The sequence below is a fragment of the Lutjanus erythropterus genome, chromosome 18, assembly GCF_056507025.1.
Source record: "Lutjanus erythropterus isolate fLutEry1 chromosome 18, fLutEry1.hap2, whole genome shotgun sequence".
NCBI lineage: Eukaryota > Metazoa > Chordata > Actinopteri > Lutjaniformes > Lutjanidae > Lutjanus > Lutjanus erythropterus.
The window spans coordinates 26,253,202-26,397,380 of NC_139334.1; the positions used below are offsets into that span (position 1 = coordinate 26,253,202).

A 144,179-nucleotide genomic window follows, 5' to 3' on the forward strand; every position below is an offset into this window, starting at 1 on the left:
TTGAGTAACTGGGTCATGATTTTTGGAAAGAGACAATAGCTACAGCTGATATCTCCAAAACATCCCAAATCTAAATTGATGAATGGATTTTTGATTTTGGGTTGAACGGTCCCTTTAAACCAGTTTTCAAGCAAAAATTAAATATTTTAGGGATTGAGACTTGGACAAAATAATACATGTGACACTGGGCTGAAGGAAACTTTAAAATAATTATTGATCAGTAAAGAAAACATAATTATTTTCACCCCTATGCCTGATGTTACATAACATTTAAAGTGTTGTGTGTTGGAATATGTTAATGTAATCATATGGAAAGAACTTCAAGCAGCCTTGTTTGGCTTTCATGTAGTTTTCAAAACAATCTTTCATAGTTTGAGGCCTTCATCAGGGTGTCTGCAGTGTGAACACAGACGAGTTTTACATTCTTTCAGAGGTGTGGAGTTGATTGAGCTGAATAACACACAAAGAGAAATATATCACACCCTACGTTCCTGTACAGCTTGTATTGTAGTGTGTGTGTGTGTGTGTGTGTGTGTGTGTGCATGCAGCCATGTGTTGTGTCGGGGCTGAACTTCCTCGTCCTGCAGAAGAAGAAGGAGGATAGAGGAGCTGTGACGTCGCTGCCCGCAGAGAGGCCCGTACAGCAGGAGGAGAGGAGAGAGGAGGCAGGGAGGGACGCACCGTGCGGGGACAGACGCTGCTGCAGAGCAGACAAACACAGGAGGAGCAGCCAGGGCACAAAACAACCCGACAACCGCGGAAACTTAGTCAGACAGCCATAATGCGGCACCGCCCGCCGACCCCGGAGCTGATGTGACTGTGCACACCCAGAGCTGCAGGGAGGAAGCGGCGGACACCACCACCACCTCTCCCCCGGTTGCCTCGCCTCGTCACGGCAGGTCGGTCTGTCTGTCTGGAGGAAGGGGGGAGGACATGTCCTCGCTAACCGTGGAGGAGGACCAGAAATGGGTACCGACGCACGTCCAGGTGACGGTGCTGCGAGGCAGGGGCTTACGGGGCAAGGGCAAGCACGGCACCAGCGACGTGTACACCATCATCCAGCTGGGGAAGGAGAAATACTCGACCGGCGTGGTGGAGAAGACCACCGAGCCCGAGTGGAGGGAGGAGTGCTCCTTCGAGCTGCAGCCCGGCGTGCTGGAGAAAAGCGGGCAGGGCAGCTGCCCGGCCGGGAGCAACGAGCTGGTCCTCACCGTCATGCACCGGGCGCTCATCGGCATGGACGTGTTCCTGGGCAAGGCGGTGATCCAGCTGGATAAGCTGTACCATGAGAGCAGATACGCGAAAAACGAGTAAGTTGAGCTGTACGTGCAATAGTTGTGTGCGTGTGTGTGTTTGTGGCGTCAGCATGCAGATGAGGGGACTATTTGACCGAAAAAAACTGCATGCATGTGCCTCATCTGGCTTTGGTTTATCAGTTTTCCCATGCTCACTGAACTCATCAGGGTATTTCTTTCCTCTCCAGCCTGCTTTAGTTGCTACACTCAGATATAAACACAGCTGTCAAATCTCTGGTGCTGCATCAGGGCCCTGCAGACACACCCTCCCTCCTCCCACAAACTAACTCTGAGCAGTGAACACCTCACTGAGGCTTGAGGCTCTTTCCCTCCCCCCCAAAAAAACCTTCTAGAAACCTCACTTTTCCTCACCTCCTCCACCACCACATTGTTTGGTTTGTTGTGGCTTCTTAAAGTGTTGTTTCCCAATAGCTGAGGCATGACGTAGAGCAAAGTGGGGGATTAATGCCTGTCCCAATTCCAGGGATTATCTAACAGATTCATGATCCGAAAGCTCCAAGGTATTTTTAGCATAACATGTTGTTTTACTCAAGTCCACTGACCAACCCACTGGAGAACAGACGTGGACGTAAAGAAGAGAGACAAAGTTTGACGTTGCATGCATTATACAGCATAAATGACTACATTTCCACCCTTGTTTAACTGTTATTTATGGTCATTATGTTATTTTGGTGGAGGTTAGATGCTTTGATGCACCAACTTCCCCTTAACCTTAGAGGGTTAGTTTGGGTTTTAAGAAGTGGGGTTTATCCATAGTGAGTGTATTACAGACGATAGATGGAGGTCGGCACACCCCCCCAGAAGTGCCAGCATCGAAGCGAAGCAATCTTGTTTTGTGGACAGGGTCAGCAGCAAAACATATTTTAGCCACTTTAAAAAGATCCATCTAAAAAAATCAATATTAGTTTAAGTGTATGCTATTTTTTAGAATATTTTCACCACTTTACCTTGTCAACAGACAGTCTTTTCTGGCAGGAAGACACTGTTTTATGAGACAAATATAATTATCTTCAAACTAACCAAACTCCATAGGCGAAATCAGTAATTTTACCTTGCAGACCACAGGAGTTGCTGGTCCACCATTTCATTGATTTGTTAGTTTGTTGGAATTATTGTGTGACCTCAATGAATCCAAATTGTCCTTTTGAGACACCAAAGTCAAACAATAACACTATCAAACTAACCTGTCCATGCAGAGGTAGATGCAAATGGAGTTTGGTGGTATGGATAGAGCGATATTTGGCTTACATAATGGCAGTTTTCCCATCAGAAAAGGCTGTCTGATGGCAAGAAATGAGCAACAAAAAAAAAAATTTTCGCTCTTAACTCAAACATTTCTTGTGACATTGTGGTCAGCCGAGGTTGAGTCTCTTCTTCTTCCATGACTGATTTCTCCCAATTTGTTTGTAGATTGGCGCAAAATTTAGAGCATACAAAAAAGTTTCTGATTTAGAGAGACAAACGGCAAAATCTGTCGTGTACTGCTAGCTAAAACATTTCGGCATGCTAGATTTGGTACATAACAAATTCTAATTTTATGTAATTGCCAGTTACTTGCAAACAAGCTAACAAACAACATAAGCAAAGAAAACATACTGACTACATTTACCACTCTGATATGATTCAATTCAAACTTTATTACGGACTCAGGGTCCAGATGGAAAAATAAGACGTCACATTAAACTATGCCTCCACTAATGTCTTATATATACGTGTGATGCGTCCATGTTTGTTTTCTTCCATTTAAAAACTGGTCACCATTCACTCAAGCTGTTTGGGAGATTTTTCAGTGCTGTTTTCCTTTGAAACTCCAGCAGTGTTTTGTGGAGTAAAAAACTAAACCTGACCTGCAATCAGCATGAGGGTGAGTAGACAATGACTGAATTTTCATTTTTGGGTGAACTATCTCTTTAACATCAGTCCTTGGTACGTGATCTCGGACATACCCTCTCTGTCTGACACCCTGTTGTCTGATCACAGACTGAATATTTTGACTGGATGATGAACACAAGCGCTCCTCTCGCCCTCTCTCTCAGTTTCTTTGTCCTTTTAAGGCAGTTTGATTGAAACGACTAACCACCTGACCCGACTGTGTTTTCACTCACACAGACTTGTTGTGAATGTGAGATGAAAGGGGAACCAGTCTCGTCCCGTTGACCCTGTCGGAGCTGGTCACCTGAAGGTTACAGTCGGCCTGTGATGTTGAAGTGTCAGCAGTTTGTTGTCTGGGTACATTCAGTGTCTCCATGTGGTATTCAGTGAATCTGGGCTGGTCAATAGCAACACGTCCAACAGTCGACTCTGCGTCTGTATGTCAACCTAAAACACGATGGGTTTGGACAGGAAACAACGAAAAAACATGAGCCACATTTTAGGTGAAGCTGATGTTTTGGTGCTACCTGATGCTAATGCTACAGTACAAGATAAAAGACAAAAGCCCCTGCATATTCGGTCACAATCAACTATTACAGCTGTAACGATTAATTGAATTACAGCATGATTAATACAATAATCACCGACTATTTCAATAATCGATTACTCAGTTTGGGTCATTTTCTGAGGGAAAAAAAGTCAAAATGATCTGATTTTATCTTCTTAAATATGACATTTTTCACCAAGTCAGGGACCAAACAGCAAAGATTTGAAAAATAGCCAACATTAGCTAAACGGTTAACACTAAGTTGCACTGTTTGCTGGCTAAAGTTAGCTAAAAAGTCAAAACATTTGATTGTTCTCTAGCCATCATTAGTTAAAAAGTTAACAAAACATTACTTTGTTTGCTGGCTAAAGTTAGCTAAAAAGTTAACAAAAAATGACATTGTTTGCTAGCTAATGATAGCTAAAAAGTCAAAACATTACGTTCTTTCTTGCTAACATTTGCTAAAAGTTAACAAAAACATTATTTTTGAGCTTGCTAAAAAGTTAGTTAGCCTAGTTAGCCCTCTCATGATGACGCAGCAGCAAGGCTCTAATTTCTTCTGTTTTGGCCGAATAAATGGAGCAACTTGATCATTTTGCTCAGTTATGGCATAAAGGCAGCAATTTTCCAAATTTAAGAAAAATAATGAATAAAAAAAAAAAGGTTTTATCTAAATTAGATTAAATAAATGTTGCATCTCAATCTTGTCAGTTGAAAAGTAGGTCCAAACGTGGAGCGCAAGACGGTTAATTAATTGGTTAATCAACATTTAAATCAACATTGTTAGTAAATGGTAAATAATAGTTAGTCGCAGACCTAAACTCTATAATTTTAATTTGTGAGTAATCTCTGAAACCTGGCTTTAGGAAAGATTGATGGACTAAAATGTCTGTGATTAAAGAAGTGTGGTTGTTGATTTGGGTGTGTTATGTTAATAGTAATGTTATGTTATGTTAGTAGTAATAGAGACAAGGAGTTGGTCTGCAGAAGTCTGGTAAGCTAACATCTGTCTAACACCATCTCCACAGAGTTTCTGGTTCACACTTCAGAGCCACAGAAGGCTTAATTTAGTTTTTCACATGTGCAGTAATACTCCTCGAGACCTATAAACAGACTCTGATGTGTGAAATTGTTGCACCTCAAGTTCAACATTTGAAAACTTGAGAGAGTTGTTGTTGTACCGCTGTCTGTGTGAGTTTGGGTGCCAGTACGAAACCTATAAACCAACAATGCTTCTTAAACTTTTGCTAAACTCTGGTTTCATGCAGCAAGTTTGAGATAATGATAAATGTTAAAATGTTGTGTAACAAGAGCACAAGAGGAGTCATAAAGTTTGTGAACTGACTCAGTGGTATTATACAGCAAAATCTATGTAAAGTTAGCTAACATCTGCTAACATTAGCCACCGTTGTCACACCATAACTTCATCTCAGACCAAGTGAGTCTGAAGCAACAAAACCTCTGGGTGAATTATTTTCAGTGACAGTGTGCTTTATCGTTTATGAGCGTAACTTTTCGGTCTGTAAGAAAATGAATGTGCTGTTTCTTCTTTTAGAAGTGTCATAGCATCACATTAATGTGAGTTTGCTGCATCTTAGCGTGTTTCCTAAAAGACGTTCCAGGGACAAACTTCTCAAATGCATCAGTCTTTAAACTGATCTTAAAACAAACAGCTGCACAAGAACTTTATCCAAATGAAACACACCGTAAAATGAACAAAATTCAGATTTATAGTAATTTTAGACAGTAAACAAGACTAACAATCTGGCTTACAGTTGAATAAGTTACAATTAAATTAAATTTATTTATTTAAAATAGCAACAGTGCATATTAATGAACTTTTACACATAAATATGCAAGATTATAGCCAGAGGCTGATTTCCCATCTGTATCGCTGGGCAGGTTGATGTTACATAACAAACGTCACAAATTACAATTGTACATTAATGTTACTTAGGTTGTAATGTGCTTTGAATACTGGAATCACATATATGACTTTTCTTTGTTTTGATATCGGTGTTCTTTGTGTTGTATTATTTTGTTCTTTGTTGTTATTTTGCTCGTCTTTGTTTGCCTGTTTTCTTTGTTTTGTGTTGTGTTGTTTGATCTGACCCTGCTGTGAAAAGGGTAGTTGTTATTGTTAGCCACAGAAGTGTCTAAATTATCTTAAATTAATTTATTGTAATGTTTTCACTGCATCATTTAAATATCTGCCATTTTTCTGCAAGAGGCAATGAACACGTATCAGTCGGTCACTGAATTGTATATAATTGTCTCGTCTTTTGGTAGAATCCATATCATCATATCAGGTTATTGACTGACAGAATTATAGTGTCAAAATTAATTGTACAATTCAAACCTTACCGGAGATGTTTTGTAATCTATTTCATTATTTTATATATAATTTTGACCTATATTTCCCATGTAATGATATAAATTCAGGCTGCAATGCTTAATCAATTATTAAACAATTATTAAATTAATCGCCAACTATTTTGATTATTGACTAATTGGTTTGAATAATTTTCTTAGAAAACCAAAAGTCAAAATTCTTTGATTTTAGCTTCTTAAATGTGAATATTTTTTAGTTTCTTTACTCCTCTATGACAGGAAACTGAGTCCCTTTGAGTTGCGATTAAAACAAAACATTTTAGGACATCATCGTACACTTTCGGAAACACTGCTCAACATTGTTCTCAATTTTCTGACATTTTAAAACAAACAACTATTAATCGATTGATCAAGAAAGTAATCAACCTATTAATCGACTGTGAAAATAATCGTTAGCTGCCACTCATATATCAAGATGGGAAACTGTTTTAAGTGTTTAAGTTTGAAACCCAGCCATAGTGGTGACACAGCAAGTTTTTTTTTTTGCTTTTATTGTTGCTGAAAATGCTTCAAGATCATATTGATCATGATCAGTTTTTTGCATCTTTAAAAATCAGACAGAGGCTGACTCGAAACAGATCATGGCTGCACAGTTCTGTGGCGTTACAGCACTTAGTGTACGTTTTCCCGTCAGGATGATTTGTGGTTTTGGGCTGTTCCCAGTTCACACCCTTGAAAGAAAAGTGGTTTGATTTCTTTTATCTTTGCGCTCTCATGATATAGTAATAATGGGTTCTTTCAAGGTTGTCGTTCTGTTTAAGGTTGAGTTTTATTTGCATGGTGATAAACGGCGGCAGTAAAATCTGATAATAAAAACGCACAGAAAAAATGATCAATAAGCTGCTCAGGTGAGAAGGAGAAAAGAATAAGAGGTCTTTTTAACATCAGCTCAACTCAACACAAACAAAGCCTCAACAAAAGACTCTTTACATACAAAAGACCACAAAATATTTAATTTCAAACCACAAAAAATGCTCTCAGAGGGGTTTTCTTTGATGGTAGTGTTAAGTTTAGTATTGCAGAGGTTGAGGACTGATAGAGGATTGTGCCAAGATTCCTTCACTTTACAGTTTCTAATATTTATAAAGGCCTTTAGAGGAGGCGGGGGCTTCACAGTGATATAGTGCTCTGGGTCGTATATTACAGCAAATGGAGGTACGTCGGGTCGAAATGGCTCTTTTCTTCCAGAACCTCTGACTTGTTTTATTCTCTGTAGGATTCATCAGTTTCCATACAGCGTGCTTCTGAATCAGCGTGTTCCAGTCACAGTCTGTGAAAATGAAGGATGAGGTTTAAATTTAGATGTGTGGTCATGTGTCGGGGAGTTTTTCCTGTGTTGTGAGAGATGATGAAGATGCAGTGAGGATCAAACTAGTGAGGCAGAGGTGTGGGCAAAATCCGAAACTCATCTTTGACCTAAAAACTAAATGAGTCATGACTTCACGTAACCTGACTGGGCCTCTCAAAATCAAAAACACGAGTGCAAGGAAGGGATTAAACAGCTGCGCTATCTTGCTGTTAGCATTAGCATTTAAAGTTTGCTAGCTTACTACCTACAAGAGGATACTTTTTTCCCCAGGATGGCGAAGGCATGACCCGCTTTACTCTGACTTTGATTGGCTTGAGTGTAGCGAACAAATGTTTTTTACAAGGAAAGTTTAAAATTTGCGCTCAGTGAGCCTTTTATTCATGTCAAGATGAATTCATAGTTAAACTGTCATTTGTTTATTTGCTGTTAATTATTATTTTGTGCAACATGTGCAGAACCTGCAGTAAAGTGACAGACGAAGCAGTCGCTGATGACCAGGACTGAGTAGCTTGGTTACAGTGCTGTGATGGACAGATAATGTGTATTTTTTCAATTCAAATGTCACTTTTGGTGTCACAATATGAATCACTGCAAATGCAACAACTGTATTATAGGCTTGGGCAACTGGACGAATATATCATCCATTGACGATGGGCTGAATTCTGGCGATGTTTGGGTCAAAATTTGCCATTTTATTTGCTGATATAATGGTTTGCAGAGTGACGGCTGCTGGATTGGATTAACAATGCTTAAGCCAATCAGAGGCAGAGTAGGGTGGGACATACCTTTGCCATCCTGGGAAAAAAGCATATTGCCTACAGTGGTAGGGCTGATTGATTTTGAAGAAATATCTGTTTGCATTTATTTTGACTGATATTGCAATTGCAACATGATTCACAATATTAGAGGAATTATTCTAATTTTAATTGAAAAACACGTGATATCAATATTATATTGCAGTAGACCATATTGCAATTTCCATAAAATGTTGATTAATTGCTTAGTCCTATACAGTAACCTGAGTGAAATCTCAAAGGAACACATCATTAATTGATAACAATTTTTGGGGCCACAAATGATGTTAGAAAAGTAAATTGCACATCCAACAAGTGTTTCTTCACTGTGTGGAAACTCATCCTGGATGCTATCAGTGTTTTAGCTAATATTAGCGGCTCTGCGCTCCAACAACTCCAGCAATTATAGCTGGGAAAGCTTCACTTTTGGCATTTACTCCTCAGCAACAAAGCCAAACAGGGTGATGCTCATATATGCTGTGCATATTTAAGACCCTGTCTTGTTTTAAACTCAGTCAGCTTAAGTAGCTAGCTCGCTGCAGCTAAATCTGCTAGAGCCGGTTGTCATTTCAGCTAATAAAATTTATTATGACTGGCTGTGATTTTACTATACTAATTGTTCAAAAATGTTCTTTAATTGCATTGAATTTCTGAGATTTTACAAAGTAAATGATCAGTTAAATCCAGCCCTACAATGAGACACAAAATCCAAAATCAGACACCAGATCAGTTTGTGGATTCTCTTTCTCTATGTCTTTGTTATAACAGAGAAACATTTAAAGTGACCAGTGTTTGAAGCATACATAAGGGCAGTTTAACCTCATAAATCAGTAATTGAGAGGAGCAAAACAACCACACAAATGCTTTACTTTAAACACGTCCCAACATGTCTAGTCTTTATTCAGCTGCGTCTTTGTAAAATGTGGGCAGAGCAGCTGCCCTCAGATGGGTGGCACGGGAAGAGGCTGCAGTGGCCGTGGTGTGTTCGCATGTTGAGCTGTGAGTGCAGAGCAGATTCTTGGAAAGGTGGGCGTTGGGTGAATTCCCCTGCGGGGTCTGTCAGGAGGAAGCCACAAAAAACACTGCCTGATCAACACAACTGTGGACAAACAACCCACAATATGAACTACAGCAATAAAAAAAATAATTTTCTGAATATTGTGCTTGTCCTCCACAGTTTTTCCTCAATAATCAAATTTCCTTCCAAGAGATTAATTTAACATTTCAGCTGTTTTTTGTGCAGATCAGGGATTTTTTCCACAGTATTGGTCGGGTGGTTCGTGCACCGCTGATTTTATGATTTAGATGTTAGATTTGGTATTTTCCAACCACTCCTTTCCAATCTATTGCTGTGTCAGTTTCACACCCCCTGTCATGTTGCGTATCTGTAGGAAGCAGAGCTCTGATGCTGTTTCAGGCCTGAGAAGTGAACCTCCATCTGCTGAGTGTGGCAGAAAGACTGTGTGTGTGTGTGTGTGTGTGTGTGTGTGTGTGTGATATACATCCAGAAAAATCCTCTGGTAAGAGCCAACAGACTTTCAGGAGCTTCTGCCCAGAGAGAGACTATAGTCTAATGGACAGTAGACATTAGATAACAGTGTGACCTGACGAGTCATCCTCCATAATATAAATGTAGCTCAGCTGGTTGAAAACATTTGTGTGCAGATTTATCAGATTAAAAAACGTTCTATAGGTAGCAGGACATACATGCATTTCACTCATAATGCTGATCGTGTAGAGGCGGTTTAGTTGCATCACAAATCCTCCCATCGGCCTGTCTGGCATCATCACGGAGGTACAGACCGGAGGGCGCGTGACACTGACTGTTGTGGTTTGGGTAAAGGACATTTAAACAGTGTTATTAGCGCACGAGAGGAGCCAGAAGAGGCAGAGCTGTTTCCAAATCTGGGTCACTGTGACACAGCAGCCCAAATTGTCTTTACTTCCTGTCAGTGTTCAGTTCATTTCAGGGCAGAGCACGTTTAGCTTGGTAATTAGCAGGGTTGGGGGTTCTGTTCATATTTTAACAAAAGTTACCTGCAACTTTTTCTCCATCTAGCTGATTAATCGCCTGAAGATGTAGATCAAGTCGATGATGTCTTGCAGGCTGTCTGCAGGCCTGCTTACGTTAGCTGTGGCGGTTTGTGGCTGTGGCATTTAGGGCTGAACAATTAATTGTGCTGCAGAGATGTCCCGGCCTACGCACCATATTTTCACATGGTATATTGTGATTATTTTGACTGAAATTGCAATATTTGACACGGTTAGTGGAAATCATCAACTTTGCATCACAATTTTTATGTTCACTGTAAAAAAAATAACTATTAAAATCATGATAGTGTCATATTTATTGAGGTCTGTGCCAAACAAACATGTTGTCTGTCATCTGGAGAACAAGATATTTAGACCAGGTCATCTGTGCAGCACTACATTTTTCTTTTTTCCAAAAATTGTGATTTGATTCTGGTCCTGCGATTTGGATATTGCACTTGGCCATATTATGATTCTGTTGCGATTGCAAATAATTGAGCAGCCTTAATTTAGCATTACAGATATTGCAGAGTGTTGTTTGTGTCGAAGTTGAGGCCACTTTCAGCTTGAATTGTTTGACTCGAACAAACCACATGGGTGACGTCTCTTCTATAGTCTACTCTTTCACACAGATGCTCTCTCAGGTACCGAACTCTGGCACCAAGTGATTACCGCGAATCTGTACTCTGTAGCGCCAACGGAAAAGTACCAAGTTTGGCTCCCATCCCAGTAATTAGCCAGCATGCTAATGCAGGCAAACCAGCCAGTGCCAAGCCATGCTACTACTAGCATCTTCACAATGAATCATTTGTGTACAGGACAGTTTGAGCTGAGCAGATAAACATCTAATCTGACTGGCAAATTAAAGGTTAATATCTAAATCCCACTTAAAATTATTTGTAATATTACTGGAAAAGGAGTATTCATTCATTTTAAACTGGAGCTGGGTGATATAGTGGAAAATTTTGTATGATAAAATGTTTCATTTTAGTCAATAGATTATTTAAACAGTGTAGATTTTCTCTTAATGAAGACCAAGAGAAAAACAAAGGTTGAATTTGAACCACTTTGTTTTGAATTTAACAGCCTTATTTATTAAGGCACACAGGCAACAGACTTCATAGGATTAAAAAGACATGAAACTGTCAAACTGGCGAGCTGAACTGTCCTTTTTTTTTAATTAACAATTTCTTCACCGTCTGCACTCATTTTCTCACTCCATGCTGTTTCTGTTGTGTCACGTCTCAAAGGTGCAACTGAACATCAGGCCTGTTAAATGATTGGCTGTTTGCATGTCACTCAAAGCGCACTCCATCATCAAGGAACATGACAAGCTGTTCATGAGCCAGAGCTGTTTATTGAACTATTTCATTTTCTTATTGCTACTGAGGAGGGGTCTTTTTATGATTAATTTTGTTTTATTACATTTATTGTTCATTATTATATTATTATTTATAATATTATTGTTTATTATAATATTATTGTGTTGCTAAATTGCCTAGGCCTATTTTGCATTTGTCTTTTACACCACTTGCATGTCTTAAGTGCTCTTAAAGTTTTAATACTTATTTTACCTCTAAAATGAATCATAATCTCAAAACCCTCATTTTTCAGTTTCAAAAGGGGCTTGTCATCTTTGACATTTAAGTATGAAATAAAAGAGTAATAATAAGCCACTAATAACTGTGTAAGTCAAGAAATCGCTCCTTCAAAAACCTGCTGTACAAACTTGTGCTGTTTCTGTCTGCAGGATTTTGAATAAATGGGCAAATTAATCATGTGGACATGTGAGGGATGTGTTTGTAAAATGTTGCTTGGTTGCTGGTTAAGTATCAGTGATGAATTGACCGCCTCTCCACTCGGTGTAAGATGAAGTGCATTGAATTGTGTTGAGAGGATGAAGTTGTACATCAAGAAAAATGCCACCAGCCGTCCAATAACTCGAGTCCTGCAGGATTACTTTCACTGCTGAAAGGCTGAACTCGCTTCAAAGGCTGTAATTATTTTTTAAACTCTTTAGTTGTTATTTAAGAGATTTAGCTCCGGATGTTTTACATAAATCTCTTAAAGACAGCACATAGTAGTTAAAGGAGTAAAATCTGCTCAAGATGCTGCAGCTTGATCATTGGACTTCACACAAGACGACTTTGTATAATAACAGCACAGTCCAGTAGAGCTCGTTTTAAACTTGCGTTGTTTGTTGCAGCCTTTGTAAGCAAACAGATCGGAGTTGCCTCGTCCTCAGGACGTGTTTGTAGCTGCAACACCTGCTTCTGTTTGTGGTGATCTCCTTTTGCTTATTGACTCATTCTACTGTGAATACTTGGGTAAACAACACCCACCACATGAGTTTAGACACTGCTTCAGTGGCCTTTCAACAGCATATCAATAACTATGCAAGGTTTTTTGGCAGGCGATACAGGAATTTATTTTTCATTTGTTGTTTTCTTGTGACCGTATTTATTTTATGATCTGGATCACAAACATTTTGTACACAGCGATGGTGCTACAACGTGTTATTTTGAACAGTTATTTTCACCATCAATTAATCAGTCAATTATTTTCTCGATTAATAGCTGTTTGCCTTTAAAAAATATTTACATTTAAGAAGCTGGAATCAGAGAATTAGGACTTAAGAAAAAACAATACTAAGCTCGATTAATTGATTTTGAAAATACTTGGTGATTAATTTAATAATAAATTAATCATTGCAGCTTTAGTGTTAAAATATAAGAGGATAGTATTTTTTCCATGATAAAGCCACGTTGTGACCAACAAATCTGTTTAAATTATAGAAATAAACAAAAGAAACTACTCCAGCTGCAACAAGACCGATCCTCGCTGCAAGAGCTGCAGTGATTAATCAATTATTAAATCAATTAATTATTAAATTAAATCATCAAACTAGAGAGTTGTTTTTAATTCTCTGTTTTATGATATTTATTTCAGGATAACTAAGTACAGGAAACGGGAAAGGAGAACTGTCCTCAACTGTCATTGAAGCACAGAGTGAAAAGGGGCGGGACTTAGGAAGGGTCAATTCTTACATATTGAACCTTTCAGAAAGTTGATGACTGAAATTATTTATTTATTTATAGCCGACAGTCTCAATATATGACAACCTCTTATTTTCTGATACAACTGACTTGTTTTTAATAAAAAAATAAAACTGTTTTCTTGGACTGATCCATGATGTGGGTCTGAGGAGGTGGAGGAGGTTTTCAGACACAAAGCTCAGTTGTGTGAAAGTACTGGGAGGGAAGTTGGTGGTGAGGTAAAGAGCTCATCGCATCCAGATGTGGAATGTGGTCTCTGGTCTGAGTCTCGCGGCCCGTCTGCTACTTCTGCTGATGAGGCAGGAGTCACCACCAGTGTTACCCACAGTCCTCCTGGAGGGTTTATTGGTTTGTATCAATGACAGAGATGTGATAGGAAGTGTGCACTTGATAATTCGAATGAAGCAGCACCGCTTGCCCGCCTGGAGTGAGCCGATAGCCTGCCACTGCTTAACCGTCTTTGAATGCCTTCAGCTGACTGTGGGTTGTAGTTTTTTGCGGCGTGCCCGGCACTGTTGGCTCTAATTGGACCTTTCCGGTGACTTTTTTTTTTTTTTTTTGGCTGAATCAGCATGTTTGATCTGCAGCAGAGGCAGCTGGTGAGAGACGTCTCTGAATGTTGAAGTCTGTTCAGCCTAATGAATCAGAGATTTCACACTTCAAGAGAACATTTATGTTTATCAATCTGATGTTTGCGAGTTCCCATTTCTTTGTCTAATCTAATCTGTGTTGATTAGAGCTGAGCAATATATTGATTTTATATCATATTGTGATATGAGACTAGATATCATGATAGATTTTGGATGAGTTATATTGTGATATGACATAAGTGTTGTATTTTCCTGTTTTTAAGGGCTACATTACAATAAAGTGAGATAATTTTCTTAGCTTACTAGACTGTTCTAGCTGTTCTATTATTTGTCTTCTTTACCCAATTAATCATAATAGTGAGTAATTATCAAAAAATGTCATTGGGTTAATATTTTGTGAACCAGTAGTCGTATAATACTGTAGTAAAATCAAGGTATTTGGTCAAAGATATTGTGATTTTGACAAATTTTATCACCTCAAAATCATCTGGGAAGCCGTCCGTAGAAACTCTTTGGAAAAGGGCGGGCACTTTTGTAAAAATACTAACGCTACGTTCAACCACACACTATCACAGTATCTACGCTAACCTCTTCAGAAGCTGCCATTGTTTGTTCAAGACGAGTCATTTCCATGGACGCTTCTCGCTGTCGGCGCACTAAAAACACGCCCGTAGCTGCCAGTAGTCCCTCCGAGGACGCTGATTGGCTCGCACCACCTCTGTGGTATGGACACAAACAGATCACTTAGATCCTGGCAAGATGGATTCTCATGTTGTCTTGCGAATCCAGCTGCCTCGCACGGCAAGCTTCCACCCCTTGGACTATACAACATGTAGTCAGTCACAACCGACATGCTCAGTAATTATCAATATTGACCGATATGAAACTTCACTAGACTTGAATATCTTAAAAACTATTTGATGGATGTGATTTGGCCCATGCCATATCTACAGTGCCCAGAGTATGAATTGTGGGCTAATATTTTGTTGGCAATGTTCAGAACTTCATGTTTTACAGTGTACCATGCAGGCTGCATGCAGGTAGCAAAGATTGTAGTAAGGTAATAAAAGAAGTAAAAGAAGAGCAACATAAACAACATGGATGTACAACATGAGTGAATAAAGGTACAGCTTAATATAAAAGTTAGAGTTCATTACCAATGAACACCGCACCGAACCCTTTCAAAATAAAGCTCTGATAACATTTTAATGGTAAGCAAAATGCTACTGACTGTCTTGACTGTCTAGCACTATCATCATGTCAAAATTTCAGTTTGACCATGACTTGTATCTTGACCAAATACTTGCAAATCCACACTGCCATTTGCATTACCCTTAGCTGTACTTTGTATTAAGTGCTAATTGGTAAATGTTTGGGTACCAACACACTAAAATGAGATGGTGAACATGATAAAATGATGCAGGCTACCTGCTAAACTCTGCATACTAGCGTGATGATGTTAGCATTTAGCCCAAAGCACCACTCTGCCTGAGTACAGCAGCTAACATGACTGTATTCGTTCTGTTTCTAAATGTGACAAATGAGTCAGAGTGGTGAAGATTTTCTCTTTGTGCTTCAAGCTCTCTCAGCTCCTGTAGAGCACTCTGAGCCTCACAACAACTCCTCTCACTCCACTGGTCGAAAGAAAGTTTTAAAACGTGTCTCAGAGCGATATAACCTTAAATACCAATATGTTTGATAAATTAAGTGCACTGCAAAGTTTCACAGTTGACACAGATCCTGCGCCCTTGGCACCAGTTTTATTTCCGAGTCTCTTCTGTGTGGCTCTGATACCACCCAGGCTCTCAGGGCCCCACAGAGACCGAGTACATGCTGGATAAAATAAGCTGATAGCCTACTTGTCTTGTAATTTCAGCCCTCTCCTGCCTTTAAGGGTGGTTTCCAGGGATCCACTTGTTCCACTGAAGATTAGTATAAGACAGTAGCTCCTGGAAGAGAGAACATTTTCCTATCTGCTTCTCTCCTCGGTGGATCAGGGAGGGGGAGATGAGGAGATGGTGTCATGCTGGGACGGGGTGGAGTGTTGTGATTTCCTGTTTTTGCAAGATGGGGAAGCAGATATGCAGTTATGCTCTGCAGCTCTGGAATGGCGACTGTTTATAAGACATGAAATCTGTGCAGACTCCCACAGATTCCAAAAAAACAAAAACAGGCAGAACATTTGGTTATGAAGACTGTAACCAAAAAATGCTGTAACACAGTGGCCTTGTTGAACTACACAGGCGTCTGTGTGGGATGATGCTTTTGGGAAACTGGGTCCTCTTCTGTAACAGACTGTGCTCAGCCCGAGTACGTGGGCTTCAAAATGTAGGCTGCTGTTTTTGTCTGTGCTGCAGTTTCTGAATTTAGGCCTCTTGTCTGTTTACTTATGTTTACATTTGTTGTTGTCAGGCTTCTTCAGGGGTCACATGACGCGCAAGCACAGGTGCATCTACATAAATAGGCCTGTAACTTTTCTGCATCGTCTTCAAAAACAAAAGATGTTTGTGCATCATGAAAATGACAAAGAATTTTAATCAGCAGCTTTTTTTCTCACAACCTTTTTCTCTGAACAGTTAACACTTCATAAGTCCCACCCCCATCGTTCTGTGCAAGTCGTGCAAACTTATTTTCAGTGTAACCTCGTAAACGTTCTCATTTCCTGTTTCCTGTGCATCACATTTCTGTACTTAGACATGCTATGTGCTAGAGTTGTCTATTTTGAAAAGAAAATCACATTTTAAAGATGGTTAAAAGATGCTGCTGTAGTTAGCTGATGTTAAAAAATAGCTAAGTAGTTAAGCTAGCTAAATGTTAGTGTTTTGCTACCTTAAACTGCCAGATTAAATAGATAGCTAATGATTGATGTAGATTAGCCTGCTAAATATCTAGGATTTCTCTACAGAGCAAAATGCTAGTTAGCTAGCAGAGCAGAACATGAGGTAGCTAGTGAGTAAAACACTAGCTAATGATTGATATAGATTAGCTAGCTAGTTAGATAGTATCTTGCTAGCATTAGCTTACTTTTTAAAGTTTATTTAATAACAAAAACTTGACACAACTCACCAGGGGACAAACAAAACAATAAACACAAACAAACGCCAGAATCACACTAAAATAACAATCACGCAAACAGAAGAAACACAATAAAACACAAACCACACAAACTTAGACTTCCAGTAATCACAAGCACACATCATAGGCCTATTTCATCACAACCAGTAAATCAAAAGGGCGAACAATCTGAGTTAATAACAAGTAATACAATTATAATACATTATTATATAGTGAAATAGAAAAGCAAAAAATATACATGTGCATTGAATTCTATCCTTGAAGTTCCTTTAGTTTCTTAACAGCCTTCAGCTTCAGTAAACCTTCCCCATCTTTTCCTGTGTCTTTATTATGTCATCATTTCTTTTTGCAATGTATCTGCCCAGAATAAACACTGTAAAATGATTATCCTCCTGAAGACTGTACATGTTGCTTTTACAGGTCCCCCAGCAACTTCTTTTAACCATCTTCAATATTTGGTTTTCTTTTCGACATAGATGAGTCACACATATCTAACATATCTAAGGAAAGCTGATTGTGGTGCCACCGTGTACCAAGTCTGTTCAACAGACCAAACAACCCCCACCCCCCCACAGGAAAAAATAAAAAATAAAAATAAAAAACTAGAGGCTGTCATGAATAGAGACCTAAATTACAGTCCCTGCATGCTCGATGGCATGATGATGGTAGTATAGTAGCTATATGTTTGCAGAAGAAAACCCTTACATAGCTTCGGTGTTTGGAATGTGAACCCCACCTTGGCTACAGGGAGTTGGCTGCAGATTCAGGAGGAGCACTGATACTATTGTTGGAGCATCGACGTGAAACTCGAGTCCGCACCTAACAGGCATGAGAGGGAGCAGAGCCGGTGTTCAATTTAAGACACTCGGGCAAGAGTCTGCTCAGGAATCTTTGTGTTTCTGTGGTGCCTCCAAACATCAAAAAAGAAGACAGACAGGTTCAGAGCTCAGGAATTTCCTTTGTTTACATGTAGCTTGATAATCTGGTAACAGTATTTGATTCAGTCAAATGCTGCAAAGTAAATATCTTATCTGGATTAGAATGAGTCAGCCTCTGTGTAGATGATTACAAAAACCTTTTATATGTCACCCATTCTTGAGAAGTGGGATAAATGTCCTACCAAAAAACTTTAAAAGTTATCATGATAATGCTCCATTTTTATATATATATGAAATATTTGTAATTTACTTTCATTGTTTTGTTTGTCACAGACAAGACATAACTTCAGACAATTTAAAAATCTGTTAAAAAAGCCTTCAAACTCTAAAACTAACAATATCTGCTGATAAAATTGGTATACAACAGTGCTATTATAATCATCTTTGTTTTATTTAATTTATTTAATAAAGATGTTGGCCCTTTCCAGTTGTGTCTCAGATTTCTGTCAACATTTAAAAGGGTTAGCTATACCCATAAGGCCACATGTCTCTCTTGCTAATAAAAAAAAGAAAGAAATTTTTTGATAAATTCATCTAATAATACTGCTATCAGATGGGTCTCAAGCATAACAAATCAGCTTTGTAGCTCTTCTAAACCAAAGCTAAATAAGTACTATGGTTAAAAAATTTGATATTTTGATTAGCATTAATCATCTGATCAACTTTAAAAAATAAAATGTCTGCTCAGCACGACTCTGCTGTGAAATGTAACAATGTAACATGTTGTCAACTCCATCAGATACTTTTTTTTATATTCATTAATAGGGTTGTAAGAATATATCAAATATTGCTATATTGGAATAAATAAATAAACATCTCAATACCCTACCGTACTATGACAATATATACCGTCATATACATGGTTAATTATTTTATTATATTATTAGAAAAGGACTGACTTGTTTTATACAAACATAATTCAAGCATCCATTGTCAAAGTCAGTTTTTGCCTGCTGAGGTCATGGCTGGTTGATTAATTATTGATTAATACATTTTTAATTGGTTAATTTCTTAATGGTGATTAATTGAGTAATGATTAATCATTAACATCCCTAATTAAAAGGAAAAACAAGTTTTATACAGACAATGAGACGAGACAAACAATTAACATGAGATTTATTCTTTAATAACGGACATTTTTTTTTCAATTTGTAAATTTTCTTTGTTTTTTTAATATCATATTGTGGACTTCTTAAATGCTGTATTATCGCACCGTGAGTTTTTGGTATCGTTACATCCCTATTTATTAAATATATGTTCATAACGATTTATAAAATAAATTTATCATGGTACACCTGATGTATGTCTTTGTGCTATAAATGATTTTTATTTGTTTGACAGAGTTGACAAAATGCAAATCTTCAGGCACAAAACATGTTATTTATTAAAAAAGTAAATCTGTAGGAGATTGGCCCATTATAAGGTTTAATAGCCAAGAGTTTGACCTTTTATATATTTTCCCAGAATAACTGAAGAGTGTAAATCAAAACCCTCTCATAATATGTTTTAGAGGATGTACTTGTCTCATGGGAGGGTCTTTTTAAAGCCCGTGAATGATACTTGGATTAAGTAAAAACATTTCTCACGTCTGCTCGTGTGGCACATTTCCATTGTTGTGTATTTATGTGATGTAATGTTTGTTGTTCTTGTGGAGCTATAAAAAGCAGCAGCGTTCCTCTCTCTTGTCTTCTCTGGGCTCCACCTGCTTGTTATTTGTGCACTGGAAAGAGTTTGTTTGCTAATTGTTTTCTCTGGCATTCCTCTCGGGTGTTACCGTGCTTTCAGGGCTGAACTTGAGGTCATTGGCAGCAGGATGATGATGATGATGAGGATGATGATTGCATAACAGCCTGTGCTGTGAATTTTATGACTTGTGTTTTTTTTTTGTTCCCCTGCAGCCTACAATTACATCAGTGTTTATGCTTGAGCAGGGAACTTTCCTGTCTCTCTTCCTATGTAAACAGCTTCATGTTAGAACCAAACACAACCCGGAAATGAGGGTTTAGATGACTGTGAGGCTTCGAGCTTTTTATGAAATATCAGGTGTTACTGATATTTACTTACAGTTACTTAAAAATATTTAGTGTTTTATTGATTTTTGTTACATTTTTCCATTCATTTTAAATGTGTAGTAAAGTTCAGTCACGTTAGCAGCCTGGGTGTACATGAATTATTGCAAATTGTATGATTTTATCAGTAAACTTTGGTCCGGAGTGGACCTGGACTTTATAATTTGATACAGACATTCATTATCCCTGCAGCATGAATCTTAATTAGCCTACTTTGGTTGTCTCCTAAATTTTTCATCTAGGGCAAACAACAGTTTTCCAAGCTGTTTGACACTATTTTATGGCAGGATAATCTCTAAAATGAAATTCTGCTAATGCTAACATAGTGCAGCATGCTAACATTATGATGTTGGCAGTCTGCTAATATTAGTATGTTACTATGCTAAGTTTTCATCCAGTGCCACCAACAGTTTTTCAAGTCATTCAACACTATTTTATGGCAGGATAATCTCTCAAATTGAATTATGCTAATGCTAACATAGTGCTAACATTATGTTTCAGCATGTTACTGAGCTAACTTTCCAGTACCACCAACAGTTTTTCAAGTTTTCCAACACTACTTTATGGCAAAATAATCTCTAAAGGTGAATTCTTATAATGCTAACATAGTGTAGCATGCTAACCTTGTTGTGCTTCAGTAAGTTAACAATAAAATGTTACCATGCAAACTTTTCATCCAGCGTCATCAACAGTTTTCAGGTTTTCCTCCACTATTTTATAGCAGGATAATCTCTAAAAATGATTTCTGCTCATGCTAACAAAGTGTCATGTTAACATGATATCATGAGTATTCTAATGCAGTATCTTATTATGCAAACTTTTCATCCAGTGCCGCCAACAAGTTTTCATGTTTTTCAACACTATTTAGCAGGATAATCTCTAGAAAAGAATTCTTCTCATGTTAACGTAGTGTAGCATGCTAATTGGCAGTATACTAAAAATAGCATATTACCGTACTAACATGTAACATTACCATGTAATGCTAATTTCTGTCTTACAGAGCTGCAAACTAAGGATTTCATTAGTTTGGCTTTTTTGTACAGTTTTTAGTTTCCCATCATTGTCCAAATGCTGTCCTCACAAGTTGTTCCACTCTGATAATAAACCTCACTGTTCAGTTCATTGAACATACCAGCTGCAGTCTTTATTTAGAGGTGTTTGGGTTGTGACCCATGTAGATTTTCTACCCCGCTGAGTTTCTGCGTTGTCATGCTTGCATGTCTCTGGTTTTCTAAGATAACTGTGCAGTAACTGTGAGAAGTTCCTTCCTTTTTTCAGATCATACATTAGCAGGTTCACTTTAGTCTCAGTTTTCTTTCATGTTGCAGCTTTCATGTCTTGTCTTTGATGTTTAAACCTCTGTTCTTGTAACTTTTCTCCACTTGCACACCTGACTTTCGAGAGCATGACATTTACATTTTGTTGTTGACTCAACAGACCGAAACATCCTGTTTTGTATTTGTGACTGACTGAATTTACTACACTTTAGGAACTCATTTTCAGAGTTTCACAAGATAAATACAAATTAGTTTAGTCTATGTCTAATTGAAGTTAATTTAGTTAAGTTATTAAACTGTGATTTCAACTAGGATTTGTGTATTGAAGTCCATTCAGCCCTAAGATTCTAAAGTAATAATGTAAGCTAGTTTACATTAACAAGGATTACTTTTAAATTTGATTAAATCATGGTTCAGCTTAAATTATGTTGCACCAAAATTTTAAACTAACTAAAAATTAAGTATGATTAAATTTAAACCTCTCTTTAAAACTTGCAGAGGTTTAACTTTTAAAATAGCTGATTAGGGACAAACGCAGCCCAGTTGATTTTGTCATGTGTCTCTTCTTTCACCCCAGTTGATAATTGAACCAGTTTTTTTTAGTAGAGGAGAAATTAGAGTTCTTCTGTTGAGCCATCATGAGTAGGCTAACTAAAGTTTTAGCTAGCTAGCAAACAATGCAACACTAAGGAACACAGAGCAGCGGATAGTTAATGACTTTCCCATCTCTTTTGTGTTTACTAGGTTCTGATAGTACTTTATTTATTTTAATCTGGCTAAGCAAGCGTATCTGTGTGGGTTAAGCTCTATTTAATTTCAGTTTACGCCATTAAACATAGATTTACTGAACTGAAATTAGCTTTTGATTGTGCAACAGGGCTCTTCTTAAATTAATTAATTAGTAGTTCAAAGTAACGACAAAATCTAATATTAAGTCATTATTTTGAGAAAGTTAATCATTATATTTCAGATACCAAATTGTTTTTTTTAATCGCCATGGTGGAAATGGGTTTCCATACAGAGCTGTCTTGTCATTTTCTCATTAATCACAATGTGATGGGATTTACTATGCTAATGCTAACATTGTGCTGTATCATGCTAACATCACAATGTTGGCAGTATACTAAAAAATAGCTTGTTACTATGCTAATTTTTCATCCAGTGCGGCTGACTGCTTTTTAAGTATTCCAACACTGTTTTATAGCATGATAATGTCTACAATTGAATTCTGCTAATGCTAACATAGTTTAGCGTGCTAACGTTGGTAATAAAATATTACTATGCTAAGTTCTCATCCAGTGCTACCAACAGTTTTTGAAAGTTTTCCAACTTGTTTTAGAGTGGGATAATCCTTAACATTTTATTCTGCTAATGCTAATATAGTGTAGGATGCTAACATTGCCAATAAAATGTTACTATGCTAACTTTTTATCCAGTACCGCAAACAGTTTTTCAGAAATTTGACTAAACTGGGATTATATCTTAATTGTGCAAAAGAGCTCTGCTAAATTTTAAATATTGATTTACTAATTGTAAACTCTGATAAGAACTAATCATAGATTAAATTAATCTTTGTTGGTGCAACCCACTCTCTCAAAATAATTACAGTTGAGTTATTAGCTCAAAATAATGAGAAGTTTTAATGCTAAGTCATTATTTTAAGAAAGCTTCTCCTTATTTTCAGATAATAACTAATTAATTTGAGTTAAATAAGTAATTATTTTGAGAAAGCTTTTTTTGAGAAAGTTGCTTTTGCCTTTTTTGTCTTCCTTATGTATTTAAATGCCTTATAAATTGTACAATTACGTAATATTTTTTACAATGAAGTAAAATTTAGGCCTGTATGTGTCACCAGCCTCATGGTGTTTATATGAACAATAGAGAACGGCACTGTGGTTGAGGTGTGAGGTGAAAATAGCTGCTCAGCACAGGAAGTGACAAAATAAAAGCAGGTCTTGGTTTCAGGTCTTCCTCCTTGCACCAATGACTTCCCTTTGGCAGCACCAAGTGTCAGAAACACATGTCAACTGGGGGAATTTTTCTCAGTCATATTATGTCGTTCAAACCGGCCTCAACAGACCAGATGAGACTTTCCCATGAGTCACGGCGTGGTGAACACGTTGGTGCCGTTACACCCACTGATACTCTGCATTTCTAAGAACTGCTCCCCTGTTTCTCGTCCAGTGAAGGAATTTACAGTTGATCATATTTATGTAGGGCACTCATTGTTAAATCAGAAATTAACATATTTTTACTTCATTGTTCTTGCTCACCGGGTCTAATGACGAAAACAAGAGGCCCTCCCTCCCCCAAGGTATTGTGGGATGTCTGGCCACACACACAGCCTTGTGGTATTAGTAGGACAGTCTCACACACTTTATTACCCTGTGTGAGGACAGATTAACCCCATTCATAATAACAATACGGTCATTCACGTTATTTCATGCCCCCACTCAATGCTGAACTACTCAGAGGAGTATTTTTGGGAGGTGACACCTTACAATAAGTTCCACTCTGTGAACCCTAAACTGAACCGAGCAGCGTGCTGTCATGTTTTCAAAATCATGTTTTGACAGGTGTTCAGTATTACACAGATACATTTAAAGTGTCAGTTCTGGACTCTCCTGGATAATGTGATGATCCAGTAAGTTTATGTTATGGTCATTAAGGTTGTTCTGATACCAATATCGGAAAAAGTCTCCATATTGCCTAAAATGTTGGATTGGGTATTGAAGTAGATGAGTCTATGCATTGATCCGATAAGGCATCATTTATTTTTCACTGCTACTTCCCAGCAGTATCCCATAAGCCAAACTTATTTTTGTCAAAGTTTTGTTAAAGTGTATTTCAAAACTCAGATATATATTGTAGTACATTGCTTTGAAATTTTCTCAGCTATTTTATTTATAGTGGAAAGTGATTCTTACATTTGTCAACTGTAAAAATATGCAGCCTGTACACCAAATTAAAAATGAAGTTTTAATATTTTGGTTCGTCTTGTTGAGTCTATAAGCTCTGGATGCCAAATATTAAGAAAGAAGTTTTCAGGGAAAGTAGTCGCAAGCATTCCTGTATTTTTGGAAAGTACTACCCTCTGAGCAGGGACTTTTTAATGTTCCTGGAACTTAATTTAGACCCTGGTCTCTGCAGTGGAAATGCACTGAGTTCCTCTAAAGGTATCTAGCCCCTGGGGAAAGTTCCTGTAGTGGAAATGTGGCTTATGGGACTTTTACTTCCAGAACCAGGGGGACCCAAAACTGCACCTGTCCAAAACTCCATTCAGGGTGAAGACATCCCATTTAGATTTTAAAAGAATTATTTTACTCGGGCTGCAACTAATGGCTATTTTCATTTTCTAGCAATTTAGCCCAAATTGTCACAAAGTATGAACATTTTGACTAACAGTTTATAGTGCAAATACATTGAATTTATGAGGGTATAAAATGAAGGAAAGTAGCAAATTCTTATATTTGAGAACCTGAAATCCACAATTTAGCATTTTTGCTCAATAAATGACCAACTATTTAATGTTTCACTGCTAATTGCTGGTATTGTGTCTATAAATAAATGATTTTTTCACTGCTGTAGGTGGTACCGGCTGAACTCTAAGACAGGGAAGAAGGAGAAGGAGCGAGGAGACATTCAGGTCACCGTCCAGTTCACCCGGAACAACCTGACGGCCAGCATGTACGACCTCGTCATGAAGGACAAGGGCGCCTCCACCTTCGGCAAGCTGAAGGAGCGCATGAAGGGGAAGAGGAGATCCAGCGACGAGGACTCCTCGTCGGCCGTCCTGCCAGGTGGTTATGGGTCCCTCTGCCGGATGCGGCAACGGCTGCCGAGCGACGGAGGCGGGGAGGAGGACTACGAGGACGACGAGGGCGGCGAGGTCCGGAGGAGCAAGATGAGGACCTTCTTCCTGAGAGGGAAGCTGAGGAAGTCGTCGGACACCCGGTCCAGCACGTCGCTTGGCTCGGAGAGCAGTGAGTCGTCATCGCGAGGTGGGAGCCTCAGTCCGACAGCCGGCATCAGCGTGGTGGTCTCTGACCTCTCCAACTCACCCAGTAACAGCAGCAACCTGACCGTCGATAACAGCCCAGGTGAGAATGACCAGAGGAGGCGCCATGTTGTCATGTGACTGATGTACTCACTTCTCATTTAGTCCATTTCGTTTCACAATCATCCATCTGGAGCTGCGACAATCGATTAATCAACTATTAAATAGCCAACTATTTTGATAATCAAAGTTTCTTGAGTAAAAATGTCAAAATTCTCTGATTTCAGCTTCTCAAATGTGAATATTTTGTGGCTTCTTTATTCCTCTGTGACAGTAAACTGTCACCTTGGAACTACATGACATTTTATAGACTAAAAATGAATCAATAAATCAAAAAGATTATTGGCAGATGAAGTGAAAATAGAAATAATTAATTGCATCTCTACTTAAGTTGTTAGACAAGAGGGACCCTGAACCTGTGCACATCGACTGTAAAGAACAGGATGGATGTAGGGCTGCAACTAACAATTATTTTTATTTTCAGTTACTCTGCTGATTAATTTATTGATTAGTTGATTAGTTGTCTGGTCCATAAAAGTGACATCCTAAAATGTCTTGTTTTATTTGATCAATAGTTTAAAACCCAGAAATTCAGTTTATGACAGTATCCCAGACCATGGTAGATGAATTGATTAAACACAGGACTTTTACCCAGAAGACGTATTTTTTGTAGTTTTTAGGATGAATAAAGCTGCTGGACATTGACTGTACATAAACTTTGTCTAGCTGACAGGAAGGTAACATCCTGGACTGTAATTTTGGAACTATTATTGAAACGTAATGGGACGTCTTGTTTGGATGTTTAAAAAAAACGTTGATTCAGTGTTTCAAAGTGTGCGAGGATATGACAAAGGGAAGCTGATAATTTGAGAACCTGGAATTGGATGATGTTTGGGTTTTTTTTTTCTCTATTTTTGCTTGAAAAATGATTTAAACGATTAATCTGCTATCAAAATAATAACTGATTATTTTTCTGTCGATCCAGTCAAACTGATATTCTACCACCATTATAAATGTCTTGTACAGACCTTCAGGATAGTGTGTTTCAGGCTGGTTTATCTAAATTTAAATGAAGAATATTTTTAAATAAACCACTTACTCAAATTATTTTACACCCATCACACCGTCTGTTCTGCACAAGTAGTTTGAGAGGTTTTGTTTCTCATCTTGTTTATGACTCAGTTATATTTTAGTATTAAAAAGAAGCTCCACTATTGAGAAAATGGTTGTATGGATGAGTGTGAGACTGAAACTTTTTAGCTTGTACACACCTCAGAAGTGGTGAAGATATTTTTCCTTTAATTATTATAATGAATAATGTTGGGGCTTTGTGTTTTCACCTCTTTCTGTTTGCTTGTTAGCAGATTATCTCAAAAAGTTCCAAAGGTAATTGTACAACAATTTTTGCAACAATTTAGTACTTGGCAACAAGAAACTGAGAATTTTCACACTTAAAGGAGAAGTTTGACATTTTGAGAAATATGCTAATATGCTAAGAAAAAGGATTGAAAAAAAAGACTGAAAATTGTGATTTGAATATCACATGACAAAATTAATAAAGACAAAATATTGTCTATATCATTCCCCTCTAACACACATCAGTGTTGCTATAATCAGCTATCATACTGAGAGGTTTTTCTAACGTTAAGTCATTAAATGTGTGCATCTCCTATTGCGAAACAAGATGATTATGTGCCCGCAAAGAATTAATTAACTTCACGTGAAAATCCCACAAGTGGTACTGCTATATTTTGACAGCTGTTTAGACTTTATGGAGGCGTTTGGTCCCCTGGGTGCCACCTACAGCACACTGATAAATCACCTGATCGGAGAGCAGGATGTTGCACCACAAAGCACAGAGCAACAGTTCATATTATAGTAGGAAAGATTCAGTAATCACACAGAGGTAAATTCATTCATTTATAATAATTTATAATAATTCCTACACTCACTCTCACTTTCGTGCTGATCCACATTTCCTGGAAGATTTCAGTGTCCTGGTCAAATGAGAGAAATTCCAGTTAAATATGATCTGTGTTTATTGAACTTAAAAACAATTGATAGGCTGACTTGATAAAGAATGACGTCATTGAGGCATTTAGATTTATAATTTTTTTTATTGAAAAGTTGGCTACTTTTGCTTCTATATTATACCCCAAATAAAATACAGTAAGTCACGTCAGTAGACTCGTGCATAATGGAGTTTTAATGTCATGTGGAAAGGCTTTGAATTTTTCAAAAGTCCTTTTTTGGTGGTTTGAGCACCACAGGCCATTTAGTCTCATTATATTGGAGAGAGGGGAGACATTCCTATGGCTGATATCTCTACAACTCACATCCAAATAATCTAGATGGATAAATAGCACTACAGCTAAGATGAAAAATATGTGTTTTTGATTTGGGGTGAACTGTCCCTTTTAAGTGAAAGGGGTCTCTCTACAACTTGCAACACACATAATCCTTAGAGGGAATTACTGGCATAGACATATATGTGGAGACACCACGTTACTTCAGACCGTTGCTGCGATACATCAACATTGCCGCCATATTGGACTGGGCAAGACGGTAAATAAAATGTTTTAGTGGGTATTTTTTTCCAGAAAAACTGCAGTTCTCCTGTTTACATGCGTTTGTTTACAGGCCAGTCTTGCCCTGTCCAATATGGCGGTGACAGTGATGTACGATCCAAAGGCCAATATGGTGTCTATGTGTAAATGTCTTTTCACTGGACGTTCTGAACCCTGCTTACACCTTTGTCTGCTTGTGATACCGAGCCACCTGCTTTGAAAAATATTGTCAGTCGAAGCCATTACAAGATTTTATCACCCAATTAAGCTGCCTGCAATTTTATTTAGTGAAGTCATTAATTACCTGCATCCATCTTTTCTCACTCTCCCTTCGTCTCCCTTCTCTCCACCTCGATTTGTTTCCTTTTTTTTGCAGAGCACACAGCAAACACGTCGCCCAAGTCGTCGTCCTCTCTCAAATGTGAGTTTGGTGATGAGGCCGGTGAGATCACCATCGCAGTGCCTCCGCCCACTGTTTATAGAAGCCATGCTCACACCGTCCAGCCCCTGGACCCAGGCTCAGGAAAACCTGCAGGTTCTTTAGGCCTGGGACTGTTGCAGAAGTCTTTGCCTCTGTCCATGTCTCTACAGAACCTCAGCCCGTGGGCTCCCACAGACCTCCCCAAAGGCCCTGTGGGAGACGGGCGCCGCTGGTCTTTCGACAAGCCCGGCGAAGAGGAGAAGGCGGCCATAGCGGCGGCGCTGGAGCAAAGCGGTCCCATGGTGGCAGATGATGAAGAAGAAGAGCGGCTGGGACAGGCCGCTCCGCCCAAAGCCGCCTCCTCTGCGGTGGTGTCGGAAAGCCAGGGGAAAAAGCAGAGGAGGAACTTGTTCTCCCACGGGAGGAGTGAGTCTGCGGGGAAGGGGCAGAGTCAGTCCAAGGATGAGTCTGAACAGGCCCCCGCCGCCACGGAGGAGAAACACAGGGGATGGTTTGGATCAAAGGAATCGCACAGCAAACCCAGGTGAGATACACACTGTGATCACTAATCACACACTGACGGGTTCATTTGTTACAACACCAAGCAGGTGATGAATTATCATTTCAGTATGAATATGGAGGAGAAGAAGGTCAAAAACTGCTCAGGAGCCTGCTGAGCTGAGAGTTCGTACCTGTACTGTTTAGATTTCCCTGAATCATAGGTCACAGACTGAGGCGTCTCCCTGCAGGTGACCTGTAGACTTTGGTTTTATTTGGTAAAAATAGGTGCAAGAAAGAATGTATTTGATGCATGCTGATGTTTAAGCAGCGTAGCCTGTTTAAATGTAGCATTAATCTGCATCTGTGATTGGATCACAGGTGGACAGCCCTAAATACAAGTGTAAAGACGACCAAGACGCAGTCTGGGACGCATTTGGCCACGTATCTTTTATAGCATAAATGCTAATACAGCTAGGCACACATTGAAAGACCTCCTGCATAACAATGTCCTCTGCTGGGCTGGAAGTATGTATGCATTCATGCATCAATGGTATCTTATTTATGTGCAAAATGGGAAGAAGAAGACACGGCAGCAAAAAAAAATGGTTTCTGGAGGATGGAGTGCACACAAAACATGCTGTCTGATGTCCCACAGCTGCTCTGCCTCAAATCACGACCATTTACAGAATTTCCTGGTGGACAGATAGATTTATTTGATGCTAAAGTCATGACTAACTGCTGCTAGGTGCCATTTGCAAGTAAGCTTGGTTAGCTGTGCAGCTTGCAGTCCTATTAGCTGACACACCCCGAACTAAGGAGTGTTGCTGTTTATACTGCTGGCAGAGGAGCTTGGGAACACGAGGAGGTTTAACTAAGCTTTATTTAAAATTTAAAGCTTCAAGGAACACAACGCTGCACAGCTTACTGAGGTATCAGCTAATGCTATATTTAGCAGCAGTAGCTATCTGTCCATCAGGAAACAGCTGAGACAGAGGCAGCTGGAGCATATTAGAGGGAATACCAGTAAATATTTTCACAAAATTAGCGACTAATGTTATAAAGTTGTTTTTTTACATTAATAAGTTAGGCCCAGCACCCTGAGAAACACTCTACTGGGGCCATCTTTGCAAACTGAAATGATACAGTGGGGACATGAGATCCAATCACAAGTGGTCACTTGAGATGCATGTGGCGATGCATTGTAATGGCAGGTGTGAACTGATTTACTCAGAGCTGTCCACTTCTATCAGGTCACCCATGACACACGTTAATACTCTCAAAAATAATTTAGTCTGATTGAAGTCAACATTTTTTGGAAATATGCTTCCAGGCTAGCTGTTTTCCTCTGTTTCCAGTCTTTATGCTAAGCTAATCACCTCCTGGCAACATTGATCTTCCCATCTCACTGTCAAAAATTAACCCCATCTCCTAAAATGTTGAAATATCCCTTTAATAAAGGTTAGTATTTACTGTAGGGATATTTTATTGGTTGCGTAATATCTCTCTGTTTGCAGGATAAAAAAAAGAATACCCCTTGTGCCCAATTAAAATTAATGTGCCCAATTACAAGAGGGTTAAATTTCTACTCAGAGAAGCAGCGTTATGTTGAACAGTTATCAGAGTCGTTGTTTACTTTTCACTTCCTGTGTACCAGCATGGCTGCCAGGATTTGCCTCCAGCTCTGTACACGTCCCTGCTCAGCTGCTGGTCTCAGTCTCTGGTTACAGCAGGTATCTGCAATGCAGATGGAGGAGGGGAGCTGCTCCTGTGAAATTAGCTTTATCTGTCTGAAGCCTCACGCTCACTGTAACATGGTTCAATAATAATCATCGTTGGAAAGATGATGATGTGAGCTGGAGCAATCCTTGCTCTTTTACAGGTTTGTGTGTGTGTGTAGGTTTTGTGTATACATTTATAATGTGTGTGTGGGTAGGGAGAACAGAGGTAAGAAAACCCCATCTAATTTTATTTCCACCTCTAACACAAGCACATTCTTAAGTGGGTAATTTATTTTGGAGGTGTCAAATGCTGTACTGTATGTTCTCTTGAACTGCTCCCTGTTGTACTCAGTGCATTGCTCCTGCAGTTTGTATTTGAGTTTTATATAAAATTAATCTCTAATTCAGCTCGACACAAGCCTTTGAGCAGTTACTTTACTCAGCCGAGACCAAAAAACAAGCACAGTATCGTAATATTTCTGTATACACTGAACGTAAACAAAATATTGGACTGATAAGCACCTGCTGATTGAAGCGAGGTCAGCTGTTCTGAACCATAGTACACTCAATACCTTTCTGCTAGCTCTGTAACTATACGTTTTCACAGCCTACACACCCACATGCTCTGAGATCCTTGAGGGGGAAAAGTGCCAAGTTGGCACCAGCAGCACTAAGTAATCAGTACTACACCCAGCTGCAACTTTTCTTACAGAATATTAGATCACGTGCCAATAATAACACGCAACACGCACAGAAACAGATGTTCTTTGAAGATATGAAAACAAGTATCATTGTTTCACACAATTCATATGCATTTGGCATGCATATGCAATGCAATGCATATCAGAACAGGAAAAAAAATCAACTAAGGATTAGCTCAAGTTCATATCATTCTTCGATCCATCTAGTCCTCAAAGGAAATTCAATTGACTCACTAAACATATAAACGTACTGAGCAAATAAATCACTGAAAAGAAATTAGGAAATAATTATAAATATGATAATACTGGTAAACCACATACAAAAAAGGAGGAAAAAAATAATAATATCAAGGAATTTCTTTCTTTCTTACGTCTTAGGGAAAAGGTCACTTTCTTCATACCAAATTGTCTTTCCGACCACTGTCCTCTCTTCTTTGGTTGATGACTCGTTCGACAGCAAGATGACGTTTGTAGAAAAAAAAAAAGGTGTTGATTTCAGCCCATTCTTCTCAGTAACTCCAGGTTGGATCTGTGACAGTAGCAGCGTGCTCACTGTCTGCCAAAATCAAAACATCTGTACTTACAGGTGTTAACGTAGAGCTGTACTGAATGTAATTTGAAGCTTTGAAGCTTAGATTTGAATGATTAAATCAATACCGGATTAAATCAATTACCTTTTTTTAAACAACATCCTTTAATTAACATAACTCACACAGTTTTGTCAATATAAATGTCATTTATGCTGTCAGATTGCAGATAACAGTGTTTTTCATTGCAGTGAAAAAGTGGGCTAAATGCTAATAAATATGGACTGAAGCAGAATATTTTGTCGGATAAAAACATGTTGTGGATTCTGGTTATAAATACTATATTTCATAACAGTGGATATGCAGTGCAGAAAAATGCAGAAAGGGGTTCTTAGTAGTGATGAATACACAATGTGTTAATCTACAGTTCCCCTCAAGTTTTAACATCATTTATCTCATTGTTTTGGTTTTTCTGCCTGCAACTTTACCCTTTTGACTCACTGCTTTCATCAAAGCTGCATCCAGCCACAGCAGGCTGTTGATTTCTCTAAAAACCATAGACATAGCAGAGCATTTAGCAGCTAAAGAAAAAGATATTTCCCTTTAGGAGCTGGTGGAGACCAAAAACAGAGCTAAAAGAAAAGTGAATAGGCAGAAGAAACACCAGATGAATGCTGATGTTGCTCAGCGTCTGCTGGATGAGTAAACTGGCTATCATGTTCAGTGTAAAAGATGATAAAATGTCAGTTTTGTGTTTATTGCTTGCTGTGCTGCCTCTGAGTGGCCAGAAAATTCACTGCAGCTATAAACAACAAAACTGCCACTCCTTATGTAAAACAGGGTTTAAGGGATTGAAAAGGACTGTACATTATAAATAAATTTAGTAAAAACAGATTATACATTGTGAGTGAGATGTGATTTGAGACAGAAAACTTTCTGCAGGCCTGTGCTTCAGCTGTGTGAAGAATCCTCACTAATCAAGAGGAATGTGTGCCCTTCCTTTCACAGCCTGGTGGTGTCACCTAAACTAGAATCCAGCACTGACCCCCACCCACCACCTCTCCCACGTAGTCACCACCCCCCAGGTCCCCCTGTAGCTCCTGCCCCTTTGGTTTCTCCACTGCATCACTCTAACCCCTTCTGCCACTCACAGAGCACGCCACCTCCCATCTCCCCCTGCAACCCTTTCTTCTCTCTCCTCCAACACAACCCTTTCTATGAAAACATGCTAACCGCTCAGCCCCTAAAATCTTCGCTGCCTCCTCTGCCCTATCTTTCCAGCTCCCGGCCCCCCATTACTCAACTTTTTCCACAGGCGAGTAACCCTAACCCCACCCTGACTCACCCCAACCCAACCGCAGAGGACTCCATTGGTGCAAAGAGCAAAGTGGTGGCCAAAGCTGAGAAACGACCTCTTCCTCCAACTCCCACGGAGGTTAAGTCACCTTTAAGCAAGAGGCCATCTAACCCTTTTATGTCTGTTGGGGAGCTGGAACCGGATTCAGAGTGGGACGAATCCTTTGAAGCGTTTGCAGCTGGCAGGCTGCAGTCTCCTGAGGATCTGACCACAGATTGCAAAACACAGCAAAACACACCCAGTGGCCATCCACCGGAACACTGCAATAATAAAGGAGCATTACTACCCAGAACAGATGCTGATCAAAACACACCACATCATCAAACTTGCACAGACTTTGCATTCGAAGCACATAAAGCCACCAGCCAGGTGGCCAACACTAACACATATCACTTTGACATGTTTGCACAATTTCTTGAGACAATCCCAGAGCACACAAGCTTTGAGAGTGACAATGTAACTTTAAATATGGCTACTAACGCACAAGAACTGGCTGCATGCACTGGAACTAATCAAGCTAACAGTACAACTAACACAGAAGATTTAACCAGCACTAATATGCATCAAGCCCCCTGTGACAATTCATCCATAAAGCTCAACAGCAGTTCCCCAGACCCTGGTTCTTCAGGCCTCGGCAGTTCGGCAGAAGAGGATTTCCTCTCCTGTGTCTCTTCTTATTCAGACAAATTCTCTGCATCTTCCTCTGAGGAAGCTGAGGTGCAGAACTCTGAAAGCAACATCCTCAGCTTTGAGAAATCCTCTGAGCCAGCTGTGGTGAAAAACTTAAAGCCCTCACAACCTGAAGATGCCATAACTGACAGGTCAGACGATCTGTTTTTAGATGTAGACCAGCACACTGTTATACAGCACAGGGATAGTGATGAAAAGGTAGTTTTGGCGGGGTCATTGGCACCACAGTCCCCAGTTCTCACACATCAGCAGCCTATGATCCCTGCAAGAGAGACTCAGGCACTGGAACTCTCAGAACTACAGACAAAATCTAACATCGCTTTACAATCTGACAATGAAAATGGAGACAAAGACACAGGTGAATTCAACAGATCTCTAGAGGGTTTTTCAGAAGTGTTAAATGATTCCTCTGTATCTGTAAGTAACATCTCTGCAACTCCAGGTGAAGAACTCCGCTCCACACACCCGTCATTACACATCATAACCTCCTCCCCTGATGTGAGGCAGAGTTTGTCAGACTCTCCCACTAGTTTAGGAGGGCAAGATGCAAGTCGACCTTCTCCTATACCTTTTGGCGATTTCCTCAACACTAGTCGCATTGTAAGCAGTCCAAGCCAAGACAATACTCTTTTGCACACTCAGGTGTCTGATCAGAGCAACAGCAGCTTTCTCCAAAGTCTATATGTTAGCACCGACTCCCAGGATTACCAAACCTGTGTGTCTCACCCGTCCTCCAAATGCTCTAGCAGCTCGGAGCCAAATGAGACACTACATTCTGTGAACTCAACCCTCTGTGGGGAGCTGAGCGAGATTGAGACGACTGCTGATGCTGCTTTGGGCCAAGATGATTCCACCAATGCGTGCAAACCATCAAATGAAGGAAACAACCAAACTGACCAAGAACACAAGATCAACACTGCAACTATTGAGCCAAGTATCATTATAGGGGAAGACTTTGGTTTAGAAGGACTCCCTGTGGCATCAACAGAGTCTTTCAACAGCAGTAGTCCAAGGAAACTCATTGAAGGAGGTGTGGAAAGTCAGCATTTTGTCTTAGATGATGTGTTCTCCAGCCGCTTAGAACCAAAGGAAACACTACAGTCAGACTCAACACTGTGTGCCAAGCTGAATGAGATCTGGACAACTGCTGATGCTACTTTGGAACAAGAATATTCCAACACTGCTTGCAAGCAATCCAATGAAAAAATCAACCCAACTGAGCAAGGACCAAAGGTCAACACTGCAACTCTTGAACCAAGTTTCGTGATTGAGGATGGTTTAGAAGTACTCCCTACTGCATTGACGGACTCTTACATGAGCTGTAATCCAGGAGGGCTCACAGGTGCCGAGCTGAGTGAGATTCACATGACTGCAGATGCTGCACTGGGCCAAGATTGCACCACAGCTTGCAAGCCGTCCAATGAAGAGATCAACCGAATTGACCACGGACCTGAGGTCAACGCTACAACCCTTGAGCCGTATTTCATGATCGGGGATGGTTTAGAAGTACTCCCTGCGGCATCGACAGAGTCTTTCATGAGCTGTAATACAAGGAAGCTCATTGAAGGAGGTGTGGAAAGTCCCCTTGTCTTTGTCGGTGATGCTGACGCTGCTTTGGGCCAAGAAGATCCCACCACTGGTTACAAGCAACCCAATGAAGAAATCAACCCAACTGATCAATTTGAAGAGTCCGTCTGTGGAGCCAAGAACAACACGGCAACTCTTGAGCCAAGATTCATGATTGCACATGGTTTAGAAGCACTCCTTGCTTCATCAGTGGAGTCTTTCATGAGTGGTAATCCAAGTAAGTTTACCGAAGGAGGCGTGAAAAGTCAGCTTGTCCTCTTGGGTGATTTGAACAATGCATGCAAGCAGTCCAATGAAGAAATCAACCCAACTGTCCAATTTGAAGAATCCCTCTTTGGAGCTGAGGACAACACAGCAACTCTTGAGCCAAATTTCACAATAGGGGATGATTTTCATTTCGCAGTGGACTCTCACCTGAACTGTAATCCAAGGAAGCTCACCAAAGAAGGTGTGGAAAGTCAACATGTTGTCGTAGATGACGTGTTCTTGAAATGCGCTCTAGCACAGAGTTTTACGCTACACCGCTCCCAATCTGAGGGCACACTCATACCTACCTTTAATGAGTACCTACTGCCCTCCTTTGGGAGCGATCCTGGTGCCATACAGAAGACCACTTCAGCCCAGCCTGACCCTGACCACCCCTCTCTGACCTCCTTTGCTCCTTCTCTAACTCCTGACAGTAGTATCTCCCCTGTAGCGCTCTGTTCCCTCCCTTTGGCGAGGTCATCACCACCCAACACAGCACGAGCTGCGGCGCCAAAACCACTGCCTCAGGAGAACCAGCAGCTGCAGCAGCAGGCAGCCAATCAGCAGAACAGGTGAGGTTGCACATGCTCGGTGAAAAGGTGGAGAGGAAGCACTTTTTCCCACTTCCAGAAATCTCTATCCTGTTGTCTCTTCGGTCTCCCTCTACCGCTCTGCTTCCGCCTGCTTTTCTTCAGTGCCGCCGACTCTCAAGGGGTTTCTCCTTTGTGGTGTGACCTTCTCTTTTTCATCACTTTGTTATGACACACACACACACGCACATACACGCACACACTCACACACACAACCACACTGGTGTTAACAGGACTCCTCTGCAGGTGTCTTGTGTGTGTCCTGGCTCTGTGGTAACGGGACGAGAAACAGAGCCTCAGGCCAATTAGCAGTTATTATTTTGCCCTGAATCCTACCACACACCTCCTCCCTCACAACACACACACGCACACGCATACACATACACACACACACACACATACACCGCCCCCTCCTCACGGGGCTAGCTTGTGTTCTCACACAACCACACTCATTTGCCAAATATCGACCAGAAACAAGGCTTTCTACAAGGCAAAAAAGGTGTTGTTGTGTCACTGAGAGCATTTCCTTCTTCACCTCGGGGTAATAATACATTTAACACAATTCTACATGTCTGATTGCACCAACGTATGCAATTAAGTCTTTCAGTTTTGAGCTCATTTAATTTCAATTTTCACTAGTATTTCCTTAATGAGGAGTCTTACACCTGTTTAACTCTCTTTTCTCTTGATCACTAAAATGAGGAGTGTCTGGGATTTTTAGCATCCATGTCTGGTGTCATCCTGGAGGTCCAGAGGACAATCTGTTGTGCTCAAATCGTGGGTAAACCTGTATTATTCTCTGCAGCAAGTAACTAAACAAGTGAGTTGTCTGGTTAGATAGATTTCCTTGTAGATGTAGGTCACTGACACAGGAAACTGTCTTTCCTGTGTTATTGTCTCGGTGTAGTTTGAGAAAATCCTTCATGGTGACCTGAACAAAGAGCTGGTTTCTGGTAGTTTGCCAGCCGACTGGCCAAGCAGGCAAAGTGATTTAATTTAAACAGTGAAACTCTGGCATCTTTGATGGTTCTCTGTCCAAAACAAAACAAAACAGAATGAAAAAAAATCTTAACTTGCTTGTCTGTCTGCACATCAGAGTTTCAGAAAGGTAACCAGGACTGTGTCGTGCAATTTTCAGAATAAAAGCCCAGTTCAGCTTACCTTTTTAGCTTCCAACCCCCGTAAAATAAAGTAATTTCTTCTTGCGGTCCCTCAACATGGCTTCAGTGTGAACATTATGACTCATTCAGTGTAACCAAGAGTGATTTGTTTTCTCACACTTTGTTTCATTTGAAGGATTTTTAGGCCTGATGAAGTGAAAAAAAATCCAGTATTTTCCTCACCTTAGCTCAAAACAAGTTTTTTTTTATGTAACACCTTTCACACGAACAGCCCAAAGTGCTTCAGAGAGCAGAATAAATAATAGCACAGACAAACAGACAAACAAAAACAAAAAGCAAAATGGACAATAATGTATAGACTTGTACAAGTTACAATTTACATAAGTAAAATGATTAAGTTAATAGAATAGGTATACACAAGGGACAAAAAGTATGAAAACCAATTATTTGGACTTAAACACTAATGCAACAAATGATGAAGCATGTTAAATAAAAGCCAGGTTAAAAATATATATGTCTCAAAAAAGTCCACAGAGGTGTAGTCCACCATATGTGGAGCCAGTTTATTTACTTTAATTTTAATCTTCTTGAGACGTCTCAGATTTATCTGGGGTCCCCTGGAGGGCCCCCAAACCCAAGGTTGGGAAACTCTGTGCTAAATGAATAACATCCAAGTTTGAGTATAAGTAATGACAAAAAGTGTTTGTAGTTTGGTGGTTGACTGTGGGTGATTCTCATAGTTTATTTTAATACATTTACATTTACATACAATAACATTTAAACACTGATTACCAGAAACATTGAAGTGTTAAAGCATTATAGTCTTTATTAATTAAAATAAGCTTTGATTATCATCCACAGCCATGAGCATGTTTAATTTTATTGAGGCTAGAACTGTGCAAATGGTTACCTAGAGGATTTTACTCCATCTCCTGAATAAAAACAGAGGAAGGAAAAATAGATGTCCTCAAATTAACTGTACAGTATACGATCATTTCAGACACGGCCTGAAACATACATTACTAAAAAGGTAACTGGCCTTTTTCAGCCACATATTTCAAAGAGCTCTGGTCCTCCAGTATGGCAGTCAGATGGAGTCTTCTAGATTAAACTGAAAGGGCCCCAGAGGTGTTATTGTATGAGGTGGGGTACCTGACCGTGCGTGTTTGTGTGTGTGTTGCGTTTGCTGTCGTCCCATCCAGCCCCCACCCAGTGAAGCCCCTGACCACTGCCATGCTGGCTGAGGAGAAGCGGACTGAGGGCCGGTCAGTGCTGGCCACCGGACTGGAGAAGCTCAAGTCCACCATCCACCCGGGGAGGAGCAGCCAGCTCAGCGAGCAGGAGACGGAGAAGAAGAAGGTATGCTATGTTATAATAACAGTATAAAATACTGCAATACTGCCCTTCAGAGGCAAACAACAGTAACTATGTGTTTGTGCTTTGAGGGTCATTTATAGAAAATACTTTTCTGTCCACCTTTTGCGTGCAAAAAGGAAGGAATTTGTCTTTTCTAGTGTGTGCAGAGAAAATATCACAACAACATATCCTTTACCCTGAGGGGAACAGCTGAAAGTGGTGATTTAAAAGATGGCTGTGGTCTTCTAAGATTTTTCCTCTGGACTGTTTTGCCATGTTGACAGGACAGTCGGGTTTGTTTGCAGCCTGTAATTATACTGCCCAGTTTAACTACTTTGGAAAGCTTTATCTCGCTTCTGACAGGCGAGCACAATGTTAAAAATGAGTGTACTTTCTATTTGGGATTGGTGTACTCTGTTTGAAGTGTACTGGCTGACTTCAAAATGCCCTAGTTTACACAGCAGGAACAGTCTTTGTTAGGTTGTTTTGTAAATGCATTCAACATGATCTGTGAAGATTCATGGCTTGTATTTAGATTTATATGATATTTGAACCAACCAGCAATGTTAATGAAACTACAATTCAGGTAATAAACTGGTTCACTTCAGAAAATACATTTTTAGGTTGTTTGTTTCAGTTCCTGCATCAGCACAATTCCTGCTTATTGACATTGAAAAGCACAACAATAATGTTGATGATAATAACTTGATTAAGCAGCAATAAGTGTTATAATTGTTGCTCAAATTTCTTTATGAGTAAAGCCATTTAAAGAGTTGTAAAGCAGAAAAAGCCAACTGATCAGGGTGTGAAAACAAAAAGGTAAACATATGTTAACTTGTAGTCGCCAACAGAAGCACTGGTGTAAAGAAAAGTCAGCCATAGTTTTTTAACCCTATGATATATTGTTTAAAAGCCCCTCTCTTTATTGTATCAAACGTGCCCCGTTTTTAATAGGCCAGATCCATGACGGGTGGAAACACGTCTAAATGATAGAAGGACCAGATGTATCTGCCAGAGTAAATGAAACATGAGCTTGCAGATTTGTCTGGTTCCCAGACTAGCAGCTCACTAAGAAAACAAGGGGAAAATAACTCTTCATATTGCATAGAATTATGTTATTTTTGATATAATTTACTTACATTATGCAAATATTGAAAGTTTGTTTGCAATTATAGATGACTCAGATCTGTTTCAACTCATAAAACGGACAGCGATGGCTGAAAAGGTTAGAAAAGCAGGCTTGTGTTTGGAAGGTCTCGTTTGCCTGAATGAATAAAAGTTAAAACAAGAAAAAAATCTCCTATCATTAATACTGGCTCCACAGTGGAGGGTCCAGCTCGTCCCTCTAGACAATCGTTTAGGTGTTTCTGATTGGCAGCGGGTCTGAACAGATTGTCTGAACAAATAATCCTGTAGTGTGAGGTGTTTACACTCAATATCATAGTGTTAAGAACTGGAACTGGAGTCTCCCCAATTTTGAATTGTATCAAACATGTTTGATATTTACAACTTGAAATCCTTTAGTGTGTAAGAAAACCCTGATAGAATATTGAGCGGGAACCCGCAACAGCCAGTGAGGGGGAAGCGCCACCAACTTAATGTTGCATACATTATAACTGATTCATTTTTTTAGTATAAATGGTTGCAAATGTGTTGTCTTGACTGAATTGTCTGTGTGTTCCTGCCGTAAAATTGTCTGAAGTCTCCTACAAAAACAACAAACAACAAAATGCAGATTGTTTTATGCACACTTGATCCTTTTCTTTAGTCAAGTTTAACAGTATATACTGTGTATTTTGTTGTATTTGTGTGGTTTTTTTTGTATATAGTTATTTATAATAAAAATAGCAGGTTAAAGCTTTTTTATTTACTGTTGGAACCCATCTTTCTTGGAATAAATCAAAGAACAAGGTAGTTAGCATGAGCAATTGTTGCCACAAGAAGAAAGGGCTCCACCTTCAGAAACTCAGTTAACTGGAAATCCAATGAAACACTGACGTCACACTGTCTTATGTTTGATACACTTTCATTCTTCTTCCTGTCTTTCTGTCTGTCTCTCTCTGCGTCTTCAGCCTCTGACAGAAGGAGCGGGCTCGTACTACCACCTGAACCACAGTGAACTGGTCGCCCTGCTGGTGCAGCGGGAGGCGGAGCTCGAGCGGCAGAAGGCGGAGTTTGAGCGGCAGAAATGCTTGCTGGCGAAGCGGGAGGTGGAGCTGAGGAAGTTGAAGCCGCAGGTCAGAGATCTGGAGGACTACATTGACACGCTGCTGGTGCGCATCATGGAGCAGAAGCCCACTCTCCTGCAAGTGCGATCCAAGTTAAAGTGACGACGGGGGGGGGAGGGAAAGGGTTTGCAGTTCGGTCCGCATCTGTTCACTCTAACCTCCACAACAGCTCTTTAGTCTTTTCACTGCTATGCTGTCCTTTTTGATACAAATATCTAGGCACTGAGAGATGTCGAGGCGGCGTTTTCCAGACGGCATGCTTTACTGTGCTGAAATGTGGCCTCGTTGAAGGGTTCGGTCGGGTCGGGTGGTTCTGAATGTAGCGGGTCCTCAGGTTGTCTTCAGGTTCACACAGCCAGGTGGTTTTCAGTTCACAGAGGAGTGAGCCCAGTGGGTTCAAAACCCAGATGCTTCCATTTTGGGATCCTGATTGTAGAAACATTGATTCCTCCTTTTCACCTCACTTGTCACTTCAATCACCTTATTACCACAAAGAGAGATGCTGTAGAGTTTCAGCCCAGAACAATGTATATCCGACTAACTCTGTACAATTCTCCAAAAGTTCTGCAGGGAGAGGAGAGCTAACAACTTGAAGGGCCACTCTGGTGGTTCTGCATGTTTTGGCCCATTAACTACAAATTGCACATACTGTACTTTAAATCAGTGTTTTCTATTGGCCATTTCTGTAGCACATCAACAGTTTTAGACTGATTTTTATTGCTTCAGGGCAGCCTTTGGTTTCAGTTCATGTTGGTGCGGCATGAAAAAAAATTGCAGACCTGCAACCTTCTCGCGACAGTAATCCACCACAGTGAACATTTTTACTCCAGTGTTTTTTATTTTTTATTTTTTTGCATCTGAGAGGACAGACCTTTTTCAAAATGCAGCAAAAAAAGATTCAGTAGCCAGAAGGCATTGCACTCACAAGCTAAATAGTCGGTCTTAAACTAAGGATTATTTTCATTTTCAGTTAATCTGCCAATTATTTTCAAATTTAATGGAATAATAGTTTGGTCTGCAAAAAGTTGATATGATCACAGTTTCCTAGAGCGCAAGATAACATCTTCAAATTGCCTGTTTTGTCAGAACAACAGTTCAGAATTCAAAGATAGATCAGTTTATTATAACGTAGTTAAATTAAAGTCAAGTTTATTGTCAGGACATTTAGAGGATCAAATGCAGTTTGTCTCAGATCCCCGATTTGTAAATGTGAAAGTATTAAAGCGACAGCAAGGGATAAAAATACTGGGATACAATCAAAATACTAAAAAATTACTAAGAGATTAAATATTTATAAGTTAGGCGTGGGGATAATGTGCTGTCATGATAATATGATTTGCATGCATTTTAAAAACTGGTTTAAACAATTCATCAATTATCATAACAACTGACAAATTGATAAAATGACCAGTTGTTCCAACTCGACTCTGTTGTCAGAAAATTAAAAACAGTTGTAAATGTGGTTGTCACTGGCAGCATGTACAGACTCTCTGGCTTTGGATTTGGGAGCATCAAAGATTTTCAAAACAGTCCCTGCTCACAACTGCTGTATTACACAACGTAACACAATGGCAACAATATATTATAAATAAACAAAGGTAGCAAACTGTTCACTTCAGTGGATCTTGAGTATGTTTCGTTGTTTTTCATACTTAAAGAAATAGCGCTATAACATGTTTTTGTTTGACAGTGCCTGGGTGCAGGACTCCAGGAAGTCACTGTACCTAATTACATTTCCCAAAGAAACAGTTACAACACATAACTGTAAAACCACATCTTTGTGCTTAAGACATGTCGTTTGGTGTATTTTTTTAACAATGGACAGAGCCAGGCTAACTGTTTCTCCCTGTTTTCTTTTTTATTGCTGAGCTAAGCTAATCAACTCCTGACTCAGAGTGGTATTGATCGGTAAGAGAGTGAATACGCGTCTTTCCCTAATTTTTCTTTTCAGTAGAATGAACTGAAACCAGTGGCTGCTTGGAAGGAAATAAGCTGATCATCTTTAAAGGGATAGTTTGAATTATTTGAAGTGGGGTTGTATGATGTACTTATCTATAGTCCGTTTATTACCCAAAGTAGATGGCGGTCGGCACGACCCAGTTTGGAGAGGCAGCAGGAGTATTGGTGTAGGGAGCTGAGCAATGAACTGCTGTGGACAGGATCAGCAGCAAAATGTATTTTGACAGCCTAAACAATATATACAGAATATATTCACCACTTTACCTTGTCGTAAGACAAGCTTACCTGACGGGAAACTGCCTTTATATAAGACAAACGTCGCTCTATTTTGCTCAACCAGACTCCACTGGCAAAATCAGTAATTTTACCTAACAGATAACAAGAGGTGCTGCTCTCCTGCTGCCTCAAGCTATTAGTTTGTTTGTGTTATTGGTGTTTTAAATGGTAGTCCAGAGTCACCAAAGTCACAGAACAATACAAACAACCTATAAAAGAGGCAGTAGTAGGCCAGAGACTCCTGTGTTCTCCAAGGTAAAATTACTACTTTTGCCAATGGAGTTTGGTTGGTTTAAAGAGAGAGATACTTGGCTTATATTATGCTGGTTTTCCGTCAGAAAAGGCTGTCTGACAGCAAGGTAAAGTGCTGAAAATATTCTAAATAAAGTGTACACTGAAACTAAACATTTTTGTTGCTGACCCTGTCCACAGCAGTACATTGCTTATCTTCCTACACAAGTTTTCCTGCTGCTTTCTCAAATTGTGAGCATGCCAACCGCCTTCTACTGAAGCTAATACACTGTCTATGAATAAGTACCTCATACAATCCAACTTCAAACAATCTAGACTATCCCTTTACTGAGGGAAATTGCAAAACTGCCAATATGTTTCTTATACAGTCATGACTTACAGCTTTGTGGCGTCACTTTCCTCCAGATGTTGTATATGCTGTTTTGGATTGACACTCTACAAATGTTCCTTAATAAATATCGAGTGCTCTGACTAGTTCTTGAAACTACAAACCAAATGAGCGGTGTGAGAGTTGTCACGTGCACATCACTGGGAACTGATCGTAGCTTATGAATGTTCAAAAGTGTTCTTAGCCAGCGAGTGAATGGTTTTAATTTTCTACGCACGATAAAAGTGCTGTTAATCTTTTCGCTTGTTCGTTCCTCTTTTTTCCCCCCTCCCTTTGCAGTTTTTACTCCTTTTCTGTTCAACGGGCATGTCTTGAAATTACCCATAATGCTCAGCCTAATAAGCTAACTGATTCTTGTATGGGTCACGGTGTTATCAGGTGAAGACAGTATCCAGTCAGTATCAAGATCAGCCATCACAGCTTCTCTGATCTCATGCTTCTTGCCTTCCCACGTGTGTTTTTATCAACACTGTTGAGAAAATGCCTGCGACATGCTGGTACTTGACTCCCCCCATCCCTCAGTGTCTGTGTGTCACATCCGCTTTCTGCTCAAGCACGCATATCGCTACTGCTTTCAGGTGTTACAAAGGGATATATACCGCGTTTTACAGCATATATGCCGTATTGAAATGCCAAATGCTGCCTTATTTTTGTTTTGTTTTTGACGTTCATTAAGAATCAAGCACTTCATTTTACTTGCCGGGGCTCGGGGCAGGTTTGGAAAATGAAAAGCCATCCGTTCACTGAAAGTTTTTTTTTTTACTTCCTTTCATGCTTTGTTATGATATTGTTTAGATCACTGCACAGAAATAAACTGTATGCATACCAGTAGAAAACGAGCAGTAACAGTGATTTCCTGTGAAATGCCAAAAAAAAAGCCTTGAAACTTAATCTATAGAGCAGATTGATACACCATAAAGTATTCTGATATGATGCCACTTTTAACAGCATTTGTGGATGTTCTTGCACTACTTAATCATCAGAACATAACTCTACTGTACCTGTCCGTCGATATTGGTATAGTTAGATCTACTTTACACCGTACTGCACTTTCTAATCGCTCTGTGATTTAAGCACTCGGCCTACTTCTTCGACACCACAACAGACGATTTTTCCCGTGAGCTTGAAGCCTACAAAAAACATCCAAAAAACCATCTTTGTCATCTCAGTTTCTGCTGTGCGATCTCAATATCAAGTGCATAGATGACTGTAGAGACATATTAAATGTGACTCGGCACTTACGAAGCGCAAGAATAAACGTCCTCCTCCGCCATGTCTTCCATTTTCAGAGTTTTTTTTATTTAAGTTTAAACTGATTGTATTTTGTCCTTGATTGTGTAGCTGGTGGAATGTGCTTAAGGTAGTACGTATGTAAGATTGGAAAGTTTACAATTCGTGATGCAATTCTGTTTCACAAATTTTGTATATTTAATAAAGAATATTTTGTGTTTCTTGCTCACCGTATGTTTGGTTGTAAATCTTTCTTTGGGTTGTGTTTGTGTGTGTGTGTTTTTTCTTCACGAAGAAACAAACACTTTCTATGAAGGTCATGTCTAGAATGCATTATAAGTATATTCATAAGACATTATAATACATTTGTGAAGTTATATAAAACTCTTTATACTAGGGATTTAATAATAAGATAATACCACAAGAAAGGGTCAATGATAAAATATTTATTATTCCATTAAAAAACAAACAAAATAAGATGACACAAAATGTTTATAATTATCCGTTCAACTCAAAAAGATTTATAAAGTATTATAAATGGTGGACATATTGTATTATAAGCATTCGTAATTTTTTGTGCCTCCATGCCAAAGTGACAGCAGAGTTTGAAAGAATAATCTGAGTCCTGTTTTACTCATGACATTATAACTACCTTAAATAACTATAGCCAGTTATTAAGGCACATATAGAACTGCTCTAACATGTCATAACATATTATAAACATCAACAATACACAAATAATTATGTAAAATAATATATGGAAGCCACAAACACTGCTATGTAAATGTATCACCTGTGTTATGCTGTTTCACACATAATGAGCCCACGTGTGTTTGCATTAATCGAGTCAGAACTGTGACATCCATGTGATTCCTAGTTCATTCGACACCTGGCAGCTCATTTGCCATCACAAATATTCCATATCACATATTTATGGAATATACATGCATTTCTGACAGATTTTGATGGTTGAATGGATCATTTTGAATGTGACTGTTCAGACGATGAATAATTGCACAGAAGTTGTGAAGATTGTGACAGTTTCACAGACAATCAACTCATTAGTTTTGATCAGCGAGACGTGCAAGTGGTTATTGTGACAAAACGTGTGCAGTTAGCTAGAATGAATGAAGAAATGCAAATATGTTGTAAACAGATTTGAACTTGTTAAAAATAATAATTCCCATTAAAGAATTGAGCCAAATGAAATCAGAAGAACTGTAAATGTGACATTGATGTTTTCACACATGTGAAAGGGTAGTCCACATGTGATCAACATGAAAATTATGTGTCACTTGTCAGGATAAATTCACGTGTTTAAGCATAAAAACACTGGAACCAGACTATACTTTATAGTATATGCACTGTTAGGCCTTTGTCTTCGAATTTAAACTGAAAAAATACAGAGAACATAACCTTAGTGTCCTTGATCACAAGCAGTGTGACAGTAACACAGAGGCATGCAATCAGTTTAAAATATAACACATGCTCTTGTGGCAACTCTTTCAAAATATTCCAGGCTGCACTTTCTGATGTTATGAATGTGAGGTTATTTTGATTTTGTCAAACCTCTGCACATTTCACTGTTCCTGGCTTTAATTGAAAACCACCACTAGGGGGCTATGTTAGACTCTTTAAACTCCTTCTTTCAGTGCTTCAGCCACAACACTGTAACTCAAATTTTTATCCGTCGTCTTGTGCTGCAGAGGCACAATGAACCCTAACCCTGTTAACTTCCCTTTTAAAGCGGTGAAAACAAACCATGTTTTCCTGGGAAGTGTAGTCTGATCTTCAAAGGTTAGACTGAGCAAAGCGGACCCGGAAAACTACATTACCCTCAATGCACCCTGCCTGGCCCCTGAACAGCTGAATGTGGACCGCGCAGCTCTGCCTGCAGCTGCAGCTACATGAAGTTGGTGGACACAGTTTTATCTTGATAAAGAAGAAGAAGAAGACTGGTGTAGATAAGTGTGCGTTTGCAGCATCATGTCTGAATATCCGACCTTCCAGCTTGGACAGCCTCGTTTCGACCAGGTACTTTTATTTATTTATTTTTTTTTTACAACCGATTAAAGTTTGCAACAGGAACTTTACTCCATATGTGCACTACAACCACCAGACAGCGGTAAACATGTGACCTGTTAAAGCTCATCTGTGACATGAGATGCGTGTTTTACGCTTCATTTATTCATTTAACTCTCTAAACAGACATGTCAGTGTTTATTTGTAAAGCCTTAGTTAAGATAATAACGGCTACATTCACTCACTGTGTCAGCATGTCAACATTAGCATAGACAGGTGGCGCTCCGCCTCCGTGACCAGCTGTTTGCGCAACAAAAGATACTAAATTCATTTAAAAAACAAAATTAAACTAATGTTATAACCGAAGATAGGCAGTTTGTCCGTGTTTAACTGTTTTGGTCAACTGTAACTCTAAAGTTCAGCAGTGAACAGGTTCAAGCGTCACATAATGTGACCTTTGACTTTACGTAGCGCGAGACGTAAAATCTCAACGTCATCTCTCAGTTTGAAATGTCTGATTAAAGGCTCAAACAACGATTCTGCTGATAATGTGTCGTATAAAAAGTCATAAAACCTGACTTAATAAGGTCAGTGTCTTAAAACAAAAAAAGGAATTGGATGAGCAAATTGACATGTAAGTTGTAATTTGCTAGACTACCAGTTTTGCTAGCTAACATCACAGCTAACGCTAATGCTAACAGTTTTTGATCCTAGCTTAGATACTATTTGAACATGTCCACCCGTGCTAAAGGCTGTAAAACCGGAGTACCATAAGTATTTTTTTTCCAGGACTGAATTTATTCAACAAACAAAATATGTAACGAGTCTGCCAGAAACGTTTGTATTAGCCACGGAGGCCTATGTTAAGTTTGATTTACAGTAACGTTAGCTAGCTAGCTCATACCTACACATTATGCAGTGGCGGTATGTAACACAAAGCTAAGTGCATTTAGACGTAGCTTTAGCTAAATAGTGTGCTTAAAAGCCCAGTGTATAAGATGCATGGGCCAGATATGGCACAAATGGAAATGAAAATGCAATCATTATCTACTCATCCTAATGCTGATTGAACATCAGATTTATTTATTTTTTTTAGTCTACAAAATACTGCTGGAGTTTCACAGAAAAACAGTGTTGCAGAATTTCCCAAACCATGTAAGTGAATGGTGACCAGTTTCAAATGGACAAACAACAGGAAAAAAAAAAAAAATCATAAAAGTGCCTCCATACCGCCCATCTGGTGTAATCCAAGTCTCGTGTGATTACATGGGAAGCCATGTACACAACTCCATTTGAGGGCAGCAAAATACTTGCTTTTTGTGTTTTTTTTGTTTTTGTTTTGTGTTTATATATATATATATAAATATGATCAAAATCACAATATGGTCAACTTGCAGAAGTTGCAATTTTTTGATAAAGGAAAAAGTGTTAGACAAAACAGCATTATAAAGAAGTGCTGCAGAGATGTTCCAGCCTACAAATCTTGTTCTCCACATGTAAGGAGATATGTTTGTTTGGTACAGACCCCAAGAAATGTCACATATAATGATTTTAATATATATATTTTTTCCCAGCAAAAATAAAAATTGTAATGTGAATGTTGGGCTGCGACTAACAGTTACTTTCATTATTGATTAATCTGGTATGGTTATGGGACCAATGACTTGAATATTTCCGAGAACATCAGGTTTAAATCAGGTCACAGAATCCAGCTCATGCTGGTCAAGTTGGAGTGGCACTGATGAATAATTGAAATTTAACAGATTTAAAAAACTATTCCCCCACACCGTGTTTTCACCAACCATCCATATGTTCAGGAAGTCACAAGGCGCAGCAGTGAGTCAGATACCAGATTTTCATCCAAATTAGCAGTTAGTGTAATTAAACCCAAGTTGGAGAGGGATGGGTGCCTCTCAAGGCTGTGTGGTGTGTTTCTGTGTCTCCGAAATTATTCCTTATGCTCAGCTATGAATTAATGATCGAAAGGTATTTCTGGCACAGTCATTATAGAAAGTAATTGCGAATGGTGTGAGTGGATTCGGGCCCCTAAAAGATGCAGATAGGAAACAGTTTGAAAGGGGTATTAATGAGGACACTCCACCTGGTGTGTTAAAACAGCTGGCACGCTGTAATATCACTGTTTACTGGATGACAGCTGGAATCTTTCTGCCTCTCTCTGCACAAGAAAAAAGGAATCCAGATTGAGCTGCCTATATTTTAGCAAAAATGACTTGTTTTACCCGCATACTAGATGTAATTTTCTGAACTTTCTCATCCTGACTCAGGTATTTCAGTAATTACACATTGAAAACACAAAATTTAGAAGGTCACAAGTTGCACTTGATATCTGTCAAAAAAATTTAATGTGACATTTAAGATGTTTTTCTTCTTCTTTTAGAACACATTTTTTGGTCGATTCAGACACTTCCTGGATGTGATTGACCCCAGCACACTCTTCGTAACAGAGGTACACAAACTTAATGATTTATTGCATGCATCTGTCCTGATCAAAGCTAAACTGCGCCATATGTGTATCTGCATTTTGCTAGGACACTTCATATTGAGCTTACTGGGACTATGCGCCTCGCTTAATCAGACCTCAGTATTACTTTTTTTTTAGGGAAGGGATAGTTATTTTCTTTTGCAGCTGAACTTGTTTTTGAGACACTCACATGAAACTTGCAAAGAACAGATAATCTGTAATCAACTTTTTGCCCATTTTGCACATGCAAGGCAAAACTGATGCTCTTGAAATGACACCCCATTGGTTGTGTAGGGAGGAAAAGTTTGTTTGATGGCATCAAGCTTGTTGGCATCCACAAATTGGCAGGCGTCATGGTGAGGTAACAGACTGGTAGTCAGTTTAATTTTTCAATTTTTATTTGACCCTCATTTAACAACAGCTTTTTTCAGAGGCTCAAGGCCAAAATAGCAGCACAATAATGTCAAGCCAATTTTATTTATCCTGCAAAATCATAACAGAAGTTAAGATAGCCTTACACCTAACGACTTTTGAAGCGATCTCACATTATGACAGACAAGTTTCCAATGCCGGAGTAAAATCATCAGAGTCTTGTTGGAGTGAAGGCATGCTTTCATTTGTTGTAAGGTGGTCCTAAAACTCAGAGTTGTCTTAATTCAGTCTTTTTGTCCTGTCATTCGTTCCAGTGAGATCAACATGTTCAGTATTATTGCTATATAAGTCTTTGCTCATGCCAAAAGTGATGTTCAGCAACATCTCCCTCGCCGTTCACAGGCAGTCAGTGTGTATGTGCATGACAGGAGGACGAGTTCAGAATGAAACTTTCTGAAACTTTTCATGTACATGAACTTTTCAGAGTGAGAGTGATCTTCCCTTTCTCTCTGGATCAGGATCCTTTAGCTTGTAAATATCTATATAGTTTGTTAAAACTTTTCTCCCCCTCTTTTTCTATGTATCCTGGGTGTCCTATATAGAGTCATAGGAGTGTCTACCAGCAGGTATCATAAAGCATAGAATATAGGGTTAAGAAAAATGCTTATAATTTGCAACCGTTCTTATTTCCCAACATATTGTCAGATTATCTGTTATTTGGAACAAATCTATGAGCTTTTGTGTTGCAGACCATTTCTCCACACGCTGTACTGGTCTTCCTGTCTTAAGATTTTCTCAGGTCTTGGTTGTGTTGTGGTAATTTTGCTCATGGAGTCATCAGTGCTCTGCTGCTCTGGGTAATGAAGCTGTTAGCGGGCTCTTTGGTGACAGTAATAGCGGCAGTAGCTCTTGGGATGTGATGAGGTGTGGACATGTGGGGCAGCTGTGAGGGGTGGAGAGAGTGTACGCTCACACACAGACACACACACACATACACACACACACACACACACACACACACACACCTTGCATCCTGCTGAGCCAGGCGTAGCCTCAACTTGCCCCTTAATGACGACAGCGGAGCAGGGATGGTCCATTATTTTGCGTATGAGTGCATACACACACACACACACACACACACACACACACACACACACACACACACACACACACACACACACACACACACATACACACACCCTCATGTGCACGCAGGATAAAGTGCACACCTAACACGATGTCACACAAATGCAGAGAAAGGAACACGCACACACACTTGCACACAGATGGCAGGCTCATTAGAACAAATTGGGCCACATAACCTTGTATTTTGCTCAGCATTAGACAATGATCACACCACAGAAAGCTGCTCATTACCTTTTAGGAAACTCATTTGTCAACTGAAAATCAGCATGAAAGTTTTAGTGAAACACAATTATCATACATTGAACCATGAGGCTCACATAGTAGAAGAGAAAACACATCTCTAAACTGACTAAGACTCTCCAGGGAAGAGTGTCCTGACCTAACTTTTACATTTTACTGACTTTTATCTTGTTTTTTTCCCTTTCAAATCAGAAACGGCTGCAGGAGAGCGTGGATCTGCTCGACCGTTTCAAACAAGGAACTCTGCCTGCAGGAGTGACAGACGTTCAGGTAAAGACACAAACATTGAGTTCATTTAGGATTAAGTGAGTGTGTCTTTTTGGTGTGGATAAAACTGTTTTCCTTTGAAGAGCCTGTGACGAATGCAAATGCTCACAGTCTTTCTTGCTTTCTTGGTTTGTTGGTTTTGAAAAGTTGTTTTGTTTGGTCCACAGAAGAATAAAAGAACCAAGTGTTTGTGAAGGATTTATAAACAAGGATATAGCTTTGGATGTGTATCAACAGCCAAAAAAACAGCCAAATATGTTGAGCATAGAATAGAATAGTATAGAATAACCTACAAATATTGAGATTTTTTTTTTGTCATTAAAGATATTTATTTCTTTACAGCTTTGGCAAGCTCAAAAAATAAAGCAGGTAAGTTGTCTCTCACTTTTTGTTTCTCTCAGTCACTAATACACACACATATACACAAACTATGATCACTGTCTTGTATCATCTCTGGAGTGGCAAACAAAACTGACACCAGTCGTGTAACACTTCAGCTAAGCACTTACCTGTTTACACAACAAACATTCACCAGTGTGGACAGAAAAAAGGAATATGTAAACGCAACATCAGAAAAGGCTTTAACAGTGGAGTAACTACACTGAAATTGCAAAGACAGTGAATCAGGAAAGTGATATCAACTCTAGTGCTAATTAGCTGCTTTGAAAGATGTCTGAAAGCCACTGAACTGCAGGTGCAGTCAGTTAAACCAACAGAAAATAACTGACAGTAATATGAAGTCTGCCTCAGCAGGAGCTAGACTTTAAGTTTTATTTAGACAAGTCATAAACAAAACTTTAATTATTTTAATGAATCAATTAATTATTTAATGAATTAGTTGTAAAGCTGAGTATGAAATTGAGTTCTGTACTCTTTAGCCTTCCTTATATTGATCAATAGCTTTCAATATGAGTTGCTCCTCATCATTTCTTTTTTGTCAGAATATGTTTATACACTCAAAACAAATGTTTAAAGGCCGTCAGATTGCAGTGATTTGTTCATACTGAACTCTTCACCAAAGTATCTCTTAAATACACTCAAACCACACCCAGGATGCGCTGATATTTGAAACTGATCTCTTAAACACAGTCAGGATTGTAGAACTGAATTTGGAGCTCACTAATGTCAGCTGCAGACTGTTAAAGCTGTTAGCTGGTCCTTAGTTTTATTTGCTGTGTGGTTAAAGGATAGGATTGTGTAGGATAAGGAATATGAAGCCATTTTATAGGACAAGGTTATAACCTATGGGGCCAACATCCCATATTCAGATGTGATAGTGCCCTCATGCTCGCCAACTCACTTCACAATTTCAAGATTGGCTTCATGAGGAAGAAGTGAGATGCCTTCCGTTCCTCTCCAATCAGCAGATCTCATCACCATTGAAGCAGTGGGGGAAAGAGATTTCCATCAGCGTTATCTCATGTCAGAGAAGATACTGGACTAACTGAATGCTGCCTTTTGACTCTTATGTGTAAGACTTGAAAAGCTTACTGACACACAAAAAAAAAAATGGAAAAAATGTGATGTAGCTGGGATCAAAAGTTATGCAAAAGTGCCCTGGTTCACAGCCCATCAGACCTTTTATCAGTGTTTAGTTTATAGGGCTTTCGTAGTATTCAACAAAGGAAGTACACAGAGTGACATATGCTGAGTTGAAAAGAGTTGCGACTGACATTGTGCCATTGCATTTTTTAATTTTCAAAATGTGTTCTGCATTCAAATGACATGTTAGCAGGACCTAGAAAAGTGTTGTGGATAGTAAAATAAAAAAGGAATGTAAATAATTTCTACACGCTCTGTATTTAGCTAACAGTATGCCTCTAGTGATGATAATGTTGTTTCAACCACATTAGACTAAAATATCATTATTCTGTTAACTTTTGGAGATACTGCCATAAAATCTTGTATAGACATTCATGTTCCTCAGTGGAGGAATTTTGGGTTTCATAATAACATTTGTGTTAAATGCTACTTAGCAAATGATAGCGTGCTAGCACAACAATTTATCACTGTCATCCTGACTCTGTGAGCATGATGATGTTAGTATTCAGCTCAAAGCACTGCTGTGCCTGAGAACAACCTGACAGAGCCGCTAGTGTGGTAGAAGAAGCTTGCAAACATTAGCATACATAACAGCTAATGCTTACTAACTAATGCTTTCAAAAAAGTTTTGCTTCTAAAGTTGTGGAACCAAATTAGTTTCAGTGATATAAACATGACCCCAACTAAAGGCAGCGCTTCTCAAAACTGGATGCACTTTTAAGAAGTGCACTCATGTAAGAGTGAACTGAAAACAATTAACAGTTAAGTAAGTTAAAAGACCAGTGTGTTAGAGTGCAAGATAATATTGATACACTTGAGTATCGTGATATAATGTTTTGTGATGCTGCATCACTTCTCAGAAACACTGTATTGTGATATAATGATGCAAAGATTCATGGCAGAGCTTCATTTTGTTTTGTGTTTAAAGCCTGCGATCATTGCATAACAGTGTTTTTATACATCTTCATTGTTCTGATTGCATAAAAAAGTAAACAGTTTTAACTCAGATATGTTCTTTACACTCTGACAGTTTTACTAAAATTAGATAAAAAAATAGCAATATATCACTGTAGAGTATTTCAGTATATTGCAATATATTGAATGGTAACCCCTGTATAACGATATGTATTGTATCGCCAGAGGGATGAAGAATTTAGTGGTATGTGGCAGTTGTAGATAAGTTACTGTACTAACTACTGTAGAAACATGGTGGTTCTCTGTGGAAGACTCACGCCCTCTGTTGATATAAATGGCTCATTTAAAGGTAATGAAAACGCCACAATTTTTATTTTTTGGCAGATTATATTCTAATAAAGACATACTTATGAATAATATATTCCATATTCTGCCAATAGTTCCCAATACATCTCACACACTGAACCATTTAAGTATTAAACTTTCTTGCTTAAGCCACTGTCTGTCTGTTCTGTCAGTACATATCTGATAGCTAGTTTTTAGTTGTTTCCAGCAACACTTCAAACTTTCCTTCTTTTCTTTTTTTTTAAACCCCACTGCCAAACTTTTTTCCTAATTCATTTGAACTGATCTGACTAATCATTCAGTACTCATTATCGTCTGATTCTAATCATTATGTTCTTATTACAGGCCATCATCCACCCAGACACCGGGGAGAAGATCCTCATGCCCTTTCGGATGTCAGGTACAGTAGCTTGGTGTGGAAGCCTTTGGGGAAGTGGGATCTAGGGGCTTGTTATGTGGTCCAACATGGAGGCGTCGTTCACCCTGGGAACTGTCATGGCTCAATGGGGCTCTTCAGGTTGTCTGGAAAAGGTCACACTCAGCTGGGCGCTGATTAAAACCTCTCTCCCACGGTGACGGAAAAGTTCTCGAGGCCTCTAAAGAAGCAAACACAAGTATTTTGGTTCAGTCTCAAAGCACCTTTGAAGTGTCAGAGAAAAAGACACGAGATATTACTATTCTGTTCTGACCAACCTCATGAATATGTCAGACAACATAACAGAACATAAAATCTGACAGCAAAATAACCTAAAAGCAAACAATTATGAGTGTATAACAGTGCTAATACTGACTGTCTTTTAACAGGTTTCATCCCATTTGGAACACCAGTGGTAATACTTTTTTTTTTTTTTACGTACATTTTAGTAATGTAAAGCTAGTTATCATATTTATTATATTTATTATTGTAACTGATACTGTATGTATATATCATATGCTGACATTAACGTAGTGTTTTAAATGAAGATTGGCACTCCAATATCTTTGTTTCTTATTTTTTGATAATATATTTGTAGTTGTTTGTAAAGGGTTTTATCTTTGCGCAGGTTGTTGGCCTCCTGCTCCCAAATCAAACATTGGTGTCAACCATCTTCTGGCAGGTAAATACACACTTCTTGACCTGTAACTAATATCATATTATTATATAATTAATCAATATATCTGTAAATGTTCCAGTATTGAAGATACTGGTTAATATTAATGCAGTGATGTAATAGTGATATCCACTTTTATTTGAAAATGGTTATTATTATGATTATTATTATTATTATTATTGTTATTGTTATTATTATTGTTGTTGTTGTTAAATTATCATTATTATTATTTTATTATTATTATCATTAAATGTGATTATTTAATCCTGACATGTATCAGCATTTTAAGTTGTCAAGCAGTGGTGTTCATTGAAAACTTTGTTTTAATTGAAAAAAACCTAATAGAAATACTGCTGGTTTGAGACAAAGGTGTATATTTTCTCAATCACCTATAATAGATCAGCTACTAGCTATCCACAATAGCCTTCTAACTATGTAATTTAGGGTTTTAAGTACATATTATGTGTAATTATGTAATTATGTCTAAGTGTATTAAAAATTCTAAATATTATCACTTATTATCACATCAAAGTTTTTGTACACCTTTGTGTACACCTGGATTTGAACTGGGGTGGTTATACTTTGAAATTTGTCAAGAAAATTGTGCAATTATTTCCTCAAATCAATCATTAAAAAAATTCTTGTCAGTTGTACCACTTCACAGTCAGTGCAACAAAACCTCTCTGCTCTCTTTGTAAAATGAACTGTTTTCTAATAGTTTTCAATGTTTATTTTCACCTCCATAGTCTCATTTGTTTACACAAATGAATCAGACAAGTATATAACAATGTTGGAGATGCTAAATGTAGAACCTGTAGTCATAGAGTTATACATCAGGTGTAACAAGCTCCTCTGCTTTCTTTTACAGTGGTTAAACCAGAGTCACAATGCCTGTGTTAACTACTGCAACCGCAACGCTTCCAAGGTCTGTAACCACAGTTTATTGATACAGTTCAATGTCGGCAGATACTGTATAAACTGTATTGACACACTCTTTACTATTATAATCTCCCTTCAGCCGGCTCCAATTTCCAAATTCATCCAGGGATACCTGGGAGCAGTGAGCAGTGCAGTCTCCATTGCTGTGAGTTCCCATAATGTCTCTGCTCTTACAAAAGAAGCCCTGTGCCTCCAATAACTTTGTGTCATCTCTCAGCAATAGCCGAGTCACTTATTGATCTGTTATGTCTTTTAACCTCCTCAACTCCTCAGAGACATCTGTCTTGGAGAGGCTGTAACAGTATGACTTTTAGAGTGAAGATACTATCGTGTGACCCTAGAGGACTTAAGACATTTGTTCCAACCATTGTAATGCTGGTTTTTCACCTCATGATATCTGGATGAAAATTGATTATATGGAGTCTCCCTATTACAGACATTCTCATTTTATTCTTGTCATTTTTTTACATGCAGTATAAATATGTTATTTTTGCTCATTCTGTTTGCATATTTCTGCATACTGGGATCCCTAGACCGTATTAGAACAGTATCATAAATTTGGTCTGACTGGGAATTTGAGACCATTTTTGAAACTTGACCTCACTATATAAGATGACCTGTTGTGACCTCTAAGATAATCACAGCCTCATGAAACTTCATAATCACAAACTAGAGACATGTAGCATTCAGAGGATGGTTTCCTGTGTATATTAACTTTAAGTGGGGGTCTGATCAGTCCCCAGAACCATAGGTTGTCATCCAGTCACTGAAAAATCCGATTCTTATAAAAACTCAAAATGTAAAGTTTTGGTACCAAATCATAACATGATTGTTTCTGTGCTGTTTATCAGGGTCTTTGTGTCTCAGTGTGGTATGAAGGAGTTTTTTGTTTTTTTTGACCATTTTTATCCATTTTCGAGTGGCCAAAATAACATTTTGCACCAAATCTGTGTAATAAATGGTATCAGCCCCAAAACTGCTACAACAGTGTATGAGACATGATAGACAACCATGTGAATGTCCATCATATACTTAAGTTATAATTCAAAATTTCAAAATGTGATTAGGTGTCTACATCTCAAATTAATCTTCACACCAAGCTTACAGACCACTTGCCCTGCTGTCTCCCTTATAGATCCCCTGCCCCCCTTAAAAATGACAAATATGGGGGCGCCCCTGTAGCTCGGTTGGTGGGGCGTGCGCACTATGCATTGAGGCTGTCGGTCCTCTGCAGCGGCTGCTGGTACGATTCCTGCCTGCAGCCCATTTGCTGTGTGTCATCCCTTATGTAGAACCTGCAATCAAATACTGTTTTCTTTGCGGGTTTGTTTGTCTTCTCATGTTATATGTCAAACGTTCCCCTCATCACCCTGCTAACACAATAAAAATGCCATTAATCTGGGCTTTAATGAAGAGTTTAACAGTTTAACTGTTGTTTGAGATCCTTTTAATAAATTTTTAGACAAAGCACCAAATGGTATCAACTGTTTTGACAGAAAAAAGGCCAAATTAGAAGAAGCTGAATATTATCATGAACCTTTGAATACCAGCCTTCACAATACCGTTATCAATTGAATCTTTTTTCTTACCTTTATGTCATAAAAGGCTCAGATGTCAAAAGAATATAATACACGTTCACACACCTGCCTGACACAGCCCTTAGTGCGGACACGGGGCTCAAACCGAGCCAATTACTGGTCCCGCTGGGCGCTCATCCGGCTGCTGCCCTCAGGCTTGACAACGGCAACAAGCACAGAAAAAAATCACGGGGTGCCTGGAGGGCGGAACGACGGGCAGGGAGGGGGGCAGGAGCTCTCCAATTAAATGTCCGCTCTGGTGACGACCCCCCGCCGAGCTGGGGAGAGCCGGAGGCTGACGTGGCGTGGTGGTGTGTTATCTGAGAGCACATAGCCTTTTGACTACAGCCCTCTAGTGTGTTAAAATACAATAAAGCATTTAATGTTTTTATGCAGAGCCAGAGATTTTTGTCACTTTCTTCCCAGTCAACATAATTTCTGACCCTTAGAAGTTTTCTTGTTCTGTATGTCAGTGGTTTTCTGTTCTGAAAATGGTTCACAGCACTATGAAAAATCGAAAACCTTTTTATTCAAACATTAATTAAAAATATTCAGTGTGTGTATCATTGTCTGGGCTGATTGTGTGTACCTTGTGTGTCCGTTTTTTCTTAAGGTTGGGTTGAACGTGTTAATCCAGAAAGCCAGCCGCTTTAGCCCAACTACCAGGCTTTTGGTGCAGCGGTTCATCCCCTTCCCAGCGGTGGGTAAGTTCAAAGCAAAACACCTCATAGGACAAACAGGGATTAAACCCAGCTCTCTACTAAACTAGCCTTTTAAGCTAAATTAGTTTAAAGTTGAGTTCAGTGTGATTTTAGTCCAGTCCCGAATTGACTGAAAAAAATAGAATAAAAAATTCAATTATTTAAAGTTGACATGAAATGAAAAAGGCCTTTTTGATCCCTTTGGATTACATCCACACTCATATTGTGCACCTGTTTAAGAATAGATGCCAGAACATACACAAACTCCATTTTTTTCGTATTCATGTATCAAACTTCAGCCATGTTTTCTTCCTGTAAAACAAAATATAACATGCTTATACAGACTTGAACCAACCAATTTCGATCAATATTATCATGACATTCTCTCATCAATCAATTTTGAACTTGTAGTGGCACACGGCTGAGATTCATCAGTTAGCTAGCTAGCAACAGCACAATATGTCAGGTTATGACATGCCCAGTTTATTACATTAAAATCTAATTCTGATGTTGTCACACGCTGCTGATAGAAATGCCCTTTCATCTGGACTTCAAAATAAACTAAAATAAATAAATAAATAAAAATGATAAGTCAAAGTTGACTTTTGGTTTCACAGGGGTACAAACTATGTTCACGTGAGTGAAAGTCCCGTCCTAATGAAAGGCCTTCTGACAACAAACTTCTCCAAAGTGCCTCGAAAAAAAACGTAGCCCTTGGTTTGGAATTTAGTATGTAATAGGGCTGCACAATATTGCAATTGTGATGTGATTCACAGTCAGTGGGAATGATAATGTTTGCATTACATATTTTGTTTTCAGTGGACTAGGGCATCTCTGCAGCACTACAGTACTACTATTATAATGCTGTTTGTCACTTATTTTTCCTTTATCAAGAAATTGCAGCTTCTGCAATTTGGAAATTGCATTCGTTCACATTACAGTTTTGATAATATTTCAATTTATTGTGCAGCCCTGTGTATAACTTTTATTACGAAGTGTTTGCTTGTTAGCATGCTAACAATTACCTGTTATTGGCATATGCTAATGTTTAGCATGGTATGTGTATAGCACACAAAAACTGCATACAGCTGACAAGAATTTGGGTCATGAATTGTTTAGGTATTTGTCATAAACTAAAGTGTTGGAGAAGTGTTGTAGGTAAAAGAAAAGTATGGTCCCCAAAATTTTTAGGGATTATCCTCTGGGGACCATCAGTAATAGTCCCAAATATGTGCATCTGTTTTTCAACATATTGAATAAAGTATTTATTTATTTAAATTAACAAGTACCAATAAACAAATGTGGGATTTTCACTGCCCGTTTTTGTTGTTGCTTGTTCTATTTTCGTGATGTACAAAATTAAAGAAATAATTCTAAACAATAAGAAAAACACCTCATATACATCTTCAGATACAGTATTAAGTCACTCTTAATCCCTTGTGTTAATATTGTCTCTACCATGAAGAGAACTGTTCTGTGATCATTAGAAATCTCTGTCTGAGAGCCAAGCACAGCTGAGCGATTTATGTCATTCTGCTCCTCGCGGTCCGTTTTCCTCTGCAGGGTCAGAGACGTGTTGTGAGCTCTCTTTGTCAGACGTGTGTGGAGCCACAAAGCTGATTTTCATGCCACTCTCCCGCAAACACACAGTCACACCCAGGGGTATAGACCCGTGTCCCAGAATGCCCCGGGCTGCTGGCTCATAATTAAATTGTTTGCCTGCACCCCCCCTTACACCATGGCGGTTCTTTCAATTAAATCAACAGGTTTCTACAGCGCAGCCTTTGCCTGGTAATTGGCTGCTTGTTAGAACTCTGCTGCCGCAAACAAATTGGATAATTACCCCCAAAGTGGCGTCTATGTCAAGGCCTCATTTACCTTGATTTCTGTTTGTTCATTGTGGGTGCTGTTGTTGTTTTGGTTGGCCCATATAAAAGGTAATTAAAATAGCTAATTGAAGCGAGCGAAAGCAAAGTGCTGTTAGAATTTTCACCCGCTTGATTTTGTTTGCTTACTTAAGGCTAGATTTATTTGTAATAACCTAATCAAGCAGCGGCCTGTCATTCAAATAGATTATGAAGACCTTAACTGGAGGGAAAGACACGCCGCCAGAAATTTACAGGGATAATTAATTTGTTGTGCTTTTGTCTCTATTTGTGATATTTAGGAAGTAATTACGTGAAAAGTTCTTGGATGCATTTCCATGAGTGAGCCACTAGTTATTAGATGACAATTAGAATGTACATAAATGTAATTATTCCAAATAATTAGAAATTACAGCCAAATATTTCATCATTGAGCTGTACAGACTTTGAATTAAACAAATGAAGACATCAAAGTAATTATAAAATTAAATCAGTTTAAAAAAAAAAAAAAAGATCTGTTTGCTGTAGTTTTTGTTATTCCTCGCCAAATTTCCGCTATCTGTCCCTCTATTAATTGGTCTGGATAAAAAAAAATAAAAAAAATCCCTTGTAGGTAAAAAGAGCTATTTGCTCAGTCAATTGAATTCCCCTCACAAAGCGACCTGCCAGCCCCGCAGCCTTTAGTAAAGATAACTCTGAACGCTGTTGTCTTAAATTAAAATGGCTCGCGGCAGCACCACTAAACTCTCTAAAATGAGTTTTTCTTATTCCTATTAGAGTCAAGGAGAAAGGTCCGTCTATATTAACATACATTTGTGTTCATTTTGGCTCTCGTGAATATATCACAGGGTAACAACACTGCTGTTTGTCGACCATCAGTCACCTTGGTTACGGCGTCTGACGCTGATTTGACTGCTGTTCGAGTCAAAGTCGCTCACACGCAGAAGAGGCAAGCTGTTCAGTTTTGTGGATTATGACACAAATGATACGGCGGTGATATACATCATGTAGATGATGTACATGTGGGCAGGTTCAGTGAGTCAAACAACCTGGGTTCATTGTCTGTCAGAGGGACACTCAATGGCTGTTATAGTTGTTAAATGTAGTATGAATTTGTTTAAATCATTTCATATTATCAATAATGTAATTGTCTCATTTTACTGAAAATTCATTTCTTATATCTTAATAAGGAAAGAGAAGACTTGGGCAAAGGGGATTTTTTGAATGTTGTTTCTACTTGACCTACATGTACAGTGTATGTCAAACAAGACTAGCCAGCCTGGTGGATGGTGTGGTGCATTTCATTATCATCTTTATAATAGTATTTCTGTAAAACAGCCAGTTTTTACACATACTAAGACAAACATTTTTATTTAATTGTCATATTTCCTTTTCTAATAAAATTTGGTGTTAATGGCTGGTATGTGCCATGTGATTTTCCAATTTCTTTTGTCTAAAACATCTATCTTTATTTAGAAAAATTACATACCCATTTAAACAAAGTTATAAGAAAAGGAAATGCAGCTATAACAAAGACTGGGAAACTAAATATAACTAGTAGGATCACAGTTTTACTGATATGGATACAGATACGATACTGATAACTTTCATATTTGTATCCATATCAGTAAAACTGTGACAAAAAGTATTCCTTTTCTTTGTTGTAATTTCCATCATATTCTGCCTAAATCTGCTTGGTGACTTGCGGTTTTCCCCATTGGGCGAAGTAGCAGCAGTGACAGATGAACCTGCAGTTGATCCACATGTCCACAGTTTGATTGACATCAAACACAGCCTTCCTGCTTTCTTCACAGCCTTTGGATAAAATCCACATTTTAGAAATATGACTATCCCGCAGTGATTTGTAGGTCTTCAGATAACATTTACTTTTATTATTGATTAGTCTTAGTCTTCAAACTGCCGCAAATGAGAAAGAAAAGCAGCAAATCCTCACATTTAAGAAGCTGAAAGCAGAAAATGTTTTACATTTTTGCTTTCAAAATGACTGAAAACAATAAATGGATTATCAAAATTTGGGCACCTAATTTTCTTTTGATCTGCTAATCGATACATCAGCTAATTGTTGTAGCTCTAGTGGTTTGACTTTTGAAAACTAGAGCCAATCAAAATGCGAGACATGGTCTCAAAATGTGGGACAAGGGATGAAAATGCTGTGCAGTCCTGCGTGAAATGGGACACGTGGTCACCCTTTAGGCTGGGCTCTGTGAGACTGTACTTGTATACAGCTGCGCTTTGAGCTAATAGATTTTAAGCTACAGTAATCACACAAGTGCAAAGCAGTTGGTCTGGGGCACACTGACTGTGTGGGCGTTTCCAAGTGCACCTGCTATTTTGGTTCATTTAGGTGCAGCAGTGCGAAATGCAAAAACCCTGAAGTGGAATATAGATCAGAGGGTGTGGTGATTAATATGCTCTCACCCATTACATCATCTTCTCGTTGCTGTGAAACAGTTGAGCAAATCATGACAACAGATCAACAACAGTTCAACTTCAACTGTTCAGCAGTTCAAATGTAAAGGGCTTTTATCAGTTAATTAGTGCACTGGCATTAGAAATGAAGAAAATAACATAACTTGGTGAAGCAATTTATATGATCTTATATTCCAGTCATCATCTGACTGTATTTCATGTTGTAAATAATTACATCACTTGTTAAAATGTGACATAGCAGCATTTTACGCTGCTTGTGCTTCCCTGAAAGTGGTGCCCCTAATGTTTACCAGCATGTTAGTATGCTAGTATTTGCTAATTAACACTTAACCCATTAGTTTTGCAGGTGTTTGATCATAAACCAACATAGAGATTAAAATTTAAGAGGTCACCACTGTTATTACTTATTACATGGTGGGAAATTAATTTTTTAAAATGTGTATCTCAGTCAGTGACATAAATGTTCAAAATCACTGGCCATTCAGAAGTAAATCATTATTTTATGTCTGAAATCTGCCAATTTCATCCACTTTGCTATTTTACCAGCATTTGTCTGGTGGCTGGTGTTAATTTCTCACCCTGCAGTTCATCCTAAGGAGAACATGAATGTGTGTAGCAAATTTGGGAAAACATCTTGTCCTGCTACTTTGTGATCTTAATGTGATGCTGTTAAATTTGATTTCTCATGAAAGAATAATTACTTTTTGTTTAATTACATTTAGTTCTAATCTTTGAATAAGTATTTATTTAACACAGGAAAAGCAAAGTTTATGATGTTGAGATCATTATCTTCTAAAATGAGAAAAAATGACCCGTGCATCCTGGTCATTCTTCAATAAAATTCCAGTTCAGTCACTCTGATTAAACCACGACCTGCCAGTCAAGGTGTAACAAGGTGTAATCCATGGTCCTTTGAGTACGTACCACAGTACCTTTGAACAACAAACTGAGACACTTGACTTAAATCTTTAAAAACATTCTCATCTCTCTACAGCAAGTGCAAACGTCTGCAACGTGGTGCTCATGAGACACTCTGAGCTGTCAGAGGGCATCAGTGTGCTCGACAACAACGGGAACGTGGTGGGAACATCGAAAGTGGCTGCCAGGCATGTATGTTGCTCAACTCTGACAACTTTTTAATCTGATATGAATTCATCAGATGCAGTTTTATTGGTTTATTTATTGATGCAATATTTGTGAATACAGTATGGTCCTAACGGTAAATGATGAGGCATTGACTTTACTTCTTATTATGAACTTTATTAAAAAAGTTGATTTTTCTTCCTTGATTTAAAAAAAAAAAAACTTTTTTAAGTGTCTCTGTGTTGATTCATTATATTTTTGTGACAGGCACTTTTAGAAACCGCTGTGACCAGAGTGGTCCTGCCCATGCCGATTCTGGTTCTCCCCCCCATGATCATGGCTGCACTGGAAAAGTAAGAGACTGTATTATTTTTGTGTTTCTTGAACTGGTCAGTTTTCTCAAACTTAATGATTTTTATTTTGGCCTCATCACACCACAGCAGTGACATCTATGGTGTGATGAAGTTGATCCAATGTTGTGAACCAAATTATTTCTTTGACCAAAAAAAAACAGTTTTTCTTGTAGATTTGTGACTAAAATCTTTTCATATTTTTTCTTGTAAGTGCATGACTTTGTAATTTCAGATTATTTTCAGTTTTGTTTTGTGAAAATTTGAGGTTTTTTTTAAATTGGAAACGTTAATAAAGAGAATATCCAAATTATTTTCTTATCAATTCACAACTTTAATCCTTTTTCTTGAAATACTACGTCCTTCCTCTGGTAATTTTTGTAATATGCAGTTGCAGTAACGATACAAAGCTGGTTGAAAATTAGCAAATTCTCCCTTTTAAGATCCTTTTTGTCTTGATGTTACTTCTTGAGAATGTTATAGTAGTAATGGTTTATTTTGGTCCTTGTTAACACTTCCACAGAATAATAGATAGGTAACAAAAAGTAATTAAATTGACAGAAAAGGTGTAGGCTGAAGCATTAGACTGTTATATCTACCCCTTTTACATAAAATCTTCTGATAGGTAACACTTTCACACATGGGTTTGAGCTATATAAAAATGTGATCATTGCTGTGAAGTTTTACACACTCTATTGCAACAGACACATCTAAAATAAACACCCTCAGTTTTGACTGTATCTAATACAGTCTAATGCTTCAATTCATGATGACTTCTTGTCTTGGAATGGTAATATAGCGTGGAGACAGTTGTCTTCTTGTTTATTTTACCCTGGATTTTCTGCTGGTGGAGTTTCTGTAGGTGGTGCTCTTTTCTTTGTCCATTCAGCCATTGTGACTTTCTGCTTGGACTAACTTCTTTTTATGCCTGTTTAAAATACTGACAATGCTGCTGCTGCACCCATTAAATGCATCACTTAATGTGAGCAAAAGCATTTTTCACTGGAGAAAAGAGTCTAGTGCTCACTACATGTTCAGTTATTAATCTGTGTTAGAGAAGAGCATTTTCTTAATGAAAAAAGCAGATCAATTCTGTAATGAAAGCAATGGAGGTTTTTGTTTTCTGTATAATACAAGTTAGATTAATTAAAAATGCAAATAATCCCTAATTAAATGGCAATTCATGAATGAATTATAAAATATTTTGAATATTTCAGAGTCTCAGATTCCTTCATCCTCAGAACTGCTGCTATAGTCACTGAACCTTTTCAGTGTTGTGTGATAAGACTGTAATTATGTCTTAATGATGTAATGTGTTTATACGGACGTCCTGTGATCGATGGCCTTGCTGTGCCTGCGGTGTGCCGAGGAATGCAGCCATCTTTGTAAATCCTTGACAGCACTTGTCCTGACCGCTCCGAGCAGGCGGGCTCAGGCAGCGGGGCCGGCTGCCCAGGTGTGTTTGGGATTCCTGGCAGCTGAATGAGGGGGAGTGTGAGAGAGAATGTGTGTGTGAGTGAGCAGAGGGCTGTGAGGTGTACTGTGGTTGCAGGTGAGTAGTACTCAGCTATCCTCCATGTCAGCTTGCCTTCACTGGCTCTCAATGGAGCGAGAACAAGGGGACAGAGACGGGCCCTGAGCGGCCCCTCAGTGATGGATGACAGTGCTGAGAGCAGATTTAGGGCAGTGACAGCAGTTTCTGTCCTTCATGTGCTTCACTAGCTATGAGACGTTACAGACACCTAAGTGTATTCAGACTTATTTATTATTTTTGTGTGTCATTGGCTACATTTACCTCCACTGCAAATCTCTGCACTCTCTTCAACCCAAATACCCAGTAACCTGATTTGGGTCCCAACTCATACTGTGATGCAACAGCTACAGATAGAGAGCAAGAAACAAGATCTCTGTTTCAGTTACCGTTTCAGGCTCTATGTTTCAGTTGTTTGAAAATGAGCATATGTTGTTTTACATAACAGAATATGTCATTATGCAGTATATTTTAAGAAAATTTGATATAGAAACTGCAACAATAGTGTGGGAATACTTGTTTTGGCTGTTCCAACAAATGAAACACCTGATAAATCAAGGTATTTCATCACAAACAAAACAACAGTGCAAAAAGTAAAAAGTTGACTCCATTTGCAACATTGCCCCAAAACAGACGAGTAAACCTATTAGGTTTGGGCGATGTCCGCCACATTGGCATATGACTGACTTAGTTTAGATTATAGTTACCAGTTTTTCTGCTTGGATTAATCACAGATTGTAGAGAAACACCCCCAAATACCTGGTTTATCTAACCTTAGAGGTATGCTTAGAAACAGCTTAATTGTGCATATCATTGAGGCCTAACAAACTTGTTGATTTCCTCATAAAACATTTGAAAAGCTGTTTTGTGCTGAACATTTGAACTATTTACCAAAAAAGAATTCCTCCCTGGAAGGGCTACAGCATTTAGACAATCAGCTTCTTCTGCTGCTGACAGAGAAACGCCTTTGGGCTTTTACTGTATGTTAATAATCACCCCCACCTCCTTCATGAGGTGTTTGTTTAGTGCAGAAATTAGAAACCTGCTTTACACTTTAATTGTTCCCCTTCACATTCCCCCGTGTGCACAGTATGGCAGGCTCTGAAAGTAACAGAACAAAATTGGAAATAAATGGTCAAAAAGCATCATCACATATATTCATGTGAATATAGACTCAAGTTAAGCGACTGTATATCGCTATAACATATATTTCGTTCTAGACAATAAATTGCCACAAGTAAATCCTACTACTATTGGTAGAAATGTTGTCACAATCATTCAGTGGTGTAGGTTTATGTTTGACACAACACCAGTCAGCAGAGATATTCCTTTAATCGGTCCTCTCATGGCGACAGGGAGGCTCAGTCACAGTGTCAGAGGTTCATATAAACACTCAAACCTGGTAAGACCTCAGCCAGAACATGGGCACCAGCCAGGTCACTCAGTCCATGTAAACACAGCCAGTAATGCATGAAATGGTGTCATTAATTTTTGATAATAGCAAGTTTTTCACCTGATTTGGAGGTTTTGAAACTTACACTTGTATCGCACATACCTCACAACTTTTCTCCCATTGACTTTCCTCTTTGTAATCCGTTTCTGAGATGTGTATCTGCACATTTGTGTGTGTGTGTAGCCTAATTAAACCATGGCAGCCATATGTGTTAATGAGCTCCCTCATTAGGCAGTAGCTCTCCTCGTTAGGGGGAGAGGCGTTGCTGGTGGAGGAGAGATGGAGCGGCTCTTTCTCAAGCTCCTGCTGAGTTCGCTGTCCCACACACTGAAGAGGGGATTATCCTGCGGAGGGCAGCGAGGAGGGAGGAGAGATATGGGCTGAGACGAGAAAATATATTTCTGGAGATGGATCTTTTAAAACGTCCTTAAAAAGTCTGTTTGGTTCAGAGAAAATACAGCTTTTACAATTCATGGCAGTACGCTTTTGGAGCTGTTACAGTATATCTGTAAGGGATTGTAGACATAGGACTTATTTAAAGGGTAGATTTGGTCTTTTTTAACCTGGAACCTCTTTTCACATGTTTTCGTGTTTAAGTGACTAGTGGGGAGGACAACAATTTTCAAAATTTATCCAGCATTGTCTTAACTCACTGCAGCCGTCAGTAGGCTGCAACATAATCCTCAAGAGTAATTGCAAACAGTCAAAATACGTCCAATAAAAGTGTTTGTCTTTGCCTCTGACAGGCTCAGATTGTTGTTGCTGATACCATTATGGAAAAGATCCCTACAGACACCTTTTTTAAAGAGAAAGATCTTTTTGTTTAACCAGAAATAGCGCTCTCGCCAGTGACTTTTATTGCTCTCACCAGACCCACCAGACTCCATTTACAGAAACGGTATTTTTATCATTATCGCTGTCATCATCATCACCAAAAATGCATTGGCTCATCTTTCAACTGTTCCAACAATCCCCCACTCTGATTGTTTGGTCAAAAGAAACCCTTAATTCACCAGTGTTTTATGATGTGATGATGAATGAAGTCTGGTGGGTTTGATGCGAGTGATAAATCAGCTGTTGCTGCTTAAACAAAACATATCTTACTGTTGAACAAAAAAGGCCGACCTCTGTAGTGAGCCTTTCAATATTGTACACTTGGGCACTTTTCAACTGTAAAATGTCTTTAATGGCCAAATTTATGAAGTTCTTGTCAGAAATCAATTCAAACTAATCTTTGTGTTTATTTATTTATTTTTTTAAATCAAATGTTGGTATTGTTTTCTGCATAAAAAGATGCATTTGGATTCTACTGCTGTCCATTTACCTTGTGGATATATTGTACGTGTGTGGAAGATACATCCCCTGTGTAACCATCATAACACCTATCTGACCATGTCTCTGTCTCCTCTGTGTCCCACCAGGCTCCCTCTCCTGCAGAGACGGAGGAGGCTCGTCTTGCCCATCCACAGCCTGGTGGTCCTCACCGCCTTCGGCCTGGCTCTGCCTCTCGCCATCAGTCTCTTCCCACAGATGTCACAGGTACTTCTTGTATCCTAGAACAGCTTCTTCTCTACTAAAGAAAATGTCTTTTCCCCTAATGCAATAGAACATAAATTAATATAACTTAAAAACGAATTGTCAAAAGTGGATCTACACTATTCTTGTTTTTTATTTTTATTTTCTCACCATCTTTGATCAGAAACGAATCTTTGCTTTGGTGTTTCTGCACTGCAGTAATCATATGTCAATCAAACCAAAGACTTCTGTCGTTGAAGTTTAAGTGGCATTTTTATCTCCTTTTCAGCGATAGTCTGTCACTCCTCATGTTAACTATTGAGTCCTTTTTAATAGAACAGTTGCCATTTGTTTTTTGTTTTGTGTGTTTTTTTTTTTTTTTTTTGAAGGATCTCTTTGACAATTATAAATGTAAAGGCAGAATCCAGCGAGGCAAATATAGTGCTTTTATGCTTTTCTTTTACTGTACTCTCAAAAAGTCATTGTTACAAAGCTGAAAACAGACTTTTTTTATTTAGAGATGTGTGGTTCTCACAGGACAGCAACATCACAAACCTATGATGATCTTATATAATACACATTACTTTGGATTAAACTACCCCACATTATATTAATTTGTTGAAAGGAGCTCAAACTTAGACGTCTACAGCAGTAAAATGCAACAAATATATTAATGCAGCAGTAATATTAATCCAAACAATATCAGTTATAATAGTAAAACACTGACAGGGACCATTTTTTTTGCACAGTGAGTACTTTTACTTTTTCAGTTTTTCCAATTATTCTTACATACTTATTCTTAAGAAGCATTTTTAGTGCAGGACTTTTGCTTGTAACAGAGTATTTTTACAGTGTGGTATTACTAGTTTACTTTTACTGAAGACATAATCACTGGTGGAAATATTCAGATCCTTTACTTATTATTTGAAAATCAGAGCAGCACAACAGAAATAGGGATGCATGATATGGATTTTTTTTCAGCCAATAATTACCCGCTTCTCATGGCTGATACCAATAAGATAATTGATAATTTCATATAACCTGTAATTTATTCACACCTGAGGGTAAGAAAGGCTAAGATGTAGTCGAGAGAAAAGATGTGAGATTTAATATCCCATAGCTCTGAGTGAAACAAATCTAACTGACATCACTAAACAAAAACAGAGAACAGTTCTAACGCTTCAAATGTTCATTTATTTTTTCCTAGGTTCATCAAAAAAAAAAATCACTAATATTCTTTGGCTTTTTAGAGCATTTTGCACAAGAATTCAAAACAAATACTTTGACAATTCTTCTTTTTTCTCTTTTCAGTCAGGTATTAGTGCATGTGGTTGTTAGTAAGGCTGCATGATTTGGTAAAAAAGTCATTTTGTGATTATTTTGACTGAAATTGCAATTGTGATGTACAACACGATGAGTGGAAATGATCACTTTTGCATTACAATATTCATGTTCACTGAAAAAAAGCTATTAAAATCATGAAGGTGTAATATTTATTGAGGTCTGAACCTAACAAACGTGTTTTCTTTCATGTGGAGAACAAGATTTGTAGGCCAGGTCATCTATGCAGCACTGCAGTCATTATAATGTTCTTTTCTCACACATTTTTCCTTTCAAAAAATTGCGATCTGGTTCTGGTTGTGTGATTTGGATAATTTCACTTGGCCATATTATGATTTTATTGCAATTTCGATTAATTGTGCAGCTGTGGTTGTTATGATGAAAATGTTAATGCTCAGACAAGAATCAACCAGATAACACATTATTTAACTGAGTAAAAACCAGAATCAATGTCATAATCAATCATGATACCAAGAGCTCCTTGTTTTTGCTTCTTCACATCATGACTGTATTAAATATCTGCTTGTCTCAGGTCTGCCATGACTCTGTTTCACTGACTGATGTTGATGACCGCAGTCTCCTGACCTCTTTAACGTTTTCCCATTGAGCTTCACAGAGGCTCTCTCCTAATGAGGCGTAGCCCTCTGAGACTTAACCTGCTCTGTTATGATCTGCACAGAGCCTCCACTGCCTCCATTCACTGATGCCATCCAGGCTAGCAGGCTGAGATCTAACTTTAGCCTTATTACCTCAGTATGTGTCATTCCACTCATTAAATGGCCGTGGCATGAGTTTGTTTTTCACTCACATCTCTCTCTTTGTCTTCTCTCTGCCAAATGACTTGCTGACACGAGCCAATCAGCTCTGGCTTTAAAATGTTTAGGATTTAATTACCACTGGAAATAGCTCAGACAGCCATATGGCAAAAAACTTCAGACATATGTGCCGCCAACAGTCCTGTGAAAAAGCTGCCTCCAGCTCCGCGGAGGGGCCTGTTTTTCTCTCACAAGTCCTTTTTGCACTTTCGCAAGAATAGCAGATGAAAAAAAGAAGAACTCCCCAAAAAGCAACATGAATGCCCTGTTCCCCTGGACCCCCCGCCTACTCAATTTGTCCCACTTCCCCATTTCACACCTACCAAGATGTCTGATTAGGATTCAGCCTCCAACTCCAGCAGCCATCTGTCTCTGGTTCAAATATTAGGAGATGCAAACCTCAAATTAGACTTTAATCTGCCAAATTGGCTCTTTTTGCACATTAGCAGTAAATACAGAACATTTAAAGCTTTTAAGAATTATTTAGTTACAAATGAAACGGTTTCTAATCTTTAAGTAGCGTCTCATGTAGACGATTATGCATACATCTACAGCATACACATAGTATATAAATATGTTCAAATCTGACAGCTTGTGCCAAGTATTTCCATGTCTCACTGTTGACCTTTTTGTTCCCACAGATCAGTGTGAATCAACTCGAGCCGGAGATCGCCATGGCAACAGATTGTAAGATTGTGACATACAATAAAGGCCTGTGAGTGATCTCTCTGCTTCCCGACGCATACACACAGGACCCGCTGCTCGTCGTGGTTCAAACGCCCTGAAGCTGCCAGAGAATGAATTATGGTAAATTTGGCCGTGTTAGCCAGTGAGCAGTTAGCATATGTTTACAGAGTGGCGGTTGATAGTGAGAATACATGTTGTTTTTAAGCCAAGACAGTAGTTGTTAAATAAGCACTAACACATGATTATATTTTGTGATATGGGAAAATGTACGTCTGGGGTGGTATTACAGAAACTTAAGCTAAGATATGAAGAGTCTAAGGTAGGATTTTTCCCAATTTAGTATTACAGAAGCAAATCCTAACAAACTTTAGGAATCCTGTTTTATAATCCAGTCTTATCCAGGTTAGGAAATCCTGAATGTTCAATCCAACATCTCTTATCAACTTTCATGTTTGTTACTGGGCAACCCACATTACTTTTCTCATCTCACTGGGCTAACCATGTTGTTTTTTTCATTGTTAAAACATACTGAAACACATTTAAATATTTAAAAAATGTAACAAAAAGAATGATGGGCACTAAACTTCAAGATGTTGAAATGAAGATGAGAGATGAAAACTTTATTTTTGGGAAATTTGAAATTCTAACTCTGGAGATAAAAGAAAAGAGTGTGATAAGATAGCAGACAGTTTCTAAAAGAGCAGCCATATGGATTAAACAAGGTAGCTAAAGTTAGAGTTTGCTGCTGTTTGCTAAAACTACCCTTAGCTACAGACGAATGATGAAGTACCAGAAGTTAACAAGCTGCCATTGCTGTGGATGTATCTATCTACAGTATGAGCCCAAATGAATGCGAGCTGTCATCAGAAGTTAATTTTCTACCTTTAAGTTTACTTTTTATGTAATGTTATTTTTGACACCGATATCTAGGAAGTTGTAAAGAACCTGTGCATTTTAATCAGAATCATGAAAAATCTTGCAGATTTTGGGTTCCCTTCTAGACACAACCAGCAGACACTGAGATTGACAGACATTATCTGCCACAGCATTTTTTTTTCCTGAATCAGGTCCTTACCCTAATTTACAGCACAGTTAAGATACGATCTGCAAGTTAGGTTTCTGTAATACAGGCCCCGGACACCTCAGAAAGTATTATCACTATTATTACGTGGATACGAACAAAATACTAAATAACTGAGACTCTGAAAAAGATTTATAGCACACTTTTAAAAAGATTAATTTTAATAAAAATGAAGAAAAATGGGTAGATTAAGACAGTAGAAGGATGTGTCTAAATGATGTGAATACTGTGAATGAAATCATGATGAATGAGGAAATGTTTTGTAAACAGTCAGTGTTTTTTTTTTTTTTTAACTTGTTTATCATTAAAGGGATAGTTCAGATATTTTGAAGTGGAGTTGTATGAGGTGCTCATCCATGGTCAGTGTATGATCTACAGTAAATGACGGTCGACATGTCCTCAGTTTGGAGAAGCAGCGAGAGTACCAGTATAGGGAGCTAACCAATGTAGTGCTGTGGAGATCAGCAGCAAAAAAACATATCAGTTTAAGTGTACGCTTCATTTAGAATATTTTCACTGCTTTACCTTGCTGTCAGCCGCCCTTTTCTGATGGAAAACTGCTGTTGTATAAGCCAAGTATCACTCTTTCCAAAGCAACCACTCTTTTTTTTTTTACGTCACAAAACACGGGAGTTGCTGGGCTGCCGCTGCCTCAGTCGGTTAGTTAGTTTGTGTCATTGTGACTTTGGTATTTTAAAGCGTTAGTTCAGATTCATCAGAGTCATACAATAGTTCAAACAAAGAACAGATCGAGTTTGTGGTTGTAATGAGCAAATGGATACAGCATACAGCTCTAGTTCAAAAAGTCCAAACTATCCCTTTAATGCAGGAGTTCCCAGCCTTCTCCTTTGACCCCTTTATTAATAAAAGCAGAATTTCCCTGTAATCTAATGTCATATTGTGTCTAAGTTGTGAGCTGCTCAATCAAAACATTATTTTCTCCTCTGATTGTTTAATATGAATAATTTTAGAGGCCTGAGTGCAACACTACAGTACTGCACCAGAAAAGAAAAAAAAAAAATTCTTTTGCAGGATTTTTTTGTTTGTTTGTTTATTGTTTCCTTGTTTTCCTAACTATTTCCTATCATCTTGAAAACCCCTAGATTCCCCTAGAACCCTGGTAAGAATCCTGGAAAACACCAGTTGGATGTTGAAAATATTTTTTTGAAAAATATTTTTAGGGAGATTTCAGATGACTGCAGATAATTTAGCACACCATCACTTTATTATCTGGTGCACAATTAAAGAGTTTATAAACTAAACTTTAAGTTTAGACTACAGGTACCTCTTACCCCATTTGAAATGTGATTTTGTGCCGCTAAATCCAAAAATCCTTTTAAACTCACTCAACTGTGAACTATATTATGCTTCAAAACTTATCTGAAATCATCTAGTGACAATATACTGTTTTCTTTTCTTTTATTTTCTTTACCACAAAAGGAGGTATTGGAAACATTATTGTGAAGTAACATTAAATCAATGTTTGCTTTGGCTCCCTAACTGGAATCTGGAGGTTGAGTCAGTAAAACAACTTAAAAAAAGGATTCATCATTTAGATTTGTTTAAATTTCTGTGGAATTTCATTTACTCTGTATAAACTGCATTTTGTGTAAGTGAATACTGTATATACACAAATACAACAATCATAGTGAAATAAGGGGATGTTTATTCTTTAAGTGTTTACCGAAGCATTGTTTCTGTCTTTTTGTAAGTATTTGCACTTGATTTATATAAACTTTCTGTCTTCAACTATTATCTTGTGTCACAATCTCTGTGATTAGCATGTTTGCACGGTTGCCGAGGCAACGCAGCACGGTAGGCTGCGATGCAGAGTAATTCGACAAGAAGCCACATGCAGGATCAGTGGAGGATGCTGGGTGGACGATGTGGAAAACAACCCAGGTGAGACAAATACAAACAAAACCCCATTCATTAAACAACTGTACTTAAATAAATACATTAGATTTCCTTTTCATTATTACTCAGGTCTTTACTGTTCTATCTCATGCAGTCAGATTACAGCATCCCATTCGGTTCTGCATGAAGAATTTAGAATAGCCACCAGGAGATCAGCAAATGACAACTGCAGAGTGGAATACACTACCAACAGAAATATAAACAAACTGATCTGAAAACATTTAGTGAAAAGGTGAAACACTGGCTGAAGCTAAATCACACCTGTGACCACTGATCATTGATTTCTGTTTTTTTTATGCATTTCACTGTTTATTGTTCTTCATTTTGCAAATGAATTCTTGTGTTTTTTGTGTCATGACCTGTTAAGCAGAAAAACCTGACCAGGGACAGGTTGCAAATTGCAAAACCTATAATATCCATGTTATTGAAACCAATGTTTGTTGCATTGCCCCTGACACAAACTGATTAATAGATAAATAAAATTTAAATCCATTATGGCAGTTTATTTGAACTATATCTCAACAATTTAGCTTATACATGGTTTCAGCAGGTCCTTAAAAAGTGCAATAATTTGAATTTTAGGCCTTAAAATGTATGAATCTCGAAACCAACATGGAACCGATGACCTCCAATGCAAAGCCCAGTCAGAATTTATCAGAGCCTAGCCAGCTGGTTTCATGCTTCACCTTCAAGTGTGGAAAGGACAAGAAGTCTTACATTAAGGGATTTGGATTGACAGAGGTGGTTAGGTGATTAATTAATTACAGGATGTCCTCGGGGTTTTAAAAAGTCGTAAAAAGGCTAAAACCCACAAATCAGAGGCCTTAAAATGTAATAAATACAATTTTGACAGGTCTTAAAAACTGATTGGTTTAATGAAGATGACATTACTTTTATAAAGTTGCATTTTTCGGTCTTGCTTTTAAGTGTTCTTGGGGAAAAAAAAAATATCCTTATAACACTGTAAAAACTACAAAACAAATCCAACATGGATCCAATAAACACAAAAGGTCAGAATTTATCAGATCACACCCAGGTAGTGTGCAACATATAAAACAGATATGCTCTGGACTTTAGACACTGTAGCTAAGTCAGGTATATAAAATCATATCCTTAAATGCCTTATTCTTGCCTTAAATTGCATTTATAACAGTCTTAAAACGTCTTAAATTTAACTTGGTTAAACCTCTAGAAACCAATAATTAATAAGAGATTAATTAGCATATGTTTTTGCCAGTTAGTACATGAAATCCGTCTTCAATTATATTCATAATAATATGAAAAAGGTATTTAAAAGTTTTAAATTTAACCTGCAGAACCCTTGTTAATAATCATCCGTAGTGAGTTCAGTTTTCTGACCGACCAATTTTTAGATGTATGGATATATTGTTTGTTTCCTCTGTCAAACATCTGAACTAAATATATTTAACGTTTAAAAATGACTTAATATTTTGTGTGAAAAATGTTATCCTGTCTCTAGCACACTGATGATTAATTGCCCGTGTCATACTTGTGTGTAAATATCTCAGATTAGGTCAGTTAAGTAATTTCAGTAATGATCCGTAGTGAGCAACTGTTTTGTCATTTTGAAAGTGATTTAGAACAATAATCTTTTTCTTCTATAATTAGTGCTATTTGTACATCATCGTGCTTACTGCTGCTTGACTGGAACTGATGCAATGTGACAACTGCGACTTCACCGCATGATTTATCACTCAACGTGCAGTTTTATAACCAACAATAAAACACATGCAGTTTGTAGCGTTAGGTGAGAAAACAGAAAGCTTCGGTCGTGTTGCAGACAACAAGTAATCAAACAATAATGATGAAAGCAGCCGTTGTGTTTCAGGCTGGTTTTCTGTCACCTCTGCAGCAGCAGCAGATATCTGTCAGCTCCTTCCTCCGCCTGGCAGCAGCACTCTGCTCCTCTGGAGAGACTCTTGTTTTTCATGGTGGATTCCTGCTCTCATCCTGAACTCTCCTCTCTGCTGACTCAGGCGACGGGAGACACAGCGTTTAGGGAGACGGGTGTGATTTTCCTCTTAATTGTTTTCCTAACAGACAAATGAGAGGTGCAGCTGACCTTTTACCTAACCAAGATGTGATTGGCCTTAACCACGCGGTTAACCGCGGCTTTGAGTGGCAGAGTGAGCCACTGTACTGGTTAAAAACACACCTTTGATGGTGTTTATTTGGACAATAAGGAATGCTGAATCTCTTTTATGGTGTATTTGCACCTGCAGTGAGTATAGGATGTCCTGGGAACTCAAAACAAGGCATGTGGCCCCTTTTGCAACTACAGATGTCTGACATTTTGTGTGTAAAAACTACTGCAGTGTTCTTTTACTCCCCCCTGTTCCTCCCTGCCTCTCTCTGTTTCTTAGCTTACAAAACAAGACGACAGGGTCAGACATCAGGGCTCATCTCTAAAGCCTCGGGGTCATTAGGACGAGATTCCTTCCGTTTCTTTTGACAGGTGATTACTGAGGCGCTTTGGTGAAAGGGCTGCCGCACAATAGTAACTACTTTCCCTCTTCTTTTTTTTTTTTCAGAGGTTGTTGAACCCTCTGGATGGGAATTATTTCTGTGTCCCCCTTCTGCTGGAATTCAGAGGAAATACCAGCCAATAGGTAACACACCTGACACCTGTGCAACTGTCCTGCTGCATTCCTCACACCTCAGTGTCTATCAGTGGGTCCAAACCTTAAGGCCATGTTCACACTGTGAGCAAAAGTGATCCAAATCAGATCTTTTCAAGTCTGAATTTGGCAACATTTATATGTGGTCCTAAATCAGATACAGCTCAGAATTTAAGTCTGAACAATCGTATCTGAATTTATTTTAGTTTTACGTTCACGCGTCTGAAGTGTGTCTTGGTGAAAAACTCATATTGGGAGGCACTAACAGATGTACCAGGGTGGCTACAGGTCCTAAATGTATTCAATGCAAATTAACTAAAGCCTTAAAAAAATTTAATAGTCTTGAATTTGGTTTGAGAAGGTCTTAGATGTTTATTTATTGAATGTTGTAGTGGAGGTCTAAAATGTACTCCAAGTGCAATCTTTTAGGTTTTTGATAATAAACAAATGTTCTTTAACTCAACCAGTTATTTTCATGTTGTCCTACTTAAAATTTTGATTTACATAGCTATACTTATGCAGAGTAGTATGCCTATATTTTCATATTTGATGTTTATGAATGAATGAATTAATTAATTAAAAGAGCAACACCTAAGACCATAGCATTTAAAAATGAGTACAGCAGTCTAAATAGTGAGTTGGAGCAATAGACTGTTTTATAAAAAGGTTGAATCCCTATTTAATAAACAGTCTGTGGTTGAAGTGAGTTGTTTACCCCCTCCTCCCCCAACTCGAAGCTCAGGTGGGTTGCAGGAGCACTGAACATGAGGGCAATATTATATTTTGACAGTAACAAGCAAGGACGAGGCCTACACTGCAAGCTGTCAATTGTCTGTCGATGTAAAGTTAAACCAGAAAACAAAAGTCCGCTGCTCTGAAAATACTCTGGAGTTTGAGTTCAGTGCCTCTCACTGTCTGCCAGACTCCATAACATGTTGCTCAGTTTAACCGTTAAACACTTGCTCCTTCTAAAAGATTGTTAATGATTTCTTATGACTCATAAACATACACTTACTTATTCTACGAACCATGGCGTTGATTTGAACTCTAATTAAAGTGAAACGGGCAAACAAAAACAGACCGAGGAGAACAAAGGAGAACATACTGGCTGTAGAGTTGTTGTCAGAGAAGCCAGTATTTCAACTTGACGTGTTTCCTTGATGTCTCTGATGACATATTATGATTTATTTTATGATTTAGTAAAGTAAATATATTATGTATTTCTCCTTTTAAATGTAACTTTCTGTTACATGCAGACACCCGATCTAGTTAAAAACTGCCTTCAACATCCTGAAATTTTGGATGAAATCTGTTTCTGTTCACGTCACGATCACACCACTCCTGGCTCCAACTCTGCATCCACACACACTTCTGTACAGAAGTAAGAGCCATTGCTTCACAGCAGAGCCATAATTAAAAATTTGGCTCTCTGTCTCATCGTCCTTGTTATCATCCACTCACATATTCGCTGGCTTCGACTGCACATCATCTTATAAATGAAAACGTAAACACTGACTTCAGTGGCCTCCATGTTCGCTTTTGTACAACAGGATCATGATCAGTTCACACTGGAATCTGATAGTGACTGCATTTTAAAAAATAATGTGAACAGCCAAACAAAAAAAAAACATCAGATCTGAGCAATAAACCCAAATTGAGCACTGAGGCTTGCAGTGTGAACATGAACAGCCTAAGAGAACCCTGCTGAGTGGTTGTTGGATAATTTTTTAGGTGTCGGTAAACATAATTATGTCATTCAGATGTTTCCGAATTATCCTCTGATTTTCACTTTATGGGTGGAAAAATATTTTTAGCTTTTGTTTGAAGCATACAATGGAAAATGCTTCCTCGGCTGAACTGTTCACCTCCTCCCGCAACATGGAAGCCCGAATGTCTGCGGGTTTTCATTCCAATCAAACACTGCTGCAGCATGTTTCACACTGATTTGCACATGCACCTCCAGCCGGAGAGGAGGAACTAATGAGTGAAATCTGCTGTAATGGCTGGTTTTAATGGGACAGTTCACCCTGAAATCAAAAAATACATATTTTTATATTACCTGTTGTGCTATTTATCCATCTAGTTTTGTGAGAGTTGCCAAGTTTTGGAGATATCGGCCTTAGAGACATCTGCCTTCTCTGTAATTTACTGGAATCCACAGGCCTTGTTTTGAGCAGTTGAATGTAGAAACCTTTTTTTTTTTTTTTTTTTTTTTTACCATCAAAAGAAAGTAGTTCCTCCATGAAAACTGCTCACAACAAGCTCTGTGGATTATCTTGAGTGTCTGGGTCATGATTTCTGGAAAGAGACATCACTGTAGACTTTATCAAATGTATCCTTTGGCGCTTTGAGCACCACAAGCCAAGTGCCATCTGGTTCTATTATATTGGTGAGAAGACAGACATCTTTACAGCTGATAATTTCAAAATTCTGCAGATCACATCAAAACAGTATCGTTGGATAAATAACACTAGAGATAAGAAGGAAAATACAATATAAGAGGCAACTTTTTTAGTTTTAAGTCAAACTAATCTTTTGTTGAGATGATTTGCTTTTCTTATTTGGATAAATTGGAATTTTTGAGTTTTAGAAACCCAGAAAATTCTGTATTTCAAAAATTGTGGACAGTGAGTTGTGAACCAGATTTGTCATTACTTGGGTTCTTGAAAAGTAAATGGTTGTAACTGAAAATATTCAATTATTAACCATAATTCACTGTCACTTTAGTGAATTTACACAACTGTTTTTGAAATATGTCTTTTGGTCTGAAACTCAAAGGGTCAATAGGCAATATGGAGCAATGGCACCTGCAAATCTGAGTACTGCGGTCTGAATACTGAGTTGGAGTCATAGACTGTATATAGATAGGTTGAAATCCTATTTGATATACAGTCTATGGTTTCTCCCAGGACTCGTGAAAGCTCAGGCAGGTTGCAAGAGCAGGAGTGTGAGACACAGGCAACATCATAAATCGACAATAACATGCAAAGACGACCTACACTCTTAAGTTGTCGGTTGTCTGTCAATGTAAAGCCAAACCTGTTATCCTGAAAACAAAAGCCTACTGCTCTGAAAATACACGCTCTGGAGATGGAGTTCAGAGACTTCCTGCCAGACTCCATTAACATATTTTTCAATTTAAGGAGAAACATCTACGATTTCTATAAGATTGTTAATGATTTCTTACGACTTGTAAACACACACTTACTCATTCGGTGAACGTCTGGCATGAATTTGAACTCTAACCAGTATAAAACAGGCAAACAAAAACAGTAATTTTGGCCCAAATTAGAAATTTCAAAGGGGGACACCATGGCGTGCTGCAGCGAGTATTTCAACTTAACATGTTTCCTCGATCTCTGATAACATATTTCATGGTAATTTTACGATTTTTTAGAATATATATATTACAGCTTTCACCATTAAAGGACAAAAGTAAATCATCTCAACAAAAGATCTGATTATTTTCTATAGTTTGTTAAAGCTAAAGTGTTTTTTGGTGAAGACGGTTGCCTTGAAATTATGAGTTTTCCCAACTTGTTTTGTAGATATATTTAAATTTCTGGTGAACTGTCCCTTTAAGAGAAACCTTCAGACTCTCCAGCCTGGTTGACATGATGTACAAAGTGAGCACCTGAATTACACAAAAACATTACATTTCTCATCAGAGAAATAGCTTTTGTTTTTATTTCTAAAACATCTTTGTTGTAGTTACATGTTCTGCTTGAAAAGTATGTTCTCATATATGTTTTGTTCTACACACGGCGCAGCAGACTTTCAACAAATGGAGACGTCATCCATCACCCCACACTGACAAATGTGGCATGGCAGAAGAAGCACAAAGCTGTGAACTTGCTTTTATTATGTGGCACAACTCGCCCCTGACAGCAGAGGTCTCTGCAGCAGCTTCTCGTCTGTCCCGGAGTCATGCACAGCTGGTCATGAATCGTCTCTCTGTGGAGAATCTTCACAACAGACCGCTGGAACGGCTCTCGAGTCCATGAAAATATTCTTCGACACATGGTTTGTTCTTCTGGCCAGTCACCAGCCTCGTTCTCCGGCTCACTTGCGTGGATTAAAAGTGTGCGACAACATGTTCTCGTCACCGAGGAGAAATTTAAATTAACATGGCTCACAGGTGGCGGAGTGGTGGGGGTGAGCAGTGAGGTGTTAATGACCTAAGCAGGTGGTAAAAACAGCTTTAATGAAAGAAATAGCCTCTTTCAAAAACAACCTTTATAAGTGGCCTATGTACAATTAAAAAACAAAACAAAACAAAACACTATGATAGAGGTTGACGTTGTTTCTCTTCATCTTTGGTCGTCACACACCAAAGATCAATAAATGATGGAAGGATCTCCTCATCCAGACACATTCAAGATGGATGTCATTAAATAAGATGTTTGTGTTCCAGTGTCACAGAGTGCAGCACCTCGATGAAGAGATGTGCAGTGATCACATGTTCGTGTCTTCCTCTAATGTGTCTAATTATACTTAATAATATTACATAATAAATAGTGTTGGTCCTCTGGTGCGTCAGAAGGGGACGCAGGGTTTAGGGCAGCTTTGTCGGGAGGTTGGACGGCGGTTTTTAGTCCTCTGAGGTCACGTCTATGTCCTCGGAGCTGGCCTGCTTGGTGGCAATGCGCCATCTGTTGATGTGGTGGTTTCCCTTCTTCTTCTGCTGGCTCTCTGGTCCCTCCTCCTCCAGCTTCTGTCGCTTGTACTTGGTCCGCCTGTTCTGGAACCACACCTTCACCTGGACAGAAAAATAATTGTTAATCGACTGTCTCTCACTCATTTAAACCAGGGATTCCTAAACATTTTCAGGTCAAGACCCAAAAGAGACTCGTCGTCTCCCCATGACCTGAACTTATGAACATATATCATGAACATAACATCTAAATTGACTGACTTGATTTAATTTCATTATTATGTCATGCTTAAATATGTGCCCAGCCCAAACAGGCTTATAAGACACCATTATTAAGGTGGAAAAAACAGAAAAAAAATGTATGAACTGATAAAGAATGGAACAAACCATGAATTTACAGCTACTACAAGGAACTTTCAAATGTTGTTGATTTCAGAGGCACCAATGGAGAAAAATGTCCTTCTGTTTCTTTTTGCCTGGCCAATGTACAACTCACCTTAACTTTGCCCAGTAAAATGTAAACACAGGTCTCACACGGTTGGTCTCACGGTTTCATAACCAATTAAAAGTAATTTTAGTAGGTTTTAAACATATATGAAATGTATTTGTTTCGTTATAAAATTTATATCACATCAATAATCAAATTTGCTGAGTGTAATGTTAAAGCACCTCAAATTTTGTTTATTTTGGAGCAATAATGTAAAATAACATCAAAAATAAGATTATGGAAAGAAAAATCTCCTCCTGCTTAATTTTTATTGGCTAACATACCACTCACTGTAACTCGTTCATCTGACTTCAGTAACTACATAGAAACCGACGATCTTCTCTCAGGTGGCCTCTTGTCCTTATGTTGGTTATATAGAGACATCAGTATTAAATTAATGGTTAAAAACACCTTAGAAAAGTTTTACATTTCTCACCATCTTATAATGAACTTGCACTGTCCACTGAAACACTGCTGGGCTTTTAATTTGAAACAGATACAGGAAGTGTTGTAATAACAGCATAATGCAGTAACTTAAATGGGGCAAATGGTAGTGGATCAAAACAAGGCTCTGCAGTAAAAATATTTAGTGAGGGCCTGCATTTCCCATCATGCCTGGTTTGAATAGTCTATTAAATTTACTGTTTTATGTTCCAAAATACAATTGTTAATTTTTGTTAATGTTTGCACCATGTTCTGTGCGGAACACGCTGAGTTATGTTGGGAGCTTAATTATCATTTTTGTGCTGGTTTACAGTTTTAACCATTAGTGAGGTGGCTGTTGCATTTATTGACCACAGTTGTAGAGATTATACAGTATTAAAATTTCATTTCAAAATTATAGTGACCAAAAGTATCACCATTATCATAAATACCGTGGAAAGAAAAAAAACAAAAAACAACCGATACACACATTGAAATCATTTCACTTCACTTTGTGTTTTAAATTGAAAAACTCTCAGTGATTTGAAATGGCATCATGTCTTCTGGGATGTCGGTGCGTTCATTGATGCAAAACAAACCCACAATGTTGCTGCGTCTGGGAGACCGTCCCTAACTTTGGTTGATGCTGGACAGTATTTACTGTGAGGTTTTCAAAGCGCAGTAATCAAACACGGTTATCACATTAATTGAAATTTTAAATGATAATACTAATTGTCTGGGATTTTATTGCGATTTATCGTGAAACAGATTATAATTTCATCCCTAATTTTAGTGTTCTTATTCCCTGTTGAATGTAATTAAAAGGTTCCACTGTCTGTCACTATCCATGTAAATTTGGTCCCTTTTACTTTGCCAACTGGCGATCCAATAAAAAATGGTCCATGACCCAATTTTGGTCCCGACCCTAAGTTTAGGAAACCCAGATTCAAACATAAACAATAACAGACCTTACTCAAGATGGACATTTTGTCTTGTCAGACACAGGTGTAGTTAACAACATAAACGATATATTTTAGTTCCAGGGCCCTGGTGTAAATGTGGCCTAAATGTGATGGAGCCGTCATTTATTGTGTTTGAGTATTTTCTCAGGTAATACAAGAATGGCTTGATTGATAAAAAGTTGTAAAATTGGAAAAAAAAAAAAAGGCACGATTTCCTAAAGACGTCTTCAGATGTTTTCTGTCCGACCAACTGTCCAAAATCCAGAGATATTTAATTTACGATGTCACAAAACAGAGAAAAGCAGCAAATCTTCACATTTGAGAAGATGGAAGAAGAAAATATTTGAAACTTACTTGAAAAAATAATTTCAATGATTGATTGCTTATCAGAATACTTTCTGTCATTCGACTAATCAATTTATTTGTTGATTGTTTCATCTCTCCCTGTGATTTTCATTCAGTTCACTCTTTGTGCCACAGTTTCTCATCAGTTTAAAACACTGAAGGAATGTGTACAATTCTCATTTTCTCCCACTTCTCTTCATTATATTCAAAACCTGTAAACCAAAAGACATTAGTGGTTGTGTTCATTTTTACTGTTTGGCTACATATAAATTCCAGCTAATTAAAGCACCAGATATTTCTCTTACAGTCTCAATCCATCACAAAAAAAATAAATAAATAAAAATACTTTTCTCTCTCTGACCAATCCCCCCGACTGGTTTACACTCTTGAATTTTCTCCTCCTGCATCAGATGTCACCTTAGAATCATGTTTTGAGAAACACTCTCAGAATGCTCATTTGGATTCTGTTTTAAACAAACTAACAACAACTTCTCGCCTCTTGCGTTCTTAGATGAGCATGGCATTAATCCACAGGAAAGGTCAGTGGACTAAATAGCTTCCTGGCTGACTGTAGAGTCACTAGTATGACCTTGGAATATGAGCTTGGCTGACGGACCTATACATGGCCAGGGATGCATTTTTTAAATAGCAACACGATCACTTGCACACATATAGTTTTCTGCTCTCGTACTTCATGACTCTTACTGCTGTAGGCTTCATCCTAATTCTGCAAAGTAAAATGTGTTTCCCTGAAACTCTAAACTTATACTGTACTCGTTCCCAAGCTTGGGAGTATTTTTGGTCACGTGTCTAAAGTGGAGGCAGATCAGAAGACTTTAAAACAGAATTAAACTGATGCCAAAGTGTTAGAGTGGGTATAGCATGTGCATAAAAGGCGCAGCAGTATCAGTGCAGCATTTTGCTTTTGCAACCGTGCTTTTTCCTCACAGTTTGACTGTTCGTTCGCTTGCCGAGGGGTGACATTGAGTAATAATGTTCGCTCTATAAACCCGGTAACTTGATCAGTCTACGGGTCCAAATGTTTGCTCCATAAGCGCTCACTCTAAGGAAGCAGAAAATATAAAGTTGCATTATATTTGTGAGATGAACCATGTTACCATCCAGTTGCATAATTTAAGTAAATTGCTGTTCTTTTGATTTTGTTTTTATATCATTACAGTATACACTTCTCTAACCCAAGACCAAATAAATTTTGAGTGTCTTAATTAAAATTCAGTTCACTGTCAGTATAATTTACATAATGCAATTTGTGCTTAATTGCAACCCTCCTATTGACTGACAAACCCTGAATTTACAAGCAGCATTTATCCATACCGCTGATTCAGGAGTACTCCCTTTATTTTGCCTATTAGGCCTAATTGACACCCAGATAATGTGGACTCATTAAGCATAGCCATCGATAATATTTACACTCCTTTATCCTGAAGTATGCAAAAATTAAACACATTTAAGACACACTTTAGCTGAGCTGCAGCCATGTCTCATGGCTGGGGGAGGGGAATTATTTTGATTGGAGTGCACTGATTTATGCATCTTAAAAAAATTAATTCCTTTGAAAGTGTCATTGCAACAACTGCTTGTATCAGCAGCAACTCTTAACAGTGTGTTCCAAACTGTGTCTGATAAATGTTATATGATATTATGAAAGACTCATTAATACAAAATGATTTCATACTGTTAATTTATAATTTCCTCTGTCATTAACATTGTTGTAGACTCAAATTTTTTGTAGCATAAGAGCCTATAATTAGATGATTAGTTTTATTTGTATGACTCATTATTCTTTCACCTATTTACTGTATGTAATATTTGTTTTTTTGTGAGTAGCATAAATGGTACTATGATTAGCCTCTTGTTATACCACCCTGTGTCCTAAAACAATAAATAAATGGACCTTGTAACCTTGTGTTTGTAAATAATAACTAATTCAAACCACTGTCACATCTAAACAAACAGGCTCTACAGATATTAACAGTAAAAAATACAAAATAATAAATATTGCCTAAATATTATGTTTGCAATGTATAATTTTACTTTTTTAAATAGGGGTAATGATTATGGTTATTATTGCTGTTATTATTTACATTACAGTGTCAGGACATAACCAAATTTAGGCTATTAACTAAATATCATTTTTAGTGGTATTTCCATCTGACATACCCTACATCGTAACTGCTTGGAATTTAATTAAATATATTTACAATAAGATAAATATAACTTTAAAAAGGCTAACACACTTAGCCGCCGAATATTAACAAAAGCTTAATGCGTCTAAAAAAATCCTCCATTATTTAACATATTATCCCAGTTTGACTCAGCCGGTATTCGTTATTAAGCTGAAGAAAAGGCAGGAAATTTTTTCAGAGCAGCCATGTTGACATGAAATGAGGCTGCTGAGTGTAAACACTAAATGTCATAATATCATTGGTAATACCTGTGTCTGCTATTCAATATAAAAAAACCGTGTATTTGGCGAACTCTCTGGTACTATAAATATTCCCACCGTTTCGGTTTTATTGAACAGTTATTCAGTGAACATCAACTGTGTTTTGATGGAGGAGTCCAGTACATATGAATAAATAACATGTAGCTCACCTGTGTTTCAGATAAACTCAAGCTGTTTGCCAGCTGCTTCCTCTCGGCTCCGACCACGTAGTGGTTCTTCTCGAAGGCTCTCTCCAGGCGCAGGAGCTGGGAGGGGGAGAAGGCCGTCCGGATGCGTTTGGGTTTTCTGGCGAAAGGACCGTGGAGGAGCAGGCTGTCCTGGGACACGTCGTTACCTGAAGACAACAACAAGGGCCGTCAGCTGAGGGCGATGAAAGGTAACGTCGTTAATTAAAACACCTCACGTTAGAAGTGAACAGTGCGGGTTGGCTGTCAGAGTGTTCAACCTGTTATTATGGCTTCTTAATCAGAAACAGCGTGAACAACGTGTGAATAAGACAACGTGGAGTGTGACCAAATGATGCTGTATTGTTATTATCATGGTAACGGAAACAAAGGTCAAGCAAAACTAAAAACGTAGGCATATTTATTATTATTATTATTATTATTATTATTATTATTATTATTATTATTATTATTATTATGCCCAGTAGTGATAATAGTAGTAGTTCATGTAATAATAATAATATAAAAATAGATTAATTTTCATTCTATAACTCAAACTCACAAAATTTGTATCCTGGGTGAAATAAATAATAAGGCATGCAGCCGAAATAAAAATAAAAGTTTAAATATAAATGTAAAAATAAAAAAAAAAAGGCAATAGCAATGCCATAATAATAACATTTGCTGTTAAATATGTTATACTAAGTACATTATAGTCATTTGGAAACAGTTTTTTTGTAAATTCCTTTTTTTGATTCCTGAACTTTAACAAAGCGACCAACGTCCTTTTTCTTTTCTTTTTTGTATTAGGCCTGCTGTAAATAAATACATTTTAATAGGGTTATTAAACGCTCATAACACCAATATACCCACATTTATCGTCGCGCATGGAGACGGAGAACATTTGCAGATGGTTATGTTAGCAAAAAACAGTGTTCAAGCCTAATTAAAAAAACATTTTCTTGACCAAACTATGACATTTATTTTTACTCTGAGTGTTATAGGTGTAAGTTGACCGCTTGTAGTTAAACTAATTCAATAATTACATTACAACTAATGATACATGCAGTCAGATAAACATTTCTGTTCATCTAACTGAATTTACTGCTACTATTGTTTTAGCAAATAAATGTTTGTGTTCCTCGTCATTGTTTTGTACAATGAATTATGGTTAATTAACTAACAACGTAACGAGCTTTCACCCCGAAAATATTTTGTCAGGAAGGTGAAACTTAAAAGATTTAAGATGAGAAGTTTATTTTGCGGTAAAACACCTCAAAGGCTTTCATCACTCTGTGTTTGTAACATCACAAACTAGTTTTCTCTTTCTGATTATTATTATATTTTTTTCATTATTATTATTATTATTTACATTTTTGTTGTAAGCTAATTTGTTTAACCCTTTCCTTCCACGTTGTCCCACCAACTACGTGCCATTATGGGCTATTAATAAAGTAACTTATTAGGATGCATCAAACTGTTAGTGTGGAAATAGATTGTTCGTTTATTTTAATACATTTGTGGATTTGCATCTTTCTGTCTTTACTGTAAAATACAGTTTTGTGTTCTGACATTTGGGGATGCAAGTACAAGCAATATGAAAATAAAAGTGCCATTTGTCTCATGCAGAAACGTGACATTAAGGTCGTAGAGATGCGTTTATTTGGCTGAGTTGCTGCGCAATTGCGCGCGATCTTTGTCTGTAAATAAATCACTGCAGGCTGTGTTCAAATCCTTCGCTGCTATAATACCTGTGCAGGATTTCCTTCTGATTCGCCTTTCTGTCCCCATTATATTGAAATTATTATCCAGGATTTGATCTGTTTTGTCTCTACAGCCTGGCTGTTTTGCCAGATTTTTTTTTACAATGAAATGAAAAACACTGGAGCCTGACCTAGGGCGAGTTTTCTTGTATGGAAAAAAAAAAAAAATCAACATCAGAGCTTATCTTCTCCTGGCTGAGGCTTTCTGAGAGTAGCTGCAGGGCGAATGAGAGTGGAAATATGAGAGCAGCCCAACAGCCTGCTGCATGCTGCAAACCCGGTGGCCTTGTGCTATCAGTGGCTGCGAATCATTGTTCAACTAAGAAATATTCTCAGACGTCACTCATATCGTGTCCAGAAATCATGTGCAAGTATCTAACATCGCGTTACAATGTGGAAACATCTCAAGAACAAAGATTGAAGCACGTTGTATATCCTCTAAATAAGCTAGAGTTTATTTTGAATCATGCGAACACCTGAATTTTGTCAGGCTGCAAAACCATGCACTGAAATCTATATTTTCCATGTGCAAAATTGCGTATTTCCTTTCATTTTGTGGTGCTCTTTCAGCCATAAACAAGTATAACGTTTAAGTGAAATAAAAGATGTTTCATTATAACGTTTTCATGCTTCATAAGGCCGTCTTTTGCATCAGCCTACCTTGAAATCTGTGTCCAAAGAACCTGTTCCGGAGGACCCAGGGGTAGAAGTTGAGCGGGTCTCGGTGTTGCGTCCCGAAAAAGTGCGGATGCTGTAGGTGGGAACCTCCGAGCTGGTGAGGAGCCACGGTGAGGGAGGGGTGGCTCACCGTCTCTGGGAACACCAGGTCGGGGGTCTGGTAGAGGGACCTGGCCGGCGGAGCCTGGTAACTGTTCATTAAGGCGTCTGTCGTCGGGTTGGAGTAACTTAACGCAGTCGGACGGATGGGATCCTCGCTGCTCAGAGGGTTCTCTTTGGCGACCAGAGACTCTATCGTGAAGCAGCGCTTTCCTGCAGACGAAAACATCATCTCTGGATAGAAACAGAACCAACACCAAAATGAAAGTGATCAGTTTGTCCTTCCTCTTGCTGCAAAAGAAACAACCTCCCTCTCAGATGCGCGTCATGGCCAAAGATGGAGGAGTTTTTTGGAGGGATTTTTGTCCAGTTGAGATGTTGCTGCTACAAAACTCAACAGTGCTGCAAATTGCCCTGATCCATTGAGTCTGTGCGCGCTAAGAGGGTTTCTGTGCACAAGTGCGCACCAACTAAAAGCGCCTCCAACCTTCAATGTGGCACGACGCTGCGCACGGAGAGAGCTGATTGGACCAGAGCACCTGCCAATAGGTCTCCTCAAGTACCTGCTTCATAGATCACACAAGACCCGGCAGCTTAGTTACAGAGACACGCTGAGAAAACATGTGTGCTCCAATTAATGGGTCATTGTGTGTCCTATTCAGCCTTAATATGTCGGTTTTTCTGAAGGGAAACAATCTGCCGCTGGGGGTGAGAAACTTCAGAGCGGCTTCAATCATCCAGTGATGATATCTGAAACATGGAATGGGAGTTTCGTTCTTTTCACTCTGAAGTGCATCATGTTTTCTAGTTATTTCAATAACGTTTCAACATGTTTTCACCCTCGTGATTCAGCGTTGGAAAGCCGAACACGACTTTTAGCTATCTGTAAAATACAGGCTGTCATTTCGTTGTTATTTCACGTGTTCGCTCCGTTACTCTTGATGATCACAGACACATATTTCAAGGTTATAATTTGCATGTAATTTTCATCGCTGATCGTTGAAAACAACAATATTTAGGGGTCTAATTCTCTTCTTTCTCTTAGCCAGACTTACATCCAGGTAGTCTAAACATGTAAACATCTTCATTTTTATCTTCTTTTATCCACCAACACAAACAATTTATCCCATCAGAAAGCATAATAAGTAATATTTTAACGCCTGATTTTGATTTCTTACTGTGTGCGCTATTGGTTTTATATTTTCTGTGTTATTTGACAATACATGTAGTCATTGTTGCATTTAAATAAAATACAAACGATTTGCAGTCCTTGTACCTGGTTAGACTTTTACGACATAAAACACGAGCTTTAACACTCTAATACAGACAAACAGACTACCAATAAAACAGGCAGACAACCACAGTAAATGAGACATCGGTGGCAAGAAAACAATCAACATGTGGAACTGAAAACTTAAATATAAAGAAAATAACGGGGGGAAATTCTGTCACTACTTGTATAATTTGTGAGCTATAAATTAATAACATCAGTAAAATAATAATAATAATAATAATAATAATAATAATAATAATAGTAATAATGTCTTTATTTTCCATTTTATTCACTTAATTGATACAATATTTCGAATCATGATATGCTTCAAATTTAAATTACTTTATTGTACCCTATATTTACATAAAATTTAAATTCGTCTTTGGCACATGGTGCAACCAGCGCACACCTACACTACATAACAGTACACTATAATTCTCATAGTTTTGCAGTATATGTGAAGGAAACACAGACAGCTTCCCTTCAGTCTTCTTCAAATGAATCAATTAAAATCAAATGAATTGTGTTGGATTCTTTGAAAACAGACTGAATAAGTGGATTGACTCTCTGTGAAAACACTTCAGCAGCGTGTCGTCCTGCAGCAGAAAGCAGCCTGCAGTAATTGTCTTTTCTTTGGGGCTCCAGTCGGCTGCTGCTCTCGTCCTGTTCCCTCGGCGCTCAGGCAGCTTCCATGGCGCACTAACCAAGTTAATAATTATCCTCTTAATACGCTCGTTTGCGTGGAGGTTGCATTAGAAAATCATTACCGATGAAAATTATGAGGTAAAACATGTTGTTGATGAGGCGTTTAGAGCTAAAGGCTCCTAAAGACGGCAGCAGGTTCCGTGAAAGAGTCGAGGTGTCCAAAAAATCTTTTTCTCTGTCCTCGTGTGATTTTGTAAAATTTTGTGTGGACAGATAAAAATCTGTATTTATTTACTGGGTGAGCCCTGAAGTTTCCCTGGCAGAGTATTTCCTCTTGCATGCCTCATAAATGATCACCAAAAATATAACTGTTGAATGAGTTACTCTGCTTCAGGGTACAGATCTTTTAGTTTAATCTATTTTTCCGTTTAAACGAATTATGCTTAGTTATGAGGCCACGCTACGAATGCTGCCTGAGAATCAGAAATTATGAAAACCACCTCGCATTTAACCATTTAAAACAGATTAACGTCTTTGTGAGAAAAGTAAGGACCATCACATATCTTTTTATATTTTAACTTGTCGCCCACAGTGCAGCAGCAGGAACATGAGGGCTGACCGAGCCGCTTGAAAACGCGGTCGAGTTTAATGATGAAACCCTGTGGGCCTTTACGCGCTGACCCTGATCGCTGCTGGTTAATAGATGGCCAAGGCGCTCTGCATTAACGAAAACAAAGCAGTGCAGTGTACCGTTGTTCCGTACCTGCTGTTGATCTTCCCCCGAGGAGTTTCAGAGTCTGACCAAAGTGATCTTCAACTGAACACTGCGTTAGGAAAGGGAATATTTCTTTTTACTGTCAGATTTCTCCATGGTACTTTAATATTCCTGAGATACTTAGTGTGTCAGTCTTCAATGGAAATATATTTATTGTGAAAGTCCTCTATAGTTTAACGTTCCTGACATATTAGTGTGATACAATTCAATGGAAATATTTTTCATAGTGGAATAGTCTGCAATGGAAATATCTTTTATTGTGAAAATCCTAATAGTCCTGGAATCTTTAGTGTGTCAGACTTCAATGAAATTTCCTTTATTGTGAAAATCCTTCTTAGTAATTTAATAGTCCTGTGTTTGTCTTTAATGGAAACCTTTTACTTTGAAAATCCTAAATAGTAATTTAATATTCCTGGGATGTTTAGTGTGTAAATCTTCAATGGCAATATCCATTATTGTGAAAATCCTAATATTCCTGAGATCTTTAGTATGTTAGTTTTTGATAGAAATATCTTTTATTGTGAAAATCCCCTCCTCCTGTGTGTGTTGGGCTTCAATGGAAATATCTTTTATTCTGAAAATCCTCCATAGTAGTTTCATATTCCTGAGATATTTAGTGTGTTAGTCTATGATGGAAATATGTTTTATTGTGAAAATCCTATATAGTAATTATATATTGCTGAGATGTTTAGTGTTTTAGTCTTCAGTGAATTAATTTTAGTCTCCAATCAGAGGGAACTACATCAAAATCTTGTCGTACAACCTTGTTGTATATTCGAAATAAATCTCCTTGTGCCCTTGTGAAATATCTTTTATTGTGAAAATCCTCCATAGTAGTAAAACCTGTAATTACTGTACACATGATATTTTGGGTTTTTTTTAAATTACTTAAGTTGCTTTGTTAATTTTGTGTTTCTTATTAAGCAGTACATGTACTGAGTACATTATACATATACGATACGATACGATATGATATACTTTATTGTCCCCATAGGGAAATTTGTTTTGGACTCAAATGCTGCACACAACATGCCTCCACAGTAATAAAACAAACAACATAATAAATTACACATTTCACATTACAAGATATTGCACATACCTTGTAGTAAAAAACACCATGAAACTATTGCACAGTCCCTGCAGTAGAAATATTCTCACAGCATTATTATGCACTTGCAGAAGGAAGTTACTAGTAAATTATTATTTAATTGTCATTTAAAGTTGCAGAGGAGGGTGCCATGAGCAAGAACCGTGGGGGGAGAAGTTGGCTGTAACCCCTAAGTTGGTTTTGTTTGTACTGCCTCGCCATTTTGGAGATAATTAAACGAAGACAAAGAAAGAAAAGTTGTAGCCAACGATCAAGACAGGAGGGTTACAGTAGTTTAATATTGTTGACATGTTTTTAAGGTGCATGCGTGACTGTTAGTGGCAAACTGCAACCTTAATCTTCATTTAATATCTCAGATTAAAATATGTTGAGACAGTTAAGTCCTATGGTTCACAGTAGAATACATGATGTCATTAGATTATCTAATAATTATAGGAGCAGGGGTTGAATTGTGTGAGTGGGTCATGTTAAACTTTGATCAAGTAAACTAAGAGAGAGAATAGTTAACAAAAGATAGTAAAGAGCAGGTCTGAGCTGGGGATTTAACAGCACACATTTCATCTTTATATGAGGTATTTCTGTGATAGAAACATTAAAAAAACTTTTGATTAACTTTTTGTTTATTTTTATTGTTTATTCTAAACCGTTGAGTGTATTGTTTTATAATTTGAAGTTAAAACAAAAAAGGGGAAACAAAACAAAAACCAGGAAGATAATCAAGCAGACACTGATACGAGAAACGCAGTTATTTGTTTAGAATAATGTGTGGTCATTAGTACATAACTATTACTTCACTCTGTACAAAACCATCAGATTCTTGTCAAGGTTAGGTCGCTGACTCCGAACATATATCCTTTAAAGCTGTTCCAACGTTCTTTAACCATATGTTCTTTTTCACATGCAGCTATTTCCATCATTTGTTCCGTTCACTTTTTCAGTGCAGGAGTTCGAGGCTCTTTACAGCATCTTAGAATCTGTAGACTTTCTTTATGTTCACGGTACACAGTGAAACAACACAACGTTCCTGCACGACCATGCAGTAATTACACAGGCTACACAGAACCAACTAAGACCACACAAACCTACACAAAACTAGACTAACATACGTAAAAAAACTACACAGGACTACATTTGCACATTGACAACCATGTAAACCTACAAACTGTTGCATGTTTTCTCATTAGCATAGTAGGATTGTTCTGGGAGGAAAAGTACAGAGAACCTTTTCACCACCACACCTCTTTGTGTGCTAAAGAATGTGAAAAATATTGATTTTATTCAACAAGTAATGTAAAAAATCTGAATGAAATCATTGTCATATTGGCACAAATGTCATGGTACAGTTGACTCCTAGCAATTGGTGGCATGTAAAAATGGTTCATTTGTGATTAGAAACACTAATTTCCACAAATAGATATTTTCATATGCACCTACAAATTATTAAATTATCAATTAACACACACTATTTCACCCTGATAATTCACTCAGTTTTAATCTGAATTTCCACAGAGTTCTGGTTACATTTATCAAAAGAAATATAACTGTAACAGACTTTTAAAAAAACCCAAAACAAAACGTAAATCTGTGGTCATAAATGTGAGATTTCAGCTGAGTTTTATCTCCTAATAATTTGGAAAAATGGACAAAGTAGCACAAATGACTCATCAACAATTATTGTTAACAAGAGATAATCAAATCTTCTGATGTTTTAAGTTTCGTTTTGCCAATTGTCAGTTTCAAATGTCCACAACATTGTTAGGGACAAAGAGAGAGCGCGCTGAAGACAGATGGCTCAATTTGGTATAAATGCCGCCCTCTACTGGCCTCTGACTGAACAAGATGTTCTTTCAGTAATATGGTGTTTTAACTGTGGATTAGTGATTTAAGACAGTATGGGTTGTTTGCAGATACATACACTCTCAAATAAAGTAAAACCAGGTAATTTAACCACCTTGTTCTGCTAGTTTAGCTTTGTGAATAACTGCTGATGTTCACATCTACAAAGTTTTTTAAAAAATGTATAACTATTTAATTCAGTTAGTATATATTTATTTTTTTCTAATGAAATAAATTAATATATAACTTCAGAATAACCATTCAAAATCTGTATATTTTTACCTATATATTAAAAATTCTACTCACTTACAGTTATGAAGGCCTCTCAGCCTTCCATGGAGCTTTGGTGACCCCTAGTGGGGTCAGGACCCCACAGGTTGAGAACCACTGATGCAGCCTAAAGCACCCTGTTCAAGAGAATTGGGGTTGTTTAATTATTTATTTATTTGTTTGTTTGGACCAATGCTGCCATCCAGTGGTTGAACTGAGGCAGAACATGTTTATAAGATTTAAATGATTTCCTGCAGAGGTCAGCTGGAGCTTTTGACCTCAGCAGGCTTCAGTTTAGTTTCCTGTTCCCCTCTTCCCAGTTTAGTCAGTCTGTGAGGTTAATACAAGACTCATTAATAAACATCATGTTATTTGTCTTGCATAAATATAATTAAAGGACTGCAGTCATATGAACTTAGCAAATGTTTTTAGTCCTACCCAACCTTGACTCTAAAGAAATGGAATAAAAACAGACAAAATACTACATTTTCATTGCTACAGAAATGTGCAGACACTTGTAGTTTTGCAAAATATTACAATTAGTGGCTTTGCATGTGAGATAAAGTTAACAGACCATCACAATATTTTTTATAACCATCTTTTAATCCAGAAAAATGTGAATTTCATTGGCCAACCATGTCTAGCAACGACAAAATCTGACTCAGTGACTGTGTTTCCCTGAAGTGGGAGTGAGGTCAACATAATTAGCATGTCAAGATTGCAACACAATCACAGACACAAATTTAAAAAAAAAAAAAAGGAAGGGAAAGGAAAAAGTATATTGGCCTGCTGTTGGGGAAAGGAGGGTCTCAATAAATCAAATAATCCAGTTTCATTTTAATTAATTTAAAAACATGTCTTTTTTAATCTCAATATTTGTTAACATGTAAAACCAACAGATGAACTTCTAAACAAACAAACAAACCCCAAAACAAAATAATACAGAAAAGAAAAATGTTGTTTGGGGGAGTTAGATTTTTGGTAGTCCATCTATTCTCTTTTATCTACTAAATCAGTTGTCCTTTTTCATAATCTTCATTGCTGTTTTGGGCCCTGAATAATGTCCACCTCCCACTTTTCTTTTGTGTTTTTTTCATTCTGTAGATCTCCTCTACTTTTTCCATCTATTGTTCCTGGGTGGGAGAATCCACTTAACCCCATTTAGCTATTCCAGATACCTAAAATCACCAAGATAAACCACCATGTAGCTCATACACGTGTTATACCCTAATATCTTTTGCAAAGTTTTGTATACAATTTTCCAAAACATTGATTTTTTTTGCAGGATTACCAAAATATATGTGAGTGGTCTGCATCTATTACTTCAAGCTAAAATCTTTATAATCATTATTAAATTATGCCGCACCAGGATTCCTTCATAATATTTATTATATCACAAACTTTAATAAGTATGAGGATGAGATGCACTGTCTTCAAAGGGGGGTGTCAGGCACAAAACATGGCCATTAAGGAATAATGTACAGTGAGGTAGGACGTGTATTAAATCTCAATAGGATGAAGTAGGACCTCTTAAATCATCCCATTTATTATATGGCTACTTACCAAAAAAAATCAGTAAATATTTGCTGCACATTTATTATTATTTATGACACAAAATATTCATTTAAAAATGATTTGATGGCTTTATTTTTCGTGATAGTGACCTACTCATTGTACATTATCCTGCTTTTACACTGTAAGTGACTGTCATGTAGATTAACAGTAAAATACTGGCAGCAGGGTTGCCAGTACCTATACCTCAAAACAACAGCTCAGACACCCATGTTCAAATTTTAACAGTGTTTGATAATCAAAAGTGAAATACACTGCACAAATTCTTACTCAACAGTTTTAGCTTAACTCAGCATTTCAAAGCAAGTGTTTTCAAATTAACTTAAACGGGTAACTTAATACATAAAGAGAAGGCTTTGAGTCCACTTACAATAGAACTGATCAAGTGTCTACCAAGATTCTGCTGACCAAAAAAAATGAACATACAAGAGCACTCTTGTCCTGGGACAAGTAACAGGACCCCTTTGTGTTAACATAAATAGTAGTTCTGCAGCATAAATATGCAAATTTTTGAAGTGAAATATAGCAAATTTAGTGGACAGGAGAATAAGAACACATAACTTAAGACAAACAATGGGAAATAATTGTGGCTGCGTTGATGAGAAGTGCCTGGGTCAAAAGCTTTCACTGACTTATATGAAATTCCACTCAAACTTCAGAAGAGTGGACACAGGGATTGACTGTGACAGACTCTCCCTGTCCTCTTAGAGACAATCTTGCCCCGGCTGGCCTTGGTTCCTCTCTCTGGGTTGATCCCAATGAAGAGTCTGAAAAACACAGCAGTCTGAGATCAGAGGTTGGACAGAAATGACGTCTACTACTATATAAAGTAGCACTGGGTGATATAGACAAAATCAAATGTCAAAATATTTTTGCCCAAATACCTCAATATCAATATTATCATGCTATTGTAGGGATGACTATTGGTGGTTTCATAATATATTTGCATACACAATTTTTGATAGACAATCATTAGTAATTTGGATATGATGACCAAAGGCTAGAGAAAAAATATTAGAATGGCAGCAACAGTTTGAAAAGTTCAGAAAATTGCATGTCTTTACTGTAAAGCACCCTTTAAAACCAGGAAAAGGCAACAGTTACGCCAGAGCCAGACATAATGGAAAATAATGTAAAGTGATCACTGGAAGTAGACTTTACAGTAGATTTAGTACATTTTCTGGACAGACATCTGATTGTTCACTACTTACATCACTGGAAGCACTGAGGCCCATATCAAACTGCTGGTCCCTTTCATTGCTGTCATGTGAAGTACTTGGCTTTACAACTGATGCCGTGACGACAGAGTCAACCAGGCCAGCCTCAGAACGGTTTCTGTGTTTTCTAGACATATGTGACGTGGATGTTGATACCACTCCAAACTGCTTCTCACATTGTCTAAATGGACAAGCAACAGTTTTCCCCTCTTTAATATGCATTTTCAGATGAGAGAAAAAACTTGTCAAATTTTCACAAGTGACACTACAAAAGTCAACATTAGCTCAGTTGCACCACATAACCTTGGCCCAACAAGTTGACTGACTTTATGATGTCTGTAAACATGGGATTTAAATGCTGCAAAATTTTGGAATGCAGTCAGGCAAGGCACACTTGAAAAGTTTGGAATATTCCTATGAATTCTCATGTGCTTACATATGTCAATACAGTGGCACATCCAGTAGCACAGATCTGGCATGGGAACGTTTTGATAACACATCCAACGACAATAAAAATTGGTAATACAAAAACGTTTCAGCTCATTATGTCATATCATGACTCAACAGCATCAATGCTGATTTAAAAAAAATGGCTTCGACAGGAGAATATCAAGTGGACTGACTGCCAACTGCCTTCTAAGCACTGACTGATACAGGCCCATGAAACAAAAAGCATGAAGCCAAAGAGAAATTTCGGTCACAAAGTCAGTGTCACTTTCAATATTCTTTAAACTTATGACTCAACATTATGCTTTAACTTGCTCTGAAAAAGTTAGTCTTTTAATGTTACAACTAATATTTCCCATTCATGTAAAAATGTACAGAAAAAAAGGAAAAATCCTTAAAAGAAAAGCAAAATAATGCTTCTAGCCACAAACCAACTAACTTATTTTAACTATTGAGAAATTAGTGTCACCTACAAAATAATAATAAAAAGTACTGTCCAGTCACGGCATGGCAAGTTAAGAGGACCACATGAGAGTGCTGCAAGCTAGTTCATGTTATCAGTCACAGTTTGTGTAAGGATAGAAAAATAATAGTATGCAGGGATGAACTGGGACTAAAAAAACAGTCCTGGACCCAGCCCAGCCAGTTGAAGTAATTTAACCATGTAACCTTTAATGTAACCAATAACTTATGTTGTATAAAATAGCAGCAAAATGAAGCAGCAAGCTGCAGCCTAAATAGGTCAGTCATATCAAAATGTATGCACAATTCTGATTTTTTTCCCCCTTATCTGATATTGTTGCATATTATGCCTTTAAAAGTCAATTCACTGACTAATTACCAGACAGCAGAGCCAAAGTTCTGATTTATATTTTATTATTTTCTACATTTTCTATTTTCTATGTGTTAATATGCATTGATCTTCTATACCACATATTCTATTCAATAATTATTTTTTGTTTATACCTCATTCTGTTCCGTATAGATAGGCCGACAGATGGAGGGAGCTGGTTTAAGGAGGGAGGGTTGTAGTCGGAGCACTGGGGTTTCAGGTGTGATTGTGTGGTAATTGTAAATGGTTTATGTGGCTCATGGGTCAGTTAGGAGGGCCCCTTCGCAGAATTTTGCCTTGGGCCCCAGGGAGGTCAGGACCAGCTCTACTGTAGGTAATACACTGACTATTGATGAGTACCTTATACAGGTCCACTTCAAATAATCTGACCTATCCCTTAAAAGGTTATTATGGAACTTTTGCCCAGTGACTCCCACAATACAGTGCCAACCCCAGCCTGAAAAAGTAAAAAAAAAAAAGTAAAACTGCTCCTTTCTATTGTTATTTTTGAGTCTGACACCATTATTATTGAAAGTTTTTATGAAAAGTATTTTGAGTAAATATTACTTACAATCTTGTGGATATTACATTGTAGTTCAGTGGGTAGAATTATTACCAATGACACTAACTAAAGCCCTGCGATGAACTGGGAACTTGCCAATATCAGCTGGGATAGGCTCCAGCCCCCACGACCCATCAAGGATAAGCGGTTACAGACAATGAATGAATGAATGAATGACACTAGCTAAGCTGTATTTGTTTTGCTTATCATTGTTTCAGTGACTTAAAGATGACGTTGGAGAAAATAATGGAGCAGATCACTTTCAGAATAAATGATGACAGCACTGTACGCTTCAATAGCATAAGAAGAAATGTGTGGGATGGAGCATCCAGAGCCATGGGCAGATCCAACTTTTCACCCGAGAAGAAGGAGATGTTAAATTCACTGATGACTATGGCTTGTCTGAGGGTGCTGTGGACAATGGAGGACCTTCCCAGGAATTTTTCAGGCACTGTCTACATGAAATCAAAGACAAAATTGGCATCTTTGAGGGCCCACCTAATGCTAAAGTCCTCACATGCAACTCCAAAGGTACTGATGATTTAATGTACTCATATTGTTCTAAGAGGCCACCATTGTATTTATTTTGGACCAATACTTTGTACCTGAAATTATTTGTGAGGAAATGTGAGAATTTGTTTTCTTTCTTTCTTTTTCTAAAAATATTTTTTTGAGAAAATTAGCAATCAATACTATGGTTAAAATGAACATGAGTTCTCTAATCTCACAGATAGGTGGCAATGTGACGAACAATATTTTGATTTAGTCATCTGACATGTGATGTTTGATTTCATTTGATAACAGCGATGAAAGACAACGGATACTTCTATGCTGGCCAGATCATGGCAATGTCGACTGCCCATGGAGGACAGAGTCCGTGTGTTCTGTCAGAACTCATGTATGAGTGTCTTCAAAAGGGTCCAGACAATGTAAAGGTCGAACTAGAACATATTGCTGATGAAGAAACAAGATCACAGGTGCAGTCGGTGAACATATTTTCATTTGATTCAATCATACTTAGACACTAATTATTAATTTTGCATGCTCTTATGAACCAACAAGTTTAACAATTAAACTAACAGCTATACATCTTCATTTGAAATAACAGAATCAATAAATATTTACTACCTTCATATTTTAATGTTAGCTTGTTATTTTTAGATCTTACAGGCTGAGACTGAATCATAACTGCAAGATACAGTTGCACAGGCAGCCAGCTTGATCAGTCCTGCAGGTCACAATGTACAAATAACACTGGAAAACAAGAAAGAGACTTGGCTCACTGGTATGTCCTCCAATGGACCCGTGCCCCTTTTGAAAGGTATGTCGTATGCTATAAGGTATTAACATACTATAATCATACCTTAGCAGATAAATAAAGGCTTATTTCATGGTAGTGTCACAATACTGGAATTTCTAATTTTGATACAATACTTTAGTAGTATTAGTAAAAACTAACATATAATAAAATGTTTTAATTTGATCAGTTTACTATGTAGTACAGTTGATATGTACCATATATGTACTGCAATTACATTTAAAATTAGATGAAGATTGATTCATAGAAAACGTTGCATTGTATTGCAAATTAGCAAATGCACATCCACCACCATGAATGGCTGTTCTGTGCAAATAATATCCTACTTATATATCCAGCTGACTAAGACAAGATTAGCCTGGATTCATTATGGCTCTCACCAACTCTTTTTATATTTTTATCTTTTATTTGCTGCTAAGTTAATCAGTATATTGACCACATTGTTGTGAACTTTGTCTATGACATTTTCAGCAACCTTTTAAATTAAAGTGTAATTTCAATTAAAAAAAATGCTTAATGGTGTTTTAAGGAAATTTTACCTCTTTTACTATGACTTTTACATTTATGCAGTGGTATAATACTTAATTACTCTATGAAAATGTTAGGGCTGCCCCCTGATGGACTCAAATCATTAGTCAGAGTCCCCATAGTTCACTGAGGTTTCTCTTGTCAGAGAATAAAACTTTTTTCCACCTTTCAGTGTTCCATGTTTTGTGCTCCCTTGCAAACTCCAAACGGGCAAGTTTGTGGTGTGAGAATAGACGTGGCCTTTGAAGACATTTATTATTCTTTAAGCCCTTCTGTCTCAGATGGCATCTTATGGTTATTGGGCTGCAGTCAGCATAAGGGCCTTAATTTGGGCTGAGAGTTGGCCTGTGTCTTCATGGACAGCCTGTTGGATCCACCGGCTCAGCACAGGTGAATGTTTTTTTGGGTCTACCTCTCGATTTTTTGTCCCACAACCCTCAGGATCATTTGAGAAATTTAAAATGACTGTCTTACTGTGTCAAACCTCGGCTGCAATGGCACGTTGCAAGAGGCCTTTCTTGTGCAGCTCAACAGTCCTGCTACATTAAAAGGCAGAAAGATTTTTTGCCTTTGCCATCAAGAGGTCATGACAGTATGAATGCCTGAAAGAAAATTACATGAAGGCCAAATTTTTTGCGCAGATTTTGACTTTTTAAGGCTATGGTCTTAAACTTTTGATCAGCTGATGAACAGCCTGTTTGAGTGTAAATGCAGTTTTCAGTAAATTGCCTACTTTCTATTTTTTGTCTCTTGCTCCTGTTTCTTCTTTTTGCATTTTGAAGCTCCACTTACAACCTGGTTACGATCCACCAGCACAAAATGAGAATACTTGTAATTTTTCCTCCGGTCTTAAGATTTTGTTCAGGTGTGTATAAATATATAAAAGAGCAAAATGTTATTCATATACTGTATGTCAAGTGTCATTTAATGCAACAACTGTTCAATTATCATGAATTCTTCGTTATTAATGATGTTAATGTCTTCTTCAGTGGCAGGTCTGCAACTAAAGTGATGTGCCAAAAAACTGACCAATCATAGGAATAAGTGTGTTGTAATCATGATTAACTAAGCTTAACTTTTTCATGACTTCATCAGGTTTGTGGCCCTTCTGAATATTTAGGAATTATTTATTTGAAAACAAAAAAAAAATACAAATGCAATTGTGATAATTTTTGACTCCATTTCAATGATGACAAAAAAAAGTCGCCAAGAGGATTTGGAAAGTCACTAGATTTAGCGAGAAAGTCGCCTAGTTGGCCCTGGAGATTCATGAATCCTAAGTTTAAGTTTAAGATAAGTTTAGGAAACAGCCAATAAACATGAAGATCACTTTCACTTCAGCCAATCAGATGCTTAAACTCATCTTAGGGGTAGGCTTAAACTCTTGATGTCTGATGAGTGATTCAGTGGCTCCTGAGTCTACCAGAAAAGTGATGTCTTGTGCGTGGTAAGTGTTAGTGTTGGCATTTGTTTGTATGCCTCGTGCGAGTGTCTTACATTAAGTTCAACAATCAATCAATCAATCAATCAACGTTTTTTTTTTCCAACTGTTTTCTGTGTAGACTCAAGATGTTTAATGGCCTGCTGAGTGACTAGCTTTACATCACATGGTGGTTGTGTGTGTGTTAGTGCTCTCACATGTCTGATGTGGGGGTTGGTCTCTCATCTCAGCCAGTGTGTTCAGAGTTCAGTTATTGTCTGTTTGTACTGGACATTGTCCCAAGCCAGGTTTATGAGTCTCTGGTTGTTTGCTCCAGCCACCTTGGTCCAGTTGGTTGTCATTTGAGTTGGCAGAAGACCTTGAGCTGTGCTGCATACTCTGTCCCCCCATTCTGGATCAGAGGGAGGTGAGTAGCAGCATCTTTCATGTGGCCATATGTTCATGGCCTGTAGATCAGCTGGGCATGACCATCTCCTGCGGCCACCTCAATCATTGGTGCCATCACAGTGTCTTGTGATGGTCTGGCGGAGGTGCCTTTACAAGTCTGGCTTGGGGGCACATATGGTGGACGCTCGGTCGCTTGCGTCTCCTGCCACCCCTCTATGCTGCTAAGGTCTGGGTTGAGTGGCTGCACATCCTAGCTGGGTAGTTGGAGTGCTGGCTGAGGCTGTCTCCTGGGTGGAGCCGACTCCAGATCAGGATATAGTTTGAGAGACTGAGACGTAGAGATTAGTGGATCTGACCCTACCTACTGTTTTCTCTCCCTAACCAGCATGTATATGCCTTCCAGTCTGCCTCAAATATCTATTTGTTCTACTTTGAGTCAGAAACTTGTCTGTCTGTAAGGTTTACTCAGGTATCTACAGATGGGCTGAGCTGGGCAGAATGAGCCCAGAACAGAGATACACACAGATAAATGCAAGATCAGGAAAGGGTGAGTTGCATATTGTTATCACATAAAGATACAGGACATTTCTGGCTTGTTCTATTTCATGTTATTTTGTGAGTCACACAAGTATGTCCTGTCTTTGGGTACTTACAATATGCAGATACAGGATTACATGAGAAATGGGAATTTCAATCACAACTGTTACATTACTAAAATATTACTCAGTTACAAGTAATACAAGTACTGTTAGAAAAATACTAAAGTAAAAGTTGTTATAATTATGAGCTATGGAAAATATACAAAGTACATTACGGCAAAAAGCAGCATTGTTGCTGCAAATAAAGCAGGAGAAGAAGTTTGCTGTCAGAAAATTACTGATCGACTAAATGCGGTCTTAATGCTGCTGTTTATTCTAACATGAAAACTGCACATTAAACAATAAAACTCCATACAGCAGATTTAAACATGAGGAAGTCTGTCTGACACTGTCCTATGATGACAGAGACGTGGAGATCACAGTAGTTTTTGGCCAAACCGACGTAAAATGAGTTTAACTGATTTAAGATTGTCCCTGATAAATGATGATGAATTTTCTAATCAGTGATCTGAGCTGCAATATCACCAAGACAAAACGGATAACAGTAAAAAGTATTCAAAGTGTCTGTAGTTGCTTCATCATTATTTTAGTATGTGTTTTATATACGATATAAATTTAAAGTGTGAATATTATCTGGAACAAACTCTGACTCTGCATCACCAAACAGAGTTTACCATGACAGCACGACGCATTCAGTTTGTGCTGCTGTTACATTACATTATGTTTCATTTTTACATTATACGGATTCGTTCGGTGATATTACGAACATACAGCTCAGCAACTTTTCATTTTTAATGTCTTCCCTCAGTTTAAAAGCTATATCACTCATAAACAACCTTGTTAGGACAATAATTAGTTAAAGAACGGCGCTTTTTACAGACAATTTAATCTGAAACTCTGAACATAACCTGCTCCTGACCAGGTTATGAGTTTAGCATCAGTTACCATGGTGATCTAACCAGGTTAAAAGAGAGCCACCTTTGTGACACTGAAAATCCTGGGTTTAGACTCAACATAGCTCGCTAACCCATTAATCTCGCTTCGTAGTTCACCCCTCAGAGCATCGTCCTCTGTGTGAGGAGCATATTGAAACAAAAAGAATTATTTTTAGGAGTACAAGCAGTATTGCTCGCTGCAGACCCCTATTGTTTTTGGTCAGTTAACAGCCTATCCAGTATTCACTGCAGCTCTAAGAAAAAAATAAATAAATAAACAAACAAACAAACTCAAAACAGTTTGCTCCTCCTATTTTAACGGAGGGTAATCAATACTAAATGGAGTTAAAAATACAATATAAACATTAACATCTATAAACCAGGAGGAGGCCCCATACAACTTATTTGTTGTTTTTTATCCTTATTATCTTTTTTCTTTTTATTTATTTATTTATTATTCTAATTATTATTTTTTTAGGATTTGTATACTTGTTCTATTTATTTACCTATCTTCCTTTTGTGGGTGGGTTATGTACCCTTTGAATGTTATCATGGGTGGGGGGGGTGGGAGAATTTCTGCTTATCATGATGTGTGCATGTAATGTGTGTGTGTGTATTGTACAGCATTGAAGACGTCATTTTTGTGAAGAATTTACACATACCTGAGAGTATTTGCTGTGCTGTGAATTCCAAATGAAAAACTGATGACTTAAAATATAAGTAGTAGTGTAAAACTTATGTTATATAAATATATATGGTAATATTAACAAAAATGAATAATAGTGTAATATATATATTGAATAAGTTTTGTTGATAAAGTTTTGTTGATAAAGTTTAAAATAAGTTAAAAAAAATAGGTTTTGAATAGTTCAAGGGCTGTGGAATGTGATGATGTCATTATGATGACATCATCACATTCTACAGCCTTTCTTTTAAGCTCATTTTAAACTTTATTAACAAAACAATTTCAATAAAAAATTATTCTGGTCTGGCTTATTTAATTGATTTTACTGTGTCATTAAATCCTACTTCATTCTGTCTGCACATGCTCACAACAAAGTGTGCCATTTTTTTTGAATGATTTCAGTTAGAAGCCCCTTGAATGCTGTATGTCCATCCAACCCGTAAATGTATATATTAATAAAGTTTTGTTGATAAAGTTTAAAGAGGTTCGAAAAAAAAAATGCCTTTGAAATGTTCTACTTTGATGATGTCATCAAACACTTTCATACTGAGTATTAAGACCATACAAGTCACGACAGCTTAATCAAAACACAGTCAGAAATGTTGACCCAACAGGACAAAACCGCGATGATGCCAAAAGACATTTCAGGAAAGTTAAAAAATTTCAAGATTGGTATGCTTCCATCAGATATACCGGAGCGTGTTAGGGCACTCAACACAAAAATGGAGCATAGACGATTACATATTGAGAATAATTTACAAATTAAAGAAAAGCAAAATTATGAAAAGATCTCACAAACAGAGACTGATCAATCAGAAAGATTCATGAATCTCCAAACCCCCAAACAGATTCCTCATTGCCATATAACACCTATAAACCAGGAGAAGACCAATCAGTTTGTGAAAGATAGCCAGAGATTCATCAAACATGCTTCTCAAAAAGAGGTTGATGAAATTGAGCGGCAGAGGAAAGAAAGACAGGAGAGGGCTGCAACTGATTGGGAGCACTATGAATACAATCTCTCCATGGCAGCTGAAAAGCGTGCACGCCAAGAGCAGCTAAAAATGGAGGAAGTTGATGAAAGACGTAGGTTTGCCAGAGAGACTTGGGAGACAGAGAACAAGTTGCAGCAGTATGTTCAACAAGAATCCCAAGGAGTCCCTGTGTCGAAAGTCACTTCAGAGGAGTTAAAAATGTTAGTCAGGGGTGTGCTTCCATCAGAAATAACATCGCGTGTTAGGGAATTCAAGACAAAAATGGAACGTAGACGAATAGAAATTGAGAATATCGTGCAAGCTAAAGAAAACAAACGTCTGAAATCAGTAGAGAGACTGCAGGAGAAGAGAGAGAGAGAAATGCTCTTTGAGTTAGACAGAAAACATGCACAAGAGGGCAGATGTCAGGCAAGAACAGAACTCCAATTAGCTCAGCTTGAAAATTATGAAAAGACCTCTCAAACAAAGACTGATCAATCAGAAAGATTCATGTATCTCCAAACCCCCAAACAGATTCCTCATTGCCATATAACACCTATAAACCAGGAGAAGACCAATCAGTTTGTGAAAGATAGCCAGAGATTCATCAAACATGCTTCTCAAAAAGAGGTTGATGAAATTGAACGGCAGAGGAAAGAAAGACAGGAGAGGGCTGCAACTGATTGGGAGCACTATGAATACAATCTCTCCATGGCAGCTGAAAAGCGTGCACGCCAAGAGCAGCTAAAAATGGAGGAAGTTGATCAAAGACGTAGGTTTGCCAAAGAGACTTGGGAGACAGAGAACAAGTTTCAGCAGTATGTTCAACAAGAATCCCAAGGAGTCCCTGTGTCGAAAGTCACTTCAGAGGAGTTACAAAAATCAGTCAGGGGTGTGCTTCCATCAGAAATAACATCGCGTGTTAGGGAATTCAAGACAAAAATGGAACGTAGACGAATAGAAATTGAGAATAGGGTGCAAGCTAAAGAAAACAAACGTCTGAAATCAATACAGAAACTGCAGGAGAAGAGAGAGAGAGAAATGCTCTTTGAGTTAGACAGAAAACATGCACAAGAGGGCAGATGTCAGGCAAGAACAGAACTCCAATTAGCTCAGCTTGAAAATTATGAAAAGACCTCTCAAACAAAGACTGATCAATCAGAAGGATTCATGAATCTCCAAACCCCCAAACAGATTCCTCATTGCCATATAACACCTATAAACCAGGAGAAGACCAATCAGTTTGTGAAAGATAGCCAGAGATTCATCAAACATGCTTCTCAAAAAGAGGTTGATGAAATTGAACGGCGGAGGAAAGAAAGACAGGAGAGGGCTGCAACTGATTGGGAGCACTATGAATACAATCTCTCCATGGCAGCTGAAAAGCGTGCACGCCAAGAGCAGCTAAAAATGGAGGAAGTTGATGAAAGACGTAGGTTTGCCAGAGAGACTTGGGAGACAGAGAACAAGTTGCAGCAGTATGTTCAACAAGAATCCCAAGGAGTCCCTATGTCGAAAGTCACTTCAGAGGAGTTACAAAAATCAGTCAGGGGTGTGCTTCCATCAGAAACAACATCGCGTGTTAGGGAATTCAAGACAAAAATGGAGCGTAGACGAATAGAAATTGAGAATAGTGTGCAAATTAAAGAAAACAAACTGCTGAAATCAATACAGAAACTGCAGGAGAAGAGAGAGAGAGAAATGCTCTTTGAGTTAGACAGAATATCTGCACAGGAGGCCAGATGTCAGGCAGCTGAAAAGTGTGCAAACCAAGAGCAGCTAAAAGGAGAGGAAGATGAGCCTTCTTCCAATGAATATTGGGGGATTCAGCAGGAACACCAAAAATTCCCACCAACTTCCAAAAAAGTTAAAGAGAGCTTCACTGCAAATAAAGCAACAAGAGGGAAATTGAATGCCACTTCCAGTGTGAATGGAAATAGTGAACAGCTGCAGGGTTGCAATATAGTGAAGCTCAACAATGGACAGACCAGGATGGTGGGACAGACCTGCCTCCCCACTGTAAGCAACATTTTCAAACCCCAGCAGGTCACTGCAGAGCCATCACTTACTCGATTCCCGCCTATCTCCAAAAGAGATAATGTCAACTCCACTGTAAAGAATGCAACGAGACAAGAGTTAAGTGTGATCGGGACAAGTAAACAGCTGCATGCCCGCCCATCCCCACCCACCGTCGCTAAACCCCAGCAGTGCACTGCAAGGCTATCACGTGTCCGCCTCTCACCTATTTAAAATGCAATCCAGCAGAGGCTCAAAAACATCCAGCCTAGACCAGCTTGACTTACTTTCTCTGACATTCCCCATCCCTTTGTCTGCATTTTTCATGACATCATTTTTTCCTCAGCATGATGAAGGCATGACCTGCACTTCACTGAATCTCAGTGGTTAGTTCTCCTTGCCACTGTTGGTTGGGTTGGTTAGGACAGCGCTGTGCTATTTGAGGTAATCTCACTCCTCAAATAGCACTGTCAGGACACCTATTTTTTCCCTGCCAGCATGGCAAAATCATGAATGGCTCAGGTCAGGTTATGCCTTCACCATCCTGTCGAAGAAAAATAAAAAAGCTTTAAGGACGCCATGTAGGCTCAGTGGTTAGCACTGACGCCTCACAGACGGGTTCCTGGTTCAGACCAGACCTTTCTGTGTGGAGAGCTCATGTTCTCCTCATGTGCGTGTGGGTTTTCTCCGTGATGCTACGGTTTCCTCCCACCCATATATCAATAGCAAAATAATTTGAATCATTCTGCATTAATAATGATTGGTTGTGTTTGTTAGGTACATGATTGGGTTGAGATTGGGTCAGTGTACCCAAGTCTCACTCCTCATGCCAAATCCTAACCACCCCAACCATCATGGGCAACGAGTACTGCGAGTAGAGTCTGCATGTTGTCCTCGTGTGTTCGGGGTTTTAATCCCGATTGCTCGACGTTCCACCCAAAGACATATCTACACAGTATGATCATGTTAGGATAACCATTAGCGGCTGGCGTTTGCAGTAAAGATGACAGAGGATGTCAGGACACCTATTTTTTCCCTGCCAGCATGGCAAAATCATGAATGGCTCAGGTCAGGTTATGCCTTCACCATCCTGTTGAAGAAAAATAAAAAAGCTTTAAGGACGCCATGTAGGCTCAGTGGTTAGCACTGACGCCTCACAGACGGGTTCCTGGTTCAGACCAGACCTTTCTGTGTGGAGAGCTCATGTTCTCCTCATGTGCGTGTGGGTTTTCTCCGTGATGCTACGGTTTCCTCCCACCCATATATCAATAGCAAAATAATTTGAATCATTCTGCATTAATAATGATTGGTTGTGTTTGTTAGGTACATGATTGGGTTGAGATTGGGTCAGTGTACCCAAGTCCACTCCTCATGCCAAATCCTAACCACCCCAACCATCATGGGCAACGAGTACTGCGAGTATAGTCTGCATGTTGTCCTCGTGTGTGCGGGGTTTTAATCCCGATTGCTCGACGTTCCACCCAAAGATATATCTACACAGAATGATCATGTTAGGATAACCATTAGCGGCTGGCGTTTGCAGTAAAGATGACAGAGGAGGTCAAGGATACCAAGCATCTGGTGTTTATTTACAAATTTAACAGCATCACTAACAGCATTACAGCAACCCAAGTGAGGTCTGACCAGCAACACAGATAGATGGGAACTGGCGCCTTAAATACTGCGTCCATGGTAGACCTGGTTGGAAGATACCATCAACAGGTGCTATCCAAATTCCTTTGCTGTTCAAATGCACCTAAACCATATATAAACAATGTCAAAACCCAAAATATATACAAAATCCCATTGAATGCTGTTTACCCCATTAATAAACACCCAAGCATAATTAATATTAATAAATATTTACAAATACAATACATTTCCAAACCCCCCTCCCCTTATCTCCCTCCTTGGTTCCCTCCCGGAACGTTTAATGTGCCCCTTGTAGCCGGGGGGGACTCTTTTGGCCGTGCACCCTGGAGCGGACACAAGGAATACAGGTAGAGCAATAAATATGCTACCAAACGTGCAAAATATGCAACGTGCAAATGAAATTATTCTGTGCCAATTCCGCTAATATAGTGCAAATATCGCTGACAAAGTGCCAAGTGCCATTATAGTTATGCATAGTTTAATTGTTTGTTAGAAAGTGCAATTAATTCTGACCCACATTGTGCAATATTCGCAGGACCAAAGTCATCTGTCCACAGTAACGAAGTGCCCTTCGTTACAGATCATAATGACTTTATAATTCATTAAAGCAAATAAACGCACAAATTATTCCCTCATTAATCATTACCATAATTTTCTCACATTGCCATTGACAGTTTTTTATATCGTCTCTTTTTGGTCCAATTTTTGGTCCAAAATGTTATAGTTATGGCAAAAAATGTTCATGTTTTACTGTAACTATTGTAGGCTCCTGAGTGGAGCATAAGGTTAGAAACTAAACCAAACTTAAGAAAACTAAACAAAAAATAAAGAATAAAAAAATAAATAAATAAAACCAAGAAAAAAAAAACTTAAAAAAAAAAAAAATCCTAAGTAACTCTGCCAAAGTGTCTCTTTTGGGTCACTGTGCCGGTCCCAAGCCCGGATTAAGGAGGAGGGTTGGATTTTGAGCTAGCAGTTTGATTAAATTTGCTATTCTAACATTTAACAATTCAGGACAAAATTGATTTATGTAATGTAGGTCTAGACAATTACATGCAATTGCCAATTATGCGAATTAGGCATCATTTAGCGACTTCTAGGACAGTCAACAGCTACTTTACTTACTGAGGAGTTGGCAACACTGAATATTCTGCTGTGGACAGGGTCAGCAGCAACATATATTTTAGATGCCTAAAAAAATCTGCATCCTTTAAGTGTACGCCATGTCTAGAACATTTTCACCAGTTTATGTTGTTGCTGGATGCAGAAATTCTCATCCATGCTTTTATATCTTGCCGTTTAGACTAGTGCAATTCGCTTTTTACCGGTCTTCCCAAAAAGTCATTAAAGAAACTACAGCTAGTGCAAAATGCTGCGGCCAGAGTTTTAACCAAAACGAAAAAAAATGATCACATTACTCCACTTTTTAAAACACTTTGCTTTTAGAATTGATTAAAAGTAAAATAAAGTTCTTTTACTTGTTTATAAAGTTTTGAATGACCTTGCTTCTCCATACATTCGGGATCTTCTTCAGTCTAGTGAGCAACAAGATGTGCTGCAGCAGCTTAGTTCTGCAACATGCGCTCTTGACCCAATGCCTACTAAGTTATTAAAAAATGTTTTTAGTTGTTTGGTAGAGGATGCCCTTAAAATTGTTAATGCCTCTCTACATTCTGGTATCTTCCCCTCATGTCTCAGACATGCTATTGTAACACCACTGTTGAAAAAGAATCATTTTGATCCATTTGTTTTTGAGAATTACAGACCAATATCAAACCTTCTATTTTTCAGGAAAATTCTTGAGAAGGTTGTTTACACACAATTACATATGTATCTGTCAAATAATAATTTGTTTGATGTTTACCAGTCTGGTTTTAGAGTTAACCACAGTACCAAAACTGCCCTGGTGCAAGTGGAAAGTTCGAGGCGCAATAGATTTAAGAGGCAGGTGCGCCAACAGCACAAGCTGTGGCAGTATGACAGCAGGTTTACCAGGTGGAAAGAAGAAGAAAAGACTTTCAAAATGAGAAAACAGATCTCCTAGTTCAAGGAGTGAAAGCACGGATCTGTGCAATATATGGAGATGACAGGATGTCTCCAAAACAACTTCATGTGGAAATAGTTTATTTTACATTAACGTCTGCAAAAACCAATACAATAAACATACTGCAAATGCCATGCATATATGTAAGTGGTTATGTTTTACACTGAAGCACCTTGACATTGTGTTTTTTAAATTATTATAATTATTTATTTAATTTTATAATTAATTATCATCATTAGGAATGTTCCTGGTGACTAATTTCCCTGTTGATTAAACGCAAAATTTAATTTGGACTAGTTGACTAGTCTAACACTCCGAAATCAGTTAAATTTAGCAGAATGTATTCATTTATAAAGGTTAAACACTGTCTGAAAAAAAATAGTGTGTGTATTAAGAGCCATTTGAAGCCGTTAATCACAGTCAACAATCGCCAAATCGTACTTTAAATGCTGCTGAAACGCGCGCTACTTTGCACTGTGCAATACAAGCCTTACACATTAATGTACAAAACACGACAACAGCTCAATAAACGCTTCACCTTTTCAGACCAAAGAGGGTCACAGTGTCTGCAGGTAAAGGACCCAGAGCTAACGTTAGCTGTCAGCCTGACACACAGTGTGGCTAACGTTAGCAGTGCTAGTAGCAGCAGCAGTTCTGCTTGCTGGTTTGCTGTCACAGTCTACATTCATCTGTCCGACTTTGCTGATAAATATCCGGGGTTGCCAGGGCGATCAGGGTGAGAGGGGCTGCTGTCTGACAGTGCCGCAGCCCGGAAATCTTAGGCAACAGATAACTGGCATCGTGCAAGAATGAAATATTGATAAATATTTTAAATGACTAGTATTTCTGGTGCCGACTAGCATGGGTGGGGACGTTTAATCGTACAGTCGACTAATCGCGCGTATCCCTAAAAAGAAACCTCTAGATCTTTAAGTCTGGATAAAAGCTCGGTTTTCTTCCGAACCTTGTGTTTCTTTTTATATGATGAAAAGCTTATGATCCAACCCCTACATGTGTGGCCTTAAAGGCCTTCCAGACTATCTGGATGGAGGTCACAGGAGTCATGTTTAATTTTATAAATTCTCTAATATTTTGTTGTTGTTCTCTTCTAAGCTTGACCCTGTAGCAGCTGGACTTCCGACTTGTCTCAGGGCTGTAGCAGGGTGTGGCTGTGGGTTATGCTGACTTGACATTATTAGTCCCACATACAGTCTTTAGGATTTTGCTTAAGCAAAAAACCTCCCACCTTTCGACAGCTAGGTGGCTCAGATATAATACTGTTTTGCTTGACATGCCAAACATTACTGTGAAACAATTGTTCTTAAGCCTGCTACCTTTCTCCCCACAGCAGATGATGGACAGCCACATGACTGTGTTGCAGTAATAAATGAAGTTTGCTCCCCCAGGCCTGACCTGCATGAAACACCATTCACCAACACAGACTTGGAACTGTTTGTGGACGGCTAAGCTTCAAGACACCCAGCGACCGGTAAAAATCGAGCAGGATTTGCGGTCACAACATTATACAACACAATATTTGCTAAGCCACTCCTACCTGAATACTCAGCCCAAGCTGCAGAGCTTGGAGCCCTGACTGAGGCATGTAAATGCGCTAAGGATAAGACAGTGAACATTTTCACAGACAGTAGGTATACATGAGGAATTTGTCACTTATTTGGCCAAATATGGGCCAACATCTTTGATGTGCAACAAGAGCTACAAATATATTTGCATTCATCACAGGTACAAACATAAGATTTCAACAAAAATTGCACTCACTGTGTAAATTTCAAATTGTCCTGGACACTGGAAAATGTCATAGAATTCAGAATGTCATACAAGCTGAAGAAAATTAATGATCTATAGCTCTAGTTCACTGTTTATGAGCTCTCTACATACACATCATTTGTGAGTTTCAGATTGTATTCTGACATCAAGTCCACACAGATATCAAACACATCTTTGTCACAAGGGAAGTCCTTGAACAGTGGATATAATGTTACAATTATATTTTCACAGCTTTCAAAATGTGGTGGAAGAATCGAAAAATAAAAAGGTATTTTACATCATTATGTCATGCCATTTATTATGCAGAACAATTCTTGATGCAGAGCTACTCTCAGCTATGATGGCGTATTAGGGCCATTAGGTAGACCAATGTAAAAATACACAAATTAACATCATAAATACACACAGATAAATAATCAGAAATTCTCTAACATTAAAGTGACAAGGCTCAAAAACTGAGAGAAAATCAGAAAATCCGGATATTCTCTGAGATTATGAAAAAATAAATTTGTGGGGAAAAACTCAGGAATTCTCTGAGATTAATGTAAAAATTTAAAAGAAAAAAAAAAAACTCAGAAAAACTGTTTTTGTCACTGTGAAACATTTTGATTAAAACTTAGTAGGTCCTAATACCAAATATCAAATCAGTTTGATGTTTGCATATAACAGCTATTTGGATGAGGTGATATCAAGAACTAAGGGTGAGTCAAAACCTGCAGGGACAAAAACAATTTTCTCACAAATTTATAATTTTATAATTTCAATGAATATCCAAGTTTTTTTCTCTTGCAAACATTCATTAATTTATATTATTGATTATTGATTTTAAAATTTGAATTACATTTTTTTTTTTTTTTTACTTAAAACACTTTTTTTTCCCACGTGGTCATTTGTGGCTCCTAAAATATTAATGGGCAATTCTTCATCTTGTAATGTAATATGTCCATTACCTGTATGAAGAAAGCAAAACTGAATCAAGGATTTGTCCAAGACGTTGTCTGAGAAGTAGCCATCTTCTCTCAGTTTGTCAAATAAGTCTATCCAAAACTGAACATACTCACTTCGTAGGATCAGCCACCATTGTTCAATGCGCTGGTTTCCAGTACTTGGACCAAAGGTGACAGTGTCTATCACAGCTTGGTTCTCAGAAAAATGCAAAAAACGCTGCATTTCAGCCATGTGGCCATTTTCTGTTCCTAAATCAAGTCTGAGTCTTGCAGTGCACCCACCAGCAGTGATTACAGCATCCATGAAGTAGCCAGCGATGATCTTCAGATCATTGTTTGTTTTGTAAGCTTCAAGCCATATCATCTTTCTGGAGAATCCGTCAATGCATCCACCGATTGCAGTTCCAAATGGCTTAAGCTTGTCGTAGCCATCGTGGTACACATGCCTCCGTAGTCTGTTTCTTGACCTCAGATCAACACCTTCACCATCCAGTAACTGTAGTAATATTCAAACTCTTTCTCTGTCAGTCAAAATTCCATTTAACCAACATTTTTGGTGCATCCATCTGTAACCATGACACTGACCAGATGTTTCCAGTTGCTGTTCAATGAAGGCTGCCACTTCAGCCACATCGGTTTTATTCTTTTGACGCCAGAGCCTCTTCTTGCTTAAAATCCGTTCAAGGGTGCGTTTGCTTAGTACAATCCAATGTAAATTTACAAGCAAAGTAAGTATTTCATCTGTTGTAAATCCATGTTTAAAGTAGTCCTCTATGTACTCACAATCCATCTCTGTGAAACTGAGAAGGAGCTCTCACGCCAAACCGCTGCTGTTGTTAAAATATCTCATAATTTCAACTTTTTATCTCATAATTATGACTTCTTATCTCATAATTATGACTTTTTAATCTCATAATTTCAACTTTTTATCTCATAATTTTGACTTCTTATCTCATAATTATGACTTTTCTTAAATCTCATAATTATGACTTACCTTGAGGATATTTCTTTCTTTCAGTGGTGGAAACAGGCTTCCGTAGATTCAGGATTCAGATGGATGATCCTCGATTTTCTCACGAAGTGCATCATTCAAATAGATAATCCTCAAAAAGAAAGTTTGTTGGCTTCGACTGTTCTGCCCGCCTCCTACACAAATACAGTAGTGTTCTGTATTTGTGTGGCCTCTTTAAGGTAATTTCTACATCACTCTCAGAATGCAACGTTATTAACATTATATTACAGTATTCTATGGAAAACGGCAAACCACCCATAAATATTACCCAGAATGCATTGTTTTCTACAGTATAGTACCGTTTTAATGGAAAACAGTATGTTACTGTCAGAATTTGGCTGTTTTCTTACAGCATTTTGTTACAGTGCATGTAAAAAAAATTACTTTGACACAAAATAATAATTTTAAATCTATTTTAGTGATTTAACAATGATTTTACTGTTTTTATTGTTCCTCCAGAGTCTATGATCAGAACTGTGTCCATGGCAATGGGCGGTTCTTCATAGCAATGGTCTGTTATAGAGAAATAACAGACCTTAACATGCGTAATTGACCAGTCAGAATCGAGTACTTAACAAATCCATGTAATAAACAGTAATTAACAAATAAATACATAAATAATAGTAATAAATAATCCAACAGCACAAAACAATCAACATATTAACATCAACATAAAGGTTCTCCCATCTTCCCAAACCACACCTACATCTGTTAGTGCCACCATCTGAATAAATTAAATCTTTGATATAATCTAATATATGATTAGACTAAATTTTACGAGATTTAAATTATTTGTCAGGGATCAGCGGGACCTTGGTCTTTAATTATTTATAGATTGTCTCTTAGGTATAATTCTGCTTTCTCTTTCTTGGTGTTTTTTCTCTCCTTGATGTTGATTAAAAGCATCAGAGAGTCCAGCAGCCTCTCAGGGTCTCCTCTCACCTCCTCACTGCGTTCATTAATAAACTAATTGGTCATTTTGTTTCGCATTAGCGTTGTGTGTTCAGCTAATCTGTTCCACTTAAATACTTGGAAAAATTCACCCCATTATAACGAGACGGGAAAAGTAGCACGTCGCTGCGTTTAGTGCCACCTGCGTGACAAGTGCGGTCGTTTAGACACCTGTACGAGTCCCCGCCCCTCCTCCTCCTCCAGCGGCTCCTCTCCTCAGCATAAACAAACATCCCCCTCTTAACACGACCTGGAGAAAAAAATACGGCGTCATATCAAGAGAAGGTGTTCATCTCCATCTAATTAGCTTCATATGTGCTGTTATATCTAAAAGGCGATTTAAAATTAAAGCCACAAACAAACAGTCCAACAGATTCACATGTGAGTGACATGGGAACATTTTGCCCCCATTTCATTGGTTGTGTGTAAAACCTTTATGGAAGCCCATTTCCGCCAATACAGAGAAAAAAAATCCAAAAAGTCAGTCATCATTTTGTGATTAAATAGTCGAATCATAAAATATGAAAACTGAGATTTAAAAAAATCAGTTTTCATCACATAATTATGTTTTTGTATCACATAATAATGACTTTTTATCTCACAATTCTGATTATTTATCTAATAATTTTGACTCTGTCTCACAATTATAACTTCTTCTTCTATAATTATGACTTTTTAATTTATAATTATGACTCTCTTTCACAATTCTGACTTTATATTTTTGACGTTTTGGTTCCGAATTTTAACTGAATTCTTTAACTTTAATTCTGCTTTTTAATCTCATCATGATGACTTTTTAACTCAATTTCAGCTTTTTATCTTATGAGTCTGTCTCTTAATTATGACCTTTTTTTTTGTCTCATCTCACTTTTTATTTCATAATTATGACTTTTATGACTTTTATAAGTCATAATATAGACCTTATAATGTATAACATGGACTTTTTATTTCATAATTTTGACTTTTTAACTGATAATTATGATTTTAGTTTCACAATGTCATTCTCTCATCTCATAGGTTTCACTTTTTATCTCATAATTATGAATTACAGAGGCGATATTTTTCTTTTTTTTGTACTGGCTTAGTTGGGCTTCCATACTCGTTTGATGAATTAAGCGTTATTTGGGCAGCAGCTGATTCGTGATGAGACACAGTTCAGCTCAGTCCAGCTTCTTTAACTCGCCTCACGTTGTTCTCTGAACAGGAACTGTTATTTCCTGACGGAGAGAAAGAGTCTGTTCTCCAAACATCAGCTGATGACCGCCTGAGTTCAGGACGAGCTGCTCTCCTCACAGCCCGTGTCAGAAGTCATTGTGCGGCTCAAATGCGGCTCTTTCACTGCGACACAAAGGACAAACTCTACTTCAAACGCTTGTAATGAAAGCTAATGACTATTAGATGGAGTAGAGGGGCCCTCGACTCTGCAAATAAAATGCAAAGGAGGATTTTTTTTTTTTTTTTTTTTTTTTTACAATCGCCTACCCTAAACCCCGCGCTGGTCAAATGAAGTGGACTCTCCTCCTATTGGAGCTGCAGGTTTTTGCTCTCATGAGAACTTTCACACCTTCAGAGCTGCATTACGTCTGAGCTCAGTCATGTGACCAGCAGCATTTAAATTCAGGCAGCAGAAAGAAACAGGCAGTGGTGAAATGTTGAAGGCATGTTTCAAGGAATTGGTTGAAAAAATTAATTGCCAGCTATTTTTTATAATCACTTAATTGTTTCGCTCATTTTTTCAAGTAAAAATGTCAAACTTTTGCTTCTTAAATGTGAGGATTTGCTGCTTTTCTTTGTAATTTATGGTGGTAAATGAAGAGCGTTTGGGTTTTGGACTGTTGGTTGGAAAAAAGAAGCTTTGAAGATGTCACTTTGGGCTCTGGGAAACTGTACTGACAATTTTCCGCTATTTCTTTTGACACTTTAATGACTTAATGTTGATTCAATTAACCATGAAAATAGTTGTCAGATTAATCGGTAATCAAAATATTTGTGAGTCACAACCCTAAACACATCCTCATTATGTCTTTCTTTTGGAAAAAGCTAGTTATTTTACCAATAAGTACACATATGTTTTTTGTTTTGTTTTTTTAATATTTGTTGCCTTCTTTTGTCATATATACATTATATAACTGAACCTCTTTTTACACTGTTGGTCAGACAAAACAGTTGCAGTTTCATATTTGATGTATTTGTACTTTATCTTAATATTACAGTTTGTGAGCAACATGTTTTATGATTCTAACTGAAATATTGCTAAACATCTCCATCCAGGCGGTTTATTGTCCGCAATCTGTAGCATTTTTGCATTTGCACTGAATATGAGGTCTTGCAGCCTGACCTGTGGTCAACATCTGGTGAGTCTCTGTTTTTAACAGTTATGTTAAACACACAATATGTCATTTCTGCTGCCAGGGGTCTCTCACACTAAAACAATAACAAGGAGAACCTATTGTAGCCACAAGACATGCAAAAAATGTAAAAGGCTGTATCTAGAGCAAGCATTTGCTTTGTCTGTTCTGGGCTACTGTAGGAACATGGCGGCCTCCATGGAAGAGGACTGACTCTCAATGTAGATATAAACGGCTCATTTTAAGGTAAAGAAACAACAATTAACAGTTCATATTTGCAGGTGATTATACACTAATGAAAACTACACTATAGACTATACTTATGAATATTATATTACATTTCTGCCATATTCTGCTGATAAAACACACTAAATCTTATATACTGGACCTTTAACCTGTCAGATTCTATAATTTATTATGTCTGGAAACTGTGACATCTTCAAATGTCTTGTTTTGTTCAACCAACAGTTCTAATCCTAAATGTGTTTAAAATACTGTCATATAAGACAAAGGAAAGCTGAAAATTCTCAATTTGAGAGGCTGAAACAAGCAACTTTTTTGTCTTTTCTCCTAGAAAAATGTTTTAAAAGATTAACCAAGTTATTAAAATTGCCCCATTAAACATTCATTCAGCTCTAAAAAAATACAGTATAAGCCAGCAAAATCATAACATCATATACCGAGTGTAGATAAACAAAAAACATGTTTAGTCTCTACCGCCAAGACAAACTGTGTAAAGTAATGAGAGCTGATGAGAACAAATGAAGATGTAACAGTTGTCTTTTATAAGCAGCTTCAGTTCAGAGCCTGCAGAGAGTCTTAGCCAGCGTTGGCATGTCTCCAGCCGTTAAGGTGCCCTGTGCTAATTGGGACGGTGAGGCCGGTGACCCCCACCCCTCTCCTCCCCAGGACTCTCCAGGTTTTCCCAGGCCTCTGACTGCTTCTTTCTCTCCCTCAATGGGATTACGTTGGGCTGTGGAGAGAGGGCCAGAGGAGGGGGAGCTCTGATTCCCGGCTGATCACATCAGAAACGACTCTCTGGGGTTTTTACACAAATTCTGCTCCTTCAGCGGCGCTTCAGCCCTAATCAGACCGAGCAGGGGACGCCAGGAGAGAGCAGGCAGGGGGTGGCGGACAAGAGAAAGAGATCAACTCTGTTACTGTTTATTAAACTTCTCTCTTTGATACTGTTAGCAGCCCTCTTCTCCCACTTACAGCACCTCTGTTGCCTACAGTTTTACCGTTTTGCTTTTTTTTATTGAAGATCTTTGGTCTTTCACGTATTTACACATTGACTGCAAAAACAGAACAGGCCTACACATGTCCTGATTTACACCAGCATTACAAAGTTTTTAGTTAAAGGACCAGTGTGTATGATTTAGTGAATCTGCACTTAGAGAAAAGACCCAATCAGGGATGGGGATATTTTTAAGCAGTGGCCCCATGAGCCACTAAGCCCCAGCCACATTTTTGGTGGCCCAAATGTGGGCTTACGTGGGAAAAAAGTTGAGGAAACTGGTGACACACACCGCAGTACATTACATCCTTAGATGTGTCAGATTATAGCCATTTAAACTCCTGCTTCCATTCACTCCTAAATTTTTGTTCTTGTCTCATTTTTTCATAGTCCGCCTTTTGTGTTTCTGGTTCTTCATTAAGGATCTTGTCAACAGTTTGAGCCAGATCGGTAAACCCTGACCTCCGTAGCCCTGACCAGTGTTGGGAAGTAAGTCATTACTAAGTAACATATTACTTTAATATTACTTTACTCAGTAACAAGTAGTGTAAGGGATTATAATTTCCACAACAGTAATTATATTACAGTTAATGATACAAGTAACTCTAATTTACTGAGTTACTTTTTCACCTTTTTCATCAGGTAGCATGCCTTTAAGTTCTGTTACAATCCGTTCACACACTGGCAGTGCAAAGTGATTAATACATGTTGTACCTTTAGTTTACAATAGCCATACATTGTCAAAGGAAAAAGGACATGAGATATAAAGATAAACATAAGAAATCTTTTTCTTTTTTTGTTTGTTTTTAGTTTTTGCTTCATACTAGTCAGCATCACATCTTCATTGATCTTTTGATTTATTATCAGCTCCACTGTTAGATCTGGTCTCTATAAAGTAGTTTGATGGAAGCTAAAAGCAGCTGACATTTATTAACATAAAATATTTAACATATTATCCTGCTGCCAAGAAAACTGTAAGGATTAAAGAGATATAATCCACTGTTTCATGTTCCCATCAGCAGCTTTCTTTGTTTAATATAACCAAGTTAACCACAGGACAGGACTTTCAGGTTGACCACCTCAATTAGCTGCTCAGATGGACTCATTTGCTACATGCCAATCCTTTCTACACGCTGTCTTCTCTCCTGTTTCATCCCTCATGTCTGCCAGGCAGGCTTCAGCGGACAGCATGAGTCCCTTTCCACCTGGAAGGAGAGACGTGGAGTTTGAATAGAGCAGAGACAGGACACCTGCCGGCGGTGGGAGGGCATGTTTGAGCCCCGTCCATTGAGGAGCAGTGAGAACAGGCGTATTGACCGTTTAAAGAGATTAAACAGTGAGACGCAGCTCTCTAGCCCCGAGACAGACTGACCCCTACCACCCCCGGGTTACAGATATCCCAGCTAATCCCTGAGCTGGTTATTTATTTGCTTAGCTTAAATCAGAGGGGAACCCGAGTCCGTCCCAGACTTCAAGCATAAACGGACCAAGATCAAACCCGGGAGGAAATGTCTTTCCATGTCTCCATCATCTTCAAACTGGGCACAGAGCGAGGCAATAAGGGGAGGTCAGAGGGCACCGGGATGGTTCGATGAGATACATTAGAGAGGAGACAGGTTTTCCCTCTTGAGTTAAATCAGTTTCTGATACTAGTATGCAGATCAGCAAACCTTAATGTTTTTAAACAAACAAACATTTATTGATTCTAATTTAAATAGTTTGATGAGTAGAATTTCATCGCAGTTTGTGCTTTTGGTTTACTTTGATAATTAAATTCTTCTCCTGATGACATTTTCTTTAGATGTAGTCGATTAAAATGAGCCATTGACTGGATAAAATGCCTCCAGTATTTAAAGGAATAGTTCCAATTTTTTTAAAATCGGATTGCACAACATACTTGTTCATAATCAGCTGGAAAAACAATATGAGGTCAGCAGCACAATATCTTAGCTACTTAAAAAACAACACCAGTTTGAGTATATGCTGTATTTAGAATGTTTTCACCTCTTTACCTTGACATCAAACATAATTTTCTGATGGGAAACCAATGTTTTTAAGCCAAATATCACTTTCTCCAAAGCCACCAAACTCCTTATGCAAAAACAGTGATTTAATCTCACAGGACATAGGGGTTGCATGTGTGCTGCTTCCTCAATCTGCTAGTTTGTTTGTGGTATTCTGGGACTTTGGTGCTGTGAAAGTTTAGTTCAGACAATAGAGTTTGGTTGGTTCTGACTGAGCAATATTTGGCTGGTATAATGATGGTTTACTGATGGAAAAGACTGTCTGGCTGCGAGGTGAAGGCATGAAAAAACTGACTGAAACTTGATTCAATTAAGTAAGTTTTTTAGGTGGTTAAAATACATTGTGCTGCTGACCCTGTCTGCAGCAGGACAAGTATCTGATATAAAACCCCACTTCAAAAAAATCTGAAATAACTCCTGAATGTTAACCTTTGCTTTACTTGTTTTTCTTTGAAGCCCCCAAAATTCTGGTTTCAAATCTTCAATATTTCCCTTAGAAACTGAGCTAATCTCCTAAATCAGGACTGTGCGATTTGAGATAAATCAAACAAACTACAAAAGAAAGAAGGGTCATTACATCACTGTAGAACATGATATGCTCTGCTTGGTGCCAGACTTTGCTGCCAGTTCTATTGAAGCTTTTGTGAAATGCATGGATAAACACAATAAATCCTAACATATCTACTTTGTGAGACCTTTGGTGAAGAAATGCCTCTTTAATAAATGATAACTAACAAAGACACTTCAGATAATAACATACTGCCTGATTTTCCCAAACCTGCACATATGTTTGTTTACTTTGTTGATTTTTTTGAGGGGGAGTGGTGTCTTTTATCAAGTTTTTGTTTTTTAATTTTTTAGCTGTTGGATGTTCAATTAATAGATTTAGATAGACATTTCTGATTTTCTTGTGACACAAAATGTCACCTTTAACTTCTGAAATGTTGAGGCTTAATAAGAAGAACGAGCAGGACAAGGTTGTTGTTATTGTCATAAAATATATTTCTCAATATTTCACTCAAATATACAAAAAAAAAACTGAACACATGAAGTGAACTCACCAAAGAGCAACAGAGTAGAAAATTAAATATATAACTATACATCTATTAAATATTCATAGTTGGAGACGCAGGCCTCCTTTCTCAGCTGTATGTACAAAAAGTCTTGTTTTGTTTTTTTGTTTTGTTTTGTTTTGTTTTTGTTGTTTTTTTCAAAACAAAAGTCCAGTTCGGTTAACAGTGATCAGTAGAGTCATCAGACACGTCAATGTCCACGTCCAGGTCGGAGAACTCCTCATCCTCATCCCCTTCATCTCCGTGGCCTTGAGATCCGGGACTTTTAGGGGGAGCAGCCAGACCCAGTTTGGCCAGTTTGGCCTGCTGCTGCTCCAGACTCTGTTTGCGCCACTTGATGCGTCGGTTCTGGAACCAAACTTTGACCTAAAGACGAAAAAACAAGACGCACTTTAAAAATCTTGCAACAAACCGGTTTAAAACTCTTAATGAGGCTTCACCTTAGATGCCTAAATTGGGTCTTTCAGGGTGTATTTTCTCACCTGAGCTTCTGTGAGCTGCAGCGCGGAGGCCAGGAGGAACCTCTCCGACCCGACCATGTACTGCTGCCGGGCAAACTCTTTCTCAAGCCGGGAGAGCTGCTCGCTGGTGAAGCTGGTGCGCATCCGTTTCGACTTCCCACCTTTAGTTTTGAACGAGTGAAGCCCTGCGTTCACTTTGGACATTGAAGCTGCAAAGACAGAATTAATAAGACACATTTAATCACTCTGCCACGTGAATACTGCGTAATGTTTGACATTTAGACCCATCTGGCTCTGATATTTCCAGAAAAACACTGAATTTACCTTGTGCGTAAAATGCTCCCCGACACGATGACTGGTAGGAGAAAGGCGGGCAGCAGTAGACTGAATATCCAGGCTGTGAGTGGACGGCTGAGTGCAACATGTTCGGGGAGTAGACGTAAGGTGCTGCTGCTATCGGTAAGCCGCTGAGAGGCAGAACTGGAGCCGCTGGTTGAGGGGGACTCGCCCGGCAGCTGGTTGTGTCCTCCGGTTTGGCGAGCAGAGCATCGATAGTAAAAGATTTCCCACTGGAAGGCTTCGTTGAGGACGCACACTGGCTCCCCGGGTACTGCGGGTACAGCGATGCTGGCGCGTAATTACGCATGGAGTATCCATAAGCTCCGACTGGTCTGTTCGGCACCTGCATTCTGCAAGTTGTTCTAAAAAAAAAGTGAAGGAAAAGTGAAAAAAAAAAAACAGTTCTCTGAGGTCTTTGCAGAAGTTGTTGCTCCAAGTGCAGCAGGGAAGAAGTGAATACTGCTCCTCTGCTGGTGCGTCCTCATTTATACTCCGGCCGGACACAGAGGTGTCAACAGCCCCCCATCGCTCCTTTGTCTTTCTAAGTAGCAGATGAGAGAGACGAACATCCCGACAACGTATCCAATTAATTGGTGGAGTAGTACAAGCTGGGATTGTCAAACATCCTCAGCCTTTGAATGACAAGGCTTTTGAAGAGTCTCGGGGAGGGGGAGGAAGGCAGGGAACTCAGGAGATTTACTGGGCTACAAATTCTTGCATGGATCTTAAGTCCAAATGTAATCATTACCGCTGGGAAGGCCTTGATGTTACCAAATCATCTTATTTGGAGCCTTTTAAGTCCTGGCTGGCCGACAGATGCTTTAACAAGTCGCTTCACAACTGGAGGCCGACTTCAAGCTGACAGAGAATCTTCTGTTTTATTGATTTATACGCATTTTATCCTCTTTAATTCTTTTTTTTACGCACGTTTTCAACCTTCCAATGCAAGGCTGTAATTACAGTTTTTCTCACCCAGTTGTAAGCCCAGAATCACTTCTGTATGTAAACAGTCCATAATCTTTTTCCTGTATAAAATGAATGCGCTCTATTTCCAGAGTGTGCCTTTTAACAGCAGCGGTGTCGCTCTTAAAATTGAATAACGGCCGTGCGTAATTGAGGCGTCAAATTCGGCGGCTCGGGTGTGGTGACAGAGTGGTGCTGCTGGTTTAACCAAACTGCAACTGGCACTAATCTCAGCCTGTGCGTTAATCCACAGGTTGATCCACTCCATCCTTTGAATGTCAGACTGGGAAAGGCCTGCACTCTGAAACAATCCAAGTTGGCCTAAAGCCTTAAATCTGAGGTTTATTTATTGTGTATCAATACAGAATTATGATTAAATGAAAGCCTCAAGCCTCATTAAGTCTCTCAAAGTTCACGTGCGCTCTTTGAGAGGAAACTCTTACTCTGAAGTACATTTAACGCAGGGAATAACTTGTTTTATTAGTGGCCTGGCCTCATCCTTGCTTGTTCGTGACCCCACAAACAAGATCCCCCTTTAATACCCAATAATGATACTGTCACCTATTACCAGTTAACCTGTTTACATGTCAAATGTTCCAAACAAGTGTTTTTTGAACATTCAACAACTTTCCCAGTTGCTTGTTGCCCCATCTCCATTTTTTTTAAGTGTTGCAGCTATCAAAGTCACAAGAAGTGTTTATTTATCCAAAAACAATAACGTGTATCAGTTTGAACATGAAATATTTTGTCTTTCTACTATATTCAACTGAATAAAAGTTGAAAATGATTTCGGGCCATTGGATTCTGTTTGTATTTTACGCAGCATCCCAACTGTTTTGGAATTGGGGTTGTAGTTTGATGACCAATTAATCCTTCAAGTAAACGTTTTTCTATCAAAGAAAACTGAATAAATATCTTTTTGGATGGATAAAATAAGACATTTAAAGACATTTCTCATATTTTCCAGATATTTTATTGGCTACACAGTTAATCAGTAATGAAAATATTAATGTGGGATTATCTTTATTACCATCTATTTAAAGAACAGAATGAAATTAATATGTAAATTGTCTATTTATGGACACCTGCTGCAGTGTGAAACAAATCGATTAATCGATTTTTTAGAAAGTTGATCCACCCAATTCTTTGAATGTCTGACTGGGAAATGCCTCTTGAAACAATAATCTGCAGTTTATCTATTGTGTGTAAAGACAAAATGTCTAAATTCAGCCTCAAGTCTCATTAAGCCTCTCGAAGTTCACAGATGAACACTTGGAGACAAGACTCTTATTCTGAAAAAACATTTTGCGCAGTAAATCATATTAAACCGCTTTGTTTGATCGGTTTTCTGCAGATGAAGCGGTGTGCGGCTTCTTTAAAGGAAGTGATTTACTTTCTTACACCAGCCGGGCACAAAGACATCCTCTCTTTCAACTCAGATTATTGCCAGCTCTGCAAACTCTGCGGACTCATTTCCATCATTTGAAGGTGGCGGAGAGTTTCTGCGGAGCCTTTAAGTAACTGTTAAAACACATTTAAACACCGAGGCGAACCGCTCGTTCCCTTTGACCTCGGCGCGTTTTATTTATTCTCCTTCGCTGACACTAGAACGTCTAATGAAGAGCGCAAACACAGACTTTCTCGACCTGCCATCAACAATAAGGACGCTTCTTGTGATGCCTTCACGACCCGGACCACCAACACGTTCATCCCATCTCCCCACCCCTGCAGGAGCGGTGTCTGCTGTCACTGCTGAGTCTCTGTCCTGACAAAATCATTTAATTCACGTTCACATAAAAGGCCATGGATTGAAAAAAAAAAAAATAATGAGAAACTTTTTCAAAATAAGTTCATAGATACTGGCTCATTATTTTGAGATCATAGGTTATTATTTTGAAAGAGTTTCTCATTATTTTGAGAAAAATTCTCATTATTATGAGATACTAACCAAATCTTTTTTGTTACATTAGTGGAAATGGACTTCTGTACATTTAGGGTCAAAAATCTTAATAAAAAGTAACAGCTGTGAGTTGATTTGACTGTTTCAGATGTTTCCAAGTCAAATCAGCTTGAAATAAAAAGATTAAGTTTAATTTAATGAAGTTTCTTGAAATAAACAAAACTAATCGAGTTAAATTATCTTACTTATCATCTTTGTAAAGAACAGATGTAATATGACTTAACTGTCCAGTTGTGGACACCTGTTGTAGTTGGAAACAATTAGGTGATTAATTAAAAAAAAAATTAGATTGACAGATAATTAATCAACAACAATTTTGATTTTACCAATATATTCTTAATGTAAAAAAAATTAAAAACATATCACTGGTGCCAGGTGGTCACATGTGAATACATGCTGTTATTTATTAAAGTAAATTGAATAAAAACAGACTCATTGTCCAGTGTGAAACAACCATTGACTGATTTTTTTTGATAGATAGATTAATCAACTATTTAGATAACCAATACATTATCAAAAAAATACTAGTTCTACCTAGTGAAATGTGAATATTTGTTTGTTTTATATGAAAGTGAATGTATCTCTGAGTTTTGGACTATTGGTTTTATAAAACAGGACATTTGAAGGCATCACTTTGAGCTCTTCTTTAGAACCTTTTTAACTAAATGATGAGTGGATAATGAAAATACCCAAATGAAATTATCTTTATTGTCATCTTTTTGAAGGACAGACTGAATAAACTGTCCAGTTGCAGTGTGAAACCATATATTGATTAACTGATTTTTTGACTGACAAAAAATTAATCAGCATCTGTTTTGATTAATCCTTCAAGTGAACAGTTTTAAGAGAAAATCACTGGTTCCAGGTGGTCAACTGTGAATATTTACTAGTTTTCCATTAAAATAAACAAAATAAATATCTCTTTGCACTGTTTGGTTGGATAAAACGAGACATCTGTAGGCATCACTTTGATCTCTGGGAATGTGTGGCAGACATTTTTCACATTTCTAGACATTTTATTGGCTAAATAATAATCAATAATGAATTAATCTTTATTATAATCTTTTTAAAAAACATAATTTTTTTTTTTCTTTTGGTTTGACAGGACATTTATTGACAATTTTTTATAGTAAATTAATTTATGAAGTAAAACATGTTTCTCAAATGTGAATATTTTGTTTTTTTCTTGAACTAAAATAAATATTTTAGGGTTTGGGGGTTGGAGTGTTGGTTGGATGAAACAATTGATTGACATCTTTATAGACTGAAATTAATTTATCATGAAAATAACTGTCAGATGCAACTCTTATTTTTACACACAAGTGAGAAAGACTGAACTATTATTGCCACCAGTGGCCAAGTGTTCCTGCAATGTTCTTTCCTACAAAACAGACACCTTTTTCCTAATACTAGAATCAGAATCAGGTTTATTATCAAACTGGTTTTTACATGCAAGGATTTAGCCTTGGTATGTTGGTGCAAAATATATAATGATCATTGAAAATATAAATAAAGACAGAGCCAGTCCTGTAAGTCAAGAAGCAAAAAAATAAATAAATAAAAATTGACAATAACATGGTTAAAAATATTATAAAAACAATATCTATAAACGGGGTGAAACCTCCAAAACCTCCTCTACTGTCAAAGCTGCAGTGTTGCTGCAGGGAGGACAACATGTCCTCTTGTGTATTGGAGCCAGACAAGGAATACGCGGACCATTGTCCCAGAGAGTCCTCTTTTCATAGTCATGGCCTGAGTGGAGAAAGAAGCTGAGGGGCTGCGCTCTAATAGCTCTACGGTCCATCCTCCACAAATGAGCCTCTGACCAAAGGGCTTGAAACAGCTCGTCAGCACTCATTCAGTATCTGTGGTCGGTCACATGCAAAATGCAGGGTCAGTCTTTTGTCACTTCTGAGGATTTGTTTTTACAAATATCCCACTGTGACTTTTCCTGAAGCAACTAAAGTAAACTACAGTCATAAATCATGCAAAAATAGATCAAATTATACCACATTACGCCTGCTGGTCACTGCTGCATACTAAAATTAGTGATATAAGCAAAAATAAAAGGCATTTAACATTGAATAGAAAGCAACTCAAATATTTTTTGGCTGTTATATAATTATTCACCACAAAATTAATTTAATCATTTAATGTCCGACTGCAATACAAAGATCAAGCAAACAAATTATTCATTTTTATGAATAAATTCACTGTCGTCTGTAAAACTGGAGCATCATTTACATTCTGGTTTCACCTGTAATGCAGTCAGTAGTGGAAGAAGCATTATATCTGTTGCACGTCCGTTATAACTACCATAACTTTAGCCAGTTATAGAGACACACAGAGAACTGCTCTGATGTATCATAACAGATTAATGCATTAATGCATCATAGCAGTGGTTCCCAAATGGTGTGTTGAGGCGAGTCCACAGACCCATACAAAAAGTTATAAATGATTTTTTAATTAACTATACTAGTACTTTGTATATTCTCATTTCCTGATCCAGAGGCTAAATCTATACCCTAAAAAAATCCTTTAAGAACCTTCCATCCAAGCAAACCCCACTTTTCACTGTTGCCAGATGGTAGAAATTATTAGCGTCAAGAATCAAAGGCTGTGATTGATTGATGCCATATTTTTTTTCCCTCTTCTGCACTCTGGGAACTCTGTCTCTGTCTCTGATTGGCTTGTAGGCTACTTGTCGCCTTTGTCGGTTATAGAGGCTATTTTTCATGGATATTAATGCAGGTGTGCCTTGAGATTTTGGCTTGGCCTTTGCTTCAAAAACCGCAGTGCTATAGCATGACTTTGTGAGCTTAAAGTAAAGTGACATCACTGTATAAGGTTATTAGCAACTGAATTATGCTATAACACAATTATGAGCAGTATTTGTTGGCTGCATGTATCATATAACACACACAAAAAAAACACATCACAAAAGAAGATCCTTAAAGTCCTTACAATGAGAAACTTTCTCTAAATAATGACATAGATACTGAGACTTTATTTTTGGATACTAACTCATTATTTTGAGAAAGTTTAGAAGCTTTTTTTCATCACAGTGGCAGCAATAGACCTCAATACATTATAGAGATGACCATGACCAGATATTTTAACTAGTGACTGTATCTGTCATGTCAAAAGTTCTCACTGTCCCTCTGAAATGTAGTGGAGTAGAAGTTAAATGTTAGTAATTTAAATTTCAGGTCTGGATGCAAGTATGACTTTCAGTTTGTGGTCCTTTTCCCAGAAAATATATGAGATGAATGAGGTAGTAAAGTGTCTAAACTCTAAAAACTGCCTAGGAAAAGCATACGATTTAACCTTTTATACAAGTTTGCTTCTACGCAACAGTTGTGAGCTTTAATTCCTCACATTATGAGGAGTTTTAAAGATCAAAGTCCTGATCTCCAAACAATGGATGGAACAAATAATCCTGCCTCTTATGACAGAGAGGTGAGATGTACAGAAATGAGGCCGACAGAGAGTCGGTTCTGTGTCACCTCTCAGCTCAATTCACACATGATTGAATGAGACAAAAGCATGGAGAAACACTGTCATCATTATTATTATTGAGGTGAAAGGGGGATACTTTTCTCACCTGCTCGACACATTTAACAGCCACTGTAATCTGGGCCTTTCCTGTCCACGAAACATCCATCGCTAATGAGTTTATGAAGCCATTTACAGAACGATCCTGAACGACCGGCCTCTGCCGCCTCGCTACAGGGCTGAGGGCTCATTACCGGGGACCTGCTGGGCCTTGGCCCTCACCTTGACTATGAATGGGAGTCCAGTAAAGGGCAGGTACGCTCCGTCTGGCTCCAATACACATCCAGGCTCTGCTGTGGGCTGATACACGTGAGGCTGTGGCTTGAGGAGCCTGGTTTGATGTAAAGGTACAACTGAAACACCTGCTCTGAAGCTGCTGGAAAAAAAACACACACATTTAACATTTGATGCTGCAGATGAAAAGTTTATTTTTTTTAAGAAAAATGGTGCCAATTTAGACAGTTTTTCAGTTAAGAAGACATTACTGTATTTCATTTTCACTGTAATTTATCTCAGTAACTCAGTAATGATCATCCTGTCTAGGAAGCACAATGGTACACCGAAAGTAGACCAAAAAACAAACAACAACAACAACAACAACAAAAAACATGTCTGAACATGCACACCTGATTACAAAAGTCCAACTTTAAACATTTTGTTCTGGCTTGATAATAATGTAAATTAAGTATTTCATGAGAATGTTATAAGAGTTTGTGATCTTGTTTGATACATCACAAAGATACAAAATACAGTATATTATTAATAAATTATAATAAACAAGAATTAAAAATGTTTTGGGGCAAATCCAAGCAAATCATTGTCTCAACAGAGTTTTTTCTGTCCAAATTTTTTTGAATGCTGTCTTATAATGTCATGGAAAACTCTGCTGTTAACGTTGCCCTCATGTTAGCTAAAATGTTCTAAACAAACATGCATGTAACAGGTGATATGATGCAATAAATGGACGTGACCCCGATAATTTCGACAATGATAAGTTGATAATGTGGTTATTGTGACAGTACTTATAAAACACAACCAAACACAGAAAGTAGCACAGACGAAAGTTGTTTCCTGGAGACATTTGAAAGTGGTTGAAATGCTTGTTGCATGTTTGTGACTAATGAAATTTGAAAATGAGCTAAAAGTGTTTTTGGTGGGACAGGGAGCGTGACCCGGCCATGTCCGGGCGCGTTCATCAGCAATTGTTTTCTTGTTGCAGTGCACTGAGCTCTCAGAGACACATTAGATAACATTTCAATTTTTTTTTTAGCGTGCTAAAACCAAAATCACTCAGTGCATTGGCTTAAAGCGACTACAAGGAACTTTTATATTGTGTTGATGTTGGTGGCCCCTGTGGACAACAGCAGTAGTGTTTCCACCATCATTACCACAAAATGTAACATCAAAAATAATAATATCTGAAGAAAAATCTCAGGCGGCTTCTTTTTATCTGGCTGACAAACTTTGCCAGTCTGCATGTAATAAATCGTTTCTTCTGATTTCAGGGAGAGTCTGACCCGTTTGCAGGCATTAAGGGACCAGTGCAGCTTGCAGATTTGTGAAAAATGTAAAAGGCCGTATCCAGAGCCAGTGTTTGGTTTGTCTGTTCTGGGCTTCTGCAGAAACATGGTGGTGACAGACTGTAAAAGACGACTTGTTCCCTCTAGATATAAACGTCTCATTCAGATTTACAGGCAATAAAACACGACTGAAAACATACTTATGAATATTATATTCTATTTCTGCTAGCAAGTCTCATGCAAGTCAAGTCTTATTGCAGTCAAGTCTAAAGTCCTTGTTTTTAACTCAAAACCAAGTCAAATCTTCAACTCTGGGCTAAGATTTTGCACCTAATGAACACTAATCAGTTTGTCATTTACTGTGCTTCCATTTGAGAAATTATACCCCAACTCAAAACTAAGAGCTACCAGTTTTCTTTCCTGTCAAAGCATCCTTGTCCCAAACCTTTTCACTCCTGTTCTCTCACCCTGTAAAATGCATTAAATTAGCACACAATCAGCTAAATTGTTAAATGTGAAATGAACTGACTAATTCCAGCACTTATTCTGCCTCTTTTGCATGTCACTATGCAGATTTTGTGTGTTTTTCATTAACATGTGTGGCAGAGGGGAGGACCTCTTCTCACTGCAGCTCAGGGTCCATTAGCATCGACACCAGCGCTGCAAGGAGCTACTGTAAGAGCTGCTCTCTCCTCCGGGCTAACAGCAGCCATTTAGGCCGGAAAGTCCTCCATCCAGTCACAGAAATGACCGTCCATGTCATTACCAACTTAATGAGGGATTAACTTTCTCCCTGAACGGTTTCTGTTGACCGTCCCGTCCCGGGAACGCAGGATGTGTGTATTCGACCTGTCTGACACTCCATACAGCAGCTGAGGAGATCAGAGTGAAGCCCTGGTTTATGCAGGAAGAAAACAATGCAACTGGATCATTTTTGGCATCAGAATATATTTTATTTGGCACGTACAGATCCACTGACCTTCTTCTAATGCTGACACAAGGTTCACATTTGTACTTTTTAATGTTTTTTTTAACAACTAATGGATGAATTGCCATTAAATTTGGTTCAGATCTTCATCTTCCCATCAGGATGAATTCTAATCACTTTGACAACCTCCTGACTATTCCTCTAGTGCCACCATCAGGTCAAAAAGTCATTTTGTCCAATACTTTGACATGACATTCAGATCTTAGCATGCTACCATGCTAAACTAAGATGGTGAACATGGTACAAATTTAGCCTTGCAGAGACTCTCAATCTTGTTGCAGATGTTCAAGACAGATGTTGGCAGATTTGTCTGATGCAGTTTGGTTTCTTGCTGCAGTCTGAAGTGATGCTGTCGCTCAGCTGGTGGATTATTGAATGTTTAGATACTGAAGAGTTGTGCAGTAAATCCTTTATTTAGTTCGGATGAAGGAAAAAAAATACAGCGAGGAAAAATGTACATGCTAGCTGGACCACTTACATTTATTGAGATGGATGACATGACAGCTCCCCAAAAGCAAAGCCAAAACACTCCTACTGCCCCCTGGTGGCTGGAGGCAGTTTAGATCATAAACCCCGCCCCCCTCTATGTTAGCAGATAAATAAATGTTTCTCTAACGTGGTTTCTGTATTTTTAGGTATATCCTATCATACTGTTGTATGTTTATGTCTGGACTGAGCAAGCAAAGGTTTAATCCTTTTATTATTGCATCTTAAAGGACCAGTTCAACATTTTGGGACATATGCTTATTTGGCTCTTTGCTGAGAATTAGACGAGACAATTTCTATCATGATTGAACAAATTAACCGTTAAAAATCTCACACCATCTGACTCTGTCTGCAGATTTGTGCTGCTGTGCGTTCACTTCATTCAGCTCCTCAGCACCCAGATAATAACATGATTTCCTTGAGATGACTCAGCCGTTTCAGAGCAAGAACAGCAGTGATGTGAGAGAATATTTATCATCACTTTCCACTTCACTTCCTTTTTGCACTTTGTGCTGTTGCACCTACATTAATCAAAAAAGCAGGTGTGCTTGGAGACACAGTCTTTTTCCAGAATCGACTGCTCTGCACTTGTCAGTGTGCTTGCATCATTAAAACAGAACCTTTAGTTTAAAAGCTCTTTTTCTTTACCAGTTTATCAGCTGCTTATTTGCTTCTCTTACAACATGGACCCAACTTGTGTTGGTTTTTAACTTTGCATCCTGCACAATCTGAGTATACAACTGCTATGTTTGGCTATGCATCCTCTGTGAAGCTAAGCTAACTGGCTGCTAGCTGTAGCATCACATCTTCTCATTTCACTCTAAAAAAACAAAATGAGTAAATACCTTCTTCACAAAATGTTGCACTATTTCTTTACCTCTCATGAAGTTCGGTGTAATCCAGTGTGCAGGTGTTATCTGTTTTTTCCAGTCAGTGGAAGTTTGCTTTACACTTTACACCTGTTAGCTTTAAATTAAATTTATTTTGACCCATTTCTCTGCTGTAGACACACAAACATTTTTAGTGGTTCAGTGGTTTGATTCTAAAGCTTATGCAGGACTTCATGATGCACTTTTATGTCACCTGGTAACTCCAGGGGGATTTCAATATTCATTTTGTAGAAAGTTTATACTTAACCACATTTATAATGACTTTTAGTTCAGATATATGGCCAGTTATATGGATCGGTTTCTTGATAAATGTATGAAATGTAAATGTCCTGTAAGTTTCACATCTTTCAGATCTTTGCTGATTTGTAAAGCTGCTCTATGAAACCAATCATTGCTGTGTTTTAAATGGGGGGCCCCTTCCCAGGTGCTTTGAGGGCTCTGTAGAGACCCCCCCACCACCACCCCCACACCCTCTTTAATGGAGGTGAGAATTGGCGGGTTGGACTTTAACACTTGACCTCTGTTTACACTTCCTGTGGGTGTCAGGGCTTGTCCATAAAGCGCTGCTCGCGGGGCTCCGCTGCATTGAAAGGACACAGAGAGCTCGTCGGAGCTCCCCGGCCGGCGGTGCAGCGAGCTGAATGCTCTGCTGCTCCGGGCCTGTGGTTATTAGGACAGGCCATTTCCTCTCTTCACATTCTCTGTTTGCTTATATTACTGCCACACTTCCTCGACCCCCCACACACACTCAGCTCCTCAGGCCTTTTATAGGAAAATGATGACAAACCTGCATGTTCAACCTGACTTCAGGCTGGTTTTTAATGAGGATTTAATGACTGTTTTCAGTCAGAGATGGAGGATGTAGTTCCCTTTAGATGACTGTGTCTGTTGTGTTTCTGTACGTCTGTAACAAGTGATTATTTTCTTAATTTAATAATAATTTGTTCTTTAAAAAAGTCACAAAACTATGAAATAATTCCCTCACAGTCTCTGCTCTGTAAATCTTACATTTGACAACATAGAAACATCAAATCTTCAAATGGAATTTTACAAAATCAGATATTCATCAAACAAATCTTCTCCTCAATACTGAAATGTATCTCAAAACTTACCGTAAAGTTTACTTGTGTAAATATGAACACTTGCAGCCTGTATGGACCCTGTTCTTTTCCTCCATTTCTCCTTCTCATATTAATACAATTTTTCTATTTTTATCAGCTAGACTTGTCTGACTATTGTTCAGGTAATACAGTACATCTCAGTTTGCATGTTCATGGTAATCAAGTGCAAAAGTCGCTCTTTGGCACAGAGGAAGAAGATACAGTATATCAGACTCTGGATACACAGACAATACTTGTCAGCCAGATCAGTTCAGTGTTGGGTTTACGTCTTTTTGTGGGGTTTGCTGATAATAAGAGAAATACCGAATATAACCAGACTTATCCTTTAAACAATAACATACAAACAAGCATCTGAAAACTTGTTAGTGTTCAGACTGTATCACAAGACCTGCTTTGGTTGTCTCATTACATTTGGATTTGCATTACTTAAATGGTTTTCCAGTTAAATAAAATGTTTAGTTGTGTATGCAGTATGGATTCTGTAAATGAAATTCTGTGATTCTTCTGTGATTCAGTTTTCTGAGGCCTGTATTTCAGCCTCCTCTCTGCAGTGACGGAGCTTCAGGTTTACAGTTGTCCCACCTTGGTTGTATCTATTGTGTCTGTCCCTGTAACTCTGAGCTGAACAGAAGACAATCAGAGCCTCCGACAGCAGATCAAAGCAGCCGTTTCCGTGGAGAAACACCAAACAAAGACAGATATGCCGACTGTGTGCACTGTGATGTGGAGGCTGAGTGTTGGAGGCAATAATGACAGCAGACAGCCCACCTAAAGGCACCTTACACCTCACTTCCCTGTCTTTTAACTTATGCAAAGAGTGCAGCTAATTTAGTGTTTTTACAAGAGCAGAGTGAAACACTGCAACCAAGACCACACACAGCCTCACAGGTACGCTACACATCTGCTGAACATCTGGTGACATCTGCTGGACGAAAGAGGAAACATTAGTAAGGTAGTAAAGTAGAAATAGAGAGCAGCGGAAAGTAAGGATAAGTATAAAGTACAAATACCTCAAATTGTGTTTTAAATGCAGTGCTGTAATCTGATCAATTAATGACCGAAATGATAATAATGGATAAGTTCATATGGCCTCAAAATCAATGTTTTTTACAGAAAACATACAACAATAAAACGTTAAAAAACAAGAAGAATACTGAAAGGCATACATGTATATATATATATATATATATATATATATATATATATATATATATATATATATATATATATATATATATATATATATATATAACAAATAAGGGGAAATGATGAATATACAGAGGATTATTATAGTCAGACATGAGGAGGAATATTTTTATTTTGAATTTCAAGAATAAGGTCAGTAAATGTTAAAAATGCAATTCAAGTACCATTTTGAGAATAAAGAAAAATTGTAATTTTTTTCTCGACAGTTTGACTTTTTTCTCAAAATGCAAAAAAAAAAAAAGTAAAGAAAGTAAAGTAAAGAAAAAATCTTCCTCCTCTAACTTATTTTTTCTTATGCCTGATACTAATGCTGAAAGACATTTCAGCTTTACTCTGAAAATGTTTAAATGCCATTTTTTTACTCTTAAAAAACAATATGTGCACGTCAATATATGTACCCAGAGAAATATTTTGATTCTGGACTGAAGAACAAAATGTCAGTGACGTTTCTAAAGTGAAGAAAAGACTTGGTTGGACTTTTTCAGCCGCAGAGGTCCTGACCCGTCAAACTCAGGTGTCACTGATGACCATGTTAACAGCTGTACTGGAGTCTTCATTAATGTTAGTAGTTCCACCTGTGCTTGTCAAGACAAGTCAGAGTGTTTGCTGTCAGATTATTTTGGGTGAAATTCTCTGATGCCTGCAAACTCAGGTTAGACACATTTATTCATAAAGCAAAAGTCTTCTGAAGACAAAAGGTGCAGCGTGTTGCGTTCAGGCCAAGCATCCAGTGTCAGGTCAGAGTGTCATATGACCACGAGATGACACCAAAGAAAGCGGTACAGTACATTTATTTTCTATCATACTCATTCAGACACAATTATATTGTTTATTGCAACAAATATAACACATTATAAAGTACAATATTTGCCTCTGAAGTTGGTAGAAGTCTAAGACGGGAACGTTTAAGTTAAGTATGTCAGAATTTTTATTTGCAGTAGTTGAGTAAATGTACTTTGTTACATTTCTCTCACTGTAATCTATAATGCTTTGTCACATAATTACATTTATGTAGACGTGCTCTGCTCCGGAAAATTTGTCATCAGCTTAAAAATGTTAAAAAGAATCTGAAAAAAGAAGATAGTTCTTCCACTAGAGATCACTTTCAGTTCAAATCAGGGTTCTCTTTCTTTAGCAAAAACTGTGCCGTTGACTCCATTTTTGTAGTCCAGAAGTAGTTGTAGTCCTACTGTTGTTTGTACTCAAACTGCAGTCCCACAAATCATCAGCAGGTGGCACCACGCTATAAATAAACCATTTATCAAGGATCTCTTCTGCAGCTGCTCTCATGTACTGTAAATTACATGAGAGGACTGAACACTGTCTGTGTTGAATGAACCCTCAAAATGAAGAGCAGATACAGAAATGCATTGTGGATGTTGTTGTTTTACAAATTCAACATCATTTTGCCACTTACTAATATATTATTCTACTTGCTATAAGTTGTTGCCTACAATCTCTAGGAATTTGTGAATTAAGTTTGAGGGAAAATAATAATAATTTCACTTTAAGTGATTACTGTAATTAAAATCACTTGGTGTACAAAAGAGACGGCAGAACTGGTGGTGTTTCTGGGATAGAATATGAAGACCTACATCACTCCAGCAGAGGAGAACTAAGGATTTTATCCTCGTTATTTACTCATAAAGAAGAGATCAGACAGGATGAGGCCGACTTTGGACCTGCCTCTGTTCAATGTGCACTTTCAGAGTTATCCTTAAAACCTCACATATCTAACAAAAATAAATAAAAAATAATACTGGAGCCTATTTTCATTCTTTAATGAAAGAACAAAGAGGTGAGGAAAATTAGACTAACATATGTAAACTAATATATTATACCCACCACTTATAATACTTCATACATCCATGATTATAAACATGCCTTACACATGCATTATAATGCATTTATGTCTTATGAGTGTGCTTATAATGCATTTTAAACAAATTGTTACCTAAATATAAAAACAATGAACACGGGGTTTCTCATCTCCTTTAGCCATTTTTGTAGTTCATAATTTGTTGTAGTCCTATTTTTAATTGCACCCAAACTACAGTCCCATAAAGTACCAGCAGGTGGCGCCATGCTATAAATAAATGATTTATCATGGTTCTCTGTTGCAGCTGCTGTCACATATATCACATGTGGACTGTTAACAGCCTGTGGTCTAGATGAGACGGTAGTGAATATCCTCAAAATGAAAATAAAATGTATAACAGCAGTGTCTTTGCTTTGTTAATGTCATTATTCTCTAAATTAACCACCTCTTTGGACCTTTATAATATATTGTACAACCTGCCGAAAGATGTTAACTACTGTTTCTAGGAATTGCTGAATTATGTGGGAGAAAAATATTCATTTCACTTACAAATGATGAGATGTTATCAACAGCAAGAGCTGAAATTAACCCTGCAAGTATCAAAATGACTGCAACAAAACAGTCCTCGGTGACAGACACGTGCATACAGTCCTTTAAGATAAAAAATAATGTTTGATTTTCAGTAGATTAATTTTACTTTCTAGTATTTTTATCATCTAAAGTTGTTGATGTCGTCTACAGATGTTACAGGGACAGTGAGGTGCAGTGCTGTGATCTCTGTGCTGTGAAAATACATAATGATGAGGTCACATTTTAATGGTAACTAATTCAGTTATGAGACTTGTCTTAATGTCCACAGGAAGTGTCCTCTGACCTCTAATGCTCTGCTGTGGGACTCTTTTACAAATTATTTGCACATTATAAAATCATATCTGGATGTCCGGGGAAGAAAGACATCACACCTAATTAATCCAGGATTTTAAAAAAGTCATTCAGTTGGGACGTTGTCATCAAGTGCTGCTAATTGTGGAGTTTATGAACATTAATAATGTTACCTTTGATACTTGTTGACCTTATTAACTTTTAATCCATGACCTCATCTATGATTAATAACTCTGTCTGATCCTTTTCAGATGAGGCCCCGGCTCTGCTCTGACAGATGGGAAGCCCAACTGCTGCCAACTGCTTTCTATGCAATATTCAACATGTAGGCTACATAACACACACACACACACACACACACACACACACACACACACACACACACACACACACACACACACACACACACACACGCGTGCCCGTCACTCTTATTAGCAGTCAGACAAAAGGGAAGTCTCACAGCAACACAAGGACTCATTTTGAAAAGGAAGTCAGTCTTTTCTATGAGTTTGTCAGAAAGACGGAGACACAAAATAATTTACATAAGAAAAGCAGGCAGGTGTAATAGAGTGACAACGATTCAGAGTCAGAGACATTAAACTGCATCCAGCAATTTTTGTTTTTGCTCTATTCAATTTTGAATTACTTTCAAACAAACAGGAAAAAATCTTGACTTTCTTGAAAAGTTTTTCTTAATTACAACATTATAAAATGTTATAACATCTGTTTATTCATATAAAGCAATGCACTTCCATAGTAATTGGTTATATTATTAGTTGTATGAAAATAACATGCATCACAAAAAGGGTGTTTTTGTACGTTAAGTAGGCCTGTATGAAATCATGACAAAAGGTTTAATTAAACCTGATAAGAACAACATATTTTAACCAGAGCATTTTTACTTTTAGCCTCTTAAAAGGTACATAAGATTATATTGGATTTGACTTTGTCATTTCACACAAGTAAAAGTGCATATAAAGATATATATGAAGATGTGCAGAATAAATAATAAGTGTAGTGATAGAAAAAATGGATGTAACTGAGACATACACAAAACGAACCAAAACTGTATACAAAATAACAGATATATACAAAATAAACAAAACTTTATATAAAATGTTAAGTAGCTGTGTTCAGTATAAACAAAACCTGATGATGCAGACTACAACAGTGTGGGAAATTAACCTCTTCTGTCCACCAGCAACAACAACAAAAAGTTTAAAGTTTAAAGTTCTGCCAGCAGCTCGTGTGATACCAAAACATCATACAGACATTTTGCCTTTTTCATTGTTTTTGGTGCATCAGACAGAGAACAAGTGTGGTCTTTTTTCCTCCGCTGGGGTAAATTTTTTATTGTTTAGAATCACAAACTGTCAGCTGTTTTTCTGTGCACCTTCTAATGCGTATTTCTCTGTGTTTGTTGTATGGAACAGTGTTTATTATTTATTTCAACACTCACTGGTTTGCACTTAGAAATAGAATATTAGGAGTTAGTCAGTGGTTTATAACCCACTTTAATCTAGTTATAACTATCAGATTTGATACACCCTTTTCAAAAAAAAGTGAGTTGGGGCTGAAAGCTCTGGAATAAATCTAGTAAGTTTAGTGTTTGTTCATTTATCATTAAGTACATTTTCTGATCATACATATAAAAAATCTGTGGATTTTATTCAAACACTGCGGTGGGTCTAAATAAACGTGTTTTAATTTGGTGAAATACCCCAAGTTATTCTAGTTTCTATATAGAAATAGTAAAAAACCTGAATATAAAATAATAAAACAATAGGAAATACGATTCAATTTTTGATATAGACAAATATGAGATCTTATAAATGTATGCAATAGACAGTTTAATAGAAGATGACTGTGTAGAAATACACACAGATACAACCAGAATGGAAAACTGAAGTGAACAGACTTTACATTAAACAAATATAACTCTTTACTTAATGTTTATTTGCTAAATCAAGGCAGTTTTCTGTTTTTAAATCAATCAGAAAACACTTTTGATCCATTTAGGACATAGAAACAAATGTATAAACTCATATCCCATTATATTTAATAACGCGGTTAGTGTGTTTTAAGCTCCATAGATTTCTTCAGTTAATGAGAAGGATTCACCTCTTTTAAAGAAGTGAACATCTCATCTCTCATCTCAGATGTACATGTGTAGAAGAAGAATCTCCACCCTGCTGCTGTAGATTTACAAATGTGAGACAGACGGGGGGTTTGGTGCAGCTTGTTAAGTGTCCGTCTGTTGATTCCTGCTCCAAACTGGAAAAAAAAAAAAGAAAAAAAGAAAAGAAAGAGAGCCTCACTGTGAGAATTTGTGTGTGAATACACTCGACTGTTTGGAGCCTTTAATTAGCTGATCTTAATCTATGCAGGCTGACTGTGGCGGGGGAGGAAACACACTTTATATAAGATCACCGTCATTAACTGCAGTTACACTTTATGATCACAAACTTTTTATGTCCAAAATATCTTTGAGTTACAGTCGTGGAGACCTTTTTTATATTGTTTTCAATATATTTTTAAGGCAAATACACTTTTAGAACAAACTTCCTGTGATGGTACTAAAGTACTTTAACACCCAGTTAATATTTATGAGCTGCATATAAACACATTATAATGGATTTGCAAGCTAATGCATACACATTTCAAGTGTTTAGTATTTAATATAGTTGTCAACAATTATAACTCCTCCTATGAAGCATCTGTAATGGTGTATAAATAGTTAAAGAATGATTGATATTACATTATAACATTTATTTATATTATTTTATATAAGGCTGCAACTAAGATTATTTTTTTATTATGTATTAATGTGATTATTAATGATTATTGTTTTAGTTAATCAGTATAAAACCTCAGAAAACAGTGAGAAATGTTTGTCAGTTAACAAGAGTCCAAATCTTTACATATTGGAATAAGAACGAGGAAAAAGCAGCAAATTCTCACATTTGAGGAGCTGGAACCACAAAGGTTGTGTATTTTTGCATGAAAATTATTAATTAAACAGTTGATATTGGGTGAAACTAAACCCTTTATTGTAAGTGTGCTGTACAGTCTGAACTGTTTCAACCAGTTTGCACAAAATGTCTCTACGGGAGTCAACAAAATTTAAACTTTTATTTTCTTTGTCTTCAAACTTTTTCTGCATTACTTCTATAATTTCTGGTTGTGACTCCAGTTATGTGTTGTTCTTCAGTAAGATGCAGCTAGTAGATCATCACATGCATATGGCACTTATTTAGTGTGAGTAACAATTTCTTTCACCTCTTTAGGGACAGGTGTCAGCAGTTTTTAATGCTCATGCAAACATATTTGATTTTCAGCACTGATACAGAAAATTATTTTGATACCTTACTTTGTGAAATATAAATGCTTCCCCACAAACAAATTTGTTCAGTAAAGGAACACACTTTTTTCAAAAGTCTGACATTGTCAATTACAAAAAAACATAAAGAACTTAGAAATAAAATAGCCAAAAATGATTTAGCTGATTTAAATAAAATCAAAAGCAAAACTTTTTCATCTACTTTGATGATCAATTAATTGTTCCAGTCATTTTTCAGGCAAAAATTTCAAAAATGTGCCCATTCCAGCTCTTTAAATATTAAGATTTGCTGATTTTCTTTGTCACATATGACAGAAATAAAGATTCTTTGGCTTTTGGACTGTTGGACAAAAGAAGCAATCTGATGACGACACTTTGGGCTCTGGGAAATTGTAACAGGCAGTTTTCGCTATTTTATGACATGGACTTAATATGGATTATGGATTAATCGTGAAATAACTGGCACATTAATTTATCATGAAAATAACCGTTAACAGCCCTAATTCAGATATTAAGTAAAGAAGAAAAAGCATTTAATGCCAGCTTTTGGACATATTGGTGGAATAAAATAGATACTCGGCTACTTTTCCTCTTTTCTGTTTCTGAAGCATCACCATCTCATATCAAAATATACTCAAAGTCTTGTCAGGATGTGTAACTGCACTCTATTAACTTCCTCCTCCTCCTTCCTTTCTTTAACCCCCAC

The 144,179-nt window shown here is 38.0% G+C and overlaps 4 protein-coding genes and 1 pseudogene across 6 annotated transcripts; 3 read left to right on the forward strand and 2 right to left on the reverse strand.

Moving 5' to 3' along the window:
- Positions 1 to 496: 496 nt before the first annotated feature.
- rab11fip5a (RAB11 family interacting protein 5a (class I)) lies at positions 497 to 42,204 on the forward strand. Its single transcript, XM_084742026.1, has 6 exons — positions 497 to 1,310; positions 24,854 to 25,365; positions 28,266 to 28,854; positions 32,766 to 36,209; positions 38,551 to 38,707; positions 40,777 to 42,204. Exons 1-6 carry the CDS (start codon positions 934 to 936, stop codon positions 41,032 to 41,034), a joined length of 5,337 nt encoding a protein of 1,778 aa, XP_084598152.1. The 5' UTR covers positions 497 to 933; the 3' UTR covers positions 41,035 to 42,204.
- Positions 42,205 to 46,900: 4,696 nt separating this feature from the next.
- Positions 46,901 to 74,758, forward strand: sfxn5a (sideroflexin 5a). 3 transcript variants are annotated; one of them, XR_014772285.1, is made up of 15 exons: positions 46,901 to 47,071; positions 49,458 to 49,526; positions 51,492 to 51,569; positions 51,909 to 51,935; positions 54,714 to 54,768; positions 55,173 to 55,198; positions 55,412 to 55,465; positions 56,328 to 56,384; positions 56,478 to 56,543; positions 58,589 to 58,679; positions 63,987 to 64,102; positions 64,343 to 64,428; positions 68,831 to 68,948; positions 71,722 to 71,887; positions 74,630 to 74,758. XR_014772285.1 is itself a non-coding variant. In XM_084742539.1 (14 exons), the coding sequence occupies exons 1-14, from the start codon at positions 47,024 to 47,026 to the stop codon at positions 71,797 to 71,799; spliced, it is 969 nt and encodes a 322-aa protein (XP_084598665.1). In that variant the 5' UTR covers positions 46,901 to 47,023; the 3' UTR covers positions 71,800 to 72,841. The 3 variants fall into 3 exon arrangements, 1 of the variants encoding a protein (XP_084598665.1); XR_014772284.1 differs by lacking the exon at positions 74,630 to 74,758 and adding an exon at positions 73,952 to 74,367; XM_084742539.1 differs by lacking the exon at positions 74,630 to 74,758 and having other exon boundaries at positions 71,722 to 72,841.
- Positions 74,759 to 81,061: 6,303 nt separating this feature from the next.
- emx1 (empty spiracles homeobox 1) lies at positions 81,062 to 90,097 on the reverse strand. Its single transcript, XM_084742351.1, has 3 exons — positions 89,330 to 90,097; positions 86,892 to 87,076; positions 81,062 to 82,163 (listed from the first exon to the last, which is right to left on the reverse strand). Exons 1-3 carry the CDS (start codon positions 89,676 to 89,678, stop codon positions 81,996 to 81,998), a joined length of 702 nt encoding a protein of 233 aa, XP_084598477.1. The 5' UTR covers positions 89,679 to 90,097; the 3' UTR covers positions 81,062 to 81,995.
- Positions 90,098 to 99,990: 9,893 nt separating this feature from the next.
- Positions 99,991 to 122,080, forward strand: LOC146311194 (G2/M phase-specific E3 ubiquitin-protein ligase-like; annotated as a pseudogene).
- Positions 122,081 to 123,851: 1,771 nt separating this feature from the next.
- noto (notochord homeobox) lies at positions 123,852 to 125,197 on the reverse strand. The gene is made up of 3 exons (XM_084742604.1): positions 124,729 to 125,197; positions 124,426 to 124,613; positions 123,852 to 124,309 (listed from the first exon to the last, which is right to left on the reverse strand). The coding sequence occupies exons 1-3, from the start codon at positions 125,090 to 125,092 to the stop codon at positions 124,103 to 124,105; spliced, it is 759 nt and encodes a 252-aa protein (XP_084598730.1). The 5' UTR covers positions 125,093 to 125,197; the 3' UTR covers positions 123,852 to 124,102.
- Positions 125,198 to 144,179: the final 18,982 nt, after the last annotated feature.

Bases quoted from the DNA above. Each gene is read 5' to 3' on its own strand.
- noto (XM_084742604.1), bottom strand. From the start codon at position 125,092: ATGCAGGTGCCGAACAGACCAGTCGGAGCTTATGGATACTCCATGCGT. The intron at 124,614-124,728 runs GTAAATTCAGTG...CTGTCTTTGCAG, and splicing joins GGGAGCATTTTACGCACAAG to CTTCAATGTCCAAAGTGAAC. The intron at 124,310-124,425 runs GTGAGAAAATAC...TTTCGTCTTTAG, and splicing joins TGCAGCTCACAGAAGCTCAG to GTCAAAGTTTGGTTCCAGAA.
- emx1 (XM_084742351.1), bottom strand. From the start codon at position 89,678: ATGATGTTTTCGTCTGCAGGAAAGCGCTGCTTCACGATAGAGTCTCTG. The intron at 87,077-89,329 runs GTAGGCTGATGC...TGTTGTCTTCAG, and splicing joins CTTTGGACACAGATTTCAAG to GTAACGACGTGTCCCAGGAC. The intron at 82,164-86,891 runs GTGAGCTACATG...TTTTCTGTCCAG, and splicing joins TGAGTTTATCTGAAACACAG to GTGAAGGTGTGGTTCCAGAA.
- rab11fip5a (XM_084742026.1), top strand. From the start codon at position 934: ATGTCCTCGCTAACCGTGGAGGAGGACCAGAAATGGGTACCGACGCAC. The intron at 1,311-24,853 runs GTAAGTTGAGCT...TCACTGCTGTAG, and splicing joins AGCAGATACGCGAAAAACGA to GTGGTACCGGCTGAACTCTA. The intron at 28,855-32,765 runs GTGAGATACACA...TTCCTTTCACAG, and splicing joins GAATCGCACAGCAAACCCAG to CCTGGTGGTGTCACCTAAAC.
- sfxn5a (XM_084742539.1), top strand. From the start codon at position 47,024: ATGTCTGAATATCCGACCTTCCAGCTTGGACAGCCTCGTTTCGACCAG. The intron at 47,072-49,457 runs GTACTTTTATTT...TTCTTCTTTTAG, and splicing joins GACAGCCTCGTTTCGACCAG to AACACATTTTTTGGTCGATT. The intron at 49,527-51,491 runs GTACACAAACTT...CTTTCAAATCAG, and splicing joins GCACACTCTTCGTAACAGAG to AAACGGCTGCAGGAGAGCGT.